Raw genomic sequence first — 132829 nt, forward strand, 5'->3', positions numbered from 1 at the left:
CTGTGGCTGGGAAGAAGTCTTTAATGGAAAGCCTTTATAAAACTGGCTGTGACTCTGAGGTCCCCCTGGGGTTGAGTTCCCTGGAGTGAAAGGCTCTTTTGCAAGCTAGACCTGTGAGTAACCCTGGAGAAAGGCCGATTAGCCAGTCTCCTTTCTGCCCCAGGGTAGAAGGGAGGATGCAGGAATCATTTTCTTTTCTTTCTCTCAGCCTTGAAGCTTCAATACCTCTTTCCCTTCAAGGTCTCGGCAAGGAAATTAATAGGATTTAAGTCACCCACGTCACACCAAGGTGAAAACGACCCTCAGGTGACCCGAAGCAAAGAAAATGACGCATTAAAAAAAATTTAGCTGTTGCAAGGGTTTTTTATTTTTCAAAGGGAAACTAGTCTGTGGGTGAACAGGGTGGTCAAACCTACTTGCCCCCACAATTTAACTCGTCCCCGTAGGTGGCCGTGTAAGGCCTGCTTGTGGAAAGCCACATTTACAAAGTGCATTGGATTTAACTAACAGCATTAGATTGTACTGTGACGATGGAATTTGTCGCTCTAAAACCTCAACGTCTTTGGCGTCTTCGCCACAGGGAGGCGGGAAAGCGGTGCGATCGAAGTTCAACCAGAGAGGATGTTTTATTTCGAATAAGCACAACCCAGATGCTCTTTCCCCACCCACCTCTGCTAACTAATAACGGTCAGGGAGGGACCAGCAGCACGCCCCTAGGTGTGCGGTCTTCAATAAGGAGGAGCCCGATAGAGAGAGTGGAAAAAGTTGTCCCTTGTATTCCCGTCCTCTCCAAAACTTCCAGCCGCGGGGGACAGGAGAGTCACTGAGGAATTTGCAATTTCCGGGAGGTTGGGGAAGCACTCACAAGCGCAGTCCCAGCAGGGGTGGCACTGGAACCCAACTTCCCCCCTTGCCGCGCGCGGCTGCTAGGCCGGGGGGCGTGGCTAGAGGACGGGGGCGGGGCTCCACCTGCGCGCGCGGAGAGGCGGCCGATGGGGGTGGGGCCTGGGCGGGACTTTGGCTGGCCAAGGGTGGGGCATGTGGTGGGACTGGGCTTGGTGGGGTCTTGGCTGGCCTGGGGCGGGGCTTTGAATGGGCGGGACCTGTCTTGGGGTGGGGCCTTTGCTAGCCAGGGGCGGGGCACAGGAGGGGGCGGGGTCATGGCTCGTCCGAGCAGGGAGGTGCCTGCAGAGGGCGGAGGAACCTGCGGGAGGGGACCTGACCGAGGCTTGATCGGCGGCCGCAGCTGCAGCAGGACGGCCGGCCGGCGGCTCGGGGCCGCGCTCCGGGAACCTCGCGGGGCGGGCGGGCGCCGCACCCCGGCCTGGCCGCCTGCGCCCCGGGGAGGCCCCCTGTGCGCGACAGGACCAGCAGCATGAGCAGCGGCTACAGCAGCCTCGAGGAGGACGCGGAGGACTTTTTCTTCACCGCCAGGACCTCCTTCTTCAGGAGAGCGCCTCCGGGCAAGTCCCGTTCGGGTCAGCCGGTGAGTGGCGTGCGCGGGGTTCCGGCCCCACGTGTCTACCCCCCTGAGCTGGCCGGTGCTCGCCTGCGGGCTTGCGGGGTGCAGAGGGTGGCCTCTGCCCTTTCGGATCCTGAAAGGTGCTAGAAGCTTGTGCAGTGGGCGTGGGGCGCCCGCGGCGAGGGAAGGAGATGGAAGGGCAAGCAGCCAGATGACGGCCTGGGCCGCTCTGCTAGGGGACGCGGGCTGCTGGAGCAGCTCCAGGAGCTTGGAGGTCCCCGGGCCACTCGGGATGGCTCCTTCGGCTGTTCTTCAGGGGCAACGACCGGCTGCGCTGTCCTGGCTGCAGTCCGCTCAATGGCCATGAGTGGCCTGAGGGCACTCAGTGGCCCGGGGTGACCGAGCAGCCCCCAGTACGGTCAAGCTGTGGGGCAAAAGGACCGGACGATCGTTGGGCTCACTAAAGTCTGGATCGCAGAGCCTGGAGTTTCGCGTCCGGTCCAGTTTGCGGGTGCTGCGGACGTCCTAGGTAGACTTATCTCCAAAGGGCTGAGCTTTATGCCGGTTTCTTCCTTTTTTGGAGGAAGGGTGCCGTGGGAAGCGTGGCTTGGGAAAAGGCAGAACGGGAACTTGTGCCAGTTTCTCAGATCGTGACAGTGAATATTTTTTTAGGGAAGTCTTCCAATCGGGCCACTTTGGTCCGAGTTATAAGGTCGGCGCTTGAACCTGTGGCCTTTTGGCCCTGGAAGCCGCACCAGGAAGCCTGTTTAGCCAGACCATGCTCTCATCAGATTTAGAGACTGCAACGGAACAAACTTGTTGCTCCTAAAACACAACAGGCTCGCACCAGAGATTTCTATCAGAGCTCTGGAGATGAAAAACAAGAGAAACCAATCGTCGAGGGGCCCAGTGATGGAGGGGTTTTGGTGGAGAGGAACTCTGCCCAGCTTGTCCTTGCCAACTCTTTTAAGTTTAATGGAGTACTTTTTGAAGTAAAATTTATTTATAAGATTTGGAAGTTCTAGTATTTTTGGTCTATTAAATTTCCAAGCTCAATGGAGGAGGAGGGTGGTGAAGGGCGAGATTCAAATCAAGTGGTCATATTCCTAGTAACAGCTAACTCCTAAGGAGAGGCTGGAGGTGGGTGCTCTTACGGTTTTATCATTGTCAGACTTAAGGCGGCTCTGTTTACTAGGGCTGTCTTTTATTTTCAGTAGAATGTGCTAATGGCATGAATTTGGAAATCTTAAGTTACCCCCTGGCTGGCCTACCCCCTGTAGGTTAGAGAGAAATGGCTTTTCTCCACCTTGTTTTTCCCTTCATTGTTGGTCTTGATTTCCCTTCACCACTTTGCATTTTCTCCTTCCACTTAACGTGGTGAAGAGCTTGCACTAGTTTGAAGCGTGTTCCTGAGGTGACTAGTCATTTCCAGAAAGCTAGAGGGTGCTTGAATTCTACAGGTGTGAGTTTCTCCTCTACAGGGGCCAGCTGGAATGTTGTGGTTGGACTTAAGTTTAAGAATCCTTCCCTGCTCTTAAAAAAGTTGAAGCAGTAGGCTGGGGATGTAGATCAGTTAAAGAGCTTGCCCTTACTCACTGCTTAATCTGCGTGATGATGGGACACAGTAGTGTGTGTGTGTGTGTGTGTGTGTGTGTGTGTGTGTCTGTCTGTCTGTCTGTCTGTCTGTCTATGTGTGTGTGCACAGGAGGATCAGCAATTCAAGGTCATCATCCAACACACACACACACACACACACACACACACACACACCCTAGCAGCAGCAGCAATACTTTCTAGGATTATATACAGTTAGCCAGTTCAGCTTATATGCATTCGCTTATATAATAGTCGGCTAATTGTGTGTATGTTCATATCTGTATATATCTCGTAATATTGCTTATTGAGCACTGACATGAATGAGTATGTAAGGCTTGTGTTAAAAGACCCGATTCCTGGGTAGAACAGTTCACTGTGTATATTTTGAAGCTCTGTTACCTGTTTGTCCCATCTAAAATAGCTCATGCACGTTGCTAAGTTGTAGTAGTTTTTGCCAGTTAAAAAAAGGGTTCTTGGTGAAAAGGGTTCTGAAGCCAGAATTTATTTATTCAGTTACGTATTTTTGACACAGTGTCTCTCTGCATAGCCTAGACTGACCTGGAACTCACTCTGTAGACCAGGCTGACCTGGAACTCAGAGATCCGCCTGCCTCCGCCTCCCGAGTGCTGGGATTAAAGCCTCGGTTCACCACGCCTGTGTGAGCCCTGAATTTCAGTAGGCATTTTGTTTTATTTAAAGGAGTAACTGTATCTTAAGTTCCTGATTACATATTTGTGAATGAGGAAGTAGAAAACACTTTATGGTAGCTATTTTTTTACTTTGATATGCTCGTGATTATGGGGCAAGACAAACATTTCTAACACACACAGTGCCTTTATCTCTCCCCTGAAAGGTGGGGAGAGCCGTTGCCATAGGGATCTATTCTTGATAACAGTGATTTTTTCCTCCCCTCCCTTATGTTGTACCACCTGCTGGAAGAGCTACGGAATATGGTTTCTGGAACTCTTGCAAATGTTCAAAGAAAGCAAGAAGTCTCTGGTGAATACAGGATGAGGAGAAGGGAGTGGGGTTGGGAGGTGGGAGGGGGATAAACGTTTTCTCTCTTCTCTTGCCAGGCAAGGAAACATGATCCAATTCCTTTCCATCTCTGACGATAATGAAAAAAGGCATAAAGAAAAGGTGTCATTTTTTCATCTTATTTTGTACCCTGTTTGGTTTTTTTTTTTTTTTTCTTTTGGTTGAAGATCTTCATGAAAGAATGTTAAAAATGGCCTTTTAGGGGATGGTATTGCTGTCTTCCCTGGCCTGAAACAGTCAGTGCCCGACTCAGCAGTTGCTCAGTGAATACTAGTTGAATGAATGAATGATTTCCTGGCTTGATGATGCCCCTTTTCAGTCATAGCCCATCTTACTGTTCCCCCAAGAGCCCTCTGAAGCAATGATCTTAGGAGAGGAGAGAGATGGTTGAGTGGTTGTTTATAAGGCCCTCGCTCAGATACCAGGAAGGCTGGAGTGTGGATCTTCTGATTCAGGTTCCATTTTCATTTTCTTAGCAAAAGGATTACTTAAAATTCCATTTTCCATTGTAAATATGGTTGTGTCTGTATCAAGTGTTTCTCAAAGTTTGATTGACTCGTGCATATACCGTCATTACAGTGCTCTCAGTTTGTGTTTGTGGACTCACCATGCTTCAGGTGACCCACCTAGGGCTGGCTGCAGAGATGGCTCAGAGGTGAAGAACATTGGCTGCTCTTCCAGAGGACCTGAGTACAAGTCCCAGCAATTACATGGTGGCTCACAACCTTCTATCTGTAATGAGATCTGGTGCCTTTCTCTGGCCTGTAGGAACACTGTATACATAATAAATAAGTAAATCTTGAAAGAAAGAAAGAAAGAAAGAAAGAAAGAAAGAAAGAAAGAAAGGTTCACCTATTCTTAGTTTTAAGCAGAACCAAAAACGTTCACAGTTCTGTAGTTACGTAAATCAAACTGCCTCAAAATATAAGACTCATTCAAGGCCTATTAATATAATCAGCTAAACTTTTCTATTTATTTATTTATTTATTTATTTATTTATTTATTTATTTATTTTTGAGGCAGTTTCATAAAGCCCTGGCTGGCCTTAAACTCTCTATGTAGTTAAGGATGACCTCGAACTTTTTGATTCTCCTGAGTGTTTGGAGTCACGCCCAGTTTTCTGGGGTGCTAGAGATCACCTAGGGCTGGGGCATTTAGGCAAGCATTCTTCTGACTGAACTACACCCCAGCCCATGTCTTCTCTTGCAGCTGAGGGGATAGCCTTTGGTGGTTAATAGAGTAAGCACTGTTTCTGCTTTGGAAGTGGAGAACTTTGTGTCCCACCCATATTAACTTTAACAAGTTATACTGAGAATTGTGAAAGCAAGCCTGCAGTATGCCACATAAGCCTTCAGTTTGATTTTTGGGTTGGCTCCTTACTCTTCTAGTGGTCATTTTGTGACTGTCTGGTTATGATTTATTAGAAGGCTCAACAGTAATGTGTTACACTCTCTTAAATTTTATTATTTTTTTAAGCTGGGAGGTGGTGACGTACGCCTTTAATCCCAGCACTCGGGAGGCAGAGGCAGGTGGATCTCTGTGAGTTCGAGACCAGCTTGGTCTACAAGAGCTAGTTCTAGGACAGCCTCCAAAGCCACAGAGAAACCCTGCCTCGAAACCCTCCCCCCCCAAAAAATTATTATTTTTAAAATTTTATATGTATGGGTGCTTTAGCTATATGTTATGTCTGTACCATATATATACAGTGCCTGTGGAGGTCAGAAGAGGGCGTTGGATTCTCTAGCACTGTAGTTACATTGGTTATGAGTTGCCATGTGGTTGCTGGGAATAGAACCTGGGTCCTCTAGAAGAGCAGGCAATGCTCTTCATCTCTGAGCCATCTCTCCAGCTCCTGTATTCCCTTTATTAGTGTTTCCTCTGGAAGTGTTGGAGGTAGGTCACTTGGGCAAAACAGTAGTGGTTTGGAGTGTCAGCAGTATTTTAGCTATACTAATTTTAACCCTTTATAACTGATTACAAATAGTCCCACCAGCGGTCTTTTTTTTTTAAATCAGTTTTATTTTGTGTGTTTGGGTGTTTTGTCTGCAAGAGTCTATGTCTTACACATGTGCCTGTGCCTGCAGAGGCCAGAAGAAGGTGTCAGAAACCCTGGAACTGGAGTTATGGATGGCTGCTTGGAAATTGAACCTGGGTCCTCTGGAAGAGCAACTGGTGCTCTTAACCGCTAAGTCAGCACCCACCAGCCGTTTTGCTGGTGTAAGCCCTTTGTACATCTTGCCTGCACGACTGTTCTTATAGTCTCGATCCACTGGACTTTTGTGGTTGGGTCAGCGGGGTTCACAGAGGCACATTTCTCTAACTGCCTTTCGGAAGGAAATCAGCCCCAGCCTTCTGTAGCCTCGTCTGAGCAGTGTACGCTGGTGTTTCTTCTTTTGGCAAACATGCAAGATTTGAAATTATTTGGAAGCAGTGACGAAAAAACATTTATGAAAAGAAAGACTAAAAATATCCAATAATGTGGTTATTCTTTTCAAACTTCCTTTGGCAGCCAGTGCCTGTCATACTGTGACCATTATTTTTCTAGTGGGAAAAAAAAATGAAGCTGAGCCCGTCCTTCCTAGTGGGGTCTAATCCAAGCTTTTAGCCTTGAACATCAGTTGCTTGCTTTCTCCTCTCCCCCTGGCATAAGTAGCTGCCTTTTGAGAAAGGCCACACTTGGAGGCTTGAAGGCCATTAGCCAGCCTTGGGGCCCCTTATCAGAAACCATAGTGGAAAACTAGTGTGAATGGCCAGCTGCATCCATGGAGTATAGTGTTGGTGTCATGGCAAGCACACCCAATCTCTCTCTACATCCTAGCTCTCCTCTCTTCGAAGAGTTCTTCTGTACACCCTAGCTCTTCAGAAAAACCATGGAGTCATATAATTGAATATGAAGGTAGAAGAAAATCTGGCAATATCGAAAGGCTTCTGAACCAAAAACAAATTCAAAACCATACAGTGAATCTGTGTTCCCACTTGATGTGCTGGTTGCATCACACAAGTCACTGAAGCCTTGGTTCTGCTCACACACCCTGAGCAGTTGGCGAAGTGCATGTTGACATACCACAAAGCACCAACGGGTGCTGACTGAAACACCTCACACAGATTGAGAATGTTGAGTGTTTTGAAATAGTGTTCTGACCCAACACATGCTTTTGATTGCCATTTTATACTGTTGTATGTGTGCGCATTTGGAGCATCCCCAGCATCCATGATTAGAAAATCAAATACTGGCCAACTCTGAAAAGTGTTGAAGATGCTATTTGTCTGTCAGTATCGGATAGCCAGTCAGGATGTAATTTGTTATGTGCAAACAGACAACCATAGCTATCTTTTGATATGCAAATTTGCTGATATCTAAAATTTCACCACTCAAGACAAAAGCAAATTTGCGTACTAAATAGGCTTGTGTTGAGTGGTAAAAATTACAACTTTGTGTGTGTGTGTGTGTGTGTGTGTGTGTGTGTGTGTGTGTGTGTGTGTATGTAAAATTCCACCATTTAAGACAAAAGCAAATCCGCATACTAGTTAGGTTTGTCTTGTGGTAAAATTTTATACACACACACATCAGTTATTGTAAAATAAATTCTCTTAAAATAATTTTTTACACATTTATTCTGTGTGTGTGTGTGTGTGTGTGTGTGTGTGTGCGTGCGTGCGCGAGTGTGTGTGCATGTATGTATATGCATTTTAGTCATGGTGCTCATGTGAGGGTCAAAGGACAACTTGTGGGAGTTGGTTTCCTTTTTCCACCATGTGGGCCCCAAAGGTCAAATTCACATCTTGGGCTCGATGGCAAAGCCTTCACTTGCTGAGCCGTCTTCCTCCTTTTGAGAGTGTGTTCTTCAAGGCTCAGGCTGGTCTTGAATTCATAATACAGCCGATGTATCCATCCGATGGTGACCTTTAACTTCTGATTTGGGTGCTGGCAATTAAATCAGGGTTTCATTCATGCTAGGCAAGCATACTACCAACTGAGCTACATCTCCGGTCCCTAAAATAATTCCTTCGCAATTTATCATCAGCCGTGTTTGATTTTTGTGTGCTTACTTTATATACCTGTAATCCCAAGTCAGGTTAGAAGATCCCCCAAAGAACAGGGAACTTGATTGGGAGACGTCTTAGCAGAGGAAGTATCAGGAAGTTCGTGTTCTGGGGCTAAGCAGGCCTTACCTTGTGAGACCATCCGCTGTTTTAGCCTCTTTTTTTAGGACAGGAGCTCACTCACTATGCTGCCCCGCCTGCCTTTGAGCTCCTGGGCTCATGAAGTCAGCGCTCTCTAGTTGGAACCATAGTTACACCCCACAGCTCCTTGCTCGTAACTTCCTGTTTGGAGAAAGCTAATCACTGCTCGGTGTATTCATTTAGTGAATAACTGATTCCGTCATCTTTAGGGATAGAAAACTGTATGCAGAGTGGATCAGATTTCTGGCTAGCCAACCAAAAATATAAACCAAAGTAAACAACTTCCTCTCTTTCCCTAGCCCTCCCCCCACCCCCTCCCTTCCTGTTTTTTTGTTTTTTTTTTGACCCAGTTTTCTTGTGGCATTTTTTGATCACTAACTTGCCATGTGGCTGAGGATCACCTTGAACTAGTGATCCTCTAGCCTCTACAAGTGCTGTAATTACAAGTGCACACCACCACATCCATTTAATAGGGTCCTGGGGATCTAACTAGGGACCTTTGTGTGAACTTGGCAAACACTATCCCCACTGAGCTGTATCTCTAGCCTGGTATTTTTCATTTCTCTTAGTCTAGTTAACTCTGGCTTAGCTGGTGAAATGGTTTTTATTCTCTCCTTCTCCTCCTTTTTTTTTTTTTTTCTGGGATAGGGTTTTTCTGTGTAACAGCCCTGACTGTCCTGGAACTCAGCCTGTATGTAGACCAGGCTAGCCTCCAACTCACAGAGATTTGCCTGCCTCTCCCTCCTGAGTGCTGGGATTAAAGGCTGCCCCACCACTGTCCCAATAGTTCTTATTTCTTAGTTACAACCCCCCCCCCCCCCCAGTCCTGATTCTTGAAAACAGGGCTCGGAACTTGGGAACTATTCCATTCTACCAGTGAGTACATCCCAAACCCCTTTGATTTCTTTGTTCCTGGTCTACTAGCTAGTTAGACCAGGCTGGACTCCTGCTCTCAGGTACGTTCCTGTCTTTCCCTCTCAAGTGCTCATGTGCACCCACAGCGAAGACTTTGTTTTTAATGGGCAAAGTCAGCTGTGCTCTTGACTAGAAAGAAACAAGGACATTGGAGCCTGTTACATTTGAAATGCATGTGAAAACATGTCAAAACTGTCTTAGGACCAAGTGACCCTGTCCAGCACATTGGCCTCTTGTAGTGACCAAGTCCCTGAAAAGTGGCTGACCTGAACTGAAATGGACTGTAAGTAAGAAAATACCCACCAGATCTTAAAGGCTTAACTATAAAAGAAAGAAAGAATGTAAGACACCTCACAGTAGTTTTAAAAATATGGTGAAATGTTTATGAATATGAAATATGTTACAGGCTCTCTTGGAGCATATTCATGTGCAGAAATCATCCCGAATGAAAACATATGTACTGCCCCTGACTTACATGTCCTGTGTGCAGGATGTGGAATATCCACATGGAAATGACAAAGTTTCATATATATTCACCTAAATTGATTTTACCTATTTTTTTTAAAAGATTATTTTTAAAAGTTGTCTGTTTGTTTATGGAGAGCGTCCTCTCGCTATGTAGACCAGGCTGGCTTTGAAATCACAGAGATCTATCTGCCTTCATCTTGCTCCAGGGTTCTGGGATTTAAAGGTGTGTGTGCCACTATGCCCGGCCTACGTTTATTTGTGTGAGTGTCTGTAAACACAAATGCCACTGTGCTGGTATGGAGGTCAAGGTTCAGCTTGCCAGAGTTGATTGTTACTTTCTATAGTGTGAGTCTGGGGAATCAAACTCAGGCCCTCATGCTTGGCTGTAAGCATTTTTTTCCAGCTAAGCCATCCTGCCATCCTTACCTACTTTTAAACACCTGGAATCTTTAAGGATACCCATATGGCTTGTATTATATTTCAGTTGGATAGGGTTGCCTACTGAAGCACAATTTAAATCTTCCTCGTCTGGGTGGCTGTGGCTTGGGTGGGGGTTGGGGGGTTACGAGCCAGGCATGCTGGGAAGAGTTTTGTCTATGAAGGGGCCTTGCTCACTGCTGTGGGGAACAGTTCCTTTTTGGCCTGCCTTGGGTCATGCATACCAGCATTTTGAGGTTATGAAACTTGTGTGGAACAACCCCCTCCCTGACACACACACACACACACACACACACACACACACACACACACACACACGTGAGTTAATAGGATAAAATTGGCCCTAATGGCATTCCTCATGCAACTCTGTGTTCAGTTTGCAGAGAGAATGGGACTCATTACCTCAGAGTATTAGAACAGAGAGCTTAATATGTATTTTATGGACTGTAATTGCTAACTGCTGCTCCGTGATTCAGTGAGCTAAGAATAATTTACTAACTACATTCTGCAGTACTCCGGTTACTAAACAAAGTGAGATAATGAGACGAGGGGAAAGGATAAATTTGGAAATTGGAGACCAGGAGAATGGTTGTCGTAGGCGATCTTAGCTTTAACAGACTTGGAATATAATCAACAAGGTTTTCACTTGAAGTCAAGGGGGTGAGGGGGCTGGGAAGGCTAGAAAGACAGATGGAGAGATTGGGGAGGGTAGTTTTCTAAATTCATTTTCTAAGTGTTGACTGCATGCTAGGCTGGGTCTTAGAGATCCAGGGTGAACAAAGCCAGTTGAGTTTTGGGGCTCAGTTACTAGTCTCCGTTGACCATCTTGAGTCTGACAGCTCATCTAAGGGCAATCATCTGGTACTGAGTTGGTCTTCTTGTGACACAGTTAAGTTAGCTTAGTGTCTTCAAGGTTTGTCATGGTGTAGCCTGCCTCAGGATTTCCTTCCCCTTTCAGGCTGAATAATAGTGTATGAGTGTACATGCCATTTTTCACTTAAGTTCATGTGGGTTACTATGGCCTCTGTGTGGATGTTCAGATAGATATCAGTGAGAGGCCCTGCTTTTGCAGTTCATTGGCATGCATACCCAGAAATGCTGTTACTGGGTATCATTTGTGATGCAATATTTTTTACTTCTTTTGTTATTTAAATCAAATTTTGGGATATTTCTGATGATTTTGCCTTTCATTTGATGTCTGTATTTTAGTTTATTAAGTAGATACTGTTTTCTGTTTATTGAAAAGTATGTCGATGGCCAAACATCTATGACAATAACTTCTACAAAAGAGGTACAGATATAATTCTTGTTACCTCTTTGGTGGGATTGGACGCAGGCAGTTAGGCCTCTGTTAGGCAGGTTCCGTGTCAATGAGTGGTTTCCCAGCATTTGGTGATTATAATTTTTAGATGCCAGTCATGGGCATTTTGAGTGTGAGAGTTTTCCACTTTGGATTCATCTTTTTAGATGTACAAACATAACATGGGACTGAGTGCACGATCTGGCCACTCCTCTGGCTGCAGCTCTATGCCGCCTTGGCCCTTTTCAGTTAGTTTCTTTGTCTCTGACGTGGGCTCTGTTAGGTCATCAAAGCAGGAAAAAGACCCAGTTGTGGGGGCGTGGAATTCCAGCCCTGAGGGGTGAGAGAGGGGGCACAACTTCAAGGATAGCTGGTGCTGCAGAGAGCCATCCTGTCGCCAGCAACTGTTTGCAGTGAGAAGTTCAGAGTGTTTTACTTGGTTTTCATTTCTTTAATTAACAGGACTTTACTATTTTTCTGTTTCGGATCTTCTTTCTGTGTGAGCTTGGCTTCACCACGAATTCTGACCTTTTGCCTGTGAGGCTGGTGAAATCTCAAGCTCCAGTATTGAGCCTGTTGATCTGGTAGTTCCCCTTTTCCATGGTTGACTGAACTTCAGGTTATATGTGCTTTTTTTTTTTTTTTTTTTTTAAATTACCCTGTAGTAGAGAGACATTCCATATTTTGGTGCTTTGAAATCCTTGAGACTGTTGCAGGCTGACATCACTGATACTGAGAGTTTCTGGGATGGTTATGTCTCTTGTAGTTACCGCACTCACAGGACAGGCATTGCCAAGGAGGAGGAGCCAAGAGTAAAAAGGTCGGGGAACCCAGGGGTCTATAGTTTCTGTTTCCCTCAAAATTTCAATAAATACAGGGTCAGTTTGTCACCCACCTTGTAGGATTCAAGGGAGCCAGAGTCATCTAACTAAATAGACTAGGGTATTAGGAAAAGGATGATAAAGCTGGAGAGATGGCTCAGGAGTTAAGAGCACTGGCTGTTCTTTCAGACCTGAGTCAATTCCCAGCACCCACATGACAGCTCACAACTGTCTGTAACTCCAGTTCTAGGGGATCTGACACCCTCACACCAATGCACATTCAATAAATTATAAAGAAAAAGAAAAAAGGATGACAGAACAAATGACTAAAAGCCACCAGCAAGGAGAATTACAGGGTGTGCTTCTAGGTTTATGGTCCCCCTGAAGAGTCAAAGTTAACTAGGAGCCCAGCATCACCACCCACTCAAGTTGGTGCCTCTGTGAAAAATCACTGTGACTGCCTTCTACTCCGATGTAACTTCTTCTTTCAGCTGTTTTCTTTTTTAATTAACCAAATGAACATTTTAAAAAGAGTTACTGCCAAACAGTATATATGCCTGTCTTCAATCCCAGCACTCAGGAGATAGAGGCAGGAGAATCTCCGGGAGTTCGAGACCAGCCTGGTCTGAACAGAGAAACCCTGTCTTGAAAAACCCAGATAAATGAGTGAGTAAATATAATAAACAGTTTGCTCTTTGGCGTTATGGTAGATTGCAAGTCCGTCCTCAGTCTCGTGTTCAGTATTTGTCAGCCTGGTTGTAGTAGTTTTACATACACAGGATTCATTTTTCAAACAGCAAAACAAAACAAGTGAAAAATGTGTGGAATTACTTAGGAAACGCTTGCTATTGTGATTTGTAGTTAGTGGAGAATCCTGGGAAAGTTAAGTTTGATTTGATTTGATTGTTCATGGGATTTCTATGGCATTCAGATGAGGAGCAAGCCAACAGGAGGAGTTTTACTGCTTCAAGATGTCAGCAGATGCAGGCATGGCATGCAAGGAGTGAATTCAGGGAAACTGGACCACAGTGAGTAATTTCCCAGCTATGGGAAAATGTAAATATTATGTACATAGTTAAAGAAACAATAACATTACTTTTGTCCTTTTCAGGTCTGTCCCTGTTTGTTTAAACAGGCTTGCTGATTGCTTTTTTTTTTTTTTTCCATGCCAGCCTTCCTTTAGGAGGAAGGTTTTGCCCTTTCAGACTTCTCTGAAGTTTGAAAGTTGCTTTCTTGTGTTTTCCTCTGACCACCATTGATCACGTTGTACAGTATGTTTCGAGAAACTGCCATGCTCAGTTTGATCCTTGGTCTCTGCTAGAGGGCATTTGCTCCATAATTCTTTTTTTGTTTTGGATTTTGAGAAAGGGTTTCTCTGTAGCTTTTGGAGCTTGTCCTGGAATTCTCTCTGTAAACCAGGCTGGTCTCGACCTCATAGAAATCCACCTGCCTCTGCTTCCTGCGTTTGTGCTCTCTCTCTCTCTCTCTCTCTCTCTCTCTCTCTCTCTCTACTACATGTGTGCTCTTCAGAGGTCATAAGAGGGTATTGTATCCTCTGGAACTGGAGTTACAGATGGTTGTGAGCCACCACGTAGTTGCTGGGAATAGAACCCAGGTCTTCAAGCAGAGCAGCCAGCGCTCTTAACCAGAGTCCTTGCCCAGTGGTTCTCAGCCTTCCTAATGCTGCGACCCTTTAATGCAGTTCCTCATGTTATGTCCACCCCCCAACCATATTTTGGGTCCTACTCCATAACTGTAATTTTGCTACTGTTAGGAATTGTAATGTAAATATCTGATATGTAGATATTTGATATGTGACCCCCTATGGGGTTGAGAACCATAGGTTGAGAACCAGTGCTCTAGACCCTTAATCATCCTTGCCAATTGCTAGGGAGAATTTGGAGGGAGGCTGTTCAGGGTAAGAAATACTTTTCAAAAAGTATGTCAACTCAGATTCATTCCTGCTGGAGGGAGCTCTGTTTCAGTTTTGTTTGTTTATTCTTTGTGTATGCACACACACCCCATTGTGTTTGTGTGGAGGTCAGAGGACAACTGAGGGAGTTGGTTCTTTCCTTCTACTGTGTGGGTCCTGGGATGTAGATCAGGCTTTTTAAAAACTGGGTAAGCAGCCAGGTGGTGGTGGTGGTGGTGGTGGTGCTCCACACCTTTAATCCCAGCTCTCGGGAGGCAGAGGCAGGTAGGTCTCTGAGTTCGAGGCCAGCCTGGTCTACAGAGGGAGTTCCAGGCCAGCCAGTGCTGTTACACAGTGAAACCCTGTCTTGAAAACAAAACAAAATAAAGCAAAACTGGACATGGAGTCATTCTGGGAAGGGGGACACAGAAGATCTTTAGGGCATGTGCCCAGCCAGTCTAGTCACATTGGTGAGCTCCAGGTTCAGTGAGAGGTTTGTCTCAAAAACAAAACAACAAAAAACAAAAAGCCAGGTGAAGAATTGATTGAGGGAGGCTCCTGAAGTCAAACTCTGATCTTAACATGTATATACACACACGCATGTATACATGGAAATGGACATGTGTTGTGCTTTGTGATGGGGACAATGGTAGCAAGTGCGCTACCATTGATCTCCACTTGTATATACGCTCAGAAATGAAGAATTGATTGAAGCAGTTATGTACAACAGTTTGAGTTTAAAGCTGGCTAGCTGTGTATCACAGGTCTTTAAGTCTGTTAACTAATAGCCTGCATAGCATTAATTAATGTTGGAAGTTGCTGTCTTTAAGAGATCCCACGACCTGTGATATTTTACCCCTTTAACTGAGCAGGCCAAATAAAGAACCCACTGGCATTTGAGCGATTTAAAGTGAACCAGTACAGTCGGTCAAAGGGTGAAAGATGACAGAACATTAAATGTCTCCTTGGCTATCTTAACTGAAACAGGCAGGGCATCTCAGTGTAGCTGATAAGGGACACCAGTCCTTCCTGGAAGGTAGTAATATTTTTTAACTGCTTGCCATGTCTTCCTTTCCTGGGAAAGGAGCTGTCATTGCCTGACTGCCGTTCCGAGCCTGAGGCCACTTAAAATCAAGACGTCACCAGCTTTTTTCCTTTCAAGCAGGCCACCTGGCTAGAGGGGAGATACTTGATCATATAAACGTATAGTTTGTGTCACAGAGCCATGCTCTTATTTTAAAGTGTAAGCTTCCTTCCTTGCCTGGCTGCAGGATCCCAGCTGCAGAGTTCTGTTCTCTTGATGCAGTGACAGCCGCACTTCCTCCTGGGGGCTTTCCTTTTTCCTGAGCCAGTCTTGTGCTCATTGTTTGGGGACTTAGTCACTGTCTTCTTTCTGGTGTTCATGACATCAGATGAGATGAGATAATGTACACCAACTGCAAAGGGGGCAGGGACCATGGCTGCTGTCCTCAGAGCTCTATCCTGGCTGTGGCTGGCTGCTCAGCCGCCTCCCACAGTGCCTGTCTCAGCTGGGAGGGTTTGCAGCTCTGCGGATTGCAGCCTGCTGGGCGCTGGGCGCTTGCACAGTTTGAATGGACTTGCTTATGCTTGAATGCAGGCGTTGAGGAAGTGCAGAGTCATGGGATCTGTTTGGTCAACCCTGCAGAGCTCTTCTCTACTCTGGGGATAGGAGTGGGGTGAGCCTTCTGGGTTCTGATGTTTAACCTCTACCCTGACCCCCTTCCCTTGGGGTTTGTGTTTCTTACCAAGAAAATTGGTTGTCCGAAACTGGCCTTATATTAGTTCTGAATGCCTTTACTAGATTGTCTAATATATAATCTCAATTTTAGCTTTAGTATTTTTGATAAATTTTAAAGGACTCACAGATAAATGCTTTTGTTTGTTTTTTGAGACAGTTTCTCTATGTGTCTCTGGCTGTCCTGGAACTCTATTTGTAGATCAGGCTGGCCTCAAACTTCCCAGTGCTTGGATTAAAGGTGTGCACCACCATAGCCCAGCATGGCTTTTTTTTTTTTTTTTAAAGAGATGTTTTTATTTTTATTTTATGTGTGTGAGTGTTTCACCTGCATGTATGTCTGTGTACCACATGCTTGCCTAGTGCCTAGAAGAAAGTGTCAGTCAGATCCTTAGGGACTGGAGTTCCAGAAGTTCATATCAGAGATTTGGGGACCTTTGGTGGCATAGAAGTGGGTGTTCAACAAAGGTTAGCTAATTATTTCTAGTGTTTGCATTGTGCATTCGTGACAACTCAGGAATTTTTACTAAGCCTTGTCACTCCTTTGGGTGACTGGGGAAGTGGAAGACGGAAACACCTAGGTTTGGTTGTGTGGGGGTGTGTGGAGGGGAGGCAAGGTTTTTTGTTTGTTTGTTTTTCAAGACAGGGTTTCTCTGTGACTTTGGAGGCTGTCCTAGAACTCTTGTAGATCAGGCTGGTCTCGAACTCACAGAGATCCGCCTGGCTCTGCCTCTCTAGTGCTGGGATTAAAGGCGTGTGCCACTACCACCCAGCAGGAGGCACATTTTTAAGACAAATCTTTTTGGAGTAGTTCTGGCTATCCTGGAACTTCCTCTGTAGACCAGGCTGGCCTGGAACTCAGAGATCCATCCACCTGCCTCTGCTTCCCAAGTGCTGGGATCAAAGTTGTGTTCCATCATGCTTGGCAAGACACTAGTTTTGAATTTGTCATTACTGTTTCTGGGGTCTGTCTTCAAGAGGTTCCTTTAAGTCCCTGAGTATTGGCTTCCTAATCTTAAAAACAGATATTACAAGCAGGATTGACTGAGATACTGTCCGGGACAAGTCTCTAGGCTGTCAGTCACGAAGTTGTCAGTTTGGCATGGCAGACCTTTGCAGGGGCTTACAGAACAGTTTGTGCCTGCATCTTCTAGTGTAATTGATTGGAAATTTTTAGCCTATGTAACAGGGGAATAATAGATAGTTTTTGAAAGTGAATTATGCCTAATTTCTTCTGCAAAGTGATTCGAAAATCAGAACACTTGACATCTAAGTGTTTTTTAGGGGGTGTTTTTGTTTTGTTTTGTTTTGTTTTGTTGTTTTGAAACAGGGTCTCTCTTTGTAGCCCTGGCTGTTCTGGAATTCACTCTGTGAGCCAGCCTAGCTCTAACTCAGAGAGATCCTGCCTCTGTCTTTCGAGTGCTGGGATTCAAGGTGTGCGCCACCAATGCCTGGCCTGATATCTAAGTTTAAATTTCATCTGGAGTTGATTTTGTTGCGTATGAAGAAATCTTTGGAGAAAGATGACATTCTGGTGCATTGTTGAATGTATCAGGGGACTTGCAAACTTAGTTTTACATTGTCTAGACTATCCATGTTGTCAGTTTGACAAAGACAGACAGACCCCAACTCTGGCTTATAATGCTGTAGTTACGAGTTGATTGATGGGGGTCCATTCTGGGAAACACATCATTAGGTATTTTCATCACATGAGCTTCAGGGTTGTACGTGCACAAACCTAGATGGTATCTCTTGGTCAGTCACTCCATGTGGCCTCTTGATGCAATATGAGAGGGAATCAAAGAACACAGATGTGGGACCTGCAGGACTGTTGCTATGGTGATGCAGCATCCTGTTTCACCAGACACCTTGTATTTTCTTTTTGTAAGGAGAAGGCGGTGCACACTGAAGTCATGATGAAAATACATTTAATAAATCTATAAGCCAGTCACATAGTCACCGTTGTCAAGTGTTCTGCCACTAGTGTGTGCGCTCTGCAGCTGACAGCAGTTCACACCGTGGCACTACTAGTGGAGGCAAAGCGTTGTCCTACTCTGTTATTATGGAGGCTGTTACTTTCTTAGACTACGTGATTTTCAGTGTGTGTGTGTGTGTGGTGCCTGGCACAAGAACTGAGGAAGTTCTATTGGTTTTTATTTTTATTTATTTATTTTTTTTGGTAGTGGCATTGCTGGGATGGAGCCTTCGTGCTGAGTGAATGCATTAGTGAATTATATCCCCTGTCCAGACACATTTGTTAGTTTGCCATCTGGTTTTAATTTGGTCAGGTTGTGTCAGAACCGTAATCAAGATGAAGTTGGGTTAAGGCAGTGAACCTGTAAGTGGCTTTTTGTTTTGTTTTTGTTTTCAATGGAATAATAAGACAGAGCTAATAAATTCTGCAATCGTGTGGAAGTGAGATTTGGGGAAATGGAAGTGCGTTGGGAGACCTGGGTCCTAAGCCTACTGCTTTATTGACTATCCTGGTGATGGGGCTACATTTGGGTTTCCATTTCTTCCTCAAAGGCTCTGACTAATTAATTCTTTAACAGATGGTTGGAGTGGAGTGAAAGAAACTGTGGCTATGCTTGGGAGGTTTTTTTTTTTTTTAATGAATGCATTGAAATTGGATGAAGGGAATTGGAGTGAGTTGATTAGTTGTTTGTGTTTGAGAAATGAGCAGAAGATGCAGAAAGAAATCTTTTGAGAGAGATCGAGGGACTCGAGGTATATTTAATTCATCCTTTTTTTTTTTTTTTTTTTTTTGGTGCCTATCACGCAGACAAAAAGAACACTTAAACTTGTTCAGAAATTCTATGTTATTCCACCTGGTATGCACTTACCCTGCCAGTAAATTTCTTTAGAATACTTCTTTTAGCGTGGGCACGACATGACCACTGTACTCAGGAACTCATCATAGCTGTGGTTGCCTGCACAGGACCTACAAGTTCAATCAAAGGCCACTGAACATGGAGGAGATCAGGAGAGGACACCTCCCACCCCTGTGCACTTCCACCCCCATTGAGTAGCTACTGACAGTCGAAGGCTTATTGAGCAAGGATCATCAGGGTTACCTTAAAGGTGTGGCCCTGGCAGGTAACCCACACACCAGAGGATGATCCAGTACCCATTAAGCATGTGGGCAGCACAGATTGGAATCAATAGGTAAGAGGGTGTGAGATTCTCAGAGTTATTTAAAATATTACATTAAAATACTTTCAAGACTTAAAACATGATGACTACCTGACTCGGCTTTTCATTTATTTCTTCATTTTTGGTGGGTTCTGGGGATTGAACTCAGGTCCGGGTGACTAAGCTATCTAAGCAAGTCCTTATCTCTTTCTATTTTATCTTCCTTTGACACAGAGTCTTATGTATCCCAGCCTGGCCTCAAACTCTTGCTAGGTAGCTTGAGAGTGACTTTAACTTCCTGATTCCCCACCTCCCCTGCCCCCACTTCCACACCCTCCAAATTCTGGGATTCTAACATGGCCACAGCCACATGCTCCACAAGGTCTCCATCTGGAGGGCAAAAGGACTGATTACATATTTAATTTACTTATCTGACCTTCCTGCCGCTATAGGCCATAAAATCTGTATTTTTCTGCTTCCCTTTTTTTTAAATGTTGTTGCAGGGGTGAAGTGAGAGTGTTTACTAAACAGTAAATTCTCTTAAGTCCTCTGGCATTCCAGCAGTATTGGGCCGCTTAGCAGCTGTGGAGGATGCAGGAGATATGTAGTTCTGGGTGTGCGCTCGCTCCCCAGAAGAGCTCGGTCAGCAGCTTTGTCTCATTGAGCACACTGCCTATTGGAAGATCGTGGGAAGCTGCTGACAGCCACAGTGGTGCTGCTGGTGGATGGCAAAGGCGCCAAGGTGACCCCAGGCAAAAACCGTGTTGCCCTTTACCTGTGTGATACATTCTGTGTATACATCAGGCCTTTGACAAGAGCATTGCTGCTTCCTCTGTCAGAAGATGCTCTGAGAGGTGATGGGTTAGAAGCTGGGCCAGCCAGGCAGAGTAGGGGAAGCCATAGTCTAGCTAGCATGACTGTCCCATTAACGGAGGTCAGAGGATGAAGACTGCCATCTGCACGGAGCTGGGGCTAGACGAGGAGCCAGGTAGGTGAGGCTGTAGTGAGGGAAGCTGGCTGGACTAGTGTGAAGGTTAGTGGTGGCCACTCGCCCTTTCTGTGGCAAAGCTTACAAGGGCGTTCCTGAAGCAGAATTCAATTGTATATGATCCAAGGAAATGCCTGGTCTTGAGCTTCCAGCATTCTTATTTCCATTACCGATTACATCCATTGTCAGCTGAAAAATATTCATGTACAACAGGAGTGAATGCCTGCATAAAACCCCAGAGTGTCATAAGGGGATGCGTGAATCATTTTAACCTTTGGAATGCACCCGGGTTTTTAAATTATCTTACAAATCTGAAAGGAAAAGAAACAATCAGCACTGGGTGTCGTTGGTGGCACATACCTTTAGTCCCAGCACTTGGGAGGCAGAGACAGGTGGATCGCTATGAGTTTGAAGCCAGTCTGGTCTACAGAGAGTTCCAGGGCAGCCAGGGCTTCACAGAGAAACCCTGTCTCAAAAAAAAAAAAAAAAAAGAAAGAAAGAAAGAAAGAACAATCAGCAATATGTGACTAGCCACAGAACTTCATTCGCCATTCCTTGAAACAAATTTCAAAAACCTTCATTAAAGACAGCTTAGCAGCTCTTAATTACGGCAAAGCTTTTGGAAATCCCCACCTTCTTTGTGGCTGAGGTAACATTCATCACAGTTATTGTTATGCAGGCATTCACAAAATATTAGAGAACATGGACAGTGCACAGAGCTCTCTCTGTACTGTACACAGTGAGTTGGTAAGAAAGCATTTCTCTCTCTATATAAGGGACTCCCCAGTGTGTGTGGGGGACCAACACATTGTATGGATGAGCACAGAGCTAGCCTATGGATACCAGTAGCGTCACCATGTCTCAGTTATTTAGGCACCATTGTTGAGCAGTGGACAGCTTGGGTGTTTGCCTTTGGTTCTTGGAAGGAAAGCTTTGAGACCGGGGAGGGTATCTTTTGTGTTCCTGTAGAGAAAGCTCTTGTGTGTTTTGAATTGTTGTACAGTGTCTCAAAAGCCATATGGGTTTTATGAGAGACTTAGATTCATGAATGCAGTGTCTTGGACATCCTGAAGGGAAGGAGTCATGATATGTGTTGATACTCTTCAGCAAAGCTATGTTGTGTACCTGGGGGGTGGAGACACCGTAAATCAATGTTCCTCATTACTGTCTTACCGTGATTTCAAGTGAGATATTTCTAGAGAAAGGAAATGGCACTCTTACGGTGTCAAGGTAAATATTAATGTCTACAAGGTCAAAACGCTAGAAAAGCTTTTTGTTTTAGTGTTAGGAAGCAACTTATGCCTAGGATAGTTACATAAATTACACCTTTTGGCTGCTTTCCATCTTAGACGATAAAACATTGTACTTGAAGTCCCTGGGTCTTCCGTCTTGGCTTGTTTTCTTTATCCCTGTTTTGTTTGTTTTTTAATCAGTGCCACATATTACATCTTCTCATCAGTCGTCATATCTGTTGTTCTGACTTGTTCCCGAGTTTGGTTCCAGTTGTTGTAGATCATTGGAAGCCGTTTTCCTGTTGCTAGCCCTCTGATTATTATCTCCAATTTGCTTGGTTATGAATAATATTGCAACGAGCATCTTGATGTTTCCCCTCCTGTGAGACTTTAGGGTCTGAATGCATGGATGGCCTATTCATGTGTGCAGTTTCATAGGTTCTTTTGGTTTCAGCTTTGACACAGGAAGTTTGGAGATAAATTACTCATATATTAGAGGTCGGTGGGATACACCTGTGATCCAGCACTTAGAGACTGAGCTGGGAGGATATAAATTCATGCACCTTGGGCTGTGTAGTAAGCCTTGTCTCAAAAGAAACAAGAAAGAGGAAATGAACTAGTATGTTGGTTTTTTTTTTTTTTTAACAGTCCTAAGGATCTGTGAATATTTGTAACTTAGAGGGGAAAGTCCAGTGTAGAACAGATAATATTTATTGTGTGTTAATGATCTACAGCTTGATTATGTAAAGTTCCATTTATTTGATGCTTATTTTTTTTCTAGGAACCTCAGTGGGACTGTAAAGGAAATAACTACATTCTCTCTCTGTGGGATCTTGGTGTCTTCTTCAGGCTGGACTTATCTGTCATCTCATCCATCCATCCATCCATCCATCAATCTATCTGAGCCAGGGTGTTATGTATCCCGGGCTGGCTAAGAATTTGCTAAGTAGCTCAGGGTGACCTTCAACTTCTGATCCTCCTGCCAGCACCTCATCAGTGCTGAGAAATTGACATACTCTATAATGCTTGGTTTTATGTTATGCTGGGAGTTGAATTAGGGGTTTCATATATGCTAGGGAAGTACTCTGTCAACTTATCTACATGCCCAAACAAAATAATTGATAACTACTTTTTTTTTTTTAATTTTAGCTTTTTTGTGAGACAGGGTCCTTCCTATCATCCCTGGTTAGCCTGGAACTTGTTCTATAGCTTGAGGATGACCCGAACTTCTCCATCCATCTCCTGAGTGCTGGGATTACAGGTGTTCGTGGACACCCTCATGTTTTGCAGTGCTGGTACTGGGTACCAATCCAGGACTTTGTGCACACTGGGTAGACACTCTGCCAACTGAGCTACAGCCCCAGCCTCCTAGTTTATTTTAAAATCCTTTTTAAATCTTCTCAGAGTGCTCAAGTAGCAGGTGAAAGGTGCCTGGAATCTCAAGGACGGCATAGAGTGAAAGGGTCTTTTTGAAGTAACCTGGCACTGTCCCCTGGGCTGCAAAGAAGCTGTGTTTTCTTATCGTGTTCTTCCTGCTCCAGTCGCCCAGGTGTGCTTTGTGGTTTCCAGGGTACCCACTGGACTGGCTTGAGGCCGATGGTTCCAGTTTCTTCATGATCCCTCTTTTTCTTTTTAGAACATTTATGAAACTCTTCAACAAGGCCCTCAAAACAGTTTTGCTGTACAATGTAGTCTCTACTCCAGAGTTTCTCACTTAACTGGTAGAGTTCAATGGAAGAACCCTTTAGGGTGGACCTGGCCCCAGGGTCCTATGGTGGATACTTACTGGCAAAGGGATCTCTGATCTTCCTGCTATTCTGCAATGAAATAACAAGGAGATAAACACTGAATTGTAAAGGAATTGTGGTGGTTTGAAAGAAAATGGCCCTGATAGTCTCAGAGAGTGGCACTATTAGGAGGTGTGGACTTATTGGAGGAAGTGTGTCGGGGAGGGGGGGGAGGGCTTTGAAGTCTCAGATGCTCAAGCCAGGCCCAAAGTGGCATTTTCTCTTCCTGCTGCCTGCCGATCCAGCTACTTCACTAGCACTGTGTCTGCCTGTGTGCCACCGTGCTTCCTGCTGTGATGACAATCTGAACAGTAAGCAGTTGGTTTGTTCTTGGACCATAAATCACACTGAATGGCCTAGCAAATGGCCTTAAGATGGTTGGAATCACAGCTAGCACACACATCTAGAATTGATGCCAAGCTCAGTGGCTACCCTGCCATGGTTTCGAGGTTCCATATCTAGATTTGACAGATCATAATAAATCAATGCTCCATGCCGGATGGAGGCCCCGCCGACCATCAGCCATATCCTAACTAATCATAAGACAGCATTTCATGGTTCTCCTCCCCGTAGTCTGGGTCACACATTGTTTCTGCCCTTTCTCCAGGTTCTGTGAGCCTTGGAGTGGGTGATGGTGTTGCCCTGTTTAACGATGAGCATTTTTAGTTTTTAGTTTTTCTTTGTAGCTTTGGCTGTCCTGGAACTCACTCTGTAGACCAGGCTGGACTCAAATTCAGAGATCCCCCTGCCTCTGCCTCCTGAGTTCTGGGATTAAAGGCGTGTGCCACCACCACCAGGCCCACCAGCATTCTTGCATATACATTTTGGTGGACATACACTGCTGTTTCTTGTGGGTAATTAATAGCAGAGTTGCTGCATGTTACAGTATGGATGAAGATGTTTGGCTCTGGTACATATCCTCAGTTTACCAATGTATGTGTCCACAATCAATGCATGAGATTCCATTCACTCCATGTACTTTTCTCTCCAGTGGTGATTTTAGATGTTTGGTCCCTCCCATCCCCAGGCTGGAGATCAAATCAGGACTTTTCACAAGCTAGGTAAATGCTCCACCACTGAGCTATTAACCTAAGCTGTGTGCGATTTTTTTTTTTTTTAAAGGACTTATTCTGTTTCTCTGTGGGTATGTTCATGAATGTGTGCAGGTGCCTAAGGAGGCAGAGGCATTAGTTCCAATGGAGCTGGATTTAGAGGCAGCTTTGGGCCTCCCATTTTGGGTCCTGGGAAACTACTCAGGCTCCTAACGGCGTAGCCATCTCTCTAGTCTCCCTCGTGTGATTTTTAATTCTGTCTTCAGACAGGAGTTTGAGAGAAGGCTGTTGTTGATCAGTATGATCTAGGTGTAAGGAAAAATCAATTGTCAGTATGGAAGTATAAGGTTCTACTCAATTGCTTACTTATTAGGTCAAAAAACAACAAAAACAAAAAACTAGCAGGAGGTTCCACTAAGCACTAGGAGAACAACAAAAAAAAAATCAGAACTCTGCCCATTTTTTCTTTGAAGTAACCTTGGCTAATAAACTCTTGTTGCATTTTTCTTTATTTTCTTTATTTATTCTTTTATGATAAGAATCATGCCGAAATTTCAACAAAAGGTACTTCAGGTTCCTGTAGGAAGTGTGACTTAACGCCTTCCCAGCTTCTGCTCCTTTCTGTTTCTTTGTTGAAAGGCCATGGTGGAAAACTCCTAGACCTTGAAGCCCATGGCAGAGCAGTGTTAATCAAGTGCCTCCCGGGGGGCCAGACACTGTGCTAAGTGATTTTTACTGAATAGCTCATTCAGTTTCTGTTCTGACCCGGAAAGGGGCCATCATTATCTGCCTTTCTGAGGAGGAAGCGAAAGCTTGGAGGAACTGCTCATGTTTCTCCACCTGGTAGTGTAGAAACTGGAGTTTTAATATAGATCTGTGACTACAAAACCTGCCTCCTTGTGACTGTTAGTTTGTCAACAGTTAATCAAGGGGCCAGGGATATAGTTCAGTTGGCAAAGTGCTTTTCTTTCTTTCTTTCTTTCTTTCTTTCTTTCTTTCTTTCTTTCTTTCTTTTTTGCTGTCTTGCTGTCTTGCTGTCTTTCTTTTTGGTTTTTCGAGACAGGTTTTCTCTGGGGCTTTGGAGCCTATCCTGGCACTAGCTCTTGTAGACCAGGCTGGTCTCAAACTCACAGAGATCCTCTGCCTCTGCCTCTGCCTCCCCAGTGCTGGGATTGGCAAAGTGCTTTTCTAGTGTGTACAAAAGCCTGGGTTTGATTCCCAACACCACATAGAACTGGGCGTGTTGGTTGAGGATGTTGAGATGTGGTATCTGTACCACACTCATGCTTGGGGTTCATGGAGGTTAGAAACTCCAGCCCCAGATATCCTGGCACTGGAGTTACAGATGGTTGTGAACCACCAAGTGGGTGCTGGGAATCGAAGCTAGGTCCTATGCAAGAACAACAGGTGCTTTTAGCCGCTGAACCATCCGTCTCTCCAGGCTGAGCATCATTCTTCTAAATATGGGGATATTTCCCCTGTACCCTAGGCTAGCCTTGATCAGTTCTTCTGCTTCAGTGACTTGGGTTTTCAAAGCCCTTCAGAAGCAGGACTTTGGTGGCACAAAACAAAAGAGTCAAGGAAGCACCCTGGTGGCTTCTGGGTCACTTCCTCCCATCCTGCAGGTGTCCTGAATTCAGTCATCTTGAGCAGTACTAAATAGAAGAGGACTATTTGATTTTCTATTGATGTATAGGTAATACACTTCTACATTTTGAGTGATGAGGTTAACACTCCACGTGGAGACCTTAAACTGTACCTTTAACTGCACTGTGGATTCATCTGGCTGCTAATCCTTCACCTTCCTTGGCTGATTGGATAAGCAGAGCTGCTCATGTCCAGGCAGAAGGAACAGTACTTCAAACACAGCCCCTCCATGACTGCTAATATTGCCTCAAAACTCACCTGACCCCTTACCTATCCTCCATGCACTGACGTAAGAATTCCTTTCTCACCTCAGGATACACGGGTGTGTGTGTGTGTATGTATGTATGTATGTGTGTATGTTAGGAGTCTTGCAAATGTTTCTCTTACAGAATAGTGTCAGTGAAGTGACTGACAGTTTAGCAGTTTTATGTGATTCTTGCACACTTTTGCTTCAAATACATGGAACCACTCCTTGGGAAGTCCCCGGGGTACTCTTACTTTTGGTTGCACTGCCCTGTAACTTCCTGCTTGTCCATGTGACCTTGTTTGTTTGGCCAGATCTTTGCTGGTTGCCCGTCCTGCCAATAACACAGACTTCTCTTTTGTTTGTTTTTGATGCTGGGCATGAAGCCCAGACCCTTGCACACATACACACTCTTATCTCTGAGCTAGCCCTAGCTTAGGCAGTGTATTTTATTTTGTTTTTAAAGTAGATCTGCACCTTATTTTTTAAGCTTTATTAATTTTATTTGTATATTTTACCTTCGTGCGCGCGTGCGTGTGTGTGTGTGTGTGTGTGTGTGTGTGTGTGTGTGTGTGTGTGTGTGTGTGTCTAGTGCCCATAAAGGACAGAAGAGGGTGTCAATTCCCCTGGAACTGGAGTTATGGGCGGTTGTGAGCCACATGGGTGCTGGGAATGGAACCACGGAGCCACTGAGCCACCTCTCTGGTACCTCCCTCTCTCTTCCTCGTCCCCCTCCGCCCATACAGCCCTAGCTGGCTTGGAATACCCTATGTAGACCAGGTTGGCTTTGAACTCACAGAGGTTCACTTGCTTTTGCTTCCCAAGTGCTGAAATGAAACCTGGGGACCTTGCCTGTCCCTGATTTGTGACTTTTGTTTTTTGAGGCCAGGTTTCTCTGCGTAGACCAGGCTGTCCTGGAACTCCCTTTGTAGACCAGGCTGGCCTCAAACTCTCAGAGATCCACCTGCCTCTGCCTTTGGAGTGCTGGGATTAAAGGCGTGAGCCACCATTGCCTGGCAATATGTAACTTTCTTAAATAAAGACACTGTTAACTTCCTGCCTTCCCACCCCCTACCCCCACACCACAAGTTTTCTTCTGTCAACTTCTCAGGGTGGTGATGGGGGCTTACATTTCAAAACACACCCAAGGACTGTAGTTCCATAGACACAATGTCATTTGTTTGTTGTTGTTTGCTTTTACAAGAGACAGATGGCTAATTTGTTAGACTGGTTGGTGTCTGCTCCCAGACTCTGGGAGTGTCAGATACACACAAGAGGACTTGCTTCTCTTCTTCCTCCCTTTCTTCTTCTATGTTTGTGGCACTTTATCTTCACGAGAGTCCCCTAACTATGGCATACTATAATGCCACCGTGATGACAGAAATCACTCTTAGAATTTCTTAAATATGTAGAACACAGAAAACTCGATTTCATTTCAGAATATAATGTGTACAACAGTGGTATTTATGTTACAGTTGTATTTATATTTAAAGTCTTGGCACTTATGTTAGGAACCAACCACAAATGGGAAGGCTTGAACAATGGGAATGTGTTGCCTTTCCGGTCTAGAGGTTGGAAGCCAGAGATGGAGCTGCTTCCTTCTGAGGCCTTAGGCAGGATCTGTTGCAGGCCTCGCCCTTGGCTTGTAGAAGAGCATCCTTTCTGTGTGTGTTATTCCAGAATCCCTTAGGGGAGGGTACCAGTCATAGGGAGCAGGACCCACCCTAATGGTCATGCTGATGTAATACCTTCTGTAGGGACCCACAATGACGAGGAACTGGGGATTGGGACTTGGCCTATGAATGTGGAGAGACAAGCTGATGGGATCGTTAACAAACAGCCCATGACACTTCTCCCAAGCACTGTGTGCAGGGTGCAGACCATGGGTCCCAGTTCAGGTTAACCCTCATGGTCCCCAGGTTGGTGGAGAGCCATTTGGTGCGTCCCTTCCTGCATGGAAGCCATGGAGCAAGTCTGTGTCAGAGAAGGAGAATGCTGCCCCTTAATGTTTGCCAGCTCTTTGCTTACTCAGTTCCCACCGGAGTCCTCGTGAGTCATCTCTACTTCAGCACCAGAATCTTGCCCAATTTTTTGGTTCAAGCTCCCTGCTTAAAGCTGATCTCTCTCATCTCCACGATTGTGACTGTAGCATTTTCTCCTGTGTTCTTTGCAACGACTCCGATGAGTACTGTCCACACCTTTATGTGCTGTGATGTACTGGCCATCAGAAACCTGAAGCAGAGGGGCAACAGTTCTCAACCTGTGGGTCTCGATCCCTTTGGCAAACCACCGTCTCCAGAAACATTTATATTACCTTGCAAAGGGAGCTTCAGCAGTCCGAGGCCAGCCTGTTCTTAACAGCGAATTCCAGGCCAGGCAGTGCCACCTTGCAAGAAACACCCTGCTTCAGCAAACAAACAAAAGTAAAACAAAACACCAATCCCCAATTCTTACAGCTTTTGTCTCGTTTAAGAAAGAAAAAAGTTATATATTTCTGACTGGAATGTGAAGTCAGTGGGATATGCTTCCAAATACAGTGTGCATATTTCTAGAGAAAATTGTTTTTGAGGTTGTTGGAGGCATGCGTACGTAGACTTTAAAGTACTTGTTAAGAGGCACAGCAGGGATGTGAAAGTATAAACCACTAGATTATAAAGTTGAAGGCCAAACTAATGGGGCAGAGTGGGCTGTGACCATTATGGAGTTTCTTTCTTGGTTGATAAAAATGTCAACAGTGGGGAGCTGGAGAGATGGCTCAGCGGTTAAGAGCACTGGCTGCTCTTCCAGAGGTCCTGAGTTCAATTCCCACCAGCCACATGACCACTCACAACCATCTGTAATGACATCTGGTGCCCGCTTCTGACCTGCAGGGATACATGCAGTCAGAACACTGTATATATAATAAATAAATCTTTTAAAAAATGTTAACAGTGACTTATGGTGAACATTCTTTTCTTTATTTCTTTTCTTTCTTTTTTTTTTTGAGATAGGGTTTCTCTATGTAGCTTTGGAGACTCCTGGCACTCATGGCGAACATTCTTTTTCAGGATTTTTTGTTTGTTTTTCAAGACAGGGTATCTCTATGTAGCCCTGGCTGGCCTAGAACTTTGTAGACCTGGGTGGCTTTGAACTCACAGAGATCCACCTGCCTATGCTTCCTGGGTGCCATTACTGCCCAGACATGGTGTGTATTTTTAAATAGGTAGACTTCATTGTCCCCCAGACACCATTAAATGCCTCTCTGAGTGTGTTTACGAGGGTGTTTAACTGAATAGGGAAGGCCTGCTCCCACTGTGCTTGCTGGAACGACAAATTGAAGGAGAAAGCAAGCAGGGAGATGTCTGCTTCCAGCTGCAGTGGCCCAGCTGCTGTCCCCTGCCATGATGGATGGACAGTACTCTCAGCCAGGACAGCCCACCCTTCCTCACGTGGCGTTTTCAGGACTTCCATTGCAGCCACATGAATTTGGTGGAAGCAGCAGCTGGTTTCTCCTTGTGGTCTCTGCGTCTCCTGAAGCAGCCACAGTGAAAGGCAGAGCAGGTTTTCTGGTGTGGAGAAATGCTGAGTGGCCAAAGATTTGTGCGGTGGAAGCTGTTTACACAGACAGTAAGCCAGGGGATGACAAAAATGAGGCCAAGCTGAAAGTCCACTCAGATAAAAACTGATTAGAGAAAAATGGGCCACCCTGATGGGATTTCCTGATGTGGGTCCCTTGATTGTTTAAAGACTATCAACAAAAATAGTTATTTAGTGAAGAAGTTTGACAAATAAAACAGCTGCGTGAAAGAAGTAAGCTTTGAAAGGACAAGCATACGGCCAAGTAACCAGAGAAGCCAGAGACACATAGAAACAAAAAACAACAACAACAACAACAACAAAAAAACCCAAAAACATGTGGAGCTGTTAGAGGTTAGCGGGGACAGTTTTGGTTGGGGGGAATAGATGGTGGCTACAGCCATACAACACTAAGCAACTTGGTATTATAAGGATGGCTCAAATTGGACTGGGCCTTCATTGTCTGTCTGTCTGTCTGTCTGTCTGTCTGTCTGTCTGTCTATCTATCTATCTATCTATATGTTTTGGGGTAGGGTTTCTTTGCGTAGCCCTAGCTGTCCTGGAACTAGATCACTGTAGATCAGGCTGACCTTGAACTCGTAGAAATCCATCTGCCTCTGCCTCTCAAGTGCTGGGATCAAAGGTGTTTGCCAGCTGGTCTGTGTGGGGCCTTTAATCTCAGCACTTAGGAGGCAGAGGCAGGGTGTCTCTGAGTTCTAGGTTAGCCAGGGATACATAGCTAAATCCTGTCAAAACAAACAAACAAACAGAACAAAGGTTGAAATAGTGAAGTTTATATGTATTTAGTCACAGTGGAATAATTTGGGAACTGGAGAGTTGGCTCAACAGTTAAGAGCATTTAATGCTCTTGCAGAGGACTGGGGTTTGGTTCCCAGTACCACGTGGTTGCTCACAGCTTTCTTAAAAACAAACAAACAAACAAACAAAAAACTCCAGTCCCAGGAGATCTTATGTCCTCTTCTGACATCAGGGGCACCAGGCACACAGGTAGTCAGATTTCAGTAATCTGTTTCCAATCAGTCAGAGGCTGTGGGAGAAGCCCAGAGGCAAACCTCACCAAGCGTTGTTGAGAACACAGAGTAAACTCAAGAAACTCTATTTTGCAGCTTAACATTTGGTTGGTTAAAAAGGAACCAAGCTGGGACCCAGCAGATAAAGACTTTGGCTGCACAAGATCATGATTTCAACCCTTGCAACCCATGGTTTTGTTTTGTTTTGTTTTGTTTTTTTAAAGCCAGATGTGGTATATATCTGCTGTCCTGAAGTGATAATGGTGAGGTGGGAGGTGGAGACCAGAGTTACCTGGAAGCCTGAGGGCCAGCTAACCTGCAGTACTTCCCATGGCTTGATGAGATCTGACTTAGGCCACCTCATTCTTGACCTCCTGCCAATCATTCAGAGCATCTCTTGTTCCAGAAATAAACACCACAGCATTGGGGCAGGATAAAAATGTGTGCAAAGGTGTTTGTACCTGAGAGTTGCATCTACCGCAAAAAATGGTGGTGTCACATGCTTCTCTGGGTGGCATTATTGAGGTAGTGACCCTGAGATAATCCGGGAAGTCAGTATGTGGATGAAACGTGGTGCCAGCAAGACCTGTCTTCCTGAAGTCATGGCTGCATCCTACAAATTCTTTTGGAGCAGACATCCTCATGGTGCCAGGGCACAGCCCCAATGCTACTTGAGTTATCTGACAGTCTCTGACACAGCCAGGTCTTTAGGAAACTGATTAAAACACAACGAGGAGCTTTATGTAAACAAAGGAGTTCTTGGTTCTTTAATATTATTTGTGTGGGGGGGGGGGCACACATTTGTGCACTTGAGTAAGGTGCCCACAGAGGCTATGCGGTCCCCTGGAGTTGGAGTTACAGGTGGTTGTGCACTGGGTGCTGGGAACTGAACTTTAGTCCCCTACAAGAGCAGTGTCCCCTTTTACTAAGCTGTCTCTCTCCAGCCCATTTCTAAAGAGCAAGAAGTGGAAGAGAAGTGTGAAAGCCACTGGGACCACGATGCTCGTTTCAAGGACATTCCTTGACCCCATTAGTGTGTCTAGAGACCTGGCTCTTCATCTGCTAAATAAATTCATTGAGGGAGGAGAGGGAGGTGAAGTGAGGTGAGGATGTGGTATTTTTGGAATAGTTTGAGATACAAAGAAATTTCCTGTAAGATTAGATTCCTCCCAAGTGAAACTTGGCCTGTGGTGGCTCTCTTAACGATGCAAGTACAGCAGATGGAGGCTTGGAGGAGCTTGTCTCAGTTCCTGTGCTCGCTCACCTTTGAGGCTGTGTCCTGAGGTGGCTCTGAGGACAAGGAGGGGGTCAGTTCTTAGTGGGCTTCTTTGTTTTGTTTATGAATTTGACAAGAAAGTCACCTGGGGCTGGGGATGCCAAGCTCAGACTTAATGCAGGGGGGAGGGACTTGGTCCTGCCGAATTGTGTGGTCTCTTCATGGGAGCCCTTACCTATTGGGAGGAGTGGATGGGGGATAGGGGAAGCGAGTTGGGGGGTGGCTGGTGAAAGGGTGAGAGAGAGAACATTGGTTAGAATGTAAAATGAAATTTAAAATTAATTGATTGATTGAAAAAAGAGAGCAGGCCATAAAGAAGGTAAAAACAGTGCTTGTCCAACAGGGAGGTAGGTGCTGGGTTCAAGCCCCTCTCCTCTCGATGCACAGGAAAGAAGAAAGGCGAGAGCCAGGGTCGTGGCTCACTTGGTAGAGCACTTGCCCAACATGTGCAGAGTCCTGGGTTCAATTCCTGCCTCTTACTTTTGGCGCTGGGGAGATGGATCAGCTGTTAAAGTGCTTGAGGCCTGAGTTTGAATCCCCAGGATTCGTGTAAAAAGTGGGGTGTGCTGGCATGCGCAGACAAGTAACCCCAGCACTGGGGGTGCAGGGGTGGTAGGGCTGGCTTGCCAACCAGCCAGCCATTTTGGCTGAATTGGTGAATTAATTCCAGATTTATTGAGAGGCTCAAGCCCAGCCCCCCCCCCCCCGAAGTAAAATAGAGAAGCAATTGAGGCAGACTGAAAAGATCGACCCATCTGCATGCACACCTATACACACATATGCACCTACAGACAAGTGAACCCCCACCTCTCAACACACACGTAGGAAAAAAAAATGGCTAAAATATAGTATGTGCTGGTATTACCAGAGAGAAACTAAAGCTTCCGTGCAGTAACTTTATACATGTGTGCTTATGTGTGTTTTTTGGGAAAGAATGCTAACTGTTTTCATGTGAAATGTGTCTTTAAGTCCCAGATGGGGACCAGGCCTTACCCTTGTGTTGACATAAAAGTTCCTGTCTGTCCCCAGCCTGGTGGGTCCTGGATCTTGCCTGGTTGGATTGAGGATCCCAATAACAAAGCATAGAGCTTGAGGGAAGAGGACTGAGTGAGTGTGTGGTCTTCGGATGGAGCATGCTTAGAGCAGTGTCAAGCATTCAATAAATTTTAGCCATTATAGGTGTCAGCTCTGTTATATCCTGTTATAAAATCCAGAGCTTTAACTGGAAACCAGGGGCCACTGCCTTGGGAAAAAGTATCCGGCAGTAGAAGCGGTTGTTACACAAGTCCCAAACTCTTTGAGTACACACAGCTGTTGATCCCTCCGTCCTGACACACTGGCACTTTTCAAGTTCGCTGTCTTCTCTCTCACCTACCCTGCCTCTTTGGCCATTTAAGAGGACTGTCTTGAAAGCAGGAAACACAGAACTTTGACAGAGCTCTTGTTACTACCTAGGAAATGGGCCAAGGGGAGAAACCTCCTCGGAGTCGTCAGGCCTCTGCCCGTGTACACAGAGGAAGGCAGGCCATTGAGAAATACAGCAGAGACGTGGTGCGTGCTCACTAGAGTTAAAAACCAAGACTGTAGAGCAATGGTTCTCAACCTTCTTAATGCTTCGACCCTTTAATATACTTCCTCATGTTGTGGTGACTCCCAACCATAAAATTATACTCATTGCTGCTTCACAGCTGTAATTTTGCTACTGTTATGAATCAGAACATAAATATTTGTGTCTTTCAATGGTCTTAGGTGGTCTGTTGAGGGCTGTGATCCACAGGTTGAGAACCACTGCTTCAGTAACACCCCCACCCCACAACCCCTGGCTACGTCTTGTTCATAGACTAAATTTTTGCTTTAAAGAGTCCAGAAGTCACTGGGTGTTGGTGGCGCACCCTTTAATCCCAGCACTCGGGAGGCAGAGGCAGGCGGATCTCTGTGAATTCGAGGCCAGCCTGGTCTCCAGAGCAAGTGCCAGGATAGGCTCCAAAGCTACACAGAAAAAACCCTGCCTCAAAAAAAGAGAGAGAGAGACAGACAGAGAGAGAGAGAGAGAGAGAGAGAGAGAGAGAGAGAGAGAGAGAAGGAGGGAGGGAGGGGAGAAGAGAAGGAACTGGATTGATATGTAAAAGAAGATTGTTTCTAATTTAAATAAAAAAGATTCAGGGATGTGAGCTCACTCTATAGCATTATGCCTGTGTTTTATTACCCGCTTCTTCATAGGGTGCTTTTTAGTTTAGGAACATGGACTCTAATGTGAAGGTCGCACTTTGGGAACTTCTCTGGTTGCCTCTCAGTTCTCTGTATAGTACCGGGTCTCAGTTTAACAGTGGTCACTAAGTCATTTTATTAACAGGTTCCCCATTAAAGACTATTACTGGGGGTGGGGGCGGAGGGTTGGGGGTAAAGGGAGGGAGAAGGGATTGACATGTGAAACAAGTTTGTTCCTAATTTGAACTAATAAAAAAAATAAAAAAAAAAGAATATTACTTACCCCACACCGTGTAAGAGAGCCAAGATTCAGAATTAACAGGTATGAAGTCCTGGGTGGGGTGTGGCACTTTGTCACCAAATCATCTAAAATCAGAAACATGGTGTAGCGGTACTCCAAGGAGCTAGCAGCACTTGTCTGGGTGGACCCCCAGCCCTTGAAAAAGCCCATGGGTTTCTAGTATTTAAAGTCGTTCTCACTTTCAGCTCGTGAGATTCTCGTGAAGATTCAAATGGGCTCATGTAAGTGCACGTAGCCTTGGATGGGTGCTAAGGTTGAGCCAGACCAGTTTAGCATTTAGAAATAGGTCGCTTTCATTTTTGTTGTTGTTGTTGTTGTTTTGTTTACTTCTAGAGACAAGGTTTTGCAGTGCAGCTTCAGCTCACCATGACCTCACTTTGTTCCTCTTGCGTCAGCTTCCACAATTGCTAGCATTATAGGTGTTTGTCACCGTGCTCGAAGTATCTTAGTATTTGAGATTCTCTGGTCAGAGATTGCCCAGTTTATAAACATTTTTACTGTTAGAGTTTGGGTTTATCATTATTATGAAATGCTGAAGGTGTTAATCATGACAAGGGATGGTGGTTGAAAGCCATGTGGGTTATCTCTTTTAACAAGGCCCTCTGAGGGCATAGGATTTTAGTCTGTTCATTTTGCTGGCAAGAAACCGGGTTTAGAACCAGGCATGGTGTCGCACACCTTGATTCCCACACTCCAGGCAGGGCACAGAAAGGTAAGGGGAATCTCTATGAATTACTGTCCATAGTGAGTCTCAGGACTATGTAGAGAGACCCTGAGGGAGAGGCACACACCTTTAATCACAGCAGAGGCAGGCAGATCTCTGAGTTCCAGGATAGCACAGGGCTACAAGAGAAACCCTGTCTCAAAAAACAAAGAAAAGACAGTGGTGATGAGCGATTGCTTTTCCTTGGTCACAAGAGCCTGGGTGGGAAAGGTCTTGTGCAGCAGACTGTAGATTCCTTATTGCCTTGGGAGCTTTTCTTTCTGAGAGGAATCGCTTTCCAGGCAGAAGGTCAAGCCTCAGCCGCCTGTTGCTGCATCACCTAAGGGCTTCAGAATATCAACTGACTGGAATGTTTGCATTCTTAGCCTCCTAAAGATGTCCAGGTTTCTAACTCTGCTTTCCTCTCAGTGGCTCTGTTTACCTGGAAAATGGCTGAAAACTGTTGGTTGTTCTTAGTGTCCACAGGAATGGGGAGCCAGTTTATAACCTCTGCTTCACCGGGAAGAAAAAGTATCCAGTTTTGTCATCAGCCACCCCCTGCACACTGAGCAGGCCTGAGGTTGAGATGATTTACCAGTGTCTCTTGGGGATTTCTGATGCTAATGTCAATGACTCTCCTGGAGCTGGAACCAGTGGGGAACCACCTGGCAAGAGGCCTTTGGGATCCCCAATACTTCAGTTACTGGGAAATGGTTGAGTCATATAATGCAGGTTACTTCTTCACATTGTGTCTATGCTTAATTCAATCTTTGAACGATAAAGGAAGTTAAATTAATCTCGAAGTGTCTTAAAATAAGATAAAGGGAGGCTGGGCACGATGGCCCGAGGCATACCACAGGAGCTGGGAGGATCAGGAGTTCAAGGTCATTTTAGACTATATAATAAAGGCCAACCTGGGCTATATGGGATCCTGTCACAAACAATAACAAAAATAAGAAGGAAAGAAAGAAAGGAAAAGAAGAAAAGTCAAAGAGATGAAATAGCTATGACAGCCTGGCGTTGGTGGCGCACGCCTTTAATCCCAGCACTCGGGAGGCAGAGACTGGCAGATCTCTGTGAGTTCGAAGCCAGCCTGGTCTCCAGATCGAGTGCCAGGATAGACTCCAAAGCTACACAGAGAAACCCTGTCTCGAGGGGGGGGGGAAAAAAAAAACTATGACATTACTGGGATACACTGGGAACTCAGAACATGAGATTAATACTAAGTGAAAGGGATTATGGTGGATTTTCTTGGGTTTTATGTTATTGGTAGGTTTTGTTTTTGTGGTCCTGGCCATGCTTGACAGGTGCTTTACATTGAGCTACATCCCAGATCCAGACCTCAAGCTGAATGACACAGGGTCTTCAAAGACAAAACCCACCCTTGCATAGTAGTGAGGTCGAACCCCGCATCTGTCTTCATACAGTAACACGTAGTGTTTTTTGGAAAGAGGGTGGGCCAGGGGCTGTCTTTCAATCTTCCCAAAGCACCTTTGAATGCCCTAGCTTGGGGCATTCATTTATCTTTGTGGCATAGGTGGTAGGAAACCGTGACTGCTACACGTAGTGTAACAACACCGGCCATTTGAAAAGGGGCAGTGATGATATCCTCTCAGACTCACCAACTAGTGGGAGCCAAGGACGAGGGGCAGCAGGCTCTCTGAAAATGGCTCTGAGTTGGTGATGGTCTCAATGGGGCTGGCAGGACTCTGGGCAGTCTATCTTGAGTCTCCAGGGCTGGTGTCTTTCTCAGAGCAGAGCCGTATGCAAAATCCCATTCCAAACTCTGGAATTTGCTTTGGCCTCAGCTTTGGTCCACAGGGGGAAGGTTTAGAGGCTCAGGGAGGCCCAGGCCTGCCCTGCTTAGGGAATGCATAAGCCCGTTCTTAGGTGGCGCCGTTCTGCTTAATTGACTGCTGCTGCTCTTATGTGTTTTACGTCACTCAGTGTTTTTTCAAGATACACAGTGAGAAAGGGCAGCTGCAGCAGCCCCCACCTCCACCCCAGGGCAAATAGTTCTGGTGTTTGGCATGGGATGGGACTAGTTAGGCAGACAGATTGCTTATTCTGTTTTAGGATGAAAGAAACGAGCCACAAGGAAGGAAAACCAGTTTCTGTAGGTCTTCCCTCACCGCTTTATCCTTCCTTCCTTCCTTCCTTCCTTCCTTCCTTCCTTCCTTCCTTCCTTCCTTCCTTCCTTCCTTCCTTCCTTCCTTCGGTTCTGGACTCTTCACACTGGCTTGCACCTGAAGCCCTACAGATAGGAAATAGCTTTCTTAAACTCTCTTCTCTCTGCCTTGCCTTTTCACTTTGCTTTGAACTATTGGGTTTGGTGATGGCTAACTGAAACAGACTAAAAATACCCTCTAGCATTGTGCTAAGGATTTTCTCTTTGGCTAAAATTAGCCCATTTGAGCTGTGTGTTCTGGTTTCACAGAGCCCTCCATTAGCTGCCCTGGCTACTCTCTGTGGGTTTCCATGTGCCCGGTGACATGTCTGATAAAGAAGCCAACCAACGACTACTGCTCAGAGCGATTTATGGAGGTGCTTCCCCTCCAAGGGGCCTTCCCTGGTGTCCTTCACTACCCACACTCCCTTCACTACCTAAGGCAACTATTTGCTAAGGTATTTAAGTGCCGAGTAAATATTTGTTGGAGGCCAAAGTCGATCCATTAACTAAGCGACAGGAAGCAAAATATTATTAGTTCGTGGTGTCTGCACAGATATTTCTTTTTTCACACGAAAATCAAGGAATTGAAGGTCGAGAAGCAAGGAGGGAGGAAAAATCGCCAAGAGCTCAGTGGCCCCGTGGCTTACATGTACTGGGGACCCACACTGGTTAGGAGGGCATGGCTGATTAGGGCAAGGGTTGCTATCTGCCTCACCTGTGCACTAGCTTCTTCCACTTCCATGACCGGGTTTCTCTGTGTAACCCTGGCTGTCCTGGAACTCGCTCTTGTAGACCAGACTGGCCTGGAACTCACAAAAGATCCACCTGCCTCTGCCTCCCAAGTGCTGGGATTAAAGGTGTGCGCCGCCACGCCTGGCTGCTCTGGCTACTTCTAAGACTAATTTTTGTTTCTAAGATGGTATTTATACAAGCGTTTCCTCCATTCTGTGCAGTCTCGAGCACATATTAATTTTGTGACCGTGGGCATACCTGCTTTATGGTCTCTGTTGGTCGATTTCTAGAGCCATGTTTCAGTTGTTTTTCCACACCCGTGTATTTTCTTCCTGTTATGATATTGGAGTGGGTTCATTCCTAACTTGTACTTTAATAGGATTTCTGTCTCATAAATTGCATTTTCCAAATGTTGGGTATTTAAAGAGGACCACATTTTATTCCTGTCTGTGCTGGCAATCTGTTGAGAAGGCAGGAATAAGGTGCATGGGGCCTTAGTTATCTTCATTTCTGATGACAGATGAAGCCAATACGGAGAGCACCATTTGTCTCTGTACAAGTGGCCTTCCTCGGACTGGGAATGTCGATCAGTGGTAGAGTGCCTGCCTAGCACGTACAAGGTTCAGTCTGAGACTCAGGGTGTGTGTGTGGGGGAGCACGGATGAAAGTGACACATGGTGAGGTACACTGTTTTTCCCACCACATGGCCATCTGGCATCAGGTTTTAGAGGCCAGTTGGTAGAAGGGCATGGCTTTGGAGTTAGCCAGGCCTTATGGTCGTAACCTTCACCTGTGACATCAGCTTTTGTTTGTGCATTGAGGATAAATGTCGTACTTCAGGGGTATGGGGTGGGTTACAGTGTACCATGAGTAGCCTGGACCACTGCATGGGCACCTCACCTCCGAAGCATCCACAGTCAGATGTCACCTAGTGTATTTTCCTCTGCACCAGCCCACTGCTTCATTCTGTTTCAGTGCTCTGATTGGAGGGTTGTCCACAGTAGAAGGGCACATGGTTATTTGCCGCTTTGATAATTTTTCCCTAAAGGGAAATGTTCCTAAGCAAGTAAAGTTTTAAATAGGAAGCATTTTATGGATTCCGTGTTCTCTAGACCCACTCAGTCGCACCTGGATTTGATTTTGTAGTCAGGAATTGGACAACAAGGCCTGGGTGACCTTGAGGAACAAATGTCCTTCATTCTCGTACCCTGACTTCTAGGACATTCTTAAGTGCCTGTTTGAAAAGTTTAGTTGTGTTTGAATGTTCAAGAACTCCACTGACTAGTTCCCAGGGGCGGAGACTGACAGCCAAAAAGGCAGAAAGACAGGAGTCTGGCCCGGGACAAGTCAAATTCCATGCCGCTCCTGGTCTACTGTTTCCTTATTTCTACAGTGAAACATCCTGTGTCCTCAGGGACACTCGCTCAGGCGATGCCACACATGAATATCCTGTGTTTGCAGCTTTGCTGACGGGCCTCTGGTGTCTGCATTGGCTGGCTTCCTGTGGGGTCTTTAACATGGAGAGAAGGACAGCTCCGAAGGTGCCTGCTGGTGCACACGATCCTTTGGTTACATCCTTCTCCCCATCCCTTCCATTTTGGATGAGCCTTTATTCTGTGCAGCCACTGTCCTGCCAGGGCCGAGCCCTCCCTGTCTGTCTCTGTAGGCTGACCCTCAGGGCGGTGGGGGAGGGCCAGCTGCTGACCCCCTGAGCTGAGGAAAGGTGGAGCTGGCTTCCTCCGGGCCGTCAGCTTCCTGTGCATACCACTGCAGGAGGAAAAGGAGCTGAGGATGCATGAAACCTCAGCATAGAAGAGCCTCACCTCTGCAAAGAGACAGTGTCAATTACAAATATTAATAAAAACAAACACAGGCAGCCCCCTGTCTCAGGGCAGCTGTGGGGCAGCGTTTATAAATCGGTCAGCTGTGTGATGTTAGGCCCCAACTATTATTTTTGGCAGTACTGTGTGTGTGTGTGTGTGTGTGTGTGTGTGTGTGTGTGTGTGTGTGTGTAGAGGCAGATGAAGCTGTTTTAATTCACTGACCATGGTGACACCTCTTACCTGAGATCTCTGTTTGCTGTCTCTGGCTACTTGTTTCTGCTATCTCTGTATGCAGCTGGCTGTCCGCCTTGCCTGCCTAGAGCCTCTGTTTATTTTGGGGGCAGTTGGCACATAAAAGTGGAACTCAGTTTTACTGGTAAAGCACTCAGTTGCTTTACGATTATTTTTGCTTCCAAGGCTGTTTAATTTTTATACATGAAAGACCCGTTACCAGCCCCGAGTTTTACTTTTTTATTCTCGAATTAAGCCATCCAAACTCTGAAGAATGTTTTTGAAATGTTTGTGATTTTTTAATAAATTGTTTTGTTTTGTTTTGTTTTTCACAGAAGAGGAGGGAGAGAGTCAGTCTCCATTCCAGATCTCCCCAGATGAAGGACAAACACTTAACATTTTGGCATATTTCCATATTTAGGCAGTTCTTTTTTAGGTCTCCCAGGCTGGTCTGAAACTTGCCAAATAGCCAAGGATAACATTGAACTCCTGATTCTCCTGGCTCTGTTCTGAATGCTGGGATTGAAGGCATGCATCACCACACCCAGTTTATAGATTGCGACTGAACTCAGGACTGCCTACCTGCAGGGCAAGCACTCTGTCCGCTGTGCTTGCTGTCTTTCTTTGCACTGTTTGTACTTGATCTTCCTTGGTTTTTCTTTCGTTTAGAAACCTTTCCGTGAGCTTTATGTGTTGTCTAGTCATTCTCTCTCTCTCTCTCTCTCTCTCTCTCTCTCTCTCTCTCTCTCTCTCTCTCTCTCTCTCTCATTTTTTTTCAGAACACAGTTTCTCTGTGCAGCTCTGGCTGTCCTGGAACTTACTGTGAGACCAGGATGGCCTAGAACTCAGAGATCCACCTGCCACTTCTCCCAGCTTTTTAGCCATTTTCTTAATGTTGGAAAGAGTTTTCCAATTTTTGAATGAACTCTTTGGTCATGCCCAGGTATGAATTCTCTAGTTGCCAAGTATATAGCATCACCACACACTCAGTTGAGTGCTTTGGCAAAATAACCCAGCCTCCAGAAACTGTGAGCAGGTATTTCCACTCAGCAGTTCAGCATGCTCTCTGTCAGATTGTGAAGGGCATGAGATAATGCCTGGAGAGTAACTGTGAAGAGATTGACCAAGGGGAGCTCCCCATCCAGCGCCCTGGATTTGGGGGACTAACCTCAGTTCTTAGGACTATGTGTCTTATCTAGGGTTTCTATTGCTGAATCAAAACACCCTGACAAAAAAGCAAGCTGGGGAGGAAAGGGTGTATTTGGCTCACACTTCCATATCGCTGTTCATCATCAAAGGAAGTCAGGGCAGGAACTCAGACCAGGCTGGAACCTGGAGGCAGGAGCTGATGCAGAGGCCATGGAGGGGTGCTGCTTACTGGCTTGTTCCTTATGGCTTACTCAGTCTCCCTTCCTTCCTTCCTTCCTTCCTTCCTTCCTTCCTTCCTTCCTCCCTCCCCCCTCCCTCCCTCCCTCCCTCCCTCCCTCCCTTCCTTCCTTCCTTCCTTCCCTTTTTTGAGACAGGGTTTCTTTGTGTGACAGTCTTGGCTGTCCTGGAAATCAGCCCTGGTTCTTATAGAACCCAGGGCCACCAGCCCAGGGATGGCACCACCCACCATGGGCTGGAGCCTCCCCCATTGATCACTAATTAAGAATATGCCCTACAGCTGGATTTTATGGAGGCATTTTCTCAGTTGATGTTTCGCCTTTTCAGGTAACTCTAGCTGTGTCAAGTTGATGTAAGGCTGGCCAGCACAATGTGTAAGAACCTTTGGAAAGGAAAAGGTAGCAAAATAGGGGTGATGAATGGAGATATCCCCTATTCCTTCCTTTTGTAGAATGGAGATTGCCTTTATCCTTCCTGCGTGTTGGGAGTCCTCCTTTGCTTAAGGCCACTATGCTGGGCTCTGGGAGCGGGCAACACTGGTACTCCAGGGTTTTTCTGTGAGCATCGCCTGTGTGACGCCAGCCTCCAGGTCTGTCTGTCTGGCCTGTGTTCTGACACCTCTGGTTCCCTCGCGTTCTCATAGCTGCCACAGAGCAGGAGGCAGGAAGAGATGCCTATGAAGGACAACTGGGAACGCACTCTGCCAGGCTCCCAGAGGTGCCGATCTCCTGGTTTTCTTTGCTCCCCGAATGCTCTCCTTCTTCCATAGTACTTTGGCCCAGTTGGTCAAGGGGAAGAAGATGGTTTCTTGGGATGCAAAGCCCGCTCAGCAGCCCCATGCTCTACAGGCCTAGCGGCTTGTAGGTGTCCTCCGTGGACCATGTTGTGTGGGCAGCAGAGTCTTCTGAGATGGGGGGCACCAAAGAGGGTGCCTTCTTTGTCTTCTGCTCCTGGCAGAAAGAGTCATGGACTACTTGAGCCATGCCTTTTATGGGTTAGGAGCTAACTTATCTAAAGAGCTGTCTTGGGAGGGATGTGGGATTGCTGTGGAGGAATAGCCTGACAAGGGATGGGTGGGCTGAATTAATGGGAACAAGAGGGACATAAACAGTGTAACCTAAACCTCCCTATGCCTCCTCAGACTTCCCTGTTTGTGTCAAAGGAAGCGCTAGGATGCAAGCTCGCCGGTGTGATCTGCTAGAGCCCAGTTCACCCCAGCATTACTCACTCTTTTTTGGTGCTGTGGACCTAGGGTGTATAAGATCAAGCCAATAATGCTTAAATTAGCATATTAATGAGGCCACAGGGCCATATATAAACCCAAGCCCTCATGGAGTTTGGTGTGACCCCCTTGGACACTGTTTCCCTGGTTTGACCATCAGCGTTCATAGTTTCCTTACCCGAAAACGCAGATCTAAGTTGGGATAAATCTTCTTGTAACAGGAGAAGGAAACACAGCAAGGTCCTTTCCTATAAACCTGGTTCAGATTATTTTACTCTTGAATTCTTTACCTGTGTACCATGTGCATGCAGTGCCCTCAGAGGCCAGAAGAGGGCGTCAGATCCCCTGGAACTGGAGTTGCAGATGGTCATGAGCCCTCACGTTGGTGGGTGGGAACGGAACCCAGGTTTTCCGGAAGGGCCGTCACTTAACCATTAAACTACTTATGTAGCCCTGGTTCCTGTTTTTTTTTTTTTTAAGATTTTATTTATTATGTATACAACATTCTGCTTCCATGTATATCTGCACACCAGAAGAGGGCACAGGATCTCATAATGGATGGTTGTGAGCCACCATGTGGTTGCTGGGAATTGAACTTAGGACCTCTGGAAGAGTGGTCGGTGCTCTCAACCTCTGAGCCATCTCTCCAGCCCCTGGTTCCTGATTTTATTAAGACTTTTTATTTCTCTTTAAATCATGCATTACCTGCCAAAGTTGCCATGCACTTTTGTCTGCCTACCTCTGCACTTGACTGGCTTTCAGGTTCCTGCTGTTGGTGGAGCAACTGCCACCTGCCAGGTTTTCCAGCTGGACCCCACCTGCCTTCCAGGCCACAGCATTCCTTTCTGGCTGGGTCTCCAAATGGGCCTGTTCGATTTTCTTTCTCCGTAACCTCCCCTTAACCACAGAGTTCCTGAAAGTTCCAATGGAGGTTGTGACAGCAGGAGACCAGTCTCCAACCCACAGGGAAAGCTTCCCGTCTCCCTGGGCTGACCCTCAGGGCAGGGACAGGGGACATGACACTGAGTGGGCTCCTGAGCCCTGGTAGTAATTGCTGTTAGCTAGTGGTGTGCGGCTACTGGACAGCCCCAAGGTCTTCCTCCAGATTGTACCAGTGAGATGCTTAACCTGGAATCTGGGGCAACAGGTGTCACCATTGCTTCGTGCAGCTCACTTTCGGCTCACTTTCTTTGTGGCTTCCCGACACTGCCTTTTGTAGTACTTGATTAGGGGAGCGTAGCAGGCAGGGAAACTAGAGTGTTAGATAATGTAGGGGGTGACAGAGACTACAGTTCAGGCTGTCAGTGATCAAGGAAGCAGGGGCCTAGAGCTGGCTGGCATGCCATGAAAACTTCCGGCCTTTGCCCTAGCACTGATCCCCACCTGCCGCCCCATTCTTTACAATGTAGCTGGATTTGTGTGTGTACGGCCTCTCCCCTCTTGCTTTGTTCACCCAAAGGGAAGTGGGCTCTGAATTGTATCACCCCATCAACATCTTGAAAGGAAAGCATCTTGGTTGGCTCCCTTTGAAAACACTTCAGCCTGGGATTTCTGAGGCTAAGTGTAATCCGGTATACTCTTAGGTTGGGACCTCAGACTGGGACACCCCTGGAGCCACGGGTCCACCTCCAAGTTTGTTTTCTGGCTCCAAACAAACGAGCAGCTGTTTGACGATTGGCACACGACCCGGTTTTAAAAGCGCAACCATATAGGGTATCGGTGGAGTGGTAACCAGGGCTCTAGGGAGTGAGGTCATGGAAGGCCCTGATGAAGCTTTTAATGTGTATCACAACTGCAATTAATCTTCCTAACATGTTGGGTCTGGGCCTGCTTTCACAGCCCGGGTGTGCCAGGGTGTTTAAGGGACACGCCTTGCAGGACTTGTGCTCTTTGATGATGCAGATGGATGGCAGGGGCATATAAATATAAAACGATGCATCTGGCACTGTAAAGGCCTTGTATGCCCTTGCAGGTTTATAATGATTTGAGAACATCACACTGGTTGATAAGACACACAAGAGGCTAGATTGCAAATGAAGACTCGTAGCCAGATTTGTGACCAGGTCTGTCGAAGAGGACAGGGCCTGCCTGTTGAGGACCCAGCTAGTGTGAACGCAGGGTTGTAGGAGTGAAAGATGTAAAAATCACAGCAGGGTCGATAGAAGCCTTAGGTACCACGGATGCTTAACCTGTATGATGCTTAACCTGTATGTGCGTAGCATAGGCCACACCCTTGGGCTGCTATGGTGAGGATGGCTTCCTGTGTTGGGGACCATGAGGTGAGGAGCAGGGGAGTTGGCTTGTGAATTGCAGGGGACTGCCAGGGTGGCATTGGGAGAGGGTGGTGACAGATAGGGGCTGTGTTGATGCTCGGAGCACACCTGTTCTCATTTCTCTGAATTTCACAGCATGTAAGAGAAGACTGCTGCAGACCCATCCTTAGAAAGTTGCTGTTTTGTTTTTGCAATCTGTTTAATGTTTTTATGCATAGTCAAAAATACCCACCAATATGCCCCTGGTGTCGTTTTGACTGTTAATCAGTAGCCTTAGGGGGCTGGAGAGATGGCTCAGAGGCTAAGAGCACTGCCTGCTCTTCCAGGGGTCCTGAGTTCAATTCCTAGCAACCACATGGTGGCTCACAACCATCTGTAATGAGATCTGGTGCCCTCTCTGACCTGTAGGCAGAACACTGTATACATAATAAATAAATAAATCTTTAAAAGAAAAGAAAAGAAACCCTGACTAAACCATGTTGGTGCACACAGCTGCAGGTCATAAAAAAAAAAAAATCTTAGGGACAAAGGATGCTTTAAATTGCCAGGTATGACAGGTGTGGTTCAGGTGTATTTATTGATTACCCCCCCCCCCCGAGAATACAGACTATGTGAATGGTTAATAAGATACAAGAACTATTACACACATTATCATCATCACAGCACTCTTGCCAAGGCTGGTGGATGGCAAGTTTGACGCCAGCTTGGACTCTGATGAAGAGACCTAAAAAAAAGGCCCTGCTTAATGTGCTCGCTGGGTCACAATGAATGAGCAACATGTACACAACATTGTTAAAAGTCTCCTGTTGGCTTGGTGATTTTACTGATTTCTTAACGGCAGGGCTTCCCAGAGCCTTAGCATTCTAAAGGCCACTTTGAAGGGATGGTGTGAGAGGAGGCGTAGGAGAAAAGACACACAAGTCCTGTGCCCTCTCCTTCTTTGTACCCACTCTTGATCTGCTTCTGTTTCTCTGTAGCTTTTCTGCTCGAGGCAACGGTGGCACATCTGTAGTCATCCCTAGGTGGGACACTACCAGGAGAATGCACACCTGCCTGAGAGAGTTGCCCGCCTACAAGCTGACTTCAGGCAAGATAGACCCCTGAGTCCTCACAGGACTGGAAACAGAGGGCCAGCCCTCCATCCGTCAGGGCAACAATTACAGCTTTAGAGTGGCCAGTCCAAATCCGTATGCCAGGACCACACACCAGGAGAGGCACCAAATCTCTGGGCATGGCACCCGAGGGGTTACCGAGGGCCTCGAGAACAGAGATGCTGTGTTCTTTTTCTTTTCTTTAAATGATTTATTTTTATTTTATGTGCATTGGTGTTTGCCTGGATGTATATGTCTGTGTGAGGCTGTCAGGTCCTCTGGAACTGGAGTTACAAACAGGTGTGAGCTGCCAGGTGGGTGCTGGGAATTGAACTGAATCCTCTGGAAGAGCACCCAGTGCTCTTAACTACCGAGTTACCTCTCCAGCCCCATCAGCTATTCTTCTAGGGTCACAGACCAGCACCGAGCATCCCAGAGTCTGCTCTATCCCGTGTACATTGTTTCCTTGATGCTTTCACCCCATCCTGTGCTTACACCTATGTCCATTATTGTTTAGCTCCAGACCACCCACTGCAGCAATTAAAAGCAGCCTGCAGTCCATTCCATAGTGTCAGTCTCCCGACTTGCTGTCGGCTGGGCCATGACATGGTTGCTGGGTAGTTGTGGTATGGATGGAAAAGTTGGTCCTTGAAAAGACTGTCATGCTCTGCCTCCTTCAGTATCTTTATGAGGAGTGTCAGATGGGCAACTGAAGTAAATACAGACCGGGGCCTCCGGCCCTTCTTACACAGGAGCCAAGCAAGACATTCTTCCGGTCTGAAGGGCCCTTGTGTCACCTTGCAGTGTGACAGCCCCTTCTGCACACCTAGAAGACTTCTCACCGGACCTCTATACTGCTCGTCACACTTGAACCCAGTTCAGGGGCCTATAACTCAAAACATGTCTTCAGTCCACTTGGAGTCGTGAGGCATGCCTGTAACCCTGGCACTAAATGTAGAGGCAGGAGGATACCCTCAGCCATGTACATATGTACATAGCAAGTCTGCAGCTAGCCTGCGATACGTGGGATCCTGTCTGGGAAAAACAAAACAAAATAACAACAGGGGCTAGAGAGATGGCTCAGAATGTTAAGAGCACTGGCTGCTCTTCTAGAGGTCCTGAGTTCAATTCCCAGCAACCACACGAGTGGCTCACAACCATCTGCAGTGAGATCTGGTGCCCTCTTCTGGCCTGTAGGCAGACATGCAGACAGAACACTATACATAATAAATCTTAAAATAATAATAATAATAATAATAATAATAATAATAATAACAACAACAACAACAACAACATCTTTTTCCACTCCCTAGAAAAAAGAACTTTTCCACATGTCAGCCGCTCCTCTGCTTGCTCTACTCCCAGAGAACTTATTTCTTGGGGGGGTGGGGGCACGACAACGTCGATGACGACGGCAGGGTCTCTATGTAGCCTGGGCTGGCCTAGATCTCACAGAGATCCACCTGCCTCCCTCTAGTGCTGGGATTAAAGGCGAGTGCCACCACACCCAGTGAGAACTTGTTTCTCACCTGCACCAATGCAGCCCCATTCAGAACTAGCAGGAGGTGCCACTCCAGACTCTAGTCTTCCCAGATGTTAGGTACTTTTCTTGTGGCTACTGCCAGATACAGGACAAAAGCAACTTCACGGAGGAAGGGCTTATCCGAGTTCAAATAGTGAGGGAGGCGTGACAGCTAGCCAGGATCACTTGGTCTGTGGTGCCCACCAGGAAGAAGAGAAGGGGGAGCAGTGCTTAGCTGACTTGTTGCTCAGTTCAGGACCTCAGCCCAGTGGGATTTGCCCACCTTCAGGGTGGGCCTCCCTCCTCTAACCCTCTGCAAGCACCATTATACACACAGTGCACCTCAGTAATGTCTTCCATGTTTTCTTAACCCAACCAAGCTGACAGTTGACACTAACCACCATGCCCCACCACGCATTGTTTTACTTCCTCACTGGAGCCAGGCCTGGCCTGAATATGTTTATAGGAGTCAGGGCCTGGACTCGATTCACCTTAACTGGCCCTGAGTCCCAATCGCAGCCAGGGTCCGCTGCTCCAGGAAACATGCTGTTTTAGGATGGACACTGCTGGATATTTTCTCCTGGGTAGAATCATAAGTCCTGGACTTGTTCTGTGTCTGTGTCACTGGGTAATCCAAGCCCTTGAGCTATCAGTGGGCAGTAGCCTACTTTCAAAACTGGAGGAGAAACGGAAAGTGGGAATTCATGATTTCAGCCTAGTCTGGAGAGAGCACTTGTCAGCCCGGTCAGGTGACCTTCTGATGTTGCAGGCTGGACCCAGACCTCTGCGTGTGGTGTCCGAGAGCCACTCGGAAGGGCTGGCGCAGCACGTGCTGACGGTCTGCCTTCCCTGTTCCTTAGAATTTTTTTTCCCTCCAGCACCCTTGGGAAAAGGGTCTATAACTTGCTTATCCTTCTTTCCTCTTTTACATTTTGTTTAATTAATATTGGTGTGCGTGTACATCTGGGTGTGGGAACACTCCCGAAATAGCACAGGGTAGAGGCCTCTCTTGAGTGGGTTTTGAGACAGGGCCCCTGTTGACTGCCGCTGCACACTCAAGACCACCTGTCCTGCAGGGAGTGCCCAGGGACCGTCCTGTCGCTGACTCCATCTCACCACAGGAGCTCTGGGATTGCAGATGTGTGCCGCTGTGCCCAGCTTGCTTGCTTGCTTGCTTGCTTGCTTGCTTGCTTGCTTGCTTGCTTGCTTGCTTGCTTGCTTGCTTGCTTGCTTGCTTGCTTGCTTGCTTGCTTCCTTCCTTCCTTCCTTCCTTCCTTCCTTCCTTCCTTTCTTTCTTTCTTTCTTTCTTTCTTTCTTTCTTTCTTTCTTTCTTCTTTTTGGTTTTTCAAGATAGGGTTTCTCCATGGCTTTGGAGGCTGTCCTGGAACTAGCTCTTGTAGACCAGGCTGGTCTCGAACTCACAGAGATCTGCCTGCCTCTCTGCCTCCCAAGTGCTGGGACTAAAGGCATGTGCCTCCACCACCGGGTGCCATGCCCAACTTTCTGAGGGCTCTAGATCCCGACTCGGGTCTTGAAAGCTTGCATGGCGAGCAGTTTACCCACCGAGCTGTTTCCCACGTCCCTCGTTTTCTAGAACCCATGACCTACATCCCTAGTGCTGCCTGTGGTGCCAAGTGAAATGATAGTCAAACATGCAGGCCTGGGCGGGGCACAGGAGTAAGGCAAACTTTACCAGGCTGTTGGCCAGGAAGATTCAGAGATCACAACTGCCTCTTGGATTTTAAAATGAGCTTGGCCCAGAGCTTGGCATCACTGGGCACTAATAATGAATAATTGTCGGATGATGACTTCTATTGTACCCTCTGGGTTGTATGAAGCAGGTATTGTTTTTGCACATTTCACAGAGATGAGAAAGCCAAGGCTCAGAGAGAGGTTGCATAACTTGCCTGTGTTGACACAGCTACGATGTGGCAGAGCCTTGATTTCAGACCCGAGTATGTCTAGACCATAATTCCCATTCCTTCACTGAGCTAAAACAGAGGTAGTGATTGTGTGAATCTTTTTTTACCCTCTTTTGGAGCCACTCATATTTGGTCATTGTGGTTTGAGCTTTGTTGTCCAGTGGTTTTGTATTTTAAATGTTGATGTAGCTTCACAGTTAACTGGAATAATATATAAGCGATTTGAAGATCCTCTGTTGGACTTGTAGGGTCTGTGTTTGGAAAGCCTGACTCATGAGCATATGGGAACTCGCCTTGGGTGCAGGTATTCCATGTCTGTAAGGTGGGTGTGTCCCTTCTGACAAAACTCACCCATGAGAAAACAACCTGGAAATATGGCCCCACCCAGGAAGTGAGGCTGACCCAAATAGTGCTCTTGGGGCAAGCCGGCTGAAATGTCAGGGAGCAGTGTAGAGTTAGAATTTGCATGGCAGAACTCTCCCTGTGGCCTCAGACAGAAATGACTTGTAACCTGCCCAGCTGACGCTCTGGGGTGTGGCACCAGTCCTTCCCTGGCTGCCAAGAGCAATAACCATGCATTATTCACAGGCTTCTGTCCCTGCCCTTCCCTGTCCTGCCCTGCAGTGAGAGTCCTGCTTATGATCTGTGCTGTGTGCCATGCCTGCCAAGCCACAATTTAACTCTGTCTTTACCCGTTGCCCTTTTCCTTCCCAGCTCTTTGCCCCACTTGGGTTGCATTTTCTCCTTCCCTCCCTTCTGCATGGTTGTGGATGTATTTAGAGAGGGATTCTTCCCCAGGTTGTCAGACTAGAGTCTTTCTTAAAGGTTAAACAATCAGAACCTTTCCAAGATAGGGGATTCTTCTCCAGTTCGGACCCCACCTGAAATCAGTGTCACTCTCCTAACCCCAATCTGTGCAGTCACGGTTGAAGCAGCTGACTTTGTCAGACACACTCAACCTAGATTACTGCTGCTTCAGTGAGTCCCATGTCTGTCCATCCATCCCCCTACCCTACAGCACAAAGCCTGTATGATTGGTATATGAGTAGACACCCCCATTTTTCTTTTTTGAACCCAGCTCTGAAATTCTCTGCTCTCCTAGGATTTATTGTCAGGTTGACCTTCGAATAATGAACTGCTCAGCCCAGAAGGGGTCTTGTAGGTCCTGGGCTCCAACTCTGGAAGCTTTCTAGTCTTTCCTTGGTCTAATCTCTGAGAAGTAAAGATAACCATTACGTAAGACTTTGTGCTGTGCTGTGTGGGGGGGTTATCCGGGGGACATGGCTCTTTTGATCTGCCTTACAGTAGTGCCTTTGGTCTGTGGTTCCAGGGACCTAGGGGCTGGCTCTAAGCCTGTGACATCAAGGCTGTCCTTGGGAATTGACTAATTTAACCCTTTCTTTGCCCCTTCACCCCTTTTCCTTAGGATTCACACCCAGGTGAAGCCCCAGGATACACAAGCAGTGCTTACTGTTTATGTGTCGTTTGTGGTCTGGAGTCCTAAGCCTCCTTGATTCCTTATATGGAGCTATGTCCCTCCCTTGGTCTTACTAGAGAACAGCATCAGATTAGATCTCGGAAGAGAAGACGTTTTTTTGCTGTTAGGTCAGGAGCTCTTTAGATACAACCTACGTACAGACTGGTCATCTAGCAGGAAGTGAGCGAACAGACCTAGAAGGGTGAGCAAGCCAAGCCCCAAGGCCCTGTGGTAGACTAGGGAACAGAGCTCCCCCTGCCACCCCCACGTTGCTGGTATGCCATGTTTCTCCTGTCACCCCACACTTGGGGCTTGTTTGCAGAGCTGGGGATCAAACTCAAAGCCTTGTGCTTGCTACCACTCAGCTATTTCCCTAGTTCTTTTTTGCTTATTTTTAAAAACAGGGTCTCAGCTGCCTGCGCTAGCTGCTTCCTGAGTGCTGGGATTGTAGGCATGTGCCATCACACCAGGCTGGCTATTCTTTTTTGTTTTGTTTTTGTTCTTCCAAAAGGGGTTTCTCTGTATAACAGTCTTAGCTATCCTGGAACTCACTCTGTAGAAGAACTCACAGAGATCCTCATGCCTCTGCCTCCCAAGTGCTGGGATCAAAGGTGTGTGTCACCACTGCCCAGCCCAGGCTATGCAATTCTGACTATACCCGTCCGTTTTAGAATCGTATCCCATCTGAACCCAATGTGGGGGCAGCAGGAGGAGCTCTGTTCCCCAGTCTGCCACAGGTGGTTTCTGTCTGTGGATTCAGCCAACCATTTGCTATGTGTACTGAGTGTACACAGAATGATCTTTTCTCACTAGTATTACTTTCTCAATGCAGTGCCTACTGTTTCTGGAGCACTGACGTTGTATAGGCATGGTAAATAACCCAGGGATGATTTAAACTGTGTGGGAAGAGATGTCTAAGTATTTTGCAAATCTTGTGCCATTTCTTTTATAAGAACATACACAGTTTGCAATTATGGAGGAGGCAATGTCCTTTACCCTGTCTTCCGAGGAACAATTGTATATGTGCCTTGCAGAGCCTCTGGGGCAGTTATTACTTACAAATTGAATATGTAGACAAAGGCTACCTCGTTTCCCAGGTCAGCTGTGGCCATTGGCTGATTAGTCAACTGGAATGAATGTCGGGGAGAGATTTATTTATTTATTGTGAGTCATGGTTTCTCTGTGTAGCCCTGGCTGTCCTAGAGCCACTTGTAATGAGGACAGGCTGGCCTTGAACTCACAGAGATCTGCCTCTGCCTCCCAGATACTAAAATTAAAGGCCTGGACCACCCTGCCCAGCTCGGGCTACAAATTTTACATTTCCTTAGAATTTTCTTTTAGAAAATCTTAACCCACAGTAACAACAAATGTTACAAGGGTAGGGTGGGGGCTACATTGATACTGGCAATATTCCAAAGAGGCTTTCAGGCTTGTCCAGGGAGCCAAGGAGATGAGCATGTTGCCCCTGTTGGTATTTCTCCAGTATTGCCTGGGTTCTAATTCTGGAGACTGCGCCAGCCAGACCAGTGTAGAAACTGAAAATACAGTCAGTTGATGTCCATCACGATCATTAGGGCCTAAAAACTCTCTATATCTGGATGCCATTCCGCCCGTAGGTTCCATAGTGGCCATTCCTGGTGTATTTATTTATGCCACTGCCACTCAGGGATCACACATGGAACAGCTGTCTGCCTGGAGAATATCCAGCTATGAGAATGATGAGGGTTTTTTTTGTTTTGTTTTTCGAGGCAGGGTTTCTCTGTGGCTTTGGAGGCTGCCCTGGAACTAGCTCTTGTAGACCAGGCTGGTCTTGAACTTACAGAGATCCGCCTGCCTCTGCCTCCCTAGTGTTGGGATTAAAGGTGTGTGCCACCACCCCCCTGCTGAGCATGGTGAGATTTGGCTAGCTGGAAGAGGCATGTCTTCATACTTTCTTTTGGGGGGGGCAAACCATCCTAATTTAATCGCTCCTGAAGGTGTTTAGTCTCACCTTTTCCAAGTCACCCCTTGAATTTGAATCCCGCTGCACACATGTTCTTTGCATTCTCGAATGTTTGTCTATACCAGAGCCTTGGAGACCTATCTAGTTTGGTGGAAATGACCTATAGGACCTGGAGTTAGATAAGAGTTTAGTGGGGATGCCGTTGGAAGGCCCTGTTAACTCTGCAAACCTCTCCTGTTACTTCTCCATTTCACAGAGAGACTAGCTAGCTCATTTGTGGGGAGACACTACAGGCTGCTAGACAGTTGGGCTCAGGAGAGTTGCTGGGCTTGGGGACCAGGCCTTCATTCAGCATCAAAGTTTCCTTGCTTCAGGCAGTTAATTCACTTCCTACAACTCGGTCTTACCTGGACACTGAGTAATTACGCCAGCTTTGCCGGGTGGCTAGGAGAGTTACATGTGATTCCATTAGGTGCCTGGTGTACTTGACAGGTGTTATACAGTTAGGCATTGTGACTACATGGCTGCACCTGTGTTGTCTTAGTTAGGGTTTCCATTGCTGTGGTCAGACTATGATGATCAACAGGGCCGTGGGGCTTGCTTGCCTTTCTATGTCTGTTCGCTCCCTTCCTGCTAGATGACGAGTCTGTAAGTAGGTTGTATCTGAAAAGTGTGTAGTCCGTCGTTCCGGGAAATCGGGGCAGGAACCTAAGGGTAGGAACGGATGCTGAGGCCATGGAGCAATGGGCAGCTTGCATTTGTATAGCCCCCAAGACCACCGGTGTGAGCTGGGCCCACCCACACCCATCATCCAATCAGGGCAATGCATTACAGGCTTGTAATGACTCTAGCCTGTGTCAAGTTGACATAAAACTAGGTAAGACACGAGATGAATTCTAAAGGATCATGAGAGAATTTAGCGGGTCACTATTTTCACTATTTTTGGGTTATGGGGAGAGAGGGTGTGGGGAGAAGTAGGCAGGTGGTGGGTAGAGGGGTCTGGTCACTTGTATCTTGGCATAGGGACTATTTGGAAGGTAAGTTACCCTCTGGTTGTTCGTAGTTTGACATGTTGTTGATGCTACCTCTGGTTAATTGGCACTTACTCCCTGCTATATTTGCTGCTAATATAGATGCAAAGCTGGAGAGACCATGACATTAATAAAGTGTGCTTGGGAGATGCTCAGGAGTACACCTTTAAGTATTGTTTGAAGCCGGACGCAATGGCTACAGCCAGGAGGCAGAGGCAGGCAGATCTCTGTTAGTTCCTGGTCAGCCAGTGTTATACAATGAGACTCTATCTTAAAAATAAACATGTGGGCTGGCGATATGGCTCAGAGGTTAAGAGCACTGATTCTCTTCCAGAGGTCCTGAGTTCAATTCCCAGCAACCACATGGTGGCTCACAACCACCTGTTATTCAATCTGGTGCCCTCTTCTGGTGTACAGATATACATGGAAGCAGAATGTTGCATACATAATAGATAAATAAAATCTTTAATAAAAAGATAAATAAATAAATAAATAAATAAATAAACAAACATGTTCCGGGCTGTAGTGGTGCTCACCTTTCATCACAGCACTCAGGAGGTAGAGGCAGGAGGATCTCTGTAAGTTTGAGGGCATCCTGGTCAACAGAGCAAGTTCCAGGACAGCCAGGGATATACAGAGAAATCGTGCCTCAGAAAAAAATAAATAGGTAAATAAACAAACAATTGTTTGAAGTCTGCTAGCTGGTACTATGCCAAATGATACTTTTGCAGAAGGAAAATTTAGCAAAGACAGATTTGCAGAATAATATTTAATGAAGTGTTGTTTTTAGTTTTTAGTTGCTGGTGGATTGATTTCATTACCCCAGTGTGGGAAATGAGAGTTACACTTGGTGGGTGAGTCTGGTGGGTTTGAAAGGAAAACAGAGTAGTGGTGCATGTCTCAAGGAGAAACGTGCCTGGCTACTCTTTTGTGGAGTGTAGAAGAATCCTGGCTTATATGCATTTTTTTTTTTAGCCCCTATAGTTGTTCATGCATGACATAATTTGTTTTTCTTCTAGGATGTGGAGAAAGAGAAGGAAACTCACAATTACCTCAGCAAAGAGGAAATCAAAGAGAAAGTCCATAAGTACAATTTAGCAGTCACAGACAAGTTGAAGATGACCTTGGTAAGTACTTCCTGGTTCAGTTGGCTCTTCCCAGAAGACAATTGGGGTCAGAGAGGTGGCTTGGCCGGTACAAGCTGGCAAGTTTGATCCCCAAGATCCATAAGAAGGCCAGATAGGGTGGTGCACATCTGTAATACATAGTATGATTTGTCTATTTTAATCTAGTAACAGTTCATGGTCAACAGGAAAAATAGGGTATTTTTTGCAACTTTCTAAGTTTAATCTCTTTGTAGCTGAAGTTGAAAATCCCTGATTAGATGTGGGGGTGCACCCCCACTCTCCACCCCCGGGCCCCAAAAAAGGTGAAATTTGGGTTGGTGAGAAGGCTCTGAGGGCAAAGCCACTTGCTGAACAAGAACAAGCCTAATGATTCTTGGACTGCATCCTTTCCCTGTTCTGCTGACCCCCCACACTCAGTGTGACCTCTCTTCCATCTTCAGAATTCAAATGGGATTTACACTGGCTTCATTAAGGTGCAGATGGAACTCTGCAAACCAGCACAGACCCCTCCCAGTAGCAGTGACTGTGTGAACACACTTCATATCAGTAGCACCAACACCGTGGGAGAAGTGATCGAGGCCCTGCTCAAGAAGTTTCTGGTGACGGAGAGCCCCACCAAGTTTGCACTTTATAAGCGTTGTCACAGGGAAGACCAAGGTACGTTGCCACACTTAAAAGTGAAAGTGGTCTGTCTGCTCTGTGTATGTCCCTTAATTGGAAGGACATCTGATGCCGTGTCAAAGCCCAGGGACAGATTGTGGAAGCCACACTATGTCATGGAAGATCTTTTTGGTTATTGGCTGTTTGTATTTTTGAGTCAAAGAGCGGTTGAGGGGCTTTGAGGCTGCTGTATGTTGAAGATTTATGTGTGGAGGATTTGCTGGAGTGTCCAGAAGGGACAGGTTTGGTGAGGGCATGGTGAAAGTGATTTCCATGCCCTTTAGGACACAAAAGAACACTCCCGTGGTTGAAGTCTTCAGTAATACATTCACATCTTAAGTTCACACCACACTTGTGCGGTGGCTTGGTGGACCAAGAGGCACGTGTATAAATGGTGTTTGAGCTGGGGTCTATCTGAACTTAATGCCCATGCCCAGGGGATTGAAAGCATATTTAGATTACCTTTCAGAATGGGGTGAGGCATTTGGATGGAAGTTGGTGTCTACGGTTTACTCTCTCTGTGTTAACTGGGGAGTGCAACAGACAGCGGCGAGTGAGCTGCTTAAGCTTTCCCCGGTTTTTCTCTGGGAAAAGCCTACAGCAGCCACAGAAGAAAATGTGCTGAGTTTGACATGATGGCAATGACCTTCAGCTGCACAGGGTGACTGACACACGGCTTCCTTCTGAGGGTGTGCATTTGTTAAACACAGGCCCTCGGGAGCGGAAAGATAGGCAAGTCAGAGCTCCAGCCCTCCTGAAGTTACAGGCTCAGCAGCCTGGTGGAGGAGGAGGAGCCACTGGGAGACTACGCTGTAAGATGCATCTGGACTACCAAGGGACAGGGACGGTCTGATGACACTTTCAGCTTGCCAGCAACTTTGCCAGCTCACCTGTACGTCAGCTGCATGATCTAAAGTGGCAGTGTTCTGCCAAATTGTCATCCTTGTGGCTGGCGTGTCTTTGGACACTAGAGTTCTTCTGTGTAGAGGCACACTGTTTGTGTGACAAGTGCCTGGCTTGCTCGGCTGCCAGTTCTTAATTTGCAGAGGTTTGTTCCTAGGGCTTTGGGCTCATGTTGTTTGGTGGAGATATTCTCATTGTTTTTAAAGGGGTTAAGATCTCCCACCCCCAGCCCCCACAGAAGTTTTCCATCTTTCTGACAGGAGGGACAGAATTGTAACCACATTTGAGGCAAGTTCCTATTTTATTTTATTATTGTAACTCATTTCCTCCTCATCAAGGCATGGTGCATACTGGGCAGTTTGTTCACTGTGGGCCCTTGGTGTTAGGGTGAGAGAATGGTGATGTAGAGGTTTAGGTGTGGACTGTTGCTGTGATGTCAGGATGGGGTGTGGGGGTGTGGACTGTTGCTGTGATGTCAGGTTGGGTGTGGGGGTGTGGGTGGTGTGGATTGTTGCTGTGATGTCAGGATGGGGTGGGGGTGTGTGGACTGTTGCTGTGATGTCAGGATGGGGTGTGGGGGTGTGGGTGGTGTGGATTGTTGCTGTGATGTCAGGATGGGGGGTGGGGGTGTGGACTGTTCATGTGATGTCAGGATGGGGTGTGGGGGTGTGGACTGTTGCTGTGATGTCAGGATGGGGATTTGGGGGGGCACTGTCTCAGAATCACTGGCAACCTCTGTTAAATGCTCTTTGTCGTCTTTCCTAGTGTATGCCTGCAAGCTCTCCGACCGGGAACACCCACTCTACCTGCGTTTGGTAGCAGGACCCAGAACCGACACGCTTAGTTTTGTTCTTCGAGAACATGAAATTGGAGAGGTAAGAGAGGAACTGTTCACAAAGGCATCAAACTACACAGAACAGCCGGCCTGCTGTATTGCCTCAAGGAGGTGGGGCGAGAGGGAGCAGGGTGGGGTGAGATTTTTGAATCGTCTGAAATGAACCCACGTTAGCGTACAACATAATTCTCTTAGGACATTATATTGCTGTGTCCTCCTTAGGAGCCAGAGGACATAGCAGTTCTTACTCATTGCTATGCAAAGAGCAATTGTCACCTCTTCCCAGCCCCACATGACTGATCCAGCTGGGCCTCCCCTCTACATCTGCTCCTAAGACTCCAGGCCAGTCTCCTTCTACAGGGAAATAAAGGAAATCTGCTTCCCTCTTCAACCAGCCCAGGACCCGGGAGTTCTGTTTGCAAGAGCATCCCTGTCTCTCCAGGGACAATGTACTGGGGTGTCCACAGAGAAGCATTTCAGGCTGCGCTGTACATCATCTGGAGCTCTCAGTGGTCCTGGACAAACTCTCCAGGCCATGGCCCCAGACGTCAGAAGTGTGAATTGTCCGTGAAGCTGGGAGAACAGGCGTGCTGGCTTAGACATCAGGAGACAAACACTATGCTTAGATGAGGGGGATAAGACCTGAGGCTAATTTTCTAATTATTCTAGCCTTCCCCTCAAAGTGATCTATAAAGTGATACTAAATACTTCCTTTAAAATTATTATTATTATTATTATTTATTATTATTAGCGGAGTGGTGGTATCACGTGTCTTTAATCCCAGTACTCGGGAGGCAGAGGCAGGCGGATCTCTATGAGTTCAAGGCCAGCCTGGTCTACAGAGTGAGTTCCAGGATAGCCAGGACTGTTGGACAGAGAAACTCTGAATTGAAAACCTGTGTGTGTGTGTGTGCATCCATACATATAGATAGACGGTGATGATGATGATGATGATGTGTGTGTGTGTGTGTGTGTGTGTGTGTGTATGTATGTATGTATGTATGTATGTATGTGTGTGTGTGTATGTATGTGTTTGTGGGCATGTGTACCATAGCATACATACACGTAGAGATCGGAGGACAGCCAGGAGATGTTTCCCTTCCACATTTAGGTGGGTCCTGGGGTGGAACTCAGATCACCAGGTTTGTGAAGCTAGTTGGTGCTTTAAAAGAAAAAAAAAAAAGCTTGTTTTAATTATATTTTATTGTTTTGTGTGGATGTGTGCTCATGCACTTGGCACGGCACATATTTGGAGGTCAGAGGACAACTTGCAGTAGTCCGTTCTCTCTGACATGTGTGTCGTCAAGCCTGACAAGAGATAGTATTACCCACTGATGCACCTCACGGTCCTCTCCTACCTTGTGTGTGTGCACATCTGTGCGTGCAATGTAGCGCCTGCGTGTGTGTGCTCATGCGTGCGTGTGTGCATGCAATATCGCATCTGACGTGGGGGGGTGCTCTTAGGAACTAGAACTTCGAGTAGTGAGACACACCCAGCTGCCATGCAGGGCAGATGTAGGTGAGGAGACACTAAACAAGGACTGTCATCAGTCATTGCTTAGTGGCAAAATGAGAGCCTTGCATGGGAAGGGAGGGTAGAAGATCCTTCCCTGAAAAGCTTCTCAGGAAGGTAGATGCTCTCTGAGAAGGGTGAGCAGGAAATTGCTAGGCAAAGCAAAGCAGGGCTCTGTGTGTGTGTGTGTGTGTGTGTGTGTGTGTGTGTGTGTGTGTGTGTGTGTGTGTGTGTAAAAGAAACAGGGGACTTAAGAGACACCCCCCCCATCTCAAATGTGATAAGGGAGACCATGTGAGGTCCTAAATGGAGTTCAGTTTGTCACTGATGGAAATTTGGATGAAAAAGTGCTCATTTGCAGTCTTGGCTTTAGGGATAACCAGTGTTAATAGAACCGGCCATGGTAAGATAATAGGAGAAACAGACCGAAGGCTTAGTGACTAAGCCTTAGAGCATGCCCTAAGCCAGTTGGGGTACTGAGTATGGGACTGGGGAGGTACAACATTGCTTCGTGTGAACATTCAGTGGGTGCCAACTGTATGCTTTTAACCATGAGTGCTTGCCACGGCTGTGTGTGTAGGAGTGCCAGGGGTGGTTGGAGAGGGCAGGAGTAGACCGAGAAGGCTGGTGCTGGGATACAGGTTGGGTGAGAAAGCAGATGGACTCCGGAACTGTCAGGAGTTGATGAGATTGTGGGCAGGGAAGAAGGCAAGACCTCGACTCCAGGTGCAGATGCGGGGAGCCGATGTCTCTCTGGAGCGTTATAGTTGCTGAGGGCAGCCGTAGTCCCCACTTCATTATTATAGACAGTGTTCTGCAGGGCTTGGTGCCACATGCTGTAAAAGCAGCGCTCAGAAGGCTGAGGCGGGAGGGCCCTGAGTTCAAGACCAGACTGTGCTGCATAGCAGAACCTTTGTCTCTGTGGAGTGGGGGTTGAGGGGGAACTGAAGTAATCGTGTCCGGGCTCTGAGCTAACATGGCGTATTCCTCTCTGTCCCCCGCAGTGGGAAGCCTTCAGCCTCCCAGAGCTGCAGAACTTCCTGCGTATCTTGGACAAAGAAGAAGATGAACAGCTGCAGAGCCTGAAGCGGCGCTATACGGCCTACAGGCAGAAGCTGGAGGAAGCCCTGGGCGAGGTGTGGAAGCCCGGCTAAGGCCAAGGGCGTCCTGCCAGGATGGCACAGCTCGGGACCTATGAAAGAGCGCCGCCGCCGCTTCCTCTGCTCAGAGAGCTGTTGTCGTGCCCCGCCATGCTAGGGTCTTCCTCTTTTCTCTCTAGACACAGTTCTCAAAGCCTGGTCACACAGCATCCTGCGCCTCACGGATTGGCACAAGGGACTTTGCAAGCTTGTCCTGTCGCAGCATGGCGATGTTACCTCTTGCAAGCTGTGAGCCTGTGGTCATCAGGCACATCCTGGATTGCTTGGAAGCATGGACTCTGGCTTGATTTCCCCCGTTTTCTTCTCGTGACTTTGGTTATGTGATTTTTGTTAAGCTTCAGGGTGGGCGGATGTTAAAAAAGCAGCCTTTGTATACTTGTCCTGTGGTGGAACTACCTGCTTGGTTTTCTTCTGTCAGAACAGTGTGTCCCATGATCTGAAAGGCAGGAATTTAGGGGGGTTGGGAAAAGATTTTGTAAGAGTTTTGACACAGAACGTAAAGCGCATGTTGGGAAGGTAGAGGAGAGAGAGGCGAGAGCCCATGGCTTGGGCAGGTGCCATGGCGTCTAAGTTAGTGATAGAGAAGGAAGGTTTATTTGTTTGTAAAGGAGTTAAAAGCATCCAGGGTTGATGTTAGGTCATTTTAAGATTGTTTGACTTGCTAGTTAGTTGTAAAGTGTAGGGTCAGAGCCAAAGGACTGGTAGCTAAGTCTAAAGGAGGGATCTGTGAACTGCACCTGACCTGTGGTGGATTTACCCTTGACTGAGGTGGGCCTTCTGCAGCTGGGCCTGGTCTCTGCACACCAGTTCCCCCCTCTGCTGGTATGGACTGGATGGTCTCCAGGTGTAGCTTCTCTGTGTAGATGGGGCCTGACCATGGCTGATTTTCTGTTAAATGTAGTTTTCCCCCACCCCAGAAGTTACTCTCAGAGTTAAAATGGAGTTTAGGTAAGGGCAGCGATTCCCCCTCCACCTGTTAGCTAGAAGATGTGTCAAGCCCAGGGCTCACAGCAAACTTTGTGACAATCACTCTCTTGCCCTTTCTCCCCCCACTCCCCCACCCCCGTCTCACCCCACCCCCACCCCATCCCTCTCCAAAATTCTTACAAAGTAGAGGACAGGGATGTTGATTGAAGACCCAATCCTACCACATCCTTGCCTATAAGAGATTTGACTAAGAGCCCCAAAGAAGGAGTCCACACCCAGCTGGCCGCACAACAGGCCTTCATTATGGAACTATTTTAACAGAAGTGTGTCTGTTCCTTCCAACCAAAGAAATGTGTGTGCAATAGAAGCCTTCCCGAGGACAGGCGGGCACAATTGCCTCATTTCCCGCAGCAGCTTGCAAATCCAAGAGCAGAGGGAACAGCGAGCTGGGCTTCCGGAGGGGCCTTATAGTCGGTCTGGTTTTAGTCTAGATAGATATTGCTGTTGTTTATAAATTCCCAAGGAATTGTTAACGCGGTGACACTTAATGGATTCTTTTGGAAATTCCAAGGTGCTCCAGCTATTTGCCTTTCTATGAACCGTGCCTTCGACTGAGTATCTGTCCCTTCATGGTGGCTCTCCTGACTTGTCAGAGAACGTCACCTGGGAGGGGGGGAGGCATATCCGAGTGTGGGTTGTGCTCCACCAGCTCCAGAGACAATCAGATCTTCTAAGCTATTAGGAAGAGTTGGAAAAAAAATGAAACAAAAACAGTAGAACTAGCTATAAAATATGAATGGCACATCTTGTTTAATTTTGCATGCAATTTCTTTTTAGTGCATCAGTGAGGTTTTAGTGACATTGTCACCCAACACTTTGCCTTTGTTGTTCAGGGAATGCCTTCATGGTTTCTGTACTGGTTTTACTATTGACTGTGGCTTGGGTTTGTGTGCTGTCGCCAGCCACCTGGTCTTCTAATTACTCTTCCCAGTAATCTTAGAGTGTGCGAAGCACTAGTTTCTCATTTTAAGACCCTGTTAGAATCTAAAAGTAGTGGCTGATGGCTGTCTGTGAATTTTTTTATTTTATTTTATTTTATTTTATTTTTACTTGAAGTAGAGTGTGTGATGCAGGAATCCTCATCTGTATTCATCCAAACCTTGATCACTGTCCTGTGCACTACACTTGTGACTGGGGAACTTGACTGTATTGAAGATCTGCCAGTTCCTGGTTCCTGAAGACTGCTGTTCTCCCAAACACTGGCTCCTACAGCAGCCTTTTTAAAGCATAAAAGAGGAAAAAGAGCTCCAGAGGCCAAAGATCTTTACTTGCAACCATTGTTCGAATCCTTCAGTAGAACGAAACTAAGCTTTGCTGTAATACTGTTTTCTCTCCAGAATGTGATGGTACCGGAATGGTGTTAAATGAAGGGCGGAGCATTTTAATTGCAGGGGAGCATTTTAAATCTAGATGTTAAAAGCTATATTTATAATGTTGATGAGTTTAAGTTTTATTTTTATAGGGAAGATGTTTCTCCCCTGAAATTGTGTCTGGAATGGCAAAATTGTTTCTATTATTAAAAACTGAAGTCGTTAGTTGATATTCGTGTGCCTTTATTTATGATAGCACTATATATATTCCGTTTTGGAACAAGCTTTTTGGGGACATACATACCAGAATTCAGTAATGTTCACAAGGGTTTTTTGTTTTGTTTTCTGGGAAGGGTCTCATCATTCTTCCAAATACCATTTTTTTGTTTCCTTATTCTAGCCCCATGTCTGCCTGTCCTGGACATTAAAGTTGTTTTCCTTGTGAACTACATACACATTGCAAACCATAAAAAGCCATGCAAACGCTAAAGAACATTTTGTTGCTTACTGCCAATAGAACCAGGCAGTCCTTAGAAACCCCAGCCTGCCCCTGCCATTCTTGTCCTGTTGTTTTTTTTTCCCCCTGAAACAGGCCACTGAAGCAGCAGGGTATATTTAGTGTTGGGTTCCTACACTGTTTTTACAAATGGAATGGAGAAGTTTTCTTGGATTTGGTGGGGACTGCCACCCCTTGTGCTCTTGTCTCCAAGGCTGCTCAAAGTGTACTCTTGCTATACTGCCCCCTAGAGGCCTTGTTAAGGTGAGGGCCAGGCCCTGGGAAGGAACTGGCTCTAGATAGGCACTTAGTTGTAGTACAGGGGAGGCTTCTTTACAAAATATATCGTCACCTGATATGTTTTTATCCCCCACCAATTAAATATTCTGGGGTCCGAGAGGACCAGGGTTAATTCCCAGCAGTTTCAGGTTGATCTGGCGCCCTCTTCTGTACTCCATGGGTACTCCATGCATCTGGTACACAAACATACATGCAGGCAAAATATCCATACACATAAAATAAAAATAGTCTCTTAAAAATGTATTTTTCTGGACAGGACATGTTGGCAAACACTTTTAACACTGAAGAGGCAGAGGTAAGTGGATCTCTCAATTCAAGCCCAGCCTTGTCTATATAGTTCTAGGCCAGCTAAGGCTACAGAAGGAGACATATACCTTGTCTCAAAAACTAATAACAAAGACTGTACTTTTCTTAGAAGTATTCAAAACGGCAACAGAACAAACAGCTGGGGTGTGTTTGTGCACGCACACGAGTGTGCATAGGGGGGATTTTTTATATATGTGTTTGTGTTTTTTGCAAATAGTGTTAGTCAACAGAGCAATTATTTTTGTATAAGTTACGTCAAAGAAAACCACACAAGGAAGAAGCTGCTTTAGCTAGGTGGTGGTGGCTCACGCCTTTAATCCCAGCACTCAGGAAAGCAGATGTAGGTGGATCTCTGAGTTCAAGTCCAGCCTGGTTTACAGAGTGAGTTCCAGGACAAGCTCCAAAGCTACATAGAGAAAACCTGTCTGGAAAACAAAACAAAAAAGGAAAAAATACCTGCTTTGCATTTCCATTCAAAACATAAGGCCCACCCTATACCAAGCAAGGTTAGTGCTATTGAAAAACCATCAGGGGGCTGGAGAGATGGCCCAGAGGTTAAGAGAACTGACAGCTCTTCCAGAGGTCCTGAGTTCAATTCCCAGCAACCACATGGTGGCTCACAACCATCTGCATTATATGTATATATATATATATATATATATATATATATATATATATAGGAATATATATCCACCTGCTGGAATTAACCTACCTGTCTCCATCTCCGTTTGTTCCTTTGTCCTCTTGTTTTTTTCAGCCTCGACAACTCCCGGTGTTGCTGCATCGAGTTTTCCTTTGCCTCCATAGGCAGCAAGACCTTTTTATATTTTCCTTTGGCTTTTTCGTAAGGCTGATGGCCATGTGTCTCCGGGTTGCCGCCGATTGATGGCCACGTGTGTCTGTGTGTCTTGCTGCTCCACATCTTGCCGAGGTTTTGTAGCATCACCAGGTTCTCTTGGTTTTCAGGGGTTAGTGGGAACAACAAGAACGAGACCACTTGGGTGCACGGGGTCGTCTCCTTCCTCTTTTTCACTTTCTCACTGAGAGAGACTGCTCCTCATTCTCTTCAGGACAAGCCTTCTCTGCCTTTGCCAGATCTTAATTCTCCCCTCTTCTGTAACACACTTGATCTTCCTCGCTGTGAGCACTGGGAAAACTGCTGACTGAAGCACTGAGAGCTTGTGCTCCTCCCGAAGGTTTGCATGAAGAATGCATGTGGTGCCTAGTGTGGGGGTGCACGCTTTAATCGGCACTTGGGAGGCAGAGGCAGGTGGATTACTGTGAGTTCCAAGGCCAGCCTGGGGCCACACATCAAGATAGTTTCTTTAAAAAAGAGAGAGAGAAAGAATGCATAGGACATTTTCCTCCTTCCTCAGTAACACAGTCACCCAGTACCCATATGTATGTATGTATGTGCAAACATACACATGTGTGTGTGTATATACCCAGTACACATACATATGTGTATAATATGTGTGTTTCTATGATTCTTGGCTCCCCAAGACAAATCATAGAAATGAGAATTTCTCTTCCCTAAGGCAGGTCATGGAAGCAAATATTCCTTCTCTCTTTCTGTCTTTTGTGAGGCTGGGAGGCAGCTCAAAAGTTGAGTATTTACCACTCTTTAAGAACTGAATTTGATTCCCAGCACCCACGTCAGGGCGCTCACAATCACCTGTGTATAAATAACTCCAGCTTCTGGTCCCTCTCATGCCTCCGGCCTCTGTGGGCACCTACACTCATGTGCCCCTCCCCCAGACACAAAATTAAAAGTAAAAAACATTTAGAAAAGTGGAAATAACCTTGGGTTGAGCTCCATCCCCAGCACTATGTCAAAGTAGCACTACTAATAAAATTAAAAGTAAGTTATTTGAAATGTGGCGTAAGACTCCATTTCAAAAGGGTTCCTGCCTCTCTGCTGTAAGAAAGCTAGGCTGCACAAAAAGCTGGGACAATCAGGAGACACTTTGCTGGGTTTCCCCATTTGGTCTATCTCATTTTAACATGGCTGCCCATGCTTCCCTGCATGCTTATGTAGTCAGTGTTTCATCAGCCATTCCATCCCATCTGGAGAAGTTCCTGGAGAATGGTGTGTCTTGCCCAGTGAACTTTCTCTTATGTATCGTTTATAATAACCCAGCACACACAGGTGGATGTTTCCCTGGCTTCTGTGCTCTGTTCTAGGAAAATGAACCTGAGGGAGGACCAAGGGAACCCAGATTTACAGCCATATGACCTGGGACTTAGCATCTAGTGTGCAGTGACTTTTGGAGACTGAGCCCTTGAGCTGTGGATGAATGGATGACAAGGGCCACCTTGCTGGTTTTCACTGCAGGCTTCCTTGCTTGTTGTTGGGGAGTTCTCATGTCTTCTGGGCTCACACCATGGATCAGTGTGAGCGTGTAACATGTAAGAGGAACAGAGTTCTGAGCTGTTGGCTTTTCTCACTGTGGTTCAGTTACACAAGCACTGCATCTGATGTCAGATGATCCCAGTTTGCTGTTTCCTTGTACTCAAAGCGGAAGTCTCTTGTGACAGCCCATGTCAACAAGGTGCTAATCATGTGCCAAGCCTTATTCAAAAGGCCGACAGCATATTAAGACATATATTCCACACTAAATAATGTATACATTCCCACTCACAGGTGAGGAAACACATTGCTGGGCAGTCCCAAGCTATTGTGAGAGTGATTAGCAGCAGGCCTGCCTTCTCAGCCATCTTATTCTCCAGCTCCCGTGTTCTGTAAAGTGCACTGAGCAAACACCACATTCTGTCTGACTGGCACACCCTGAGAGCAGGCTAATGTCGGAACACATAGACTTTCCACCCACTTATTTGTTGGTGGTTGTTCTTCATTGATGACTTAATTTAGGACCTGTGGGTCACGATCAGGGGTGGGGGCAGGTCAAATGATCCTTTCTCAGGGGTCACATATCAGATATCCTGCATATCAGATATTTGCCTTACCATTCATAACAGTAGCAAAACAACAGTTATGAAGTAGCAATGATTGGGGTCACCACAACATGAGCTATGTTAAAGGGTCCCAGCATTAGGAAAGTTGAGAATGACTGGTTTAGGGGATAATATTAAGTTACATGGAAGGAACTGTCTTGGGTTTTCCTTTAGGGTCTATTGCCGGGGAGGAGGGGTCGGATCAGGGAACCAACTCCAGTGTTGCTCTTGCGGTTGGTTCGATAATTTCTGGAGCTACCAGGGAAACAAAAGGGAGGTTCAGGAGCAAGGAAAGCAAATCATCCAAAATTGCTGGGAGTTGACCCCCTCTGACACCCTGAAGACCAGCGTCACCCTTTGCAATGGAAATAAGTGTTTAGAGTCTGCCATGTGCCACTTCCTGATGTGAGCCGCTGTTTGCTTAATTTGGTGTTCTAGAAAGAATCCTGGTTTAAGGGTTAATGGGTTGGGAGGCACGCCAGGTGAAAGCCTGAAGGGGCAGAGCGGGGAGTGGCCAGCTAGACAACTACCTCCAGGTTGAGCTCATCAGTCTCATCTGCAGGAGTGGTTTATGCTTTGGTTTCTGGTCTGGTATCGTCTCTTTTTGTCAAATTCCTGGTGGAGTCCAGGAGAAGCTTGTGATTTCAAGCACTGACTTCCGAGATTAACTCCTTTGAAAGACATCAAGTTGGTGCTGTTTTTGTTGTTGGTGGTGGTGATTTTCAATTTTCATGACAGGGTTTCTCTCTGTAGCCCTGGTTGTCCTGGAACTCACTCTGTAGACCAGTCTGGCCTTGAACTCACAGAGATCTGCCTGCCTCTGCCTCCGGAGTGCTGGGATTAAACCGTGCTCAGCTGCTGCCACCACCACCACCAACCATTCAGGTTCTGTTTGTCTTTTGCACCAGTCCCGGGACTCTGCCATCTTAACAGGTTCTCAGCTGCACATGGTGGCACTGAGCCCTGGTCTCCCGATTTCTAAGGAAGGTAAGTTGGTACTCTGAAATGTTGATATACACAGCCACACAGCAGGACTCCACACTTCACAGTTTCACTCTATTATGGGGAGGGAATTGTTTCAGCCAGCTAAGTTTTGTTTTGTTGTTGCGTTTGCTTTTTGAGTTTTTTCTGAGACAGGGTTTCTCTGTGTAGCCCTGGCTGTCCTGGAACTCTGTAGACCAGTCTGGCCTTGAATTTACAGAGATCCACCTGCCTCTGCCTCCCAAGTGCTGGGATTAAAGGTGTATGTGGCCACTGCCTGGTGGCCAGTCAAGTGTTTGGTTTTACTTTGTTGTTGCTGCTGTTGAGTGTTGAGAGGTGCTACAGTGTTCCTACTGCACATTCGTACAGTTAAATCTTCTAAAGTGGGTGACCTGTATATATCTTATTTAATGTCCTTGTGTCCTGTGATACCTGCATTATTTTGTCTGTTTTGTTTGGTCTTTTGAGACAGGATCTCTCTATATATCCCTGGCTATCCTGAACTCACTCTGTAGACCAGGCTGGCCTCGAACTCACAGAGGTCTGCCTGCCTCTGCCTCCCCAGTGCTGGGATTAAAGGCGTGCACCACCAACACCCAGCTGATACTTGTATTCCTATTGCCTTTCTCCTCCTCCTCCTCCTCTTTCATCTATATCAGTAAGTTCTGCCCTTGACTTGGAAAGAAACATCAAATCTCTCAATTTCATTAACTGAACATTTTTACTTTTAGATGGGGTCTCATTTTGAGCACGAACTGGCTTAGAACTTTACTGTGCAGCCACGATAGCCTCCATCTTGTGGCAATCCTCCTTTCTCAGCCTCTCAATATTGAGTTTGCAGGGAGAGCCGACCTCTGCCATCAACAGGTGTTAGGAAGTCAGCAGTGTTAGCGACTGGGAGGATTATATGGTGGGAAAACGTCACGCCTCCGCCACAGGAGTTCATGGGAATGAGAGGCTGTGTAAAAATAGCCAAGTGCTGTGGAAATGAATCCAGGTGTTTCGAGGGACAACTGAGGAGGCTAGAGAAGTGACTTAGAGCTGAGGTCATGATGGGGATTCAGAGTCAGAGGCATCGTCTCTGTAAGAGACTGGCTTCTGGGGCTCTTTTGGTAGTGTCTATTAGAGTACGTCTGGCAGTTCACTCTCCATCATTCTATAGAAGGACTAAAGTTCATTTTTGCAGGGGAACAGTCCATGTTTGTAGCAACAGTTGCTCCAAATCAAACTCTGTTGTTTTGTTGTTTGCTTTTCTCTGAGGCAGAAAAGATAGTTCTGAGGGCCCTCAATTTGCTTTGCTGGGACCCATCCCCAGTTCTGCATAAGCCATGTGTGGTGGTCTATGCCTGCAACCCCAGCACTGGAGAGGTGGGGGTGGGTGATCAGAAGGTCAAGGCCACCCTCACCTGCACAGTGAGTTCAGGACCAGCCAGCTTTACCTGAGACCCTGCAAGGATGGAGAAACAGGAAGAGTATGAGTCATTGGCTTCTGTCACAGGGCTACTCTGAGGTGAGATGAAGCAGTGAATGTAACCGTAGTGAATCCGCACACTGCTGATCTCGGAGTATCGGGGTACTATCAGGTGGTAGTTTCTCAACCCTCATTTGACACTAAAGCTTGTCTAAAAGCATCCTAAATGTCATTTTTCCAAGAGGAACCCTTTTCAAAGTAGAAAAGCTTTTGTTTGGACTTCACAATGTCATATTTGCATGTTCAACGGCATTTGCAGCCTGAACTCAGAGAGCTGCCTGCCTCTGACCTTGAACTTCAACATGCATGTGTGTGCATGCATGTGCACACCTCCACACACATGTGCCCAGCCACATGCAAAAAAAAAAGAGAAAACATGCATACACACATGCACAGCACACACGCATGAAAACGTGAGGGATAAAAACAATCCCGGGGAGCTGGAGAGATGGCTCAGCAGTTAGGAGCACTGACTGCACTTCGAGAGGACCCAGGTTCAATTCCCAGCACCCACACAGCAGCTCACAACTGTCTGTAACTCCAAGATCTGACCTCTCACACACACATACATGCAGGGAAAAAAAATAAACCCAGTGCAAATAAAATAAAACAATAAACTATTAAAAAATCCTGCTAAGGACCAGCAATCATGTAATATTGATGTACCGGCTGTGAGTGTCACCAAGTCAGGCACTTAAGAACTAAGTCAAGAGCTGAGAGGTTCTCACTGGTTAAAGAACACCTGCTGCTCTTCCAGGGGTTCTGGGTTCCCAGCACCTGTGTTGAACAGCTCACAATGCTTGTGAATAACTCCAGCTCCAGGAGCTCGGGCAGCCTCCTCTGGCCTTCTTAGGCATCCGCACACAATACACATACACATACATTAAGAATAATCTACTTTTTGCCAGGCAGCGGTGGCGCACACCTTTGATCCCAGCACTCGGGAGGCAGAGGCAAAGGCAGGCAGATCTCTGTGAGTTCAAGACCAGCCTTGTCTACAAGAGCTAGTTCCAGGACAGCCTCCAAAGTCACAGAAAGAAACCATGTCTTGAAAACAAAACAACAACAACAAAAAACCCCCAACAAAACAAAACAAAAAAAGAATAATTTACTTTTTAAAGATGTTTTATATGGACACTGGGGTTTTGCCTGCATGCATGTCTGTGCCAGATTCCCTGATACTGGAATTAAAGACAGCTGTGAGCTGCCCTGTGGGTGCTGGAAATTGAACCCAGCTCCTTTGGAAGAGCAGTCAGTGCTCTTAATTGCTAAGCCATCTCTCCAGCCCCATCAAAAGAAGTCTTTTTTTAATTTTATTTTTCCCTTTTTTATTAGAAAGAAAATTATTTTACATGTTGATCCCAGGTCCCTCTCCCTCCCCTCCTTCCCTGCCCCCCCAACTAACGCCCTACCTATCCCATACCCTTTCTGCTCCCCGAGGGTGAGGCCTTCCATAGGGGGTCTTCACAGTCTGTCATAGTCTTTGGGATAGGGTCTAGGCTTAGGGAGTATCCCTCCATGTGGGATGGCTCCTAAAGTCCATTCCTATGCTAGGGATAAGTACTGATCCACTACAAGAGGCCCCATAGATTTCCAAGGTCTCCTCACTGACACCCACATTCAGGGGGTCTGAATCAGTCCCATGCTGGTTTTCCAGCTATCATTCTGGGGACCAAGAGTTTTCCCTTGTTCAGGTCAGCTGTTTCTGTGGGTTTCACCAGCCTGGTATGTTCCTCCTTTGCTCATCAGTCCTCCTTTTCTGCATCTGGATTTCAGTTCAGTTCAAGGTTTAGCTGTGGGTGTCTGCTTCTACTTCCACCAGCTTCTGGATGAAGGCTATACGATGCCAAATGAATGCCATCAAACTCATTATCAGGAGAGGGCATTTAAGGTAGCCTCTCCTCTGTTGCTTAGATTGTTAGTTGGTGTCATTTTTGTAGCTCTCCAGACATTTCCCTCGTGCCTGATTTCTCTTTGAACTTATACTGTCTCCCTCTAATATCTCTTATCTTGCTCTCTTCTGTTCTTCCCCCAACTCAACCTCCCTGACCCATCATGTCTTCCTCATCCCTCCTCTTCTCCCCTTCTCATTCTCCTAGTTTAAAAAGAAGTCTTTGAGAAAGAACTAACATAAGGTAGCGCTTGTGGGATGCACTGTGCACAAAGGTGATTTCTGTTCCATTGCCTTTCACCCATTCTGTTTCTCTTCCAGTATTCCTTTTGAAAAGCCTGCTTTCCTTTTTCTGTTTCTGCTGTCTTCAATTTTGACTTAGAGAGTGTTTGATCTTGGCCTTATAGGGGTTGGCCAGACATGGCTGTGGAGGCACAGCAAAGTGTGTGAGCTAGAGGGAATCTGTTCTGGGCAGTGGCCACTGCCAAGTGTCTTGTCTATATTTTAAAAACTCATGCTTAACGGAGGAAATTGGTTTAAACATAGACCATTCACAGCTGTAGGGCAATTGGACGAGAGGCTGACTTGCAGCTCCCCCCACCCCCGTGTTTCCCACAGAGGCAGTTACAGAGTGTGTTCTTTCCTGACAACCTAGAATCAGGGTACCTGGAGCAATGGGCCACTGGGCTGTCATATCAGCCAGGTGAGGATGACAGGGAGTGATCCACACCACAGGCCACAACTGGAGGCCTTAACCTTTGTTTGGTGCCTGTGTTTCCAATGCTTGTAAACTCCCATGCCCTCCCTAAGTGGGGCATGGAGGCTTACACCTATCATCCTAGCACTCCTAATGCCCAGACAGGAGGAGTATGGCTTCAAGGCTAGCCTGGGCCACACAGTGAAGCCCTGATAGCTCCTAGGGATAACCCCCCTACAACAAACCAACTTTCCTCAGTTGGTGATTTCCTGGAGACCAGACATTACCTTCAGCTCCCTTTGCATCTCTCCCTAGCTGGGGGACACCAAGTGTGGTGGGGGAGACTACCTAGACAGGTGTGGCAACAACCACATGGGCACTTTGGAGACAGCAGGGTCCTCCCTCTCCAGGTACACCCAGTTGCAGCTGCAACTTGCAGGTGGCTGAGCTCTGGGCGGGGCTTTTCAGGGGCCTCAGGGAGGACAAAGGGGATCAGCATCTCGGGCCTGAAGCTTCTCTCCTCATTCTGGGTAGAGGCACCGTGGCACCGGGGGCTTCTCTCGCCTCATCCTGTGTGTGTAGGGGATTCAGCATGGCACTTGGACTTCTCTCTTTGTGGAAACAATCTTGGGAGAGTGCAGAAGAAGGCCAATGGCTGCCTTGAGAGGTGACTCAACTCTAGGCATTGTCACTCATTCCAGATCCCTAGTAAGAATCCGAAGTGTGTTATATTGACTGAAGACAGCATGGGAGATACTGATGGGGAGGTGGGAGGCAAGGATACAAAGCAGCTTAAGTCTTAGGGGCATAAGCAGAATAGAATAGAATCATCAAGTGTGTGAGTCGATTTCCCATCACTCAGAGGAGGTGGAGGGGCGTGTGTGTGTGTGTGTGTGTGTGTGTGTGTGTGTGTGTGTTGCTAACAGGTGCTTCACAGTCTAAGCTGGACTCTCCCTTGTGTCAGCTTTTGGGAACTACAGAAGCACAAGAAGGTTTGACTGATGAGCTGCCAGCCAGGGAGCCCATTAAAATATTTTCCAACATGTGCTGAGTACATTTAGCAAGCACTCCACAAAGACACATCTACCCTCTTTAGTAACAGAAGGTGGGGAGTCGTGTTTATTTATATCCTGGGTATGGAGTGTACATAAACTTGGTGGAGGCGGTGCACAGTGGGGGAGTAAGCGCTACCACTGAGCCCTTGGTTTTCTGAGACAAGGTCTCATAATGTAGTTCAGGCTGCCATGGAATGCTCTAGCTGTTCAGGTTTGAACTTGTGATCCTCCTGCCTCCTGGGAGATAAGAACTGAGGAGGAATGACCACAAACTGGTTAAGTCATAATGCTGGGATTACAGGTGTGGGTCTCTGCACCTGGACAATGTATTTCTATCCCATTTGGAGACCAGTTGGACTTCTACCACTGGCCAGCTTTGCTCTGCTCCAGATATCTGTGATTAAGCTTTGGCAAGAAGGAGGGACAGACCCTGCAGATCGAAGAAAGAGTGGAATTCAACCAAAAAAACTAATTTGGGGCAGGGACTGAAGCTCAATTGTAGAACAGGCTTAGGATATTCTGGGATGCCATCCTAACAAACCCCTCTGTCTTCATTTGGGTCTCTACTGCTGTGATAAAACACCAGGATCGGCCGGGCATTGGTGGCACAAGCCTTTAATCCCAGCACTTGGGAGGCGGGGCAGGCGGATCTCTGTGAGTTCGAGACCAGCCTGGTCTACAAGCTAGTTCCAGGACAGCCTCCAAAACCACAGAGAAACCCTGTCTTGAAAAACAAAAACAAAAAAACAAACAAACAAAAAAAATCAGGACCGAAAGCAACTTGGGGAGGAAAGGGTTTATTTGTTTATTTGATTTTACAGTTGTAGTCCATCATCCCAGGAAGTCAGGGCAGCAACTTGGGGCAGGAGCTGATGCAGAGGCCATGGAGGGTGCTGCTCACTGGCTTTTCTCCTTGTGGCTTGCTCAGCCTGCTTTCCTAACCATTCAGGACCACCCGCCTAGGGTTGACACCACGTGCTTTTTTATACACCCAGGGCTACCTGTACAGGGGTGGTACTGCCTATCGTGATCTGGGCTCTCCCATATCCATTTTCAGTCAAGAATGTACCAGACTTACCCACAGTTCAATCTGGTGTGGGAATTTTCTCAGTTGAGTTTCCTTCTTCCCAAATGACTCTAGCTTGTGTCAAATCAAAACTATTCAAAACTGCCTCAATGTCCAACCCCATTCTAACCCAAACCCCCCACCACCACCCCTGGCCAAAAAAAAAAAAAAAAAAAAAAAAAGTAAAAATAAAAAGATAGACTTAAAGCTCCGTTTTTTTTGGTTTTGTTTTTTGAGGCAGAGTTTCACTATGGCCTAGAATTCACAATGCAGCCCAGCCTGACCCTGAACATACAGCAATCCGTCTCAGACTCTCAGGTGATGGGAGTACAGGTGTATCACCACCATTCCAAACTTTAAGCCTGGATCTTTGAAATCCTGATTTTTTAAAATCCATATTTTACTAATTAGCTTTGTGAATTTTGATAAATTTAGCCGAAGGGGGAAATCTGTTCCATGAGTTTTATTGTTGTTTTGAGAAAGGGACATACTGACTGTGCTGGGATTAAAGGTGTACACTACCACAACTGGCCCATGAGGGTTTTTGTTTGTTTTGGTTTGGTTTTTTGAAATAGGCTTTCTCTGTGCAGCCCTGGCTGTCCTGGAACTCACTCTGTAGACCAGGCTGACCTCAAACTCACAGAGATCCACCTGCCTCTGCCTTCTGAGTGCTGGGATCAAAGACAGATGTGAACCACCACAGCCCAGCTGAGTTTTAACGGTTAACAAAATTACAGGCACCTTTTCTGTATGCTTTAGGAACCTATCACCATCAGTTAGAGATGCAGGCTAAGAGGATGGACACTCACAGGGGTGAGGGAAGGAGAGAGAGAGAGAGAGAGAGAGAGAGAGAGAGAGAGAGAGAGAGAGAGCACACTTGAGCAGCTTGAGTCTCACAGGGAGGTAGGTGGTCATGACATTTTTGGTTAAATAGTCTCACATAGCCCAGGCTGACCCTGCAATCTGGAATCATAGCTAAGATTGGCCTTGAATTCCTGCCCCTCCTTCATGCTGGGATGCTAGGTATGCACTGCCAAGCTCAAATCTGAAGTACTTCCTTAAAGGCAGGCCTGTAATTTAGAACACTCCTAAGCTATGGTACTGTAAGAACCAGTGCTCTTATTTCATAACCCATTCCGTGTGTGTGTGTGTGTGTGTGTGTGTGTGTGTGTGTGTGTGTGTGTGTGTGTGTATGTTTGCTGTGTATGTGTGTGTGTGTGTATGTATGTATGTATGTGTTTGCTGTGTATGTGTGTGTATGTGTGCATGTGACTGCTATCTGTGTAGTGTGTGTGTATGTGAATGTGAATGTTGCTCTCTCTCTGTGTATGTATGTGTTTGCTTTATGTGTGTATGTGTGCATGTGAATGCTTGCTGTCTGTGCAGTGTGTGTATGTGAATGTTTGCTCTGTGTGTGTGTGTGTTGGGCAGGATTTCCAATTGAATAGAGTCCGATGATAACTGCTAGTCTAGTTAGCCAGCTTGTTCCAGGGATTTCTCTCCACTGGAAACATAGTTGGGCTCCCCACACCCATGTGGCTATTAGGGATCTACTCTCATTCACGCTTGTGCTTCATGTCATCTCTCCAGACCTTTGGTGGTTGCTGCAAAGGGTCTCGGCTATAGCGCACGCCAGCCTTGGCCGAGTCCTCCTGTGTCCGGACTGTAGCTGTGTGCTGTCGCACCTGGCCAGGCTTCTTAACTTTGCTAATTACAGTGATTCCTAATACCACCAGGAGAGTTCAGAACAGGTTTTCAAACTTGGGTACTGTGAAGTCTCTGGTTAATGGATCTGACTTCATGGCATGCATATGACCAGCCCTTGAGATCCACTGCTAGGAGAAAGGAAGGGGCACAGGGACCTGTGTAGGGAATGTGGCTCTGAGGGACAGGTACCATGTCAGTGGGACAAGGTGAGGTGTTAGGTCTTCTGCTGGGAGCCTGTGCTGACCACTGTTGGCATGCCAGTGAGACAGAGCTGCATCTCACACTTCCATTTTTTTTTTTTTTTTGGGCAGTGTGATCACACTGTGCCTTTATGTTCTATTTAGGGCTAGGTATTGCTTAAGAGCCCGATCTAAACATTTCCGCTCATGCTACCTTTCTCTCATCATCGCTTTGTTATGTTCTGTGTCAAAGGCCACTGCTTGGGGCCAGTCATATGGCCCAAGTGGTAAAGATGTTTCCTGTCTAGCCTGAGGACTCTAGTTCAATCCCTAAGACGCACATGGCAGAAGGAAAGAAGTCAGAGGTTGTCCTCTGACACGTGTGCACATACACACCTGAGCACACATGTGTTTGCACACAACATAGATTGGAATATATGAAAGCACAGAGATCATCTTCCTTACCCATGAATACAGGGGTAAAAAGCAGCTCTCCTGACCACATCACAGCACTTGCAGATGGCTGCTCTGGCTTCTGGACTCTGTGGACAGGGCAGGGAATGCATCCCACTAATTGACCACCTGCTATTACCCCGGTAGGAGTCAACTATGGCATCCTAATGAGAGCCTATGAACATTGTTCATGCAAATGAGCCACCTTGATGGATGAAGTAATGTCTCCCTCTGTGGCAAAGGGCAGGCTTGCTATAAAAAACAGGCTGTTCAGCTTCCTGCTCCTCACCTGCAACAAAACCCACCATGTGTGTCCCCTTCAGTGTGGGGCTTTGCCTGACACCCACAGGGAAGGGAGTGGGGGTGACAGGCTTGGGGTGATGTTGACATTGGGATACACTCAAATTTTGAAGAATATTTTTAATTAAGTGTATACATGTGTGGGTCTGTGCATGCCCGTAGTATCTGTGGAGGCCAGAAGAGGGCGTTGGATCAATCTCCAGAGGCTGGAGTTATAGGTGGTTGGACCTGTACAGGTTGAGCCACAGTGTGGGTACTGAACCAAACCTGAGTCCTCTGCAAGAGCAGTATAGGTTCTTTACTTCTGAACTGTCTCTCCAGCCCCCAAATTACCTTTTCCAGACAGTAACTTATCAACTTTTCAACATCTAACATCTCCTTGGTCTATGAAGTAACCCACTATGCCTGCGGCTGGTAATTTGCGGCCAGTTGTTTTCCTAACTTGGAACACAGCCACAGTTATTTACCAGGATTTAATCTCTCTCTGTAGCTGAAGATGCCTCGCCACCCCCAGTTTGCTTGGTAATGGGGATGGAACCCAGGGCTCTGTGCTGTGAGGCAAGCAGTCTACCCACTGAGCTGTAGCTGGGGATATTGGGCTATTTTTATTCTTCAATAGCAAACTAATTGTGATAGAGACTATATAACCTGTAAGTCTAGACTATGAGGTGTGTATCCCTTTAAGAACATTTGTGGACTCCTGCAAGATGTCATTTCTCTCAGGGAAATGGATCAAACACCTGGGCTATCACAGTGCATCTTTAAAGGTGAGTTCTCCCATCCACTTAAGAGCTGGGAATGGTTTATCAGGATGTCTTTTCTTTCTTTTTTAAAGATTTTATTTATTTATTATGTATGCAGTCTTCTGCCTGCATGCCAGCAGAGGGTACCAGATCTCATTCAAGGTGGTTGTGAGCCACCATGTGGTTGCCGGGAATTGAACTCAGGACCTCTGGAAGAGCAGTCAGTGCTCTTAACCTCTGAGCCATCTTCTCTCCAGCCCCAGATGTCTTTTCTTTTAAAAACAATTTTAAGTGCATTTGTGTGCATGCAGGAGGCTGTGGAGGTCAGAGAGGCACTTGATCCCCTGGGCTAGTTACAGCTGGTTGTTGGCTACCACGTGGGTGCTGGGAACTGAACCTGGGTTCTCTGCAAGAACAAGTGTTTTTGGCCACTGAGCTGTCTTCCCAGTGCCCGATGACTTGTAGGGAGCGGTATGTGAGCTTCCCAGGTAGAGACCATAGATGAGGAAATGGTCCACTTTCACTGCTAGATTAGTGATTAATATTACACAGCAGCTGAAAGGTTATCTGGTTGGAACAGTGCTGACTTTGTATGTATGTTGGCCCTGAGTTGGGTCCCTAGCAGGAAAAAAGCCACCACAAACCCCCGTGAAGCAGCCACCTTCTTAGACCTTGTGAACCAAAACAAAGACACATTTCCATGGAACAGAAGTCGTTTTAATTCATTGAAAAGTGCAGCAGTGACAGGGTCCTTCAAAGGTCACTTCCTAAGTGAGTGGGTGACAGAGCCAGGGCAGAGTGGCTTCTACAACAGGTGATGCTAATGAAGGAATTTACAAAGTCCATCAAACAGAGTGCTGGTGAGCTAAAGACTGCAGTGGACCGTCCACCCCAGTGGTGCTCGGCTGAGGTACCCTCTGCTTTCTCTTGAGGAATCTCGCCCGTTTTCTTTTATTAAAAAAAGAAAAGAAAAAAATTGTCTGTAGATAGTTACAAGTTTAGGATTATTTCTCACAGGTTAAGGTGTAACTTCCATAACCACCCTTACTATTTTGTACAAGAGCCCTGGCACTGACAATTCAAAAGGTGTTTGCAACAGTACCATTTGTTAGACCCAAGGACACTCTAAAAGTGTCCCCGATTGAGAAACTGTGTCTGAGGGACAGTTTTAAAGCAGGAAATCTTGTAAGGCAAAAGCCCGAATTCCATATCGGTTTTCCCGTTCTGTTTTGAAGAGCACCGGCAGACACGGCCAAATTCGCTTGAGTCCAGATTATAAGGCTCTTTAGGGGCATCCCTTGTAGGTGGGAAGCCATGCGTGCTGCGGTCTGTTAGGGTAAACCAAGCTCCACTCCAGTGTTAGCAGGAACGGTCCCATAACCGAGAGGTACAGAAGGCCTTACTGTGTCCCACCACCCACATGTGTCACCTGAATGTAAGGGCAGTGAGGTAGAAACACTACTGGCAGCTGACTTGTCACTCTGACTTCACCTGCTTCTAAGAGCCAGCCACAAAACTGAGGAATATGACATCACAGTCCAAGGCCTGGTATGAGCCGGTTACTTTTTATTTGGGAACAACTATGGTCAACTTTCACTAATGGCTGATGGTGTTTAGAATCAAAGCGGAGTGATTGAAGCCAGTACCCACAATTTCGTAATTTAAAAATATTTTTTCCCTCTAAAGCAGCCACAGCAGAGGTGTCCATTCCATTGCCTGTTTGTCTCTCAGTATCACCGAAGTTGTTGGGGTCACATGAGGTAAAGGAATGAACTCCATGGCTATTACCCCAACATGGCCTCTGGGATCCCTAAAGTGACTTCAAGCTGTGGGTCCCAAGTGTTTAAAGCTGAACAGAGGCTGTGTAAAGCTAAGATCACTCACTGCAGGCTAAAACCACACTTCTCCTGCTGTCCTAGCAGCACTAGGCCCTTCCATGGAAATGTCAGAGTAGAACTGATCTTTAAAAGCCAAGGAACAGGAGGACATGGTTCTAGACAGCCAGGAACCTTGGACAGGGGAATACTGACTGGAACCCTAGTTATTCAAGACTCTGGAAACTCAAGAGCTTACATGAAAGGGAGGGGAGACGGGGTGGGAGGAAGTAGCCAGTTGGTCCTTCACACCAACCATGAGACACTAATATTTTAAATGACAAGGGCAGCAAAGTGCAGCCAGTCACAACGATGTCGTTTGTGGACTGATGCATGAGATCCTCCTCAGGACAGGCACTTCCATATGCAGCCCTCCAACCTGCTCACCCAAGGGCCAGATCCACCCTGGTGCTCACTTGTGCAGTGTGCTGGCCCGCCTTCTCCTCGGTGCTTTGGAGCACTCACCACGGTTGGAGCCACTGAAGTGCTGCCAGCTTCTACAGCTCAGGGGGAGGGGGACTGACCCCACACGGCCCGCTGCCATATCAGCATATCCCAGGGTTCCAGCAAACAGGAGCAGAGCTTGGGTGACAAGTTGCACATTTACCACACCATGATGGATGTAATAAACATCGTTTCTCTACATCTCCACAAACAGTTCTTCCCAGCGCTGTGTGTGTGGTTTGATGGCAAGGGGCTCAGTCTGAAATGCTATACAGGGGCTGTTGATTTGGGGGCTAGTGCTTTCCGCCCTTAAAGTATTGCCATTTATCTCAACAGTTATACAGATTCAGACTTGACCACGTGGGAGATCATCACACACTGTGCCCACCCAAGATGAAGGGACATGGAGAGGACAAAGACCTCAGGAGTGTTGGTTGTCATCTGAAGGAAGAGACAGGGTCAGCCACTTCTGACACAGGGTTGGATTCACAGTACTGGAAGTCAGCTGACCGGGTTATTTTTCAAACAAGACTTGAAACAGCCAGGCCAGAGCTCTTCTAGGCGTGGGCTCCTACTACAACCACTTCATGAGAAAGGGGTGTGCAAGGATCCAACTGCAGAGGCTGAGCACTGTCACTACAGAGGGTGCTTCGAGAACCTTCTCGTTCTGATGCTGCCATGATTGCTGAACATGAGACGCAGGTCAAACCTGTATCTGAGGGGAGGAAAAGAAGGGTGTCACATGAACTCTAGCTAGCCATGGGGACTTTGTCAGCATACTCTCTAGCAGAAAGTGGGCAAGAGAAATGGTTCAGAGGTTAAGAGCACTGGCTGCTCTTCCAGAGGTCCTGAGTTCAATTCCCAGCAACCACATGGTGGTTTACAACCATCTGTGATGAGATCTGGTGCCCTCTTCTGGCCTGCAGGCATGCATGTAGGCAGAACACTGTATACATGACAGATAAATCTTAAAAAAAAAAAAAAAAAAGGGCAGGAGCCCAATTAAAGGCGTTCGAGTTGGTGGCAAACGGCTTTAATCCCAGCACTTGGGAGGCAGAGACAGGTGGATCTCAGAGTTCAAGGCCAGCCTGGTCCACAGAGTGGACAGGCTCCAAAATAATACAGAGAAACCCTGTCTAGAAAAAACAAAAAAAACAAAAAAAACAAAACAAAAACAAGTGGGCAGGAGGGGCTGATGCACCAAAAGGAGCCAGGAGGAGGCTACATAATATAAACATGGTTTCTGAAGGTGAGAATATTTCCACACAAGCTGTGAGTGAGAGAACAAAGTTAATGGTAAAAAGGAGGTTCTTGGAAAAACAAAACAAAAAAAACCTCCACAGCCCTGGCTGGCCTGGAAACATCTATGTAGACCAGGCTGTCCTCAAACTCACAGATCTGCTGCCCCAGTCTCCTGAGTGGTGGGAGAGGGTTAAGGGAGGAGAGGCGAGTCCTACTGTATAAGCATCCAGATGGCTGTGTTGAACCCCTCAAAGAGTCACTGCAGGCTCAAGGTATCTTCCTCTTTTATAGCCACCCTGTTCTGGCTGGCCAGATACTCTGGCAGGTCTATATTCCAGCAGTAGAGCCACGAGGGTGGTTGGCCACATGTCCTAATCCTAGGGACCTACTCGGAGAAGGTGGAGGCTGGATTGAGAATGACTGACTAGCCTCACTACAGTCACTTGTTTAAGATTGTCATTTTATCTTTGTCTTTTATATAGTTGCCTCGCTATTTAAATTTTCATTTTAGCAAGGCATGGTGGAGCACCTTTAATCCCAGCAGCACCCAGAGGCAGAGACAGCCTGGCTAAGACAGAGGACCTGTCTCAAAACAAAGAATTTCAAGCTGGGGCTTGACCGGAGGGGTCCTGTGAGATGTAGGGGAGTGCTCTACTGTGAGTGTGGCGGTCCTGTCTTGACCGTCTGGAATCCATTTCTGGCTGCGTGAGTATTATGTAACAGTCCACAATCCATGATATAGTCATTCATCTCTAACTTGGAGAACAGACGAATCCAACGTCAAGAAGGCTGAGTAAGTTATACCTTGCCATCACCTGGGAACTTCGCCTCCCTCACCCCCACGTCACCGCTTATGATAAGAAATAACAGCATGCCTCTTGGATGCAGCTTGGATGCATGGGCAGCAGCAGCAGGTGTCCTGCAGACACAGTACTGCAGAAGCGGTTCCAGAGTGTGAGGCACACACGACCCTGTAGGTGAGGACTGCCATTCAGTCAGCACACTGCAGTGGGGATCTAGTTTAGCATCTGAGTTCACACTCTGGATTTCTAAGAAATGAAGCGGTCTGCTCTTGGAAGCGCTGGGACCGGGGCAGAACTGGACTAGAGCTGACGTGTGACCCAGCAGAACTTTGGGGACAGGAAAGTAGGGATGAGTTTGTGGACTCAACAGCCATGGGCAGTAGAGAGCCAAGTCCAAGCAGTTTATGTTCCCAGCTTAACAAGCTGACACAGCAAGAACACAGCATTCCCTCGGAAAGCACAAGGGTAAACACAGCTCAGTGGACAGCAGCCAATAGCCTCCCTTTGTCTTTCAGAAAAGCATGTGACCTCTAGAGACAGCAGCAAAGTGACTGAAGATGGGGGACACTTACCCAGGGTCAAAAACCCCTGGAGTTCGGCAGGTTGGCCCAGAACAGGACTGCAGCATCATCAACCGATAGTTCATTTTTCCCAGAAGCTCTGGATCTATAGTTTTAGCAATGTTGGTGATTTGGTCTGGATCTGCAGTTATGTTATAGACTTCTACGAACACCTAGAGGCAGAAAGGAAAGAGGAAAGGAAAAAGCAAGGGTTATATTGAGAAAATATTCCTAAAAGCAATTGTTTCTCTCTCTCTCTCTGTCTTTTTTTTTACTTTTTCGAGACAGGGTTTCTCTGTGTAGCAGCTCTGCCCGTCCTGGAACTCGCTCTGTAGACCAGGCTGGCCTCAAACTCAGAGATCCAACTGCCTCTGCCTCCCAAGTGCTGGGATCAAAGGTGTGCGCTGCCACTGCCAAGCCATTTCCTATTTTAAAAAATAGTTGTGGATGTTTCTTGCCTGTGGGTAAGGCTACTGTCCTTTTTTTTTTTTTTTAAGAGATGTATTTGTTACATATACAGTATTCTGTCTGCATATATGCCTGCACGTCATAAAAGAGCACCAGATCTCATTACAGATGGCTGTGAGCCACTAAGTGGTTGCTGGGAATTGAACTCGGGACCTCTGGAAGAACAGCCAATGCTCTTAACCTCTGAGCAGTCTCTCCAGCCCTTACTGTATTTTTATTTCTAATGGTAGACTGCCTGCCATCAGTACTTCCCCCTCTCATCTGCATACTGTTCCCTAGGACACGTGTGTATGTGTGTGTGTGTATGTCTGTGTGTGCTCCCTCTAATTGCCATTCAACAGTATCAAACAGATAAACATGGAAGAACAGCTCAGCCCGAATGAAGCCTGCTTTCTTGCTCAATGTGCTGATGAGCTGGAAGGGAGGGAGAGTCCACTATGAAGAACACAGGTGAGAATTTACTTCAGATGGTAGGAGGAGGGGGCCAGACAGGGCAGGTGAGTAGATGCTTAACACCAGTGTGACACTGCAAGGCCTGGTGTCCACAGGATCCTTCATGTGACACACAGTCAGTGTGGCTCAAGCCCCCCACTCTCATAACAGATGGCATTGCCTTGTGCTGGCTGTGTGAACAAAGGGAGTCTCTGCATGGGTCAGATTCTGGCCAGCCTGTTGGGAATGCCCCAGTTCCTCTGTAGATGCTGAAGTGCCACAGTTTTAGACCCACTACCAGGGAAGCCACAGGCATATATATATATGTCCTTCTGAAAGGTCAACTGTGCATTTACAGTGTGTAGGGTGTGGCGGTGGTGAGTACAGAAGACTCCATTGAGAAAAATCAGAATGAAGCTGCCCGTATGAGACTGTCTTGTGAACTGTAGATGTCATGGGACATCTTCTGGGTCACCTTCCCTGGGTCACATGCTCTGGGATTGATCTTAGGCCTCGAGGCCCAAGCAACTGAACACAGGCAATAGACAAGGGGTAGGGGTGGAGGAGGTGACTAGGCCCAAGTTCCCCTTACCTCCTGGTCGTCAAACTCACAATACTGTAGGTTCCACAGTGACGACAGCGTCCTCACACAAGCATAGGTATTGTTGTAAGCATCTTCACACACACAGTCAGGGAAACATTGCTGGAAGAATAGTTTACTAGTTAAACAAGGAATGCTCTGACATAGTAATAAGTCTCTGTTGGCAACACAGGTATAGGCTGACTGAAGCCAGCCACCAGGGAGGGGGAATCAGTTATCAAATGAGTCCCTCTTAAGGATGGTCTGGAACTGTCCTTCTGGGGTGATAAGTAAAATGCAGAGAGCATCCTGAGATCTCAGCACTACGAAGGGTCAAACCCCATGTTTTCCACAGGCTCTGCTAGTCCACAGTTGGTTGTATTGTGTCCTTTATACACACATTTTAGAAAAAAAAATAAAAACAAAAGACACCCCAGGGTTTCACTATGTAGTCCTTGCTGGCCTGGATTTCAGAGATCCACCTGCCTTTGCCTTCCAAGACCTAGGATTAAAGGTGTGTGCACCCACACTAGGCTGGGTGCTTTACTCAGAACACTTTAGTGTCAGGAAAACCAATGTTCAATTCCCCAAAGCCAGGTCAATGTGGCTATTACTGTCTACGTGATCTGCCCGGTTGGACCAGTGTAAGTCACCTGTGAAGGCACATGGACCAAACCCCATCTCTCCATCGGTTCCTCTGACGGTATGCCTAGCAAAATGGTACCAGGCGGAGAGTGGGTAAGGTGGGCAGAGCCTGATGCCAGCAGCATCACTGAGGTGACTGAAGCAGCTAAACAGCATCTGCCATGTGGTGAGAAAGCTGCCCTGCTACACAAGCCACTACTCACAGACACTCCAGGACTCAAGGAAGGACAGGTCGGGTCGGTGACGTTACGGCCTTCTCCTTGATATTCCACCAGGACATCTGACCTCCAGGTTAAGTTACTGGCCCCTTTCTAGAAAGAAGAGCAAAGGTGGTTCCTGCGAGGCACGGATGGATAGGTCTAGATGAGTCCTTCCTGTGTTGTCTGAGGGGCCTTTGAACAGCTTGCTGTCTAACTAAAGGGAATGATGAGTGGATACCAGGGAAAGCCACTACTGTCATTTCTGGCTTTCTAGTCTTTAAAGGGATGGTCAGATGCTTAGACTGTTTTATAGTTCCTTTACAGGGCAGCACGTGAAGCTGGCGGAATGGAAGCTGCCGGCTAAACAACGACTGACGGTGGTGCCTAGCTGAGAGGACGCAAGGCCTACCCCGGGGCAGCCTGAGAGACAGACAGGCAGTGCCAGCTGTGGGCCTTGGAGTACAACCCACACCTCACTTTAACTCTGCTGCACATTAGCTGTGTGGAGAGAGGTGTAGCATTCGAAACACATATACTTGAGGCAGGCATATGAACACCGGAAAACAGGAGCAAGTTTAGGACCAAAAACAGATGAATTCAGGGTAGCAAAGAACGTGGGTCCAGAAGGGTCATGAACCCCAGTTTCCATGAGGAGGAAGCAGTTGGGGTGACAGCCAGGGCCTAATGCTAGGAGGCCCCAAGCAGCAGGCAAGCTGGGACAAGCCAGTTCCTTGGGAGGCTGAGGCCCGAGGAATGACTGAGCCCAGTTTGATCACTGGGCAACACACTTCCGTCAGCCTAATGTCTTCCTCAACAGCTGATGGCAGCTTGCTTGTCACCCACCATCTCAAGCCCTAGGAATATTTTTCCTGGTGCTAGTGACTGAACCAGAGCCTCACACATGCTAGGCAAGCACCAGAGGGGGGCATTCATGCTGAGGAAACTGTGAGCAGGACACAAGGGCCCTTTTCAGCCGGCCTTTGGCCTTTTCATCTCTAGATGTCAACCTCTCTAAGACCTCATATGCCTTCAACTATCCTCTGGTATGTAAGTTGCAAATATTTTTTCCACCTGTTAGTCATTTTAGGTTTGTTCATCCCCCCCCCCCCAACCCCTTCTAGGAGATGAAGGGCAAAGAGAATACAGAAGGCTGAAGGTGAAAAATGGCCCAGTCACTCTTTTTTCCTTTAGGAAAACTCCTTCCCACCACAAGGCTAGAGACAAATCCTGTTCTTTGTGTTTGTCTACCTGGGGTTTATTTCAGAGTTCTGGCTCTTTTGGTTGTGGGGCTTTCTACTCACCAGAATGGGCAGTAAGGATACCCCATCCATCTGTGTCTTATTCAGGTCATAGCCGGCAAGGTCCAAGATTGTGGGGCCCAAGTCAATATTCGAGACCAGCATCTGCATTAGTGAAGAAAAAAGTCTGGGGTACAGCTGGTCTCATCTTCCTTTTCCATCAATCCCCGAGCAAACCATCAGAAACCAAAGGCACCATCCCTTTCTGATAACCCATTCTCTCATTCCAGTTCCAGACACCCAACTACAGCTGAAGGCTTATCAGGTATATCCACAAATGCACTCGGGGAGTTGTGCCTTCATCTTACCACGTGGTCATTAGCAGACCATCTGAAAAAGCTTCAATTTCTTTATCATGAATCATGGGGGCACTGCTGACTACTGCTGCAAATCAATTATTTTCCAACTTGACATTCACATTCGTTCACTAAATTTGACCTCACATGCATTCCTAACATTTTTAAAAGATTTATGTATTTCTATTTTACGTGTATGAGTGTTTTGCCGGCATAGATGTAAATGCACCATATGCATGCAGTACCCTTAGAGGCCAGAAGAGGGTGTCAGATTCCCCCTGGAACCGGAGTTACAGATGGTTGTGAGCTGCTGCTTTGGGTGCTGGGAACTGAACCCTGGGCCTCTGCAAGAGCAACAACTGTTGTTAACTGCCAAGCCATTGCTCTAGCCACACTAACACTTTTTTTTTTTTTTTTTTTAAATGTAGCCCTGGCTGTGGTGGAGCTCACTATGTAGGCTGTTCCCCACCCACAAACGTTTTTTATTAAAGTCTCAATGTTGGATGTTTGCTGACACCACAGAAGGCGAGCTCATCATTTTATAGTTTTCAAAATGACAATGCTACCACACCGTCCTCAGTTTACTTTAGCTAGGCCAGGCTAGTCTCACACAAGTGATTCTCCAAGCTTCAGCCTCCTCAGTGCCGGATTACAGGTGGGTACCACTTGCCTGGTCTTGCCATAGGCCATGAAGGCTGCAGACAACTTACTCTAATTGACCAACAAATTTCCTTAAAGAGCATAAAACACCTGTCGTAACAAACATTCTAGGGCCCATGTGATGGCACAGAGGATAAAGGTCACCAAGCTTGATGCCCTAAATTCAATCCTGGGTCCTACCTGGTGGAAGGAGAATCAACCCCCTTCCCCAAGCTCTCCCTACATGTGCACCATGACACATGCATGCACACAATACACATATACACACATACATACAAAAAATTAAGACAAACATTCTAGAAAACAAACAGGGTCATATTTACTTGGTTTAAAAGAATGATTTCCTTTTGTATACAATTCTCCTAAGGACCTAAACCAGCAGAGTTCCTTAAATACACTTGGGGCTGTGTCGGTTTTAATGTAACAAAAATTAAATTTTGTGTGTGTATAAGCCAGTGGACCTCAGGTCCTTCTAAGTTTCTCATTGGTCTGGGGCTTACTGATTGGTTAGTATTGAGTGGGAATCAGAACTCCCTAGACTCAGTACAGGTTAAGCGAAGTTTATTTGGGGACGATGCACTTACACATGAAACAGATGGCTGCTGCAGGTTCCCTCTCCAAGGATCCACACCAGCTGCTCCCCGTGACATGACCAGAAGCCACAGAGAGAGCGAGCTGGGCTCGGGACCCTAGGCCTAGCCCTACCTTCCTATCCTGACATCTGCCCCATTTGGGCATGGTCAGTGGTACAGGGGTGGGGGTGGATATCTCACTACTATTCCCCTTTTAGTCTTAAAAAAAAATTAGGCTTCATCCAAAACTATATACAAAGATAGCAAATATCAAGTATGCTCTAGGAGAAGGAAAGGGAACATACACCCTTAAGCCCTATTGCCAGTGAAGCAACTAGAGCTAGTGCCAAGAACTACGTATCCAGTCCTAAGGTAAAGGCATAACAGATCACTATAGAGCTGTCTTAAGCTGGAAAGTTTAAGTCTTGTATCTAATATTTCTATCTAGGAAGAGAGTGCAATAATTGTGACAGTCTAATCTTCAACCTCATCAAAGACCTGAAAAGGAAGATAACAATGCTAGGGTAGGCAGGAAGTGCAGGCAAGCAACTTGCAAAGGTGCAGCGAAGACAGAAACAGCAGGCTACTTGGACAGTCACCCGAGGTCTCACAGCAGCATAGAGTCAACCAGCTTTGCCAAGGTCTAGAGTAATCTGGCTGACCAACACAGAAGCAGGGAGGTAGAAAGGCTGTCTTACCCTGACTTGGCAAGGTTCATCAGTCTTCTATCTCCTGCAAGCACAGCAGGACAGCATGTCCAAAGTCAGTGGTTGAGGTGGGGGCAGTTCTTTGCCCAAGAGGCCAATAGCCAAGGAGAGAACGAACTCCAGAAGGAGCAACATCAGCACCCAACAGGTAAGGCTGACTAGCCTCCAGGTTTCGCCTTGCGCCTCCTCTGTGTTGGGATTCCAGGCCTTTCCATATTGATTCTGAGAAACAAACTCAGGTCCCTCATATGCCTTATGTACAGATTAGCCTACAGGGTGAGCTCCAGGACAGAAAAACCTTGTCTCAAAAACAAAAACAAAAAACCCCAAGCTGAGAAGCCAGACCTGGTGGTGCATGCCTTTAATCCCAGCAATTGGGAGAGGGAGGCAGGCAGATAGCTGAGACAGAGACCAGGTTGGTCTACAGACTAAGTTCTAGGACAGCCAGGGCTACACAGAGAAACCCTGTCCCAAAACAAAACAAGGAGAGCAGCTCCCAAAGGAACAGCACCTGAAGCTGTCCTTTGTCCCATGCACACACACTGTCTTGTGAGTACACACAAAATTAAGTCTTTGAAACCATGGAGAAAACTTATTTAGGCAGCCAAACAGGGAAATTAAAAAAAATCAATTAACTGTCATTTTTAATTTAAAACCAAACCAGAAGAGTCTATATGAAAAGCAGAACATCTTTAAGGCACTATTCATTGGGGCTCATATTTCCTGGTAGCTGGAGAAACCAGCAGTGCACAACCTGGCACTGAATCCATTAGTGTGACTGCAGCTGTCATGGATTACCATTCCATGGAGACAATTCAGGGAGCAGCGGTCCATATGTCACTGAAAAAGCTCACCAGAGCTGTCCCCAGAGATGAGCAAGACCCACAAACATGGGTCAGTTTCCTCCTTGTCAGGCCCCTGGGGTGAACTGAGCAGCTTGGCTCACAGTTGGTAAGTCTGGATGTAACTATGGAAGAGATCACCATAGCAGGAGAAACATGAGTCCCTGGGAGTCCAGGTGGTGAAAGGAGGAGTCCATCCCATAGTAATGAATGGGGTAGTCAAAGCAGGGCATAAGATAAACTGTAAATACTAAAGCAATAAAAACCTGGAATTAAAATGGCAATTGCCAGTCTCACAAAACTCCCTTCCAGTTCTAGAGCTGCATGGATGGGAGACTTTTCCAGTGGACTTTGCTCAATGGCAAGGCCTGTGGATTCCAGTACAGATTACTGCAATTTGGCCTAAGTACCACAAACAAACATGTGTCCCCTGGATACTTTCTTCCCACATACATACAATTACTATGACTTCTCTAAACAGGACAGGGTTTTTGCCTGTGAAGCAGATGGTTTCAAAATGTGCACAAACTGTATGAAGTGCCTAGAAACCTTCCGTGGATACAGATTACGAGCAGAAAATTCAAGAGAGAATTGAGTCTACAATCTTGCAAAATTACTGAAAACAACGGATATGTTCTTGGAACACAGTCAGGGTCCAGACACTTAATTCTGATATTAAACACCTTGTGGAGCCACCTAAGGCAAGTCACACCCCACCCCAAAAGGCAACAAGGGTCCATTTGGCAAAAGAGCTCAGAGCACATGAGAGTCTAGCACCACCAAAAGTGAGCGGCTACAGGTGGACCGGCCCTTAGCTTCTCTGTCTAGGAAGCTGCCAGGGTACCACCCAGTGACACTCGAGTAGAGAGGAAGGCAGCTGGAGAGACTGCTCAATGGCTAACAGCACTTGGTGTTCTTCCAGTGAACCTGAGTTCAATTCCCAGCACCCACATGGGGTGGCTCACTACTGTCTCTAGTTCTAGGGCAGTGGTTCTCAACCTTCCTAACACTGTAGCCCTTTAATACAGTTTCTCATATGTGGTGACCCCAAAACATTTCGTTATTACTTCATAACTGTCATTTTACTGCTGTTACAAATTGTAACGTAAAATATCTGATATGCAGAATATCCGTTGTGTAACCTCCAACGGGGTTGTGACTCACAGGTTGAGAACTACTATTCCAGGGATCCGACACCCTGTTCTGGCCTTTGTGGGTACCTACACACACAGAGAGAATGGAAATGGCACACTGTCCCAGTCTGAGACTAGGGAGAACAAGACTTCCTTTGTCAGAGTCTTAGAGCTAATGTGTGGCCTCCAGACTTCCCATCAGATCTACTTCCCCTGGGCCAGGCCAGCTCTGAAACCATCCCTGGTGGGTGTGCAGCCTGACCTCCACCCCAGCCTTGGAAGGTAGAGATGGGATTTCCAGAGCATGCTGGGTAACAAAACTAGCTTTATCAGTAAGGTCTGAGTTTGACTAACATCCTGCTTTAATAAATATGGTGGCAGAGCAACCAAGAATACGGTGGGAGATTGGTCAAGGATGATTACTGATATGACCCTTGGGCCTCTACATGCGTGCATATACATGTGCATGCGCACACATGCATGCACATGCATGGAGACTGGAGAGGAAATCCCACACAATTTCAGAGGGTGATCCTCATGAGAGTGGAGTCACTAGTGTCGAAAGTAAATCCCGAAATGAACCAAAGCTGTGTATGTGGATGTGACACAGACACGTGGCAGTGGGATACACTCACGGAGGGCAGTAGACAGTTGGAGGGGAGAAAAGCCACTCTCTCCAAGGTCCACAAAGGCAGAGGCATTCACCGACCAGTGAGTAACTGGCCTCTACACAGGGCAAGCTGCGGTCGGGCACCTACCTTGCTTGTCTGGTTTGGTTTGATCCCAGGCCCTCGAACCAACAGTGGAACTTTGATATCAAACTCATACAGTTGCCTTTTGTCTATTGGCAAAGAGAACTGTCCTGAAACAAAAGGCACAGAGTCAATGTAGAGCCACCACAGGTGGGCAACACACCCACCATCTGAGGCACTCAAACCACAAAGATGTTGTTTTAAGACATTTTTTACTCATGTGTGGCGTGTGTATGCGTGTGTATGCTTATATCTGTGTCAATGCATGCCACATGTGTGCATGCCCTAGAAGGCTAGAGGGACAGCTGGAGTTACAGGTCACTTGACATGAGTGCTGGGAACTGAACTCGGGTGCTCTGGAAGTGCTCTACTTAACCACTGAGCCACCTCTCCAGCTCCTTAATTCCTTGTTTTATAACAGAAAGCTTAAACTTGCCTGGGTTTCTTTTTACCAGACAGGAAAAATAATTGAGTTTACCTTCTCCAGATAAGTAACTAAAAAGGACCTGTCCTAAACAGGACAAATAGAGAAAAAATAATGTCTAGGAAGAAACGAGAGACAAAGACATAAGCATGTATGCACATGTGACCTGATCCCAGGTGACTGATGTCACTCCAAACATTGCCACATAAAGAGAGGAACGTACTCCGTCCTCCTGATGCACTATTACAAGAGAGAAAGGCCCTTCTGAGGAATTCCACAGACACATGATGGGGACAGAATGAGGATGTCAACACTTGGATAGTTCAGTTTGAGGAAGTTTTAGCAACAGCTTTCAAAGGGAATCTCAAGGAGAGGTTCAGAGGAAGGGACCAGGTTAGATCAGCTGTCCGTCAGTCCATACTCTTGTCCCCAGGGGGACAGCCAGACAGCGAGGCCTCACAAACTTGATGAGATGGGAAGTGTACCACAGCATCACTGGGGCAGCCTTCTGTTCTGAAGACACTAACATGTGTCAGGTCTCCAGATCTCAGATCAACCTACAGGAAATTCTGAGTGGAAATGAACAAGCAAGGCCTCACCAGACAGTAACTGGCCAAATCCAGCATAAGGACTGCTCTACAGGACAAACGGAGCACTTTTCTCAGTAAGTCGGTAGCAACTGAGACTTAGAGGAGCTCAAAATTCCAGGTCGTATGTGGACTTATCTGCACGATAAATTAGATGCAGGTGGAACCTTTGTGGATTCACAAGTGCCCGGGAGTTGCTTCAAAACCTTCAGAAAAATGGCTGTGTGCCAAGATACATCATAATGCCAACACTCCAGAGGCCAAGGAAGGCAATCATGAGGTTAAGGCTAACTTGAGAGATGAAGTGAGACCCTGATCAAAAACCCAGGGGCTGGGAGGTAACTCAGTGGTAGAATGCCCACCTATGTGTGCAAGGGCTTCAGTCTGATTGTCAGCACTGCAGATACCCTGCCCCCACACCCTACACCTACATACAGAGAAAACCACGAGGAAGGTGGGAAGAACACAGTGCTGCCAGCGGCAGCTGAAGAGCTGACCAGGAAGATGGGAAGGGGTTTTTAATTAGAGCTCTACCATGAAGACTACACAGTTCTACGCTGACCACACAGGCCTCAAGCACCTAGGCTCAAGCAATCCTTCTTAGTCTTCTCAGTAAGCAATACAAAAGACACACACCAGCCACACTAGCTTCTACTTTCCATGTCAAGGAATTCTCACAATAATATATTAAATGCTGAATCAATCTGCACAAATGAAAGCAAGCCTCATGTTAACTCAAGAGGAAATGTATAGACATAGAAGAAAACACTTGTCTTTTGCTAGAGCATGGGAAGACTGCAGTTTTCAAAACCCAGAAATAGCCCCCAGATAGCAAGACTTAGTAATAAAGTTGTGCTTGCAGAACAACTTTCTGTGTCCCATCTACAATGACATCCCCCAAGTTCCACTTATCCTACAGATGAGCTCATCTTCTCTTCTTCCATGGCTTGTCTCTACCATGGTAAATACATTCACTACTCCTGCCTGAGACCAGGCAGCTCAGCACTGGAAACAGCCTCTTTGGTGAAAATGTCTTCTAATTGAGGAGTCCCGAGGACAGAACTCCTCCTGGAGATTCCATTGCTGTGAAGCACTGGACTCCCACCAACAAAGGGGTTGTGCTCTCCAGATGGCATGCTGACCCTGCCGCTCACCTGTATGGTAGCCATTGTCGGAGGTATAGAAGATGTATGTGTTGTCCAGTTCACCGGTGCCATCCAATCTCTTTACCAGTTTCTCCACAAGGTCATCAACCGAGAGCAGAGTTTGCCACCTGGGCACCACACAGGGTAGAAACAGTACTTCAGGGGCAACGGCTACACAAAAACACTCATCCCACTAAAGCAAACGCCAACTGCTCAATCTGTCCCCCAGACTCATTGCAAACACTAGATAAGAAATTTCCAGAACACAATAATTACTTCATTTCAAATCTGTCTCCAAAGAAATAAATCAGCCTTTTAATAATGAGCTAATTTTTTTCTTTTCTTTTCTTTTCTTTTTTGCTGTATAAGAATAGAGCTACTTAGCTGGGTGTTGGTGGCACACGCCTTTAATCCCAGCACTTGGGAGGCAGAGGCAGGCGGATCTCTGTGAGTTCGAGGCCAGCCTGGTCTCCAGAGCAAGTGCCAGGATAGGCTCCAAAGCTACACAGAGAAATCCTGTCTCGAAAAAAAAAAAAAAAAAAAAAAAAAAAAAAAAAAAAAATAGAGCTACTTAGAAAGGACAGTTGTTAATTGAGTATAGATTAATACAGATTGGCTTAAATAAGCATGTGTTGCACTACTGTTTAATGGTCCAATCACTAGCCATTGGTCTATAGGCAAAAGGCCAAAGCTTATCTACTGCCTGTTTTTATAAAGTTTTATTGACAGCCAGCAATATTTTCTATTGCCTAAGGCTGCCTTTGTACTGGGACACATGGCCTGCAAGCTTACAAAATTTGCTATTATCTGGTCCTATAAAAAATGTTTACCTACCTCTGGTCCAAATTCAACACACTCAAAGAGAAAGTAGTGGATTTTTAAAAACTGACCTAGCACGTCTTGCAAATTCCAAATATCAAAGGTAAATCCTCTGCTCAGTATTTGGGCTAATTTCTATGTAACCTTTACTTTAAGCTTGGGGAAAAAGATTTTCAAGCAAATATTTCAAGCTTGTCATTTCTTTACCAAGTCTTAAAGATGGATGTTTTAATCAGGCTCGTGGTCCAAAGCACACCTCAAGCACTTGTACATAAAGGAATGCCCGCCTGCTCATGGAGTGGTGGTGCCCCGTGGCGCCTCTCCTGCTGGGCCTCTGGCCCGCTGGTCTGCCTCCCTGTTTGCTCAAGGGTAACAGTAGTTCCATCCCCATTCTCAAAGCCATCCAGACAAGAACACAGTGGGGTGTTTACCTCCTTCTGAACGCATCATCTAAGAACTGGATTGAAGAGTTCGTCATTGGAGTCTTGGCTTGCCTAATTAGCCAGTGCTTGTTCTAAAATTCAGAAGAAACCAATGTTAACACCAAGTCGCCATCATCACATACTAGAGAAGATAAGACAAAAGATCATTCACACTTTAGCAAACTATCAAGAATAGTGGTTCTCAACCGTGGGTTGTGACCCCTTGGGGGGGGTCACATATCAGCTATCCTGCATATCATATATTACATTAAGATTCATAACAGTAGCAAAATTACAGTTATGAAGTAGCAGCGAAAATAATGTTATGGTTGGGGGGGGGGTCACCACAACAAAAAGAACTGTATTAAAGGGTCGCAGCATTAGGAAGGTTGAGAACCACTGTTCTAGAAGCTGTTGAAGCCACATCAGACTGCTTCTTTTTCCCAGGCTCCTACAAGCAAGCAGCTTTGCAGATGGACAGATGGACTTGGTTACTCTACCAGCCTCCCAATGGTAAACACCGTGACGCTCTTTTGTTGGCAGCAGTGATTAGAGACTCTAGTGAGAGCCACAGGGAAGCCACCCTGCTAAAGTGACAATCAGTTGGTAACTCTGACCCTGAGTCAACTATGGCTACAAATGGGCAGGTACTAGTTTACCTGTAAGTTCTGTCTGTAGGTCCCCGCTTTCCACGGATGTGTCACCCCAAGAGACCGACATCACTGAGGAAAACCCTGCCAGCCACGTGGGTTTAAAACCTCAAGTTCTGCTCACACGGCACTAGCAGAGCATGCCAATGTGGCAGAACACGCAAGTGTGGTTCCCAGCAGCCTACACAGGGCAGCTCACAACTGCCTGTAACTCCAGTTCTAGGGAATCTGAGCCAACTTCTGGCCTCCTTGAGCACTGCACCCATAGCATAAACCCACACTCGAGACACACATACATAAAGATTTAAAAATAAAAATGAAATGGCAAAAAATAACAAAAGCCCCTTCAAGTTCAATTCTGGAGGAGCCTTTTTATTTACACAAAAGCCACATTTTTTTTTTTTTTTTTTTTGGTTTTTTGAGACAGGGTTTCTCTGTGGCTTTGGAGGCTGTCTTATGGACCAGGCTGGTCTAACTCACAGAGATCTGCCTGCCTCTGCCTCTGCTGGGATTAAAGGTGTGCACCACCAAAAGCCACATTTTAAGTAACAAAAATATCCCCATATGCCCCGTATCCACAAGACTCTAAGTGACTATCCAAACCACACCCCTCAAACTGTTCTCTGGTTAATACAAATTCGATCTTAAGTCCTCTTGTCAGAGGTTCACATTAGATCACATGTGACTGGAAAGTCCTGCAGCTTCAACTTATCTAACCCAAGGCTTTCAATCTTACTGCTGTTCCCAGTAACTTCTAGTCACGCTCTTTGGAACCCAGAATTGAGATTAGTCCACTAATTTAAACCAGCCTTTAATTTAACAAGCACCAGTCTGTGGTGTGGGGGAGAGTAAGCCAGATGCTTCTGTTTTAATCATTACAGTAATTGAAGGACCAAGACCTCCTCCTTTAAGAGAAGGGCAGGAGGGTAAGCACCTTGCTCCTCACAGACAGAAACTGATGCTCCTGGCTCTGACGTCACCTCTGACATCAAGACTTATCCTGTGCCATTAGGAAGAAGTACTGTGACTTCTAGGTAAGACTCAGGCAGTGGGGACCTATTTACACCCTCAGCCAAGGGAAGTATAACTCACTAACTAAAGGAAACTTCCAGGAAACAGGCATGGTGGCACACACATGAGGTGGCAGAAGCATGAGGGTCACTGTGAGTTTGAGGCCAGCCTGTTCTACACAGAGACTGTCTCACAATACAAACAAACTGAGGAATATGGTTTGGGAGAGAGTGAACAGGAGAGAATGGTGTGGGGGAGTGTTTCTGTTGCTAAAAACGGGACTTCTGTCTGAGGGAGAAAGTCATATCTGGACTTGAAGTTTCAGGGACTGCTTGACGGGATTTGTCCCAGGAGTCTGGGGCATTCAGTACCTTGGGTAGAAAAATAGAGGAAAAGGAAGCAACTTATTAGGAAAAACAGGCGCCGTTAACTGACGAGGCAACTGCTTGGTTGTGGTTTAAACATACAGCCTGCCATCTCATGTTCCCATCTCTTCTTCTCACACCTTGGGCCCACCAAGGCTGCTGCAAGTGCAGATGTCCCTAGCGACACAGCTGAGCTACCAGGACAGAGGAGGCGGGAGACAGGTTTATAATCAATCGGGCAGTGTCTTTACCATTCCTGGGAACCTCTTCTAGCTACTCACTGGATGTGTGGCAGGAACTTTGTATCTATCCGTGAACATGCTGTACTAGGGAAAAGTGCTCACGGCTCTGTGCTGGCTGATCCAGCAAGTGCGGCTTACATGGGTTAGAGGAACCTACCGTCCCATGGATGTTGAAGTTCTTGTTTCTTGGTGCAAAGACATTCTGGAACTCCTTCTGGTACTGAGGTGCAGCTGTCCAGGGTGAGTGGGGCGCCGGAGTGGAGATCATCATAAAGAATGGCTCCGAGTTGGACTTGTAATCCAGGAAGTCCAGGGAAAGATTGGCCTGACACACACATGATGACAGTTGTCATGTAACCCGATAGCAACTGTGCATCCAAGAGGGACATGTCTCTTGGTAGACAGAGTACTCAGGGTCAGTGTGGCTACGTATCTCTAACAAATTGCGCAGCACACTGCCGGAAGGATACATTTGGTGTGGACAAGTGCTCACCACCGTGAGGAGCCCACCAAGGAAAGAACTGAGACCTGAAATTCACGAGACCTCTCCATGTTCCCCAAACAGTAAGAAATAGTAAACTGTCCATTTTAGCATTAGCTTGTAATGACGATATTTGATGCCTTAGAGAATGCTAAGAGGGCCCGTGAGATGGGTCAGCAGGTGAAGGTGCTTGCTGCCAAGCCTCATGAGCTGTGTCCCCTCCCCACTTTCTGGTGGAAGGACAGAACTGATTTCATTCATGCCCTCTTTTCTCCCTAGCACTAACTCTAGAGGGCGTGTGCCTTAATTCTTCCCCACCACTAGCTCTATCTACAGCGTCCTGTGGTTTTTTTTTTCAAGGCTCACTCCTGCTTGGCCAAGGCCCTCCCCACTGCCTCCTCCATCGTGTGTCCTGGTCACTCTAATCCTAACCCTTCAGGTTTCTACTCAAAAGTTACCGAAGTTGCCCTTTACCTTTCTTATTTGTCTAACCTATCAGCACCTAATGAAGAAATAAATGATCAGCCCCTCATGAAGCAACACATGATTGCGTGTACATGACCACACCCCCAGGGTGTGTGTGAGATTTCTGGGGGTGAAGAGGCTGCCCTCCAAGGAACGGGGCTTTGCTCACGTATCGGGGAACAACTGCTGTACTTCGCGCTAGACTGTTTGGTGAATAAATAAATACTCCGTGGAAGGTTTCCATTAAAAACATGTCAGGGCAGGAGGGTTCTACCCAACTATGATTTACATGTGGGCACCCTCGCCCACAGAGGCCTTGAAGGACATCTGAGGAGAGTCTCTGAGGCAGAGAGAGGCGATTACTGCTGGACTGTGAGAATATGAGACTTGAGGCTAGTTTATATATGAAGAAAAACATCCTCTTCAGGGTTCCGACCAGGTAAGAAAGCGTTTTGGCGGATACACTAAGTCATTATGCACTTCTGTTCACTGACACAAATCAGACCCAAACACTGTCTAGACGGTACTCAGTCGAGTGTGAGGGGAGGCCACCGTGCCTGAGCCACAGTGCCCGAGAACTCACCAGAACATCTGTCAGGTAGTCCACACTGTAGTTTTCACCGTGTGTCCGTGCCTTTCCATTGATAGAGAGGGTGTAGTTATAGTATTTAGAATTCTTTTCCTACGGGAAAGAGGAAGGAAGATTTGTGATGGGGTCAGCATACAAATCCAAAGCGTGAGCTCCTACTGGACTACATTGCATTGTTTAAAGAGGGCAACCGCCCAAGTCAGCACTGAATTGGGTTTGGGGGACATTGGGGAACATTATCCCAGATAGCTGAGTTTTATTACATGGCTCAGGCCACTAATGGGAGGAAAAACACTTGGAATGGAGTGACTCACCAGTCAGCAGACTTCATTGAGGAGATAAAATTTCCCATAAAACAAGACATGTCAGCACCAGGACCAAGTCACGAGCATACATATTTTGTGTCTCTGGGCCGTGACTAGTTGCCACTGACCCTAACAGTGACTTACCAAGGCATACCAGTAACTCCAGCCCAGAGGAACGTGCTCCAGTCCGCCAGCATCTGGGGCTCCATACTGAAAAGACAGCCAAGCAGGATGTTAGAACTCCTTAGATATGACCACTCAAGAAAGAAACAGGTGAACGCCTTTTGGCTGGGGCCTGAAACATAACAGGCATACGATTCCCCCAAACACACAAATTAGTTAAGAATAAAGAACTCCCTAACCCAAGCCATTTCTTTAGTGGGAGTCAGTAACTATGGTCACTGCTAAATCTGGCCTGCCAGCTGTTTTGAATGGCCAGGATGCCATTCAATCATTTAAACGTACCAAGCTGGTTAAAAGGAAACTACCTTGTGAGATGTGAGTTATCCAAGCTTCAGATTTCAATGCAGATGGTTTTATTTGAACACAGCCAGGCAAGCACACTCATGAAAATCCATAGCTGCCTCTATGCTATGACGGCACTGTGCAACAGCTCTATGACATGTGTGGCTTACAAAGTCCAATGTTCACTGTCTGGCTGCTATGTGGGACCTGTTCAAGAGGTGAGTGAGTGCTGAGCTACAACAGAAAAAGTCTAAATGACACTTGGTGGCAACAGCCAAGAGAAATGGACCATGGACTATTCCTTCAGTTGTCCTGATGAGGTCTACTTTTGAAGCCCAATCTACCTGGTGAAATGATTATGGGTGACTTCAGTACACTGTCCCCTATCTAAATGCAGTTTAGCACTGCCCATTAAAGTCAGGATGGAATCTCTGAGACCAAACTCTGCACCTTGAGGTTCCCGTCACCACACACATCAAATGTGCAAATGTCCCCAACCCCACAGAGTGTCTTTCAAACTGACTCATCTTCCTTCAAGCACACAGGTCACAGGTCTCCTCAATGCAGGGAGGAAAATTCAGACAATATAAAGACCCCCCGGATACCACAGGAAAAGGATGTGAGAAAATACAGTCTCTTCACTTTGCACCCCAGTTTAGCCATCACTAGAGAGAACCCAAAGACCCGTGATACATCATTTCCTTTAAGCACGGATGCTAAGAAAACTGAGACCAAGGGGTGGAGTTGTGGCAAGAACCTTGAGGTGACAGGTCACAGTGAGGTACCACCCCATCTAGACCCACGAGGCCAGCACATCAACCACCCACAGCCATGTTCAATGCCCACAGGACGCTGTCCTTTTATCACAGTTTCTCCACAGTCTAGTCTCACGTTTAGTCTGTTCTCACCCTGCAGGTCAAAAAGGGGAGGTGTAGATTGAATTGTGGGAATTCAGAAATGATTTCAAGAAAACCTGGGCAGAGGCTAGGGACAAAAGGTCCACACTTGATGCTGAAAAGAAGAGGAAATGGAAACTGTGGCAGCCACATGACCAGAGTCCCTGGTGAAAACAGGGAAGCAGGACAGATGGACAGATGGAGAGCGCTAAGGACAATTGTAAACAAAAGCTTGTGGGGGCTGTGTAGAAGGAAAGCAACTACAGAGCCCAAGCAGGTAACGTGTTTATCCAATTAATGAGCAGATCAGCAAAAAGCTGCAAATAGCCAAAACCCTTTAATACCATAACTTGAACTGACACCAGTGAGAAAAATAATTATCAAGAAATATATTAATTCACATTTTAAATGCTGCCGTAAGAAAGGAAAAGAGGGCTGGAGAGATGGCTCAGAGGCACTGGCTGCTCGTCCAGAGATCCTGAGTTCAATTCCCAGCAACCACATGGTGGCTCACAGCTATCTGTAATGACATCTGGTGCCCTCTTCGGGCCTGCAGGTGTACATGCAGACAGAACACTATAAAAAAAAAAAAAAAAAAAAAAAAAAGGAAAAAGATCATTCAACATACCTCATTTAAATATTTCCCAGCAAAAAAGGTTTGATAACCGCACAGTGATCTGAGGATGGCCGGGAATGTGTTTGGCTCTTGGATCTTCTGCCAGGACTTGCTGCTGCAGTTCCCCTCCAGAGTGTTGTTCACGACGTGATGGTTGTGTGGGTATTTTCCAGTCAGGATACTGGCTCTGCTGGGGCAGCAAAGAGCGCTTGGCACATACTACAGGGGACAGAAGCAAAGGACAAGGTTATGATGCTAGAGAGAGACTCACCTGGAGCAACAGGAAGATACTTAATGCTTTCATTCCAATTCCAGCTTCTCATGGAGCAGAGCGCTTTCTTTACACATGGCACACTCCACAGCTGCTGAAGAGTCACTCAGCAGAAATGGCAGAGCATATTATAGAGAAAAAAAAAATCAGTGAACAGATTGGTACTTGAGAAAAGGGGACCATGAGAGATGGAAGAAATTGTGGTCAAGGTAGGGAAGGCAAATGGGGTACATGTAACTTGAAAGCAGAAGAAGGGGGGAGGGGAGGCACCAAAAGGGAAGTGGAAGATGGGGAAGGAAACACAGAAGCAAAAGTATAATCACACCACACAAACACACCACACACACACACACACACACACACACACACACACACACACACACACACACACCCCACCCCACCCCACATCCAGGAAAATACCATAATCAAATCCATTACTTTTGTATGCTAACATAAAAACTGATCATCTGAAATCCATGCCGGCATTATTGTCCCCTTTAAGTACTTAATTTGCCCTTGCTATTGTTTTTTCTGCCTTTCAAATTGGATTCTGACTCTTCTGGTGCTAGGACATAAAAAGCAGTATACACTGAGAGTATGCTCCCACTGAGCTAAGCCTCCAGTTCTGACCAGCATTTTAAAATACTCACGAGAGTGAATGTCTCCACATGGAACACTCACTTTTTCCATTTCTTTTTTAAATCAGTTATGTTTGTCCTCTGTAACTGTTTTTCAAGTTTTTGCCTTAGAAAGATTTTAGTTATTTACATGCACACATGTGTATGTGTGCTCGTGAGTGTCTGTCATTTGTGTGGGTGCATATACGGAAGCCAAGAGATGTGTCAGGTTCCTCGAAGTGGGATGGTTGAGGATGTACAGTCCAGTCCTCAGGACTGTGCAGCAACAGCTGTAACTGCGGGACTTCCTCTCCAGCCCTGCCTTCTGCCACTATTACACTGACTACTCTCCTTTCCTGTCCTAGCTAGCCTTAACTGTCATTTTGACCCAGCCTAGAGTCACCCAAAAGGAAGCTTCAACTTGGGGACTGTCCAGATCAGAGAGTGTCTTGATTGTTAATCCATATAGGAGGATCCATCCCACTGTGGGTGATACATTCCTGGGGCAGTTGGTACTGGGTTGTAAAAGAAAGCAAGAAAAGCCTGCCATGGTGGTAAAGAACACCTTTAATTCCAGCACTCAGGAGGCAGAGGCAGGTGGATCTCTAAGTTCAGGACCAGCCTGATCTACAGAACAAGTTCCAGGACAGCCAGGGCTACACAGAGAAATCCTGGAAAAACAAAAAAATCAACAAGGGAAAGCTAGTTTAGCATGAACTTGCTGACAAGCCAGCAAGGCCAGCAAGCAGTCTTCCTCAATGGTTCCTGTTTTAAGTTCCTGCTTGAATTCCTTGACTTGCTTCAGTTATGAACTGTGACCAGAAGTATATATCACATCAGACCTTTCTGCCCCCGAGCTGCTTTTTGGTCGGATTATCCTACCACAGCAGCAGAAAAGAAACTAGAACATTTACCTTTCTGCTTTTTGACCTTCTACAGTCAGTATTGCATTTACCGAATTTTCCTATTTCATTTTAGTGCTGGCTCAGGTAATCCCTTCTTTTAAAAACATTGCCTTTATAGGTTTGATTTCTGGTACTGACAAAAAAACAACCAACCTTGGGCTGGGGTTTGTAGTTCAGTGGTTGAGTATGTATACAGCACACCTCAGGCCCTGGTATCAATCCCCAACAACAAACAAAAACACTATCTTGACTGTTCTTACTTACCTAATCACCATTCTAGGTAATAATTAGAATTGTTAAATTAGATCTTGAAAAAAGTCTTAAGACTTTAATTAGAAATATATTTTATAATAGTGTTGTCACATAGAAAACAATATAACTAACAACATATCAAAAATTTTTCCCCCAAAATGTACCGTAACTTTATTTGTATAGTTTTTTGTTTTTTATTTTTAAGACAGGGTCTCAACTATATAGCCCTGGCTGTGCTGGGACTATGTAAGCCAGGCTGGCCTCAAATATACAAAGATCTGCCTGCCCCCATTCCTGAGTGCTGGGATTAAAGGTTTGTGCCTATGCCTGGGTTGTTTGTACAAATCTTAATCATTTCTGGCTACCACCTGTTACACTGCCATTATTAGCAATGGAACTTCTCTTGTTCCATTTTTTCCCCTGAAAAAGTCTCGCTATGTAACCTGGGCTGGCCTGTAACTCAAACTCACAGAGATCTGTCAGCCTCTGCCTCCTGAGCGCTGGGATTAAAGTTACACACCACCACCCTGGACTCTATTTTTAAGTAGTTACATGGACTGAATTTTTGAGGTAAAAAAAAAAAAAGAGTCCAAAAGAATGGAAATAATTTTGTCATTTTCCCATAGTTTTGTCTATTTCTGAAGACTTGTATTAATGATAGCCCAGAACCTTAAATGACCAATACCAAAGCCTTGTCTTATCCTTGATTATGCTGAGTCCTTCATCTTAAGTGTAATATATGCTACTTGCTTGAAATACTCATCTTTAGTAAGGTTGCTGTCACACACCTGCTGCCATGAACATCTACTTTTCCTCCCTCAACAATTACTCCTTCTGTGGACAACACACCCCAAATCACGTAGAACTTGCTGTGAGCCTACACTGATGTGAGCATCACAGGTGCTTGCTCATGTAACCACCATAACACTGAGGTGGACATTACTGACTTCGTTTCAAACAGGGAAATCAAAACACAGGCAAACAAACAAAAAAAAAATTAGGCGATCTGCCCACAGAATCTATGCTTAAATCCAAGCACAACACAGTTAGTGGGTTTTTTTAGTAGGAAGCCACTATACCATCACTTAAGAGTTTTCTGTAAGGTTCTTGAATATGAATAGTTAGATTTATTTGGGGCCTCTGATCCCATACATGTTTTATGTGTGTTTTCAGTATCATTGCTTTTGTCAGAGTCAGCTAGCAGAGCTCATGGAACTTTTACTCTGTAACAGCTTACATAGCAAAAATGTTCTTGATTTATGCAATCTAGTTTCAACCCTCAAACAGCAAGGATCTCAATAAAATTCCCCAGTTATGTAATAGACTATAATACCATTAGTTAGTTGTGTGTATAGGTGCATTCCTTTAATCCCAGCATTTGGGAGGCAGAGGCAGGCAGACCTCTATGAGTTCAAGACCAGTCTGGTCTACAGAGTGAGTTCCAGGATAGCCAGGACTACATAATGAGAGAGACCCTATCTCATAACAGACAACAAACAACCAACCCATCCCCCAAAAAACCAGCAATTTATCATTTCAATGAAAAGAATTAATAAAAGTCTTCAGAGTAGGTATTTCATTGAAAAACAAAAATAAAAACCCTTCCATATATGTATCACACTAGAATCACAGCATGTGTGTTCCTTCCCAGAATGTGCTATCAAGTCTAATGACATCACATTGGCTTCTAAACTTACAGCGCTAGAGAAAGTCATCCCCTTCTCTCCAATGAGGGCCTTGGTTTTCTTCAGTGGCGTCTACAAAGTAAACAAGTCCTTGTTAAACAATGTTTGATAAAGTATACAAATCAACGCTTGTGTTGTTACAGCTTAGATTTATTTTATGTGTATGGATGTTTCCGCCTGCTTAGGTGTGTCTGTGCACCCTGTGCATTCACGAAGTGCCTGCAGGGGCCAGAAGAGGGTACTGGGTCCTCTGGAAATGGGCATATAGACGGTTGTTAGTGGCTGTGTGGGTGCTGGGAACCATCCTCTGCAAGAGCAACAAGTGTGTTTGCTTAACCTTTCAGCCATCTCACCAGCCCCTTTTGTTTTATCTTAATCACTTATTTCCAGGTGGTCAGCTCTGACACAAAGCACATGTATTGAGGTGCACACAGACCCTGTTAATCATGAGCCCTATTATTTCAGGGCCAGGGATTGAACCCAGGGCCTGATGCACCCAGGCAAGCCCTCTCCCACTGAGCTACATCTCCAGTCCTATTACTTTGTTTATAGTCTTGCTTTTCATCTTCTTTTCAAAATCTATGATTTTTAACAAGCACAGGGAAGTTAACTTCATCCTAGAGGGCAGAAGTATGAAGGCAATATTAACTAACAATAAAGGTATACTGATCTTGTTCACTTTCTAGACATCAAAAACCACCACAGACAGGCAGCTTTTGAGGAGGTCCTTGTGATTCTGAATACATCTGAAACCCAAGAACAGACTAAATCAATCTTAAGTCCACCTGGCACAGTATTTCCCTAAAGATCAACCCTCCAAATATATACATAGGCTAACAAAAGACTCACTTTCAACAATCTGCAACTTTCTCTGTCAATTTATAAGCCCAAGCTACCTGTAGTCTCCAAAGGACAATTTCAACTCATTAAAGTCAAGCTTTGATGATGCCAGGAGTAGATCTTAACCTGTGGGTCATGACCCCTTTGAGAGTCGAATATCAGATATCCTGCATATCAGATATTTACATTATGATTCATAATAGTAGCAAAATTACACTTATGAAGTAGCAAAGAAAATAAATTTATGGTTGGGGGTCACCACAACATGAGGAACTGTTGTAAAGGGTCACAACATTAGGAAGGTGGAGAACCACTGACCTGGAGAAAAACCCAGAACTGAGAAGGAATTTAGTTATCAAATTGTCTATTAAACACGCAAAACTACGAGACAATATTGCATTTACAGGAAGACGGAAATGTGTGGTAACACATTTGCTAATTACATTATGCGCCACTCACTGATCTAGGCAGGCAAAGGTCAGTAGAAAACAAGGTCTTGCCCTCACCAAACCACATTAGGACCTGAACAACTAAAGGTAGCCAATCACCCACAGGTAGTGGCAGGTGCTACAAAGGGAATAAAGCAGGTCCATGCGACACAGCTGGTGGGAAGGAAGCAGGGCCCAACTTCAGATGAGCAATGAGGAAGGCCCTTAAAGGACAGAACCTTGCTGAGGGCCCTACAACAGGGCTAAGGTCACCCATGGACCCAGGAGCAGCTTACAGACTGAGCCACACAAATAACCCAACAGAGAAAACAGGAAGGAACCAATGTGGAAGAAACAGCCCAAGAGATAGTGTGGTGAGACGAGGTGACCACACAGGGCTTCATAGGAATTTCGACTCAGAAGTTTACATTAATAATCTTTGCATGGCTGAACGAGTCTCAGGCAAGAGATCCCACTATACTGAAAATATGCGTCCGAGCTAATCCCAAGTGACAGTGGCTGGTCAGGTGGAAACCATGTGACGGTATTAAGAAATAGCACTTTTACTCCCATGAGCAAACATGTAACTATCATCCTGAGCAAATTCCCTTTCATAAACACCAAAGACCTCATTGACTTTCCTGATCCTTCGTATCTGCACTCTGAACGCTCCATGACTGATCATTCCACGGCTGACTCTTCTTTGGACGATGGAGGGCGTCTTGCTTTAGGCAACACATGCCATATTTAGACTTTCCCTGCATATCTGCATGGCTCCTGACCAAGCACCCCCTTTTCCTAGAGTAAATGATTAAAAAAAAAATAACCCATGATTTTGTGAACACAGTACCCCCGGGAAAACTAATAAAAGCAGAGTCCCTAGGTGATACATGATGGGGCAAATGCCGTGAAATGTTAAATGTGAAAGATGATGTGACCACAAGTAAGGGAATTAATGAAAACTGACAGGGGCTGGAGAGATGACTCAGTTCTTCCAGAGGACCCAGGTTTGATTCCCAGCATGTACACAGCAGCTCACAACAATCTCTAACTCCTGTCCCAGCACATCCAATGCCCTCTTCCGGCTTCCGCAGTACCAGGCACGAACACATGGCTGTAGATAAACGCATACATATGGGCAAAGCAATATATTTTTAAAAAGCATGGTGCATGTCTGTAATCCACCTCCTGGGATATAGAAGCAGGAGGATCAGAAGTTCAAGTTCATCCTCAGCCACACAGCTAACAAGTCATCCTGTACTATGCTGGATAGTTTTATGTCAACATGACACAAGCTAAAGTCATCTGAGAGGAGGGAACGTCAAGAAAAAAATGCCTCCATTAGATCGGGCTGTAGGCATACTCCTAATTAGTGATTGATGGGGAAGGCCCAGTCCATGGTGGATGGGGCCATCCCTAGGCTGGTGGTCCTAGGTTCTATAAGAAAGCAGGCTGAGCAACCAAGAAGGAGCAAGTCAGTAAGCAACACCTCCATGGCCTCTGCATCAACTTTCTTCTCCAGGATCTTGCACTGTTTGAGTTCATGCCTTGGCCTCCCTTGATGGACTGTGACTACAGATGTAAACTCTTTCCTCCCCAAGTTACTTTCGGTTGTGGTGTTTCACCACAGCAACAGTTTCCTTAACTAGTGCTGTAATTCTAAAAAGTGGCTCCAGAGAGAAAGATGCCATGTGACAGAGCTTGGGTGGAGGGGTTTTTTATTGGGGGAAGTGAATGGGAAAAGTGGGGACCAGTCTCTGGAGAGAGAGAGAAAGAGAAGAAGAAGAGACAGAGACAGGCAGAGAAGGGGAGACAGACAGAGAAATGGGAAAGTAGTGAATGTGCTAAGGTGGTGCTCTTAGTGGCTGCAGCTGAGGGCGTATCCTGTCAGAACCCCAAGAGCAGGCCAGTGCAGATGCCCAAATAACAGCTGGGACACGGACTGTCCTGAAAACAAGGGGGGGGGGAAAAATCAAAGTAAATGAAAATCTTGTGACATCAACCTTTGATCTGAGCCAATGTGATTGTGTGGAGTCCCAACTGCTTACTTTGCCAGCTATTCCAGCAGTCTGAAACACAATTCCTTTTCTATGGTAAAGACACTATACACAAGGTTTCATACATAAATTAAGGAATGTGGGTGACCTCTCTCTGACAACATTCCAAAATGCCACTGAAGATTCAGACCACGGTGCAAAGTGCCTACGTGTGTGTCGGTATTCCAGACGACATGTGGCAAGGCAGGGTTACCACAGTGTTCTAGAAAAGCAATAAAACTGTTGTCCCTAGTTTGTGATGTTAGAAGCACAAATACAAGATACCTCACACCCTGCTTGGCACCAAGGAGCTTCTTGAACATCATTACTGCCTCAGCTTGTCACCTTGTTATCCTTGACACTTAGTGTCATGATTCTGAAAGGGACTGCAAGAAAAGTCAGAATTCTCTGAAGGGCCAGGGGCTGAGCTTGAAAACAAACAAAAACACCATTTACTTATTTAGCTTGGGTGCTGCTGTCTCGGCACTTGCAGGATTCAGGGAACTGAACTCAGGTTGTTGACAGGCCCAGCACTAGAAGCTTCAAGCTTAATTTGTTCCCTCCATTTGGTTTCTCCGGCCAGCATAAATACTTCTTTAAGCTGGAGAGATGGGCTCGGTGGTTAAGAGCACTGGCTGTTCTTCCAGAGGACCCGGGTTCAATTCTCAGCACCCACATGGTGGCTCACAACTGTCTGTAACTCCAGTTCCAGGGGATCCAACTCCCCCACAAAGACATGCAGGTCAAACACTAATGCATTAAAAACAAACAAAAAAAAAAAACCCTAGGGTCGGCGAAATGACTCATGGAGTACAAATAATTTGCTGCCAAGCCTGAGGACTTGGGTTCAATTCCCAAGACTCACATAGAGGACAACTCCATCAAGTTGTCCTCTAACCTCCATTTTCAGGCCACTGTGCCATGTGCATACCCACCCCCTTCCACTGGTCCCAAGCATAGAACCTGCTGGTATAAAGAAACAAATAGAAAAAAAAGTTCTAGAGGCAAGTAATACCTCAACTACACACAGACAACAGCAAACAGACAACAGCTTGGCTAAGTGAAAGTCACCGGACTGAGAACACCTTACATATAAGTACTCAATTTGGTTTTCAACAGTGGTATCAAGGCAAGACCTGTTGAATACTTTAGTCACTGGTAAAGACAGCTTTTTTTTTTTTTCCTGGACAAAACACTCTTTAAAGATACTTTTTATTTTATAAAAGCTTTGAAATTCTGGCCACTGTGAGGCAGAAGACAGATCTCTGTGAGTTCAAGGCTAGCCAGGGCTACGTAGAGAGACCCTGTCTCAAAGAAACAAGAAGGAAAGAAGGAAGGTAAGAAGGAAGGGGGAATAAAGAGAAGAAAGATTTGGGAGCAGGAGGATGTGGAACAGCTAGAGTGATAGTAAAACCTAAAACCTAAGGAGGTAAACTAAGTCAAGACTTTGGGTACAGGAAATGGAGGTTAGTTCAGTGGGAGAGCACTGTCTCCACATGCATGAGGCTTTGGGTTCCATCCTCAGCACTGAGGGAAAAAGAGCTTCAGCACCCTCATGGCTCAGTGGAAACTACAACAGGCCACGGGGTCTAGGTGGAGGAAGAGAGAGGCTGTGGGAGAGGTCATGCAAACACCTTAACCACGATCTGCAAGAGACAGGTCCACTGAATAAATACCATCCACACGTTACTTCACAGCCTAAAACATATGGCTCTGCTTACCACTGTCACATGTGACACCCGGAAAGCCAAAATGTTGGCAGCGAGTCACTCGCCAAACTGATTTCACAACTCACTGACCGGCTGGGACCAGCAACTTGAAGGGCACTGAGCTAGGGTTATTACCACACAGGAAAAGGTAGGACCCTGCTGCTCTGAGAGCTTTCACAGCTTCAGCCATCAGCTGTGTGCAAAAAGAGAACCGAAAGGAGTGGGGAAACACTTTTATTTTTTATTTTTTCCAATGAGAGCAATGCTGACCCAGGATGAAACCAGCGGAGGTTTCGCCTTAATCTGCCTCCTGCTTCGGTGCCTTGGGCAAGCCCCTGCAATGGGTGGGGGTTGGGGGGTGCTGTTGTGCTGTGGATATTCCCAAAGGTCAAATTCCTGAACCTCGAAAGAGCAGAAGTGACTCTGGGAAGGAAATGAAGTCTCATGACAACACCCATTACTATAAAGTGGAGCCCTGACAGTAATGCCCCAAGCCAGGTGTTCAATTAGGCTGATTATTTTTTCCCTTGATGCTTAAGCAAAACACTCTGTTCTCTCAACAGCCCCACAGCCTACAAACCACTTTAGTTTCTATCATCACTTATACATCAGAGAAGCACAAATGCCGGCGTCCCAGGTCCTTCGTGAAGGGGGGCTGACGTGGCCTCGGATCTCCCTAATCAATCCTTGGCCTCCACAGGTTTGTCCTGAGCGGCTGAGTGGATGCTGCAGCGGGAGGGTCCGCACTAGAGACACCGTGCGCGTGGTGCGTGCACTTGCGGATGAGCCCAGGAGAGGAACGCGAGTCCTTCCGCCCGTCCGAACTCACGGAGGGCCCGGAGTGAACGCGCACACCCACCCACCGCCAAGGCGGCTAGTAGAGGGGGTGTCGGGAGGGGGAGGGCGTGGAGAGGGGTTACCATGCCGCCGAGCTCTGCGTCTTGGTCGTCGGTGAGCACCAGCAGCACGTTGGGCCTGCGAGCCGCCCCGACGAGCCTCAGGCAGGAGCCCAGCAGCAGCAGTAGCAGCAGCGCGGGCGAGCGGCCCTGCCGGGGCCAGGCTGCAGACACGAGCCGCATGGCCAGCGCGCTCCGCGGAGACCGAGAGCGACCGACAGATACCGACTGCGCGCAGGCCGGCCGGGTCAGGCTTTCCTCCCTAGACGAATCACGTGAACCGGGGCAGGGGCGGGGCAGGCAGTCACGTGATGGGCGGCCGGGGGCGGGGCCTGGGGAGCCGCGCAGAGCCTCAGGGCGCTGGGCGGTTGGCTGGATGGACAGAGCTAGGACCGCGCGGTGCCCTGGCGGTGCCTCTCACCAGTCATGTTTCTGGTTCAGGAGGAAGGACTACAGGGGATTGGGGATGATCAGGGTGCAGTCGGCTCCCCTTCCCTCCGGAGAGAAGGGACGCATCTGCTGTGGACACAGATCAGCTGGTGGCTGAAGTCCAGGCATTAATCACCGGGGTTAATGAACTGCTAATGCCTTCGTCCTTTGACTCTTCACTCTTGGAGATGACGTTCGCATTTGGCTCAGCTGTAGTTTAATTCTACTCGGCTCAGCTGGCACGAAGTTTCAAACAATTTAGGGCTGTCATAACAAGTTTATGTCAAATAGTTCTTGGTGGAGGGTGTTGTAAAAGTTAATTACATTTTAATACGCATTTATATTCTGGTGTCTTTTGTGCGCTCATGTATATTCCGCAGCATGCGTGTGGAGGTCAGAGAACAACTTGCTGGGATCAGTTCTTGCCTTCTAGAGAGTGAGACTAGGGGATCGAACTCAGGTCCTCACGGTTGGCTGCAGGTGTCTGTGTGCTGAGTCATCCCGGCCAAGCCGCTTTGGTGAGTTTTCTGCCAGCCTTCCCGGAAGCTCTCAGAATGTGCAGGATTAATTGCAACGAATCTTTTGCTTTGTCGAATAAAGCCTCAGATAAATATTTTCAGTTGGCTAAAAAGTTAAATTGCTATTAGGGCTTCCTGTGAGATTATTATACAGTATACCATGTGAGGTTTTTTTTTTTAATGAACAGATTGTACACTGTCATTTGCCATTTGCTTAGGCATTGGACTTAATACCTTTATATACATATATTTAAAGATTTATGTGTATAAATGTTTGCCCGAGTGTATGTTACTATGCTTGCCAAGTTCCTGGGAAATCAAATGAGAGCATCTGATCCCTGGGACTGGAGGTGGTCGTGAAGCACCATGAGGGTCGTTGGGAGTTGAAATGGGTCCTCTGCAAGAGTGACATGTGCTCTTCACCACTGAGCCATCTCTCCAGGTAGCTGGACTTGATGCCTTTTACATTTCTTACCTTGATTAATTCTTCGTTAATTGTTTAAGGCCTTTTCCTCTTGAAATATATATATATATATATATATATATATATATATATATATATATGACTTTAGGAAACAGTGGATAAAGTCCAACTTTTAGATGAAGAATTCCCATGAAAATTTCATTATAGTATAAACACTTTTCATATAACCTCTGGAATGTCAATCGTCTTTGATACCGAACTCCCACCACTCCTGGAAGACAGGGTCTTGTTCTGCACCCCAAGTTTGCTCGGCTGCCCCAGAACTATCACTTAGCTTTATACCATTTTAGCCCTATGGAGTGCCGGGACTTCCCGGGGTGATCTGCTACACCCATCCTTCACTGCAAACATTTAATGACCTCATAGCCACACCCCTAATCAGGATAGACTGACCATGCCAGACTTACCCTGCTGCTGTGAACATTTAGGCCCTGAGGAAGAAATACATGTTCACACACAGATAATGATGGCTAGTTTGGGCCTGTGTGCAAGAAAACAGTTCTTCAGGTTTCTGGTCACGAAACCCTGAGAGTAGGAAAGAGTGATAAGTGACTTGGGAACCTCTGGCAGGTGTTAATGAAGGGATGGGGAGAAGAATATGGTGCTCCAACAAAGCCTTAACGAGGCTTTTCTCAGAAAGGGAGTGCAAGGGGACAGTAATAGAGATGCCATCTCCAGTCAGAGGAAGGGACTGTGTTTCTGTTGGGTTGTTGGGGCAAGCTAGGGTCTGGTAATAATAGCCCACAGTCATGAGTGAAAGTTTTTTAAAGATTATATACACAGTGTTTTACCCACAGGCAAGAGGGTACCAGATCGAATTATGGATAGTCGTGAGCCACCATGTGGTTGCCGGGCATTGAACTCAGGACCTCTGGCAGAGCAGCCAGTGCTCTTAACCGCCAAGCCATCTCTGCAGCCTATGAGTGAAAGTTTAAAGATGTTTTTCTCATGAAATTAATTTTTTTACAATTATTTAGAGTGTGTGCTTGCAGTGTGTGTGTGTGTGTGTGTGTGTGTGTGTGTGTGTGTGTGTGTGTGTGTACAAACACACATGGCAATCAGAGTTGGTTCTCTCCTACTATGGAAATATCAGGGATTGAACTCAGGTTGTGAGTTTGGTGGCAAGTACCTTTCCCTGTGGAGCCATCTTGCAGTCTTGCTGGCATTCTCTTGAATTTTGAGACACTTGCTTCTGTGTAAGATACCAGTCAGGATGACTCATCAGTGATAAAGCGAGGCAAAGGATGCCCATGTAGAAGATGTGGCAGCCGTCACTGAGGAGGGTTGGAGGTGGCTTCCCAGAGGTGGAAGGTCAGGACCTCCAGGAGCAGGCAGCTGATCACCTGAGGTCAGGATGCAGATCACAAGGGGCGCTACCCTCAAATAAAGCAAGGCTACATTCAAATAACCAGGCTTAAACACACCTTTCAGTCAGTCCATCAAGCTAGCTGCAGGAGACCTCACGTACCTTCCAGAAGAAAGCCCCCAAATCTTAAGACTGTGAAAACTTGGTGATTTATGTATTCAGTAAAACTTACTACAGAAATCTCAGAGTGGAAGACCATGACTCACAGCCAGGAGGAAACAGTTGCCTTGGAAACATAAGTGAGGGATGAAAAGGTAGCAAGCAGGCCAGGGCTCCAAAGCACCTAATATCTGTTCAATTTTTTTTTTTTTACATGAAAATACGAACCTAATAAAAAACAGCGTGTTTGTTCTTTCAAATGTAGCTTACTAGCCTGCTATCCCAAATAATCCACTGGCCAAATTAACAAATTAAACAATGGGAGTGGAACACAAGCTGACTTGACAGAGATGAAAATTAAAATGTACAGAATCTTTGTGACCTATGAGACACAACGATGTAGTCCTCCATTCATAGAACGAGAGTTAGGGAAAGAAAGATTTTTCAAGGAAATAGTTTCAAAATGTCTAAATTTGGAGAAAATAAGATCCAAGCTCAACCCCATGCAGAAAAATCACCCCGCCCCCCGCCCCAGGCACAGTAGTAAATACCTGTAATTCCAGCTCTTGGGAAGCTGGGGGAAGAGGATCACACATTTGAGCTAACCTGGGCTAAGGGGAAAAAAAGGAGTCTTAAGAAAAACATCTAGTTAACTCACCTACTTCACAGTGGAAGGCTAAATGCCAGCCTTCTAAGCTGATACCAAGAATATTCACTCGCAACCTGCTACTTAGCATTGTGGTGTTGGCAGCATCAAGTGCAGAAGGAAGGGAAATGCCCAAGCCCACCCTCAGATGGGGGTGGGGACTCTATGGGTGTTGAGGACTTGGGAGATGGGAGCCTAAAAATGAGGCAGACTAAAGTCTCATAGCTACCTTTACTGAGAGCATCAGTCAATGTACACTGAGGGTTAAGAAGAATCACATGGGTAAGGTGTTCAATCACAAGGACGAGCTGCACGTGGCAAAAGCTTGTTTTTCCACAGAGGCCTCTAAACAACAATAGCCAGTTGCAGTGAATAATCTGAAGTGATCTTGCTCGTATCCACACCCCTGGGAGGGACACGCAGCACATTCCAAGAACAAACCCTGGTATGGAGGAACAGAGGTTATCAGACTCTTGTTCTCTTGGTGTTGTCTCACATGGTCCCAATCTCCTCACACAGCTTCGTTTATGAACCATGTTCTGACACCAAACATTATTCTTGTTAATTTGATATCAATTTTTTTTTGTTTTTTCCAGATAGGGTTTGGAGATTGCTTTGGAGACTGTCCTGAAACTTTATAGATCAGGCTGGTCTCGAACTCACAGAGATCGCCTGCCTCTGCCTCCCTGAGTGCTGGGATTAAAGGCGTGTGCCGCCACCACCACCACCAGCTTGAAATCTAATAAGATAAATTGGGGTCAAAGTTCCTGTAGTATATTTTCTTAGATTCCACTCAATATTAGTACCCCTCATACTGATTTTTGTTACTTACCAGCATGGATGTGTTAGAATATTTTTTTAATGTATTCCTTGATAATTTCATACATTATGTACAAATTATCTACATTATTTCCACTCTAACTCTGCCCAACTCAGTCTCCCCCAAACCCCAACAGATCCTCATGCCACTCACAGCCTTCATATCCTCTTTTTTTTTGTAACCCTATCTGTCCTGTCTGTCTAATTAGTATTGCCTGCTGGAATATCGATAACTTGCTGGCTTGAACCTGTGTACTGTTCTAATCCCTAAGGAGAGACATTTGTGACGTCTTCTCTTCCCTCATCTCAACAAACCTGAACTGACTTCCAAAAGTAGTCCTCAGAAAAAGATGTTCTATCCTGCAAATGGTCAAAAATGTGAATGAAGCCAGAATAAAGAACTCTGTTCTATGCAGAAATAAGCAGGTGCTTCCCACCAATGCTCCTATTGAAAAGGCCTCAATCTGGGCTCCCTCAGATTCTCTTTAAGTTTAAATTAAACCTGCTACTGCCACTAACTTGTCCCATAAGTTTTCAATAGAAGAAGCCATGAGTTGATGAGCCAGGTTCCTGTTGTGTCCCAAGTAATTGCTAAAAGAACTTCTTAGGCAAAGTGTGTAAACCAATACAGAGTATTTCCCACAGCCTGGTGTGACAAACTTCTCAAGTTCACTAAAGTGCTCATTCAACACATTCCTGTTGAGGACTTACTATGTCCTTACTATGACCAAGCCGTAGTCAGCTGACTTCAGAGTCTAGGAGTTAATCGCTCTTGGAATTTCACGATTTGTAGTGCTTTTTCAAGAAAAGCATACAGTTAACACTTGAAGATAACCAGACATGGCTAATATTGGATGATATTGAAGGGACCAGCTCCCCATTTCAGCAGCTATAACAGCCGAAACACGTGCTTGCCATGACGTTGTCTTGGTCACTACAAGGTCAGATGCCTTCCTCATGGCAAGGAACCAATCAGAAGTTAGCTGGTGGTGCTATGTTTTACGGCTCTGGGTATGCTTTACAGACAAGTGCATAGCAATGACATGCAGAGCATAGCAACCACCCTGGGAGGGCTTGACCAATCAAAACAGGGCAAACCCTCCAAGCCTGGAGGCACACCAATCCTGAGCCTGTGCATACCCTTAGACACTCCCTTTACGCTGCCCTATAAGATCTCTATGCAGCCGCTTCGAGCTGTCTTTCCTAGCCATCCGCCAAGGTGGGTGGATGAAAGACCCGAGCTAACATGGGGTTAGCTCGTTAAACAACTATAATAAAGCCTCGTGCAGTTTGCATCAAGCTTTCGACTCTACCTGGTGATTGGGGTGACTGAGGTCCTGGGCTGAGATCCTGGAGGCCTAAGCTTCCAGGAGTCTTTCAATATCATGGTTCAAAGGACACTTTGAAGGGGCTCCAGGTTCTTTTTCCAAAACAGGGAATTGATGAGAGACACCTTCAGAAGAGGCCAGGACTAGGGAGAGAAGTGGGGGAGGAGAGAAGGGGAGGGATAGGGAGACCACACACACATACACACACACACACACACACACACACACACACACACACACACACACACACACATGATATACTTCCTAGAGAGTAAGCAGGCTGGAAGAGAGGTCACATGATCATTCTGCCCCAAAGGATCAGGGCTTCTTCTGAGTCTCACAACATGGGATTTTGTCTCATTTGCATAGTATGAGCTTTATTTTAGTTGGTGTGTGTGTTGTCCATGGCATAACTAAGTCCGAGCATTGAGTGAAAGCCTGGAGATTTAGTTAAAAGCAGAGACATCCAGCTGCTTGTGCTATGTGAGGCTGTCCAACTTTGTCTCCCTTATTCCAGGGTGAGAACAGCTTTATATACACTTACAGCATGGTGGGGAAAAACCCAGATGTAAGAGCTCATGGGCAAGGCCAGGATTGTAAGCCAGGACTAGAAAACAGGATACACCTGTGGTTATTGGCTGACAAGCAACTCAAATACCACATGGGGCCTGGGGCATCTCCCATATATATATATTAGAGCCTGTGTTAGGTGACCAGGATGTTGATGCGACCCTTACCCATCAATGGAGAAATTACCCAGGCTGCATGACCCTCCTGTCTTAGGTTGGCTGGCATCCCTTTAGTTGTACCTGTCATTGGCTGCCTAATTTTTCTGTAGGCTCAATCATAGTTGAGCTGAAGGATTCTTTGTGGTCATCAAGTGACAAATTGAGCCTAGGCTTGTCTAATGCCAAGGCGCCTTAGCCAAATGAAACCTATGATAACAAGTGCTATGGCTACAAGGCCCAGAGATAAGGACCCAGCCCATTCTTTGACCAAACAGCCTACCATCTGTAATCCCCTAAGGAGGATCTCTCCGGAGGACGGAGGAACCGGAGTCTCATTTATTCCAATAATTTGATTGGCAAATTGATGAGTATAATTTATTGATTAAGATTTAACCTTCCTACCTGGACTAAGTTATTTATGGAACTCTGAGTGCCAAGAGCCTCTGTTACTCCCCCTGCCAGTTTATCCACTGTGCTGGCTGTAGTTACAGACTGTGAGATGGCAATCCCAGATACAGTGGCTGCTGTAACAGCAACAATAGCTGCAATCACCCAGCAGTGATGCCAAAGTCTCTTTTTTGTCCAACTTGCAGATGACCACTGGCCTGTTGAGAAACTGGAACTCTGGAACCCACTGACTCCTTTCTTTCACAGACTGTAGATTTGATGACATCAAGGGTCAGAAACACTGGTTCAGCGGATCTCACTGGAACTGGCTTGGGCAGGCTCCCATGGTCTCAGGTCTGGTTTTTGTCTGCTCCACGTGTCTCACAAACATTCTGGTAGCCATCTTCGCTTTATTCTTTTCCTGCCATCTTCGCTTTATTCTTTTCCTGCAAGAACACACAAACATGCCCTCGACCCCAGATTAGGGCAGGATCAGGTCTTCTCCACTGTTTAATGTATTATGTGGAGACTGGGGACATTACTCTCTTTTATCTTTTGAAGTTACCTTTTCAAGGAGCTATGAGCATGCTTCACAACTCCTCATCCCCGAGGATTACAAGGAACACCTGCCCTCTGATCAATTTTCTATTGAGTACAAAATAGCTGGAAATGCCTTACTAGAATATCCAGATCCATTGTCTGTTCTTTATCACTTTTGGAACTGAACAATGACTTATATGTTTAGAAACCTGAATACCTATCAACTGTCTTGTGCACATATTTTTAACTTGCCAAATTCTGTAATATGAGTAACATACATTTGCCATAAATGATTAGGAAGTAGGCTTCAAGGGTTCACTCCTAAATTAGTTACAGATAAGTATTGTGGGCACACCTTATTGTTTGGCAATTTTGACGAGCAGTCTTCTCTAGTCAAACCAAATTGCTTTCTTTTGCTATTCTGATGAAAGTCATGAGACTGCAGAGCTCTCTCTGAGATAAAGCAACCAACTTTGTCAATCTGTTGACCCGTTCCCTCCAGCCAATGGTTCAGGAAGGTCTGAATGAGCTCTTGTGTCACCCACAAAACACGGCAATTTTCTTTAGTTAACTGTCTAGGTGAATTGAATTAGAATCTTAAAGGTTTTAAATCGCCAGTAGATGCCCTTAAAAAAGGATGTAACCATTGAATATTTCCCAACAACTTCTGAAAAATCAAAGATTGCAAACTATTCTTTCTAATCTCTAATTTTTGAGACTTAATTTCTTTAGGCTATATGTCCCAAACACCTTTTGAAAATTACTTGAAGTTTGTGAGTTGTCTTTTCTAATCCAACCTGTGAAGCTCTCATAAGCTGCCAATGACTCATTTGCATCTTAGCTGATACAGCCTAATTTGTATTGACTCCCTTCCCAGGTGGCGGTCTAACAGGGCAGCCTTTAACTTTTATTCTCTAGATTTTCTTTAACCATAAAAATTTAGAAGGATATCTGTATCCTCTGCTAAACTCTATAGAATTATCCACACAGATTCCCTTTGTTCTTAAACCATGCTGTGAGGCTTTTGCTATTTTTTTGCTGACTGACTGAGGGCTCAAATCGCCAACCTTTCCTCCTAAGACCTTGACTGTGGATGCTCTTTTTAACTATATCCAAAGCAATTCAAGTATCCTTTTAATCATATCCAAACAATTTAAGCAGTTCCTTTTGTCGACATTCACACATTCACAATCACGTTTCATATATACTGGTGTGGCCTCACCATACACGCAGAACATTCACACATCATCTCTCCTTTTGCCTAGGTTATGATTAGTTTGTTGAATTAAAACTTCTTTAATTGAAATCACTTGTAGCAAATAGCTATAGCCAATCCTTGAATAAAGAGCATCCAAAATTCAAATAAATCTAAATTTTTCTATGTTGCCTTTCTTTTTCTACAGGGTTTTAAAACAGTTTCTGACTCAATGCATTAATTAGCATTCTCTATATACTTGGCTGAGTGTCAGCCACGGCAGCAGCTATCAAGGCTGTGAGCTTTCTAGGTTTTGACCTTGGCTGTATCTTGCCTTTTGTCCTCTGGGCCTAGGCTGGCCTGCTGTAGGTCATTACCATTTATAACCAACCGCATTTAAATGAAAACACATTCATAAGTATTTGGGAATATAGGTGTTCTTTCCAAACTGCTTCCTGTTGATTGAGGGCGCTGAAATACCATGGGGATCCTAAGACAACCCAGAAATCCTGGCTGTAGTGGTCTGCAAGGCTGCCTTGTCGCAGCTGTTTTAGATGCTGATCACCTGGGACACTGCTTCAGTGGGTCTTGCTTTATCAAACCATGTTAGTCTGAAAGGAACCCACAGCTTTTCATTTTCTGTGTAAACAAAAGCAGAAATTCTTTTCCCAAGCAACTTGTCCTTGTACTTAAATTTTGAAGTCAAAGTGTTTTTGAAATATGTAAGTTGAATTAATCCAGCAGCATTTATATTCAAATATCTGTTAGCAGCTTTTGCTCTTTCCCTAGCAACTGAACAATTCAAAGACAGCACACTAGCATATAGCATCCAGACTTTCTGTGTATTTTCTATCTTTACATGGCTTATTTATTATTCAAATTTTTTTTTACTTCTCATTTTCTATTTTCCTATTTTTTACTTCTCATTTTCTTTTACCTTTTTTTTTTCTTTTCATAACAATTCCACTAAGTGCAGTTTTCTTTTTGAGACAGTACTTCTCTATTTCCAATCCAACTCTCTCAGGAGTTGAGGTACCCACTTTCCAGTACCTTTCCAATCCAACTCAGGAGTTGAGGCACCAATCCACCTTCATAAACCTTACTTGCTGGCCAGCCTTCTGAGGGCAATCTCTCAGGGTCCCCTTTCTTTCTCGATCTCGGTGGGAACTTCACTTCTGTTGTCCGTGCCACAACTAAGTCCCGAGCATCTGGCGAAAGCCTGGAGATTGTTAAAAAGCAGAGATGTCCAGCCGCTTGTGCTTTGTGAGGCTGTCCAACTTTATTCATCTCCCTTATTCCAGGGGGAGAGCAGCCTTACAGCACGGTGGAAAAAAACCCAGGTGTAAGAGCTCATGGGCAAGGCCGGGGTTGTAAGCCAGGACTAGAAAACAGGATACACCTGTGGTTATTGGCTGACAAGCAACCCACAGAGACCCTTTGGGGTCTGGGTGAACAACAGGTGTGTGTATGTATCTGTGTGTGGGAGTGCATGTATGTTTCATTTATGTATGCCCATTCATTTAAGTTCAGAGATCAATTAATGATGTCTGTCATCATGGTATCCTTCTTTATTTGTGAGATGGGGGGGGGTGTCTTTCACTGGCCGTGAACTTGGGGATTAGATCAAGCTGACCAGGGATCCCCCTGTCTCCACCTCTCCATTCTTGAGATTACAAGCACAAGCTACCCCGCTGTTATTTTTCCTAATGGGGTCCTGGGTGGAACTCAGAACCTCATACTTTCATGGCAAATACTTTGCCAACTGAGCCATTTCCCAAACCTAATTTTTCCTATACATGGTAAAACTGCTACAAGGAGGTGATAGAACTGAGGCATTTTCTCTCTCTAGTCCTAAGGGAAAATACAGATAAATCATTTCCTTTTATCAATTAATTTTTTTGTTGGTTTTCAGTAGAAAATGAGCAATGGGCCTGAGATCCCATTTATTATCATGGACAGTGGCTTCCAATGACAAATATTCCTATTTGCATTACATTCAGGCTGTGCACATTGCTGCAACTCTGCAGGGCTCAGCTGGGCTATGCTCAACAAAGCTCCAAGTACCTCTCCCTTCTACAGTGCAGGGTAGAGGAACAAGTCCTCACTGAGGTGTTCTGTCTTCATCACGGAGGCCCAGAACAAAGGAACAATCACTGACACACAGGCCCATGAGTGACAATCACTGACACCCAGGTCCAGGAGTGACAATCACTGACAGACAGGTCCAGGAGTGACAATCACTGACACCCAGGTCCAGGAGTGACAATCACTGACACCCAGGTCCAGGAGTGACAATCACAGATACACAGATCCAGGAGTGACTTACACCAGTGAACCAGCTCCTGGCACCTGCTTCCCAGCTTCTCTTACTAAACATGGAAGCAATGCTAGGAGCTAGCTATGGTGGCACACAACTTTAATTCCAGCACCCCGGAGGCAGAGACAGGCAGATCTCATCAAGTTCAAGGCCAGCTGGGTCCACACAGAGAGTTCCAGGACAGCTAGGACTACATAGAAAAACACTTCATCAAAAAAAAAAAATTTTTTTTTAAAAAGACAACACTAGGCATCAGATCTTGCAATGCATGTTTGCTCTGAACAACTTTAACTTTAAATTCTATTTTATTAATTAAAGAAACTGTAAAAACACAAGTACAATAGACAGAAATGTTAAATACAAATTATTGTATGTAAAATAATTATTGAATAATTGGCAGTATCAACACTAAATAGGAAATGCTTATTTCCACAGTGGGAGTAGGGGAAATATTAACCTTGAGTAAAAAATTATTTAAGCTGAATATATATAAAAAACAATTCAGAACAGCTTTAGGGGCTGGAGATGACTCAGTGGTTAAGAGCACTGACTTGTCTTTCAAAGGATCTGGGTTCAACTCCCAGCAGCCATAGGGCAGCCCACACTTCCTGTAACTCCACGATCTAATACCCTCACACAAAATATATGCACGCAAAATGCCAATGCACATAAAAATAAATAAGTTAAAAATAATAGCTTTAAACAGAAGAGAATTTTTAAATAATCAGTCTAGTCTAGCCCTTACAAGGCTGATATTTGTATTCAAGGAGACCTGGGACGAAAGGTGGACATTTAACATTATAGTTGTTTCAGTTAGCTTCCATGAAGAAGGCAGATCTCCTTAGTGCCAGAAAATAAAGTGACTTTAAATGAATGACCATGACACCTTTCTCTAGCATTTCTTCACAGCAGACTCCATTGGCTGTGCTCCATATACCAGCGATCACGAGAAAGATTGCAGAGCAGCCTTGGCAGCCAGGGGGAGCTGCTACAGTAAGCGCTTACGCAGGATTTCCCACACCATCTTCCTCCAGTGCTGCTGAGAGAAGGTGATGGGTTGGCCTCTGGAAATATAGTCTTCATATTTACAGGCAAACATCCCACAATCGCTCCCATTCCGCTCCTGAGGAATCTCCTCTCCTATCATGCTGTATTGCTTCCTCTGGGCTTTGCTCTCATCCTGCAGATATTGGAAAATCATCTCGAGGATATCTGGCCTTTTCAGTCCCATCCAATCCAAGTAGACATATTCTTTTTTCTTAGGTCTGTTGCCACCAGGCTCCAGTGCACATCCAGGTGAGTTCGCACCAGAATAAGTTCCTTTGCAAAGAGGTTTACTGCCTGGGTCCATCTTTTGACTGAGCTGTAGCCCCCACACTTTAATTTGGTGTGAAAAAAAAAAAGGTGCTAAATGCATGAACTGACAGATATCCTTGATTTTGATTTCTTTCCATGAGAAGATTCATGTAAAAATTGATGACTTTGTTGTTGAGCCACTGGGTGTCCTTTAGTGTCTGCGTGTCTCCTCGAGTAATTTGCAGTTTGAAGGCACAACTCAAGATCTCATTTTCTGGCCCTGGGCCTAGTGCACTACTGATTTCCTTTTCCATGTCTTCTGTGACATCAAGGCCATGGTCCAGCTCTCTGCCCTTCTCTTGGTCTGCAAGAGCCTTTTCCTTGGCCTCAGGTATGGGCATTTTGCTATTGAGAATGCCACTGTCTATGTAGATTTGGGCCTGGGCCCCTTCCAGAAAGTCAGGCTGGGGGCGGTGTCCCCTACTGTCCTCTTTGAGGTTTGTTTCAACTATCTCTTCTGTATCAGAAATTTTCTCCTCTGAACAGCTCTTGTCACTTCTGACTGGTGACTGATCTGCACAGGCAGATTGTTCTGGCTCAGCGTGAGTTGGGTCAGAGTTGTGAATCTGCCCTTCCACACGGCCTTTGGTCTTCTTCCCGGTGTCCACAGGGCTTGTGTGAACACTGTGAGGGTCAGAGCTCACATGACCACTGGGTTGAAGGTGTTCCAACAGCCTTTGGTACTTTCATTGTGGTGTTTCTGAACCTTCCTCTATGTTACAGTAAGGACGCTCGTGACCCTTGCCACCATCCACAGACTTCACCTCAGTCACAGCCTCTTTCTGGGACCCTTTGGCACACTCTTGGGACTTTAGCTGTAATGGACCCTCTTCCTGGGGTTTCTGTACCTGACTCTTGCCGGATTTTTCACACCCAAGCTCAATTTCACCCTGGACCTATTTCACCCTCTTCTGAAGCTCTGCTGGCCCTCGAGTCTGCCCATCGGTTCCTGCCTCTTCCTGACATTTCCCTGGTTGCTCAGGGTTCATGGTTCCACGCTACTGGCGAGGTTGACATATGCAGGGACTACTTGGATGGCTTTGCTCCAGTGTCTGCTGTGGCACAGCTTTCTGATTTCCAAGTCAAAGAGCAGGTTACCGGTAGTCTCGGTGGGTGCTGCTGGGTTGTCCTCTTGATGGCTGAAGGATCACTTAGTCCACTCGGAGGAGTCATACCCACATTGGACATGTTAGTCCAAAGTCAGAAACCACAGGGTGAAGAGCTCAGATTTCCTCTTTATCCGAGGAGGTCATTTTTTAGTGTTGGGGTCAGTCGCAATGAGGTGACAGTATCAAAGGGTACTTTTCCGTTGGTGAATGAATCAATCTAACGTCGTCTTTAAGGTGACAATTCGCCAGTACCACCACTGCGGAAAACTCCGGTCAGAGGAAGAGTTCAGGCTCTCTTCCTACGGAGGTCATCCTCAGGGGTGGGGATAGAGGGCTTGCACAACCCGGAAGCCTAGAAAATCGCACTCAGTCAATTAGCCAGTTCGCTTAGGACACCAGGCCTTGGCAGTCAACAAAGCAAGCCCCACACTGATGCCTTGCCCGGGGATTCCCCTAGCTATGGTCTTCGAGGTTGGTTCTTTTTCTGGTGTCTCGAGATTTGAAAGATCACGATTCAACGTTTGTTCGTTAGGTGGTGGCGGAAGCTCCGCCCACCGCCGTCCAAGTCCAGGGTCTTAAAGCATTCTCTACCAAGTGGCACCCTTCTCGCAGTCGGCCCCGGGGTTCCAGAGGCCAAAGCAATCTCAAGACCAAATTGGAGCTCAGAGGTGCAGAGGGTACCTCTGTCTTCACAGGGAGAGAAAAATATAAGGATTAACGGTCCAATTTAGAGCATGTTAGCCCAGATCCGAAGTCTGAGAGGCAGGGTGGAGTCCTCAGAACAATTTACATACATTGCCATTCCTCTCTGATTAGTTCGGTTTAGGACTACCTTCTTTGACTCCTTAAGATGATCCAGCTATGTGGTTCATTTCATCGAAGAAGGTGTAGCACAGGCAATTGGAGGTTCTTCCAGGTAGAAGTTAGCCAATGCTGAATTCATCTCAGTCCCTGCGACACTCGGGTACCAATGCTGGGTCAACAGGAACCAGAGTCAGTTCACACCCTGAATGAGCCATGATCCTGACAACTACCAGTGGAAACTAAGGAGGTAAATTGTAGGGAAAAGGGGCCAGCCAAAGAAACACACCCTGAGCAGAGCCAAAGAAACACTTTGGCCCTGCAACCAGACCCAAAGAAATGCACCCTGACCCTGAAACCAGTGCCAAAGAAACACATTTTATCCCTGGAATCAGAGCCAGAAAAAGAAATACACCCTGGCCCTAAAACTAGAGCCAAAAGGCTAAAAAGGACCAATGAAAGAAACACACTTTGGCCCTGAAACCAGAGTTAAATCCCTGAGCAGGAGATCTAGCCAATCTGAGTCCAGGGATTGAAATCTGACCAATTCCCACCCCCTGGAAAAACTCCGCCTCCCAAGAATCCCTATATAAACCCTATGTCTGTTTAGCTTGTGGCTTGGCTGTTCAGGCTGCCTGGCTGTCCTGTGTGGCAGAGGGCAGCCACTCTTCCTGGATTCTTCCCTCCCAATAAACTCCTTGGACGAGCTTTGGGTGAAGACCTTTTGCAGCAGAGGAGAGACAACGTTGGGCAGAGCAGAGCGAGCAGGTCTGTAACACTTTTGCTGGGGAAACCTTCCCCTGGCAGGGCAGAGTTTCCACTCTCTGCTCTCCCGGGAGCAGAGCTGAAATGTAACAACTTCCCTTTCCTGCCAAGCAAGCAGAGTTGATACAATGGGGAAGCCTTCCCTGAAACACGGCTGTAAGCTTCTGTGCTTACTATGACCTGTGGTATTTTTTGGCTCCCGAGCTCCAGGATACCTTTCCATCTGAGCTGTGTAACACTCAGTATTCTGTGACTCCCGAGCGCCAGAATACCTGTCCCATCCGATCCGCCAAAAATGCTTACATAAACTACTGCTCCATTGAGCCTGAAATCTGAGGGGTTGTTTGTTGTCCCAGTGTAATAACCTTGCCCATCTTGACTATGGCGTTTACTTTTAGGGGTGAGTCTTATTGTCTGACACGGGCAATGAGAGGAGATGAAATAGGATCATCTTTCCCTGGAGTGCCCCCAGTGTTTCTCCAATCGGTAGAGGCTACTGATAGGAACAAGGAGGCTTGTGAATTTCCAAAGCAGCCCCTCATCACATGCTCACTAGATATGAAGGGAAATGATAGAACTTGACAGTGGCAAAACCTCACTGATAGCAACTTGCCAAGATCAGTCGGTAAGAGCATAAATATCACCATGGACTGGATGCACAGGAAAAGATACATCATTTCTTTGACTATTCTGGCAACAACAGAAACCCTGTATCTAATTCTTAGAGTAAATGGAAGGACATTATTAAAAATATAGAGCCAGTGTGATGGGTGCAGTGTTGCTGGAGTTTCTTGTCCTGTCTGGTCTCACAGCTGCCTTTCAGCCCCAAATAAGCACACAGAGACATATATTAACTTATAAACTGTTGGTCAATGACTAGGGCTTCTTATTGGCTGGCTCTGTCTTAATTATTAACCAATTTCTATAAATCTGTGTATTTCCACGTGGTCTTGGCTTACCAGAGAATGCCTGGATACTCCTTTAATGACTACATGGTGTCTCTTTGTGGTCTCTCCCTGCCTACCTTTTACAGAATTCTCCTTGTCTCCTAGTCCCACCTATCTTCCTGCCTCTATTGGCCAAACAGTGTTTTATTCATCAACCAATAAGAGAAACATATATACAGAAGGACATTCCCCATCAGTGCAGGCCTGGAGCATAATACTTATAAGGCAGGAGACTTTTAGCCTGAGCTACATTGATGACACACTGCCCCTGTCAAGACTAGCGCAAATACATAGCTAGATGTACTGCCTAGCTTCATAGCTCAGCAGATAAAGGAGCTTGCTACCAAGCTTAATGGGTAATTCCTGAGTTTAGCCTGGAATCCAATGGTAGAAGGAGAAAACTAACCCCCAAAGTTGTTTTGTGACAACCTTTAGCGGATAACACCCCTTAGAAAGAGTTTAAGATATTTTATATCCCAGCAGTTGGAAATAGAGGAAACAGACCTACAGCTTACATATATTCATACCTCTGTCCATAGCTGCTTTTTAGTATTTTCTTGACACATAAGTAGACATACTGGTATGTGTTCATAAATAGGCACATAGTATTTCATATGCCAATTTTAGTCTTTATCTACTAAGTACATTTTTGATAGTTTCAAAGTCAAGATGTAGAAACAGACTTCTATTGACTTTTGTGTATGTGGTGTGGATGTTTCTCATAATGCAGATTTAGAGTCTGTCCATACAGGGCCAAGAGAGCATCATGTTTCCTATCTTCTGCCTCTGCTATTTCTCAACTAAGGAGCCCCCTGGGAGCAGAGATAGAATCAAGAACTTGGAGGCACTTGTAGACTTCTGCAGTTAGCAGTACGCCTCAGCCTTAAATCCATGGGAGGGAGCCCCACCTCACCACAGATGTGTGGTTTTATATGAAGCCCCTTTCCTGTACCAGGATTTAATACTTGTAAACATGGTCACGATGTTTACATTGTTTAAAGTTTTGTTTCTTCTTAGGGGAGCCCGATAGATTCCATAAAGTGGTCACTGTTTAGTGAAGAGTGCATTCACGTCATGGACATTTGAGCGTAAAATGAAAAGCATAAAAAGCAGTGCCCATTTGTCAACGCCAGGCTCCACTGTCTCAGCACCTCAGTAGTTTTCGACTCAAGTGAACACAGATTTGCATCTTATTCAGTAGATCCTACGTTAATAGCACTTAACGTTGCTTCAGTTTAATGATTTCACTTAACAGATGGAGGCCATAAGGGTCCAGTTATGTTTTCCCATGGGGGCATTGTCCTGAGCAGGTCAGGTTCCTGTCTACCAGACTGTTGCTCATCATCCAGACAACACAAGAAGAGGACAGATGAATTGCTATCAACCTATCTAAACATATTCATCCTTGGAGGTCTTCGAGGAAGTGCACATTAAAATGAAAAGATGGCCATTTTAGATTCTTCATACTGGTAAAACTGTGAAGCCCAACTTGCATTGTAGGAGAATGGGTGTCTTCATCCATGCTGGGGAGCAAAATCCAGGACATGCAATGAAGGGAATGAGCCAGGTTCCCTGCAACCTGCCACGTGGTTTCCCTCAAGGGGAAACCTGGCTGTACTTAGGTTCATCAACCCGGCCAGTTGTTAACTCATCCTCCTGTCAGAAAGTCTTGCACATGCATCCAAGGAGGCAAAATAAAAAGCATCCACAGCAACATTGTGTGCCGTAGCAAAACTGGCAAGACTATGATGTCACTCAGTAGGACAGAGAACAAGATGATATTGCCATTAGTAGAAGCAACCTCCCAACCTCCAGGTACACAGCAATGTGACCAAATCTCCTTCATACAATCCTGAGAGTAGGCAACACCAGAAATAGTGTTGTACATGGCAGAAAAAAAGAACTTACTTTTAACCTTAGCTTTTAGGAGGCAGAGGCCTGCTGATCTCTGAGTTCGAGGCCAGCCTGGTTTACATAGCAAGACCCTGTCTCAAAAAGCAAAACAAAGCAAACAACAAAAACCAACTGAACAGATGCATAAATTTTTAGAGTATTTTTATTTATTCCTTGACAATTTCATATACACATATATAATGTATCCTGATCATATCTCCTTCCCCTAATATCCCCTTTCTCCCCCTCCAAACATACATCCTCTTTCATGTAACCCCCCACTAAGTGCAATTAGTGAAAACTGCTGGCAACTACTCTTGTTGGTTGTTTTTACTCTTTTACTCTTTGGGGCACCTGCCACCCAGCTCCCAAATAAATCACACAGAAAGTATTCTTTCTTATAAATGCTAGGACTTAGCTTGGTTGTTTCTTGCCAGCTTTTCTGAAATTATCTCATTTATTTTTTGCCTCTAGGCTTTTTTCTTTTCTTACTTCTGTATTTCTTACTTTCATTCTTACTCTGTGGTTGGCAGTGTGGCTGTATGGGTGGCCCCTGTCATCACCCTTTTCTTGATCTCTTGCTCCTCAACCTCTCTCTTCCCAGATTTCTCCTATTTATTCTCTCTGCCTGCCAGCCCCACCTATCCTTTCGCCTGCCTCGCTGTTGGCCATTCAGCTCTTTATTAGACCATCAGGTGTTTTAGACAGGCAAAGTTACACAGCTTCACAGAATTAAACAGATGCAACATAAGAGAATGCAACACAGCTTCACTTCATTAAACAAATGTTCCATAGCATAAACAATTGTAACACATCTTAAAATAATAGTCTACAACAAACTACAGATGCTGTGGGTTCACGAGTGCAATATCTACATCTAGAAGACAGCATTTCATAGCACTCCTCCCCTTCTCTGGCTTTTGCATTCTTTCCTTCCCTTCTGTGATGTTTTCTGAGGCTTGGCAGGATGTGTATGCATGAGTGTGTGTATGTGTGTGTGTGAGTGTGTTTGTGTGTGTGTGAGGGTGTGTGTGAGTGTGTTTGTGAGTGTGTCTGTGAGTGTATGTGAGAGTGTGCTTGTGTGTGTGAGAAAATGTGTATGTGTGTGGGAAAGTATGTATGTGAGTGTGTGGTGTATGTGAGTGTGAGTATGTGTGTGAGTGTGTTTGTGTGACAGAAAGAGAGAGAGAGGAGGGAGGGAGGGAGGGAGGTGTGACACAGATGCCCTACTTAGAACCGAAGACTTTTGGTCACTTACTCTCAGCATTTTGTCCACTCATGAGTCTCTACATTATGCTGCCTGCTGCAGAGAGAATCTTCTCTGGCCAGGATAGAGAGTGGTCCAGACCCAGATCTACAGAGTGACTTGCTGGCATGGCTCTGTTGAGTTGAAGGATGGTGTTCTCAGATTTCTCTGAGTTCAGAAGGTGCCATGTGCTGCTGTGTGTGGGAGGTGTGGGTGGAAACTCTTCCCCCACCCTCCCTGGGGTTCTTGGGGATTTGGAGTGTGGTGAGGAGAGATTGTCAGTTGAGTCCTCCCCGGCCATTCTCTGTACTCTACTATGGCCTCCTCTGGTCTTAGGGTGTGTGAGGTTCTGGGTGAAACTCCAGTTCTGCCTGTCTTGTATTTCTTGAATTCTGTGTAAGATTTGATGGCTTTCAGAAGCACTAAAACACCCTTGTACCCATCCATTCCATCTTTTTAGACTGAGAAATAAGAACCTTCCTCATGCATAGTAACTGAATTGAAAACACAGACTGTATGGTGTTCTGAGCACATGATTAATTTTTAAACAGCAAAATTAAAGGGCAAAATTGAGTTCCCACAAGGACAAACTGGTTAGCAACATTGTTTGTCTTCTGACGTGGTTGAGGAGGAATTCTTTTTTTTGAAAGATTTTATTTATTTATTATGTATACAACATTCTGCTTCCATGTATATCTGCACACCAGAAGAGGGCACCAGATCTCATTATGTATGGTTGTGGGCCACCATGTGGTTGCTGGGAATTGAACTCAGTACCTCTGGAAGAACAATCAGTGCTCTTAACCTCTGAGCCATCTCTCTAGCCAGAGGAGGAATTCTTGAAGGACAACAATGAAAACTCACAGCCTGGTATTAGAAAGCCCCAATTCCAAACACAATCATAGCTCTCATCATCCAACTTGTTCTTCATCTGTGTATCTGCACTTGTTAAAAAATATTATTAAAATCTTGAGGGTCTTGTTTAGGTAATTGTAAATTAATACGGTACTAGCTAGCTCTTATAAAACTGTGATAAACACTGACCAGAAGAGACCTGGGGAGGAAAGGGCTATTTCATCTTACACAGTGTAGTCTATCAACAAGAAACCCAGGGCAGGAGCACAAAGCAGGATCCTGGAAGTGGGGACTGAAGGAGAGACCACAGTCTTACTAGTTCCAGCACTCTGGCTTGCTCAGCTACTTTTGTTTACACAGCCCAGGTCAACCTGCCTAGGGATGGCACCACCCACAGGGGACTGGGCCCTTTTTCACCAATTAGCAATCAAGGAGATGCTCTATAGACATGCACACAAGCCAGTGGGATGGAAGCAATTCCTCATCTGGCCCATCCTCTTCCCAGATGACTGTAACTTGTATCGAGCTGACAAAAACAAAACAAAACAAAACAAAACGAAAAACCAACTAGCATGATGGATATCCAAAGGCCTCTAGTAAGGCCTTGTTAGAGTTTGAAGGCAATCTAAAAGGTCACCATGTACAGTTTGTACACAATGCTTTTATAAATTGCTTTCTAGAAAATTAAACCAAGAAGTAAATGCTTCAATAATTATAATTCAGCATTGGGCCTCGGATCCCAGTTGCATCTGAGATAAACTTCTTGGCTCAGTTATTTTAATATTAAAGCTAAATTTCTAAATGTAAAAAAGATTATTATTAGCAGCATGATTAATTTTAGTAATTTTAATTTTAGCTATTAGCCTTAAGGGCAGTCAGTTTGTTAATCAGGTTTTGTTAGGTCAGTGGCTTTATTATGAGTGTATGTCTGCATGTGTACAGCGTATGCACGTGTGTCCATGTGTGTGCCTGTGGAAAGACAGGTTGATATCAGATATCTTCCTTCCCTGCACTCTCTACCTTGTTTATTAATTTTTTTAGAGAGTCGGGTATTTGTTTTTTTTAAAGATTTATTTATTATGTATACAATGCTCTGCCTGCATACTTGCAGGTCAGAAGAGGGCACCAGATCTCCTTGCGGATGACTGTGAGCCACCATGTGGTTGCTCGACATTGAACTCAGGACTTCTGGAAGAGCGAGCCAGTGCTCTTAACCGTTGAGCCAACTCTCCAACCCTCCACCTTATTTTTTTGAGACAGAGTCTCACACTGAGTCTCGATCCTTCTTATCAGCTAAGTGTAGCTGACTGATGAGTCTCTAGGATTCTCCAGCCTCTGTCTCCTAATGCTGTGATTGACAGGAACCAACCCCATAATTCTTATTTGAGTGCCGGGGATTTAAACTCAAGTCCCAATTCGTCTACAGCATTCAATCTATCGAGCCATTTGCTCAGATGGGCCGATTCTCTCTGACATCCAGCTAAGCAGTTTTAGAGTTTCAGGCAATTTCTGGGCCTCCCAGTCACCTGGTGGCAACAATGGTGGTAAAAGGGGACACTTCTGTCTTCATCACTTTTCTATTGCAGTGATGAGATACCATGAGGAGGCAACTTATCAAAGAAAGAGTTTATTGGCTTGTGGTTTCAGAGGGTGAGTCCATGGCTATCATGGTGGGGAACACAGCAGCAGAAATGGAACTGGAGTTGTAGCTGAGAGTTTGCATGCTGAGACAACAGCAATGAAGAACTATGAAGTACAGAGAGCTAACTGGGAATGATGTGGGTTTTTGAAATATCAAACCCCACCCACAGTGGAACATCTTCTCCAATAAGGTCACACCTCCTAGTCATTTCTAAACTACTCCCCCATCAAATATAAGAGCCGATGGGGGCCATTCTCATCCAAACCACCACATCTGGCAACATTACTTCCAGTTTTCTATTGAATAGAACTAACTTTTCTTTTTCGAGACAGGGTTTCTCTGTGTAGTTTTGGAGCTTATCCTGGCACTTGCTCTGGAGACCAGGCTGGCCTCGAACTCACAGAGATCCGCCTGCCTCTGCCTCCTGAATGCTGGGATTAAAGGCATGCCCCACCAACACCCCGAAAGAACTAACTTTTCTTAGGGAAGTGGGTAATTGGTTGGTATTTCCCCCAGTTTTTATTTTCATTCGGTTATTTCAGAAAGTATTAATTACCTATACTGTATCAGGGGCTGATATAGGGGGGTGGGTGTATATTGATGAACAAAGCTGACAAAAATTCCTGCCCTTAGAAGTTTAGATTCCTGGGTGGTGGTGGTGGTGGTGATGCACTCCTTTAATCTCACCACTTGGGAGGAGGCAGAGGCAGGAGGATCTCTGTGAGTTCAAGGCCAGCCTGGTCTACAAGGCTACACAGAGAAACCCTGTCTTGAACACCCGCCTCCCCAAAAATATTTTGTGTGAGTGTGCCTAAGTGTGTATCCCGTGCACCACACGCAGAGTCCTCGGAGAACCAAAGAGGACATCAGATCCCCTGGAAGTGGAGTTTCAAGGAGTTGTGTGTGTGAGCTGCCTTGTGGGTGCTGGGAACTGAACCTCTGTTCTCTGAAAGATCAGCCAGTGCTCTTATCTGCTGAGCCATCTCTAAGCTCCTTCAGCATGTATTATAAATTCTTATGCTTAAGGGCATAAGACATTATAAAACTTGTGCTTTTATAATCCATGTTTGCTCCAATTTCCAATGATTTTGGTGATAGTGGTCAAGGACAACAGGTTTGTATTCACAGGGACAGGCTGTGCCCCAAGTGTAAGAAGGAAGTGTAACAGGAAGCCTGCCACTGTTAGCTAGACGCCCTGATGTCTCCTTAGATGTCAGGCAGTTACAGCTTTAGACGGAGGAGTATTTATGCCTACTGAGAGGCAGACACTAATAAAAGTTCAAGTTATTTATTCGTTTGTGTGCTCCTGTGTGCATGCATTCCTGTGCCTGTGCGTTCAAGCTGACTTTGCTCCAGAGGAAAAGTGAGGACACCACAGGGTTAAAGTCAGTCAACCTGATTGAATTCACAAAGTTATCTACGGTGATGGTATCAAAATTCTTCTGAAGTCTAGTGTAAAGATAAATCTCTGTGGCTGGCTAGATGGCTCAACAGGCAAAAGCCCTTGTCAAACAAGCCTGGCAAGCCGAGTTTGAGCCCCGGAACCTGCTTAAAGTTGGAAGGAGAGAACCTACTACACAAAGTTGTCCTCTGACCTTCACAATAACTTTTTTTTTCTTTTAAAGAAAAAAGGTAAGTCTCTCATAAACTTGATTTTTACAATCACAACCAGCTCTGGCAAGTTTTATTAACTTGGTCAAAGCAGGAAGGTTTATTAAACCTTTATTCTGTGCCATGGAATTCTATTGATCTTAATCCAGGTCTTG

At 46.0% G+C, this 132829-nt stretch overlaps 2 protein-coding genes and 1 pseudogene across 2 annotated transcripts; 1 reads left to right on the plus strand and 2 right to left on the minus strand.

Annotated features, from left to right (window-relative positions):
* Positions 1-1214: 1214 nt before the first annotated feature.
* Positions 1215-62594, plus strand: Rassf3 (Ras association domain family member 3). The gene is made up of 5 exons (XM_027392300.2): positions 1215-1486; positions 54889-54996; positions 55437-55653; positions 57325-57434; positions 59912-62594. Exons 1-5 carry the CDS (start codon positions 1376-1378, stop codon positions 60059-60061), a joined length of 696 nt encoding a protein of 231 aa, XP_027248101.1. The 5' UTR covers positions 1215-1375; the 3' UTR covers positions 60062-62594.
* A 15065-nt stretch (positions 62595-77659) lies between these two features.
* Gns (glucosamine (N-acetyl)-6-sulfatase) lies at positions 77660-109859 on the minus strand. Its single transcript, XM_027392301.2, has 14 exons — positions 109618-109859; positions 103697-103756; positions 99967-100173; positions 98122-98187; positions 97667-97765; positions 96295-96462; positions 93879-93961; positions 92638-92756; positions 90479-90582; positions 85514-85615; positions 84216-84323; positions 83380-83490; positions 81900-82060; positions 77660-79997 (listed from the first exon to the last, which is right to left on the minus strand). The coding sequence occupies exons 1-14, from the start codon at positions 109774-109776 to the stop codon at positions 79919-79921; spliced, it is 1626 nt and encodes a 541-aa protein (XP_027248102.1). The 5' UTR covers positions 109777-109859; the 3' UTR covers positions 77660-79918.
* Positions 109860-121437: 11578 nt separating this feature from the next.
* On the minus strand, positions 121438-122302 carry LOC100770945 (annotated as a pseudogene).
* Positions 122303-132829: the final 10527 nt, after the last annotated feature.

This window comes from Cricetulus griseus (assembly GCF_003668045.3).
Source record: "Cricetulus griseus strain 17A/GY chromosome 1 unlocalized genomic scaffold, alternate assembly CriGri-PICRH-1.0 chr1_0, whole genome shotgun sequence".
Classification (NCBI taxonomy): domain Eukaryota; kingdom Metazoa; phylum Chordata; class Mammalia; order Rodentia; family Cricetidae; genus Cricetulus; species Cricetulus griseus.

What these genes read in the sequence shown, in the direction of transcription:
- Rassf3 (XM_027392300.2), top strand. Translation starts at nt 1,376, where the DNA reads ATGAGCAGCGGCTACAGCAGCCTCGAGGAGGACGCGGAGGACTTTTTC. An exon ending in ACAAGTTGAAGATGACCTTG is followed by an intron (nt 54,997 to 55,436) that starts GTAAGTACTTCC and finishes TTCCATCTTCAG; the next exon opens with AATTCAAATGGGATTTACAC. An exon ending in GAGAACATGAAATTGGAGAG is followed by an intron (nt 57,435 to 59,911) that starts GTAAGAGAGGAA and finishes TGTCCCCCGCAG; the next exon opens with TGGGAAGCCTTCAGCCTCCC.
- Gns (XM_027392301.2), bottom strand. Translation starts at nt 109,776, where the DNA reads ATGCGGCTCGTGTCTGCAGCCTGGCCCCGGCAGGGCCGCTCGCCCGCG. An exon ending in CTGGGAAATATTTAAATGAG is followed by an intron (nt 98,188 to 99,966) that starts GTATGTTGAATG and finishes CTGTCTTTTCAG; the next exon opens with TATGGAGCCCCAGATGCTGG. An exon ending in CGACAATGGCTACCATACAG is followed by an intron (nt 90,583 to 92,637) that starts GTGAGCGGCAGG and finishes CTTTTGTTTCAG; the next exon opens with GACAGTTCTCTTTGCCAATA.